We start from the raw sequence: 144,179 nt of genomic DNA, 5'->3' as shown, positions 1-144,179 counted from the left end.
GACTGACGCATCTTTTTCAAGCACTCATCAGCAGCATGTAACCTGTGTCTGCAGAGGAGAATGCCAAATATAAGACATGACTAATGTGCAAAAACATTAGCATGAAAGAGCAGTTAATTTCATTGTGATCCCTGACAACTCTTCTGTGGAAGCCTCGCATTTTACAGAGCACATTACAGTGCATATATAAAAACCTGAAAGAGGTAAAACTGCCCTCCAGAGATAGATGCCCTCCAATGGTTGATGATTCGATCTCTGCATACGGCATTCCTGTTACTGGAGGTGACTCCTGAATGGCAGCTTCTCTTTTTCACAAGAATCTGAAAACTCAGTCTCCCTGTCTGCAAGCACTACAGGCTCTGTCTACCCAGAGTTGCATTAGACCTTCACTGAATTAATAAACTCCCTGGCCAGGTAAATCCATGTCCTATGTGGATGTAGTTTAGTGATAAAACACAGAATCCAAATGATAAAGACACAACAGTATAAACAAAAGATAAAAGCTCAGAAAAAGGAGAAACAAATACATTTGTGCATGTTTGATAAAGTACCAGAGGGGCTTTTTAATAACATCTAAGAACAAACCTAAAGAAGATGCACTACACTATCTATTATCTAATGCTACACTGTGCAGGGAGGTAAAATACAATACAGTGGAATCTGGGTCACACTTGATTTGAATAGTTCAATGCTGATACTCCACTTATTACCAAGTTATATTAAAAGGTTTGAGTTTCCAGTGAGACAGAAGTGTGAAAAGTTAAAGTAGAAGATAATAGGTGGTTAGATCATCTTTAAGTCAGAGTGGGGGTTACATGTGGGAATGAAATAGAACAAAATTTGTGGAAATACGGATATTATTTTCTTTGAGTGAGATGATAAGATCAATACTGCTCTCATATTGGGTCTCATATTGTATCTCGTGTGCTAAGTACAGACTTGAAGTCAGGAGGATTAGCGTAAAGTCTAGAAGCAGATGGAAACAGCCTTGCTCAGTTTCCCTAAGCTAGGCTAACGTTTTCCTGACCCAAAATGTTGAAATGTGCTTTTTAAAGACCAAACTTGTGTTGATTCTACAAACCATGTTGTCTTTAAACCTACAGCAGCTTATTATCTGCCCACCTGAGAGCACTTGGGGTGAACATAATATTGACCTATCATCACCTTTTAAGTTGATGTGACCAAACTGTTAGCAAACAGTTGCCTATATACATACTCAACAGTTACGGAGCAACAGTCATTAATTTGGAGTTGTGTTTGTAGCTACCTGAAAAATCTAAGTCTAATACACACTTTTGTTTTAGCCCGTTTTTTTGTTTTCACCAACTCCCGAGGGAACTATTGTATCTGGCCCTTTAGCTGCTAAATGCTCCATATGTTCAACAACTAGTCTCTAGGTGTGGCTGTCTGCTGTTTGGTGATGTATTGTATAGTGGCTTTTTAGAGCTTTTTCTGTGAAAACCGTTGCCTGCTGTAGCTGAAAATCACACTAATGAGAGCAATGAGACGAACCAGAACAGTGAAGTTGTGGGCCAGACTGCTTAAGAATTCAAGCTTCTCCCCAGGTTCCACTGAACAAGCTGTGATTGGATGGCTGATTGTTTTTTTCATTTTTGCCCTCACACTGCGTCTCCATTTCAAAAAAGAAAAAGCTCCCTTTCCCCTAACATTTGTCTTTTTATTGGCCAAAACCACAATCTTTCGCTAACTTAACCAAGGGCTTCAGTTGCCGAATCCTAACGCTCACCAGATCTTAACCATAGACTTATCCTAAGATTAACCATATTGCAAAAATTGGAAAAACATTGGTATTGGACATTTAAAAAAAAAATTTAAAAAAAACATCATCCGGGCTTTTGTAGAATCCTCCAATATCTATGTTCTTGTCTGGTGATGCAGTGTGCATGCAGGACACTACCCAACCTGATTGGACTGTATATACCTTGGACCTGGACCAACTCTGGTTATCAGTCGTGTCTCAGTTACTAGGATCTGAGCGAAGCAGTGAAGACCGCTGCCCTAAACACTGTTTGTAGAAGTACTAAAAATCTGCAAAGTGACACTATTTTCTGTCCAAAAAGTGCACAGCCTTCAAATAGTTACACAGAATGATGTAAACTGAAGCAGGGATATGCGTAATTAGTCCACTAGACGATTAAACGTTACTGCCCTCACTAGATGGCACCATAAATACTAGTCGGTTAAAGTAATTATTAATATTTTGTTAACATAGGGCGCCAGCTAACTGTGCATCTAAGATGTTCCGCATCTAAGATGTTAAGCAGCCGCCGGCAGCCCCCCTTTTCCCCGAGTTAGTTAATGGGACATCTCATAAAACACCCTCCCCATGAATATTCGAATAGTCTAAATTTAAATTCCCATTTAATCGACAGGGCAATCAGTAGTTACGGAACATCACTAAATTGGAGAAGTTAAGCCTGATAAGGCATCCATGTAAAAGCCAGTGTGGCATTAATGGGGCCGTTGTTGCTGTTATTGAGTCTGATTTAATAAGGGAATACAATGGTAACTGAGGTCATCTTCCTAATCTCCTTCTTTCGAAAATAGTCTAACGCTCATGAGACCGTGTGCACTTCCACTTCCACACACTGCTGCTGTCATCTTAATTTTCTTCTGGTGGGCATTTTTACCCTTCTGCCTTTCAAAGAGGATTATACACCATGCCTATTTTATTCATCTCCAATTTCAATAAAAATATTTTAGCTATTGGCAAAAAAGAGATATCATATTTGATTCAGTTTACCTGCCACATAAGGCTGTGTGCTCATCCAGGAAACTGGAGAACACTCACAGGTGAAACCATCTTGATAATTGCTATTTTTCAACATTCATTTCTTCTTCCGAATTTACACACAGGCCAAAGGAAAGAGAAAAGGCTCCACAACTGGAGTTATTACACAGGGGTCACAGCCACTGATTTCCAACCGTGACAAGAACTGTTTAAAATTTCTTTTTATACAGCTGCATGCCATTCAAAGCCATACATTCATGAGGTGAAGTACCTGGCCTTTCTCCCAGGGCTGGGCCATGATTGAGCTACTTTCCGAGTTCTCCAGAAACAACAGCACTAGGCCACGCGGCGCATGAACAGTCTATGATCAAGCATTCCTGACTCATTATTTTTTCAGCTGGACACAGGTTGTCACTTTGGCTCTGCAGAGTCAAAAATAAAAATAGACTTTTCCCTATAAACTCTTATAGTTTGAGCTCTCAGTAGACATCTTTGTAACCTTGCCAGGAGAGGCTTTGCCACACACAGTGTTCTTGTTTTTGACATTAAAAAGACATCTATGTTCTTTTGTTTTTGGAAAATCAGAAAAAATATCCAACCATAAATCACAGCTTAAACATTTTAGATTTCAAATGACAGATTAGTAAGATTGGTTTCTCGTAGAAAATGTACCTGACTCACAGATGGTTCACTTCTACAACTTGGATCAGCATGAAATTCGCCCAGTTCAATCTGTCAAAATGACACAAATATGTTACAACATATCTGCTTCTTTGATAAAAAGTTGAAGATACAAGCCTCTGAACATTACATTTTTGGGGAAGAAATCAACTATAACTCCAATGTAACATTTTGGCAAGAAACATCCAGTCAACAAGCTTAAAATTCTGTCACATGAGCCACTAAAAAAGGGTTAGGGCTACAGATCACAGTGTTGAGAGAACTGAAAACAAAGGCTCAGGGGTGGTTGTTTTGCGTACAGTGTTTTGTCATGCCTAACAGAGGATAGGAGTTGGAACAGGTTTTGTCCAGCGTGTGAGGGCCCTGCAGTGATTTTCCCTGCCCACTTCCTGACTCTAGAGTTGTACAAGTCCTGGATGGTGGTCAAGTCAGCACCAATTATCTTTTCTGTAGTCCTGACTGTTTGTTGTAGTCTGTACTTGTATTGTTTAGCGGCTGAACCAAACCAGACATTAATGGATGTGCACAGAATGGATTCAATAATTGCAGTGTAGAACTAGATCAGCAGCTCTTGAGGCAGGTTAAACTTCCTGAGCTGGTGCAAAAAGTACATAGTCTGCTGGACCTTTTTGATGACAGAGTTGACATTGAATATCCATTTCAGGTCCTGAGAGATTGAGGAACCCAGAAACCTGAAGGATTCCAAGGCTGTTAAGTATGGTGAGGGGGGGCAGTGGTGGGGGGATTCTTCCTGAAGTCCACTTTCATCCCCACAATTTTGAGCGTGTTCCGCTCAAAGTTGCCACACCAGAGGGCCAGCTGTTCTACTGCCCGTCTGTATGCAAAATTGTCAGTGTCTTGGATGAGGCCAATGACTGTTGTGTCATTTGCAAATTTCAGGAGTTTAACTGATGGGTCTCCTGAGGTGCAGTCTCTTAGTGTAGAGTGAGAAAAGCAGTGGGGACAGCATACATCCTTGGGGAGCGACAGTGCTGACTGTCCAGGTGCTGGATGTGATTTTCCCCAGCCTCACCTCCTGCCTCCTGTCTATCTGGAAGTTGGTGTTACACTGACAGTCATGGTGAGCTGGGTGATTTTGGACTGGAGGACTTCTGAGATGAAGATGTGGAACACCAAGCTAAAGTCCACAAACAGGTTCCTTGCATATGTCCCAGGAGAGTCGAGCCATTGCAGGATGTAGAGCAGTCCCATGTTGACTGCATCATCCACTGACTTGTTTGGCCAGAAAGAAAACTGCAGGGGGTCCAGAAAGAGCATGTCCTTCAGGTGGGTTAGCACCAGTCTCTCAAAGGAATTCATGACTATAGACATCAGGGTGACAGGCTTGTAGTCACTGAGTCCTGTGATAGAGAGTTTCTTAGCCACCAGGATGATTGTGGATTATTTGAAGCAGGAGAGGACTTCACACAGCTCCAGTTATCTATTGAAGATGATGATGGGGCCAGCTGGTCGGTGCAGACTTTCAGACAGGAAGGTGACACACCATCTAGACCTGGTGCTTTCCTGATCTTGTATCTCTGAAAGGGCCGACACACGTCTTTGCAGGTCCTTAGAGCAGGTGGGGAGTCAATGGGAAGGGGTGTGATGACTGCAAGAGGTGCAGTTGGTTGTGTGATGTCTGAGATGGAGCAGGTGAGGGGTGTGATTGTGGCTTTATCAAACACCTGTACACATCCGATCTTCATTCATACATTTCGTCAGCACTAATTCCATCAGCACAGCAACACAGTCATGTCCTTGGTCTGCTGTTCTGAGTTTCTTCTCTAGCCGGAATACTGTCTTCATTTAGTAATTTATTCCTGTAACTTCCTCATTCCAATTTTCACTATTAAGCTATCAATTGAACTGAATTCTTTCTGTAAATGTTTCCCTTTATAAAATTCATCCTTTCCCAATGTGCAGCCAGCTGATATGCAAATTGCTGTCACAAGAAAACTGCCAAAAATATAAATTGATATATTTTAAAGTAAATATTACGTTAAATAAATCAAGATTAATACCTCATTGGCCATTGGGAATTAAAATGAATATCAGTGTCAACTAATTGTGCTTAAAGCATCTGCAACAAATATTTAATAACAATATATCAGATGACAACATGAAAACAAAGTGAAAATGTGAAATGGTAGTTGCTTGTAACAGAGAGTTATCACATTTTATACTTGTTTTCAGCTCATTGTTTTGCTGTCCGGCTGCATATTTAGTGTTTTAGTTCACACACGTTGCTCTAATAGAGATTTCAGTCAAAACAATCAGATAAACCCAGAGCTAAAAGAAAGTTAAAACCGGACATACATTCATCGGGTGAGTTAATCAGAATTTTAGATAATGTTACTTCATAACTGATGGATGTGTAAATTAGCAAATGTTTGCTAAAAAGTTCACCATATTAACATAAAAGTTGATGACATATCAATTTTGTGTCACTCCTGCTAAAGCAGCCAAAATTGAATCAGTTAATGCAGGTTAGAGGTTACTTTGTGGCATAGTGGTGCTTGGAGAGTAAAATGTTGTGTCATTATTCTTTATTAAAATCCTTGTCTGTCATTAAATGACATATGAATAAGTCTAAGATTCTACAGCAACAGTAGCAGCTTTGTGATGTTTTAATATGCCAGAATGCTCACTATGACAATGTTAACACTCTGATGTTTGGCAGCTGTAATGTTTACCATGTTCACCATCTTGGAAAGCACATTAGGATGCTAACATTTGCTAATTAGCAATATACACAAAGTACAGTTGAGGCTATAACAGTAAGTTAAATTCAGCCTCAAAAGCAGAAGTCAGAGATGAGATTTTGAGAGTTTTAAAAGGTAGATTTATTGCAAGCTGGAGTTGATTACTGGATAAGCTTCAGGTGGTCAGGAGGAATCCCAAAAAATTAGGGATCACCAAAGTTATTACAATCATCCTGAGGGCTAGCATGACTAAAAAGTGTCCAGTAGCAAAGAATTGTCTTTACTTTAAATTGCTGGGGCTGGAAAAAACAAAAACAAAATAAAAAAACATTCAGATCTGAAGTTGGAGTCCCAAGCCAAATAAAGTAGGAGGTATTGAGTTTCATAAACAGTAACTTACCAGCAATGGAAAAACAGCAAATGCGTAGAACATTAGAATTAAATAGTGAATGACAACAGTATTTCTGTTTAAAAAAAAAAAAAATACAAAGCAGAAACATGGTGAGGATGACTCTGTTGCACTGGTGGAATTAGTGCTGTAGAAATGTACAATATATTGAATTTAGTACAGCTAATTTAACACCTCTGTTCATTTGAGAATTTACGGAATTTCCCATTCATGTGGAAAAAAAACCCCAATAACCAAGCTCTGTTCTTCTAAAGAGCTTCTAAATGGGACTCTAGATTGTTTATCTGCTGGAATTAATGGTTTTTGCAGGTGAGCAAGCTGAGGGAGGATCTGCAGTAGGTCCCCTGACAGAAGAGAAATTTTAATTAGCATTGCTTGCAGTTTGGGTCACCAACATAGACATCCATCTGAGACTGTTCAATATTTAATTAAATGGCACTTGCTTTACACCTTTGTTCACCTCAGAACACAATTCCTTGCAACACCTTTTATTCAGCATCCCAATTAATCACTGCAAAACACTTCATGAGAAACAGCTGTCAAAGCAAATACTCAATAAATCCCAAAAGTACCAGTCTGCTGGCTTCTTAAGTTACATTAGGTATTTAAAGTGGCAGAGGCTTAAGAGCAACAGATTTTATGTCCTGTTTAATAGAAAGTGCAGCACTGTTGTCAAAAGCTAACACATTTTTTGCAGCATCATCATATATTATATATAATTCCTTCTCTCACAGAATATAAGTTGAATTCTGAGTAATAAAATGCATATTATTCAGTTTAATACAAAATAAGCCTTATTTGGTTTATTATAATCAGTAGCTTATGGGGAGTAATGTTAGCTGATGTTAGCAAAATTATCATTGTTTAACTGACAATACTAAGCCAGTTTGCTGATTTTATTACGATTTCCTATTCGTGCTACCATTACACTTTGCTTTAGCATGACACAGATAAACATTCCAATTGTTTTATCACAAAACTAAAAAAGACTCAACAGAATCTTGGGAAATGAAGGGAAATTCAATGTGCTATTATCCTCTAATTGCCACTTGTGGACACAGTAGGTTCTCTTCAGCAGACATTACATAAACTGTGTCCCAAAAACACAGTAAGTTTTGAGTATATAGTGTGTTGACAAAATAAGTATTGTGAAAACAGCCAGTATGTAGATGAAAAAAACATTTTGCATGTGCTGTCCTGATGGAAGCCAACAGCAGCTGCCCACAGTTGGAAAAAATATAACACATTGCACATAGCTTATGACAGCTCAAGATGGATCTTGGAAAATAAAAGAAAACATTACATTACATTAAAATTGGGAAAAAAAACAATTAGATTTCTCATGGTGTACTCTTTTAAAAAAAAAAAAATCTAGCTCTACCTAGTTAAGGTCCAGTACTACATTCAGCACAGAAAACAAACCGTAGTCATACACAATATTTAGCAGAATCTGAGGTGAGGTTGAGGTTTTTTCTCTGTAAATTTTACTTGGCAGTGGCATAATTTCACTGTATGATTGAGGTTTATTGATGCACGTATTGGATTATCTCCAGTTAGCACAGAAAATTAAAGGACACTGATTCGTTGTATAATACATAAACGGTGTGCTATTATATATGATTACCATATAGTACATACTGTATACAGTCAGTATTTAGTATGGAAGTGGTACTGAGCTAATATCATCTTAAAGTGGTAAGCTATGAAAGGAAGTAACAAATGCAAAGAGTTAGTGAAATGTGAGTTCTGAATTTGGAACACTAATGTTACTTTATTACAGGAAAACATGAAGTGAACACAAAGAGCATATGCAGAATTGGTCAGCATGTGCAGTATGAGCTTCCTTGTAAAAATAAATCGTACATCATACAGTCGTGCAGTGAATGACACACTAGGTAGGGCTTCAGAGTTTTGCTTGGGTGTTTCAACAGCACACATGGCTTTCGCTACATCAAACTGAATCATTTCTGAGAACATTTTTTACTCTCATGGTCAATAACCTCTGAGGACATCTCAAGTCATTTGAATTATTTTTTGTGTGTGCCTTTTTGTTTAGTGTGACTCGAGTGTTTCCTTTCTCATGTTTGATCACAGGGATTATTTTGAGGTTTAGTCTTTTAAATCCTGTTTCATTTTGCCCATTTAGCTTGTTAGCATTTAAATGACTTTTTGTAATTAACTAGGCAAATCTTGAAATAACACGAGGCAAAAAGCTTGTTTTCACTCCTCCTCTGCACTACCTCTTTGTTGTTAACCTCCCCGTTTAGTCTCAATAACAAACAAACATAATCCTCCGGATGGTTCATGTTGGGTCATGTTGCTGTTGTTGGTCTGGCTTTGATGCTTGGCTTTGCAACACAAAAATCTTTGAGTTTTGCTAGTACCCTACATGGTGGAAATATTCACACAAATCACTGGGAATGAGTCATGAGAGACTCTAAAGTGATACCATATCGCTCTTGAGCCCACAGAGCAGTTGCATGAGCTTCTTTGAATGTGTGTGTGTGTGTGTGTGTGTGTGTGTGTGTGTGTGTGTGTGTGTGTGTGTGTGTGTGTGTGTGTGTGTGTGTGTGTGTGTGTGTGTGTGTGTGTTTGTGTGTGTGTGTGTGTGTGTACTTGTATTGTTATCTTTGTGAATTTTAGTTTTATACCTTTGGAATGAGGACATTTTTAAAATCTATATCCCCACAGCTGATGAATAGATAACCATGTAATTTGATTCCTGGTCTCCAGAGAATAATTGCTAACGATTTTGATGACCGCCCCTAACTTTTCATCTAGCACAACATTGAAAAGGGAGGTAACACTTTATGATTAAAACCATATTTTAGTGACATTTCTTAGGAAAACAACTGCCTTATTTAAGAGTCGGTGGTCAAAGCTGATTTTCAGAGTGGTTCATTGGCTTCACACCCTCTCACAAGCAGATCTGCAAATGTTTGATTTGATGCTGTACTTCTTTGTAATAAACCTTTATATGCAATCAAGACGGTGTCAGCAGAGTCTCCTTCATTCTCTTGACATCATCATCACCACCTAATACACTACAAGCTTTAAGTACGTCATTTCACAACTGGCTTTAGAACGTGTCCCCACATGCGTCTCTAGTGACCACTTGTGATCACTTCCCCACTCTATATGCAAATAAACACGTACATCAAATTCAGTTAGCAAAGACCAAATGCGTTGTTGTTTTTAAATGACAAAGCAAAAACATTAGATTTTTTTTTTACAAATTTATTAATAAGGAAAAACTGAAATATCACATTGATATAAGTATTCACACCCTTTGCTATGACACAATTTATCTCAGGTGCCTGCCATTTTTCTGGATCATCTTTGAGATGTATCTACACTTTGATTGGAGTCCACCTGTAGTAAATTCAACTGATTGGACATGATTTTGAAAGGCACACACCTTTCCAAATCATTTATATATAAGGTCTCACAGCTGACAATGCATATCAGAGCATATGGTCTGAATACTTATGTCATTGTGATTCAATTTTTCCTTTCTAATAAATTTGCAAAAATTTCTAAAATTCTGTTTTCGCTTTGTCATTATGGGGTATTGAGTGTAGATTGATGTGGGAAAAAATGAATTTGAATGATTTTAGCGTAAGGCTGCAACATAACACTGTGAAAAAAGTGAAGGGGTTTGAATACTTTCTGAATGCACCGTAAATAACGTTAATATCAACAATAGATCTGCATGTGTAAAATGGGGCTCATCTCTCATCACTACAGCATTTTTGTGTTATTTTGTGTGTTTTGCCTTTAATACGTGAAACTGGAGCAAACATCTCACACGGCAAAGCAAAACTACTTTTCACCTAGGAAAAAAACCTGGAAATAACAATGTTGTATAAACTATTTCACAATTTCTATCTATTTTAGAGTTTTTAATGACTGCTGCATTTTATAGAATTGCCAAAGGACATTTTGTTGTAGCACCTACAGTACAATGGCAATACAAAGATCTTATTATCTTATGTCTTTTGCAGCATCCACCATTGGAAGGAGACAGAGCTTTGTGACAAAAATGATAAACTTAGTAGGGTGAGGAAGTCTGTGAACTAATGCGGCTCAGATTGGCTAAGAGACAATCTATATGTGATGGGATCTGGGACACTACAGTACTAACACTTAGTATAGCTGTTGCAAGTATGATTAATAGAATTATATTACAGGTGAAGGTGGCTACTTGCAGGATTACTTATTGGTGCATACAACATCCTTTGAGGGTATTAAATTGCAGCAGTGAAACAAGAACATAACAACAACAAATGAAATGAATGGAAATAATTAAGAAACCAAGCAGGTGATGGATTGGGAGGAGAGTGACCAAACCTAAATGTTCATTTCACTCAAGCAAAATTGTCAATGCACTCATCTTTCCCTTATTTGTTTAATTATGATTTGTAATTCTGTGTGTGCACATGTAAAAGCAGCAGGCTACATAATGCAGTCTGTCTTACATATGAGAAGTTTGAGTTTAGTAGTGTGCATTAAATTAACACCAGCAGTAGCCAGAATATATTTTAACCCAGTGAATTATTTTACTCATTCAGTGGTTTGGCTTAACTAATCACCGAACTTTGGTTAATGTCAAACAAAGCAACCTGAGCTACAGTATATAATGAATGTCTCTGCATCCACCTGATACCTACTTTGATAATAGGAAGCTTATGAGTCAGTGCTGTCATGGAGATTTTACAAAAATGGCTCCCACTTACCATCAGTACACAACCTCTATTATTACAAAGGAACTGATTTACATCTCTTTATGAAAAGGATAGTTCATTAACTATACAAAAGAAATTCTCATATCTATTTAGCAAGCAAATGATATGTTAAGAGCAAAGAGGAACTGGTAAATATTGTACAACACAGAACAAAGACCTGAGCCTTACGGATTTGCTGCAAGACAATTTACTGTAGACATGGCGCCCTAAAGACCTGACTTGACTCTGATTTGACTTGGTAAAAATAAATAAGACAGCAACAGGCAGGCTTTGTAGAAGCCACACACAATCTGTACATTCAAAGAGATTTAATGCAATATTCAATTGTTACACATGTGCACTGATGGCCGGCCATCCAGAGCCCGGTTCTTCATGAGGTTTCTTTCCATTACAAGGGAGTTTTTACTTGCCGCTGTCGCCAAGCGCTTTCTCATAGGGGAATGTTTGTTCTCTGTATATAATATTGTAAAGAGTACGGTCTACACCTGCTCCATATGAAAAGTGCTCTGAGATAACTTCTGTTATGATTTTGCACTATATAAATAAAAATGACTTGACTTGACGCTTTTCTAGTCTTATCAACCATTCAAAGCACTTTACACCTCATGCCACATTCACCCATTCAGAAAGACTTTCATACGGCACTTTTCTATACATACAGCGCTTTCTGTACACACACACACACACACACACACACTCACACACTAATGATATATCAGGGGCAATTTGGAGTTCAGTAACCTGCCCAAGGACACTTTGACACGCGGACCAAAACCTAGCATTCCGATTAGTGGAGGATGCGCTCTACCTTCTGAGCCACAACCACCCCATGTTTGACATCTTTTCTTCTCTGCTCCTTTAAGGGATAGTTCCTTGCGGAGGTTGTTTGCATAATGAGTGACTGAGAGAGAGACAAAGCCCGTGTGTCAGGCTGATGACTGTAGCAAAGAGTTAGAAGTTAACAGTAGAGCTGAGAACATAGCAGTGCAATTTATTTGCAGTTTAGTCTATTTGTCAGTAAATAAATGCTACAGCTCCAGAAGACCCAGGCCAAGTTCCCACGTCTTGCTTTCTACCTGATTAAAGTGAATAGGGGGTTTGCCTTGAAGGCCAACTTTGGCCCTGGAGCAGAACACAGTCTCCACTATACTTCCCGACTACGGTCTGGATGATGAGCCAGGAAAGGTTAATAATATTGAGGCAGGAAAATATTCTAAATTGTCACTAGAGTGTGACAATGTCAGTTAATGTTAAATATTTCGAAGATTACCATAGAAGTCATTTTTAGATATTTTTCCCCTATATGAACAATGAATATGTCTGCTGTCAGTTCACAGGAAAAATCCTAAAACTTCTCCTGTCTAAAACTCCTGAAACGGTAGAACCCTATTGTTTTTGTGTTGGTTTAGTATTGTTATTATTATTAATATTATTGTTAGGGTTCAAGCCCCAAAGGGACAGCTCCCTATTGTTTTCATGTCAGTTTATCCTATTGTTTTTGTGTTGGTTTATTATTATTATTATTTATTATTATTATTAATATTATTATCATCATTCTGCAGAATCAGCTCAAATTGCCTTGAGCTAGAATAAGCCTAAAACATTAAACTTGGCCCAATAACTGGAAATTATGTGTAAGTGCTTCCCATGAAACATGAGCTCAATCGGCCAGATGGTGGCGCCGTAATTAAGGTCCAAAAATTAAATTTGGAAAGGCCACGCCCCTCACACTGTAAGTCCGATTGAAGTTTGACACACAAGTGCAGCTCAATGTGCTCAACAAAAAAGCCTCTTGGACCATAAATATCTGCCATGATGGATTTTCCACCATTTTGAATTTTTTGAAAAACCAATTTTCCTCCTGGACAGTAGGTTTGATAACTACCAAATTGTCTGTGGATCATTACTGGACCAAGCCTGAAATCAAAATTTAAATAAAGCTTGTTGACATCTTTTTTGGCTTTCAAGATATTGACCAGTGAACGTGGGAGTGGCTCAGCACATAAAGAGACCCAAGTCAGCAACTGTATTATCAGAAAAAAAGGAGAGTCTGGAGTTCTCAGAAGTTCAAACAAAGTGTGATTAAAGTGCTCTTTGGTAGGGTACAGAAAAATTCACAACAGAAGAAAGGTCAAAGGCAATCTCCTGGCAAAAAGTTAAAAACCCTTAATTCAGATGGCTATTTCATAGTGAAATTCTTAAAAACACAGACCATACATGTTAAAAATGAGATGAGTAACAACCCACACGTAGCGCCACAAAAAGGCCTTCAGCACACAATTTCCCTTTTAGTAGATACAAGCTAATTGCAAACACCTGAGCAGAAAGCAAATTACTTTACATGTGAAAAATACATGTATGACCACTAGATGGCTATGCAACATGTATAGAAAGAAGAAAAGAGAAAAATAAATTATATACAAACAATAGAGCGGAAAACAGAAAACAATATGTACCCATCTATAACACCATAGGCACCAGACCACAGGCATCAGAACAATTACAAGAAAGGACTGAAATTAATCTCTTTTTTTCGTCCTGGGTATACTGTGGCCTGCATATGATATATATAAAAAGTTTCTCTCTGTAACAGTAGATTCAGGCAATCACCAAATAGAATGTTCTTTTTGATCATTTCTAGGCCTTCAACCATAAGGCTTTCTGGATTACTCTTATGTACACCATGAAAGTGTTGAGCCATAGTGTAATCCAAATTAGCTTTTCTGATTGCATACTTATGCTCAGAAACTTTCTTTCAGTCATCTCTTAGTCCAGCCTATATAGAGGTAACGACAAGTGCAAGATAAATGGTACACTACAAACGTGGTATTGAAATTAATAAATGTTTTGATGTCATGCACCTTATGGGTCTTAAAGTCACTGAATTGCTTACATTATTTTATGTTGGTAACTTGGTTGTAAAAGCTACATTTGTAAGTACCCTATAATAGTCGAAGGAGCCAAGTCTTTTTATTATTTACAGGAAGATGGTGTAATGTAGAGGCCTTTGTCAAACTGATCTTAGGAGAGTCAGGAAAAACTTTGCTAAGAATAGGGCTACTTTTGATGAGATTCAAGTTTGAGTGTATTACCCTTTTTATAGGATTTGCTAGAGAGCTGAATCCTGTGACAAAGTAAATCTGCTCTTGTCCTGAGGGTTTTCTTTTCTTTTTCTTAAAGAGTTCTGATTTAAAAGTAGACTGGACTTTTTTGTAAGCATCCTGGACAGTTTTTGTTTTATAGCCCCTTGGTACAAATCAGTCTGACGAAATTATATCTTGCTTTTCTTTATCTGTGTCACAAATATGACAAAGACATTGGAACTGACCACAGTACATTATTTTTATCTGTTGCTTTCCTATATACTGTGGTATGAAACTGGTCAACCTCATCCTTAGAAACAATTGAATCGAGGAAGTCAATATTACTTTTAGAGTACTCAATACACAGTTTTATGTTTCTCTTGTTGGTCTTCAAAAAATTCTAAAACGGTTCAGTTCCTCCTCAGAACCAGTCCTATGTACCACCCCTACCATTTTATCTTATCACTATAGTTGTTATAATAAATGAAACAATGTTACCATAAGTCTAAAAAAAAGGTAAGCATAATTAGGAGCAAAACAAGCCCCCCATTGAGGTACCCCAATCCTCAATATAAAGTTGGTCTTGTAACAGAAATACATTGCTATTAGGAGACCATTCTGTGAGCTGAAGAATGACCTCAGAAGGAGTCAAAGAGTCAGCGGGCCTGATCGTTGCAAAGCTTTTAATCCGTTGTCATTTTTGGGATTTAGTTAAATTCTCCCTAACAGTCTTATAAGGTATAGAGAACAAATTCTCAGTGTCAAAGTCCACCTTTTGAGTAAAAGCAGTCAGAGTGGTATTCAATACTAGAGGCATAAAATGAGACTTAGGTCTGAAGAGAGACCTTGAGGCCATGGTGACATTTCTCAGAGTGGTACCACACTTTCAGATGGAGGCTACAGTAGAATCTAAATAGATCCACTTTGGTAATAAACTAATTTGTGTGGTGAGTGGGGGAAAAAGAAATTCCTTTTTGACAACACATTGACCCAATCTTGGGTGAGGATTGTCTTTGATATGTTAATTACTGTATTTTCTTGTTCTGATTCCTGAAGTTCCACCATTGCTGTTGTCCCATTTGGTGTCTTTGTCCTTGTACGTCTCCTGCCCTTCCTTGTTTTGTTCTTTTTATGATGGATCTTGTGGGTTTGGGCCACTTGTCCAAAAAATCAGATGTAGATGAGGCAGCTGGTGAAGATGAATTGAGATTAGAGGTGGAATCATCACTGCTGGTGGAGTTGAAAGACAGATCTCTGCCATTGTGTGTCCCACTTGGTCTGGTCAATCTGTAGACCTTGCCCTCTTTATAGTCATGTTTATCTCGCTTAAACTTTTTTATTTTGTGTTGTGTCACCCAATTTGTAAGTTCCTCAATATCATGTTTAAGTTTGTTTTCAAATGGCAATTTCTTCTGGTCATCATTCATTTCAGAGATCTTGATTTTATCTCATTGAGTTTTGCTTGCACTACTTTTTCTTTCTTGCTGTGCTCAAAAATTAGTATGATCAGATCTAATCAGTATTTATTCAAGAGGGCTTCCAATTTAGATCTAAACTCTTTCTTCCATGCCAAATAAGGAGAATTTATTTACTCTTAGACCCCTTGGAATACATCCCTCAGGTTTACAATGCTCCAATGAAGCTTGATTTCTTTCTCTGCCATCTTTGTAAGTTTAAAATATTTCTTTTTCAAATCTGGTTCAACTCCGTGGGAAAACGTACTGCCATCAAATAAAGACTGAGTTACAATAATATTGTTGCCACAGTACAAGAATGCTGCACTGTGTCTCCCATTCTCCATCTTGAGTTTGTATGCAATGCTCACAAGGTAAGAGCAGCAATTGAATCTGAGTTCACTATGATGTTGGCTGTCTACAGTACTGTAGTGTCTACAGTATCTCCAACATCTTCCCTCTTTGTCCTGGGCAGTTTACTCACTCTCTGTGAATTAAATACTTTCAAATGAAAAGCTGCCAGCAGCTATTCACTGAGTGTCTGCCCCTCCACGCCCCTTTTCAAAACAAAGGTTACCTAAGACACTTGTGTATAGGCCCTCGAATCCAAAAGAGCATAGCTGTAAGAAAAAAACAAACTGTCAAGGACCTCCACAGGTGTTTGAAGTTTCCCATGTTTGAATAAAAAAATAAAAACCAGATTGAAACCCAGGTGTTTATATACTTTTGCTCTCTCGCACCCTATGATTTGGTATTGGTTCAGTTCAGTGTACAGTGCATTAATCAATGGATTGACCCATTTGGGTTTTGGAAGACTGATAATTACAAATACAGATACTGAAGTACTGATTTCTCAACTGAAGTTACTAAATACTTTCTACTGGTTTTCAATTTTTCTGAAACTTCACAATATGAAAATAATTTCATCCCTGTGGTAACCAGGATGGAAAAAGGAGCTTCATATCTAGCATGTCTTTTTAAAGAATTTTATATGATGGGTATGATGGGAAATGGTCCAAAGCTCTTGGATCGTGTTTGGTTTTTTTTTTTCCTTTAGCCTCACAACTGGAAGAGTTTTGATATGACATTATTGACCAATTTCCTGTCTTGGGATTTTTTTACATTTTATGTAATGGGTGAATGACTTTGAGACATCTTTTTTTGCTCATTTGTTTTAAGGCCAGGTCACATTTAAGATGGTGAAATTTCCCATATTGAGTTCAGCTGTGCTGAACTTGACCTGAGAATGTTGACCAATAACAAGCTGTCTTGACACCTTTGATGGGTCTAAAAGCTGGAGAGTCCAAAATGGAGAAAGCTATCATAGCTTATCAGCTGTGTTGCACAATTCAGTTTTGTTTAACCCTCCTCTGTCAGAGTATTAACTGTTCCATAAAAAAGCAATGGTTTGCAGGCATTTATAACATATGAGGAGTTGATGGTACAAATCCGTCTTTTAAATAAACTGTGTGAACCTAGTCACAAATGAACTAAGTTCATGAGTTTGCAAACTAGCTATTGTCAGGTTTGTTGAGCTATATTTTCCCTCTTCAGTAACCTTTTATTGAACAAAATTGTGAACAATAGAGAATAAAATGCCTGGAGGGTTTTAGCAAAACAGTCTATTCAGAAAGTAAACTTTTTTCTGCAAATCTTGTCTCCTGCTCTCCTGTCTGATTTCAGCTTTTAGCAGGTATGCCAGTGTGAAACAGAGGAATGTACAAATAAAAGTGAACATATACTTTCTATTTATTCTGTTGGTTGAAGTTAACTGAACAATTTGTTTATCTTTGAGTTGGACCAGCCACCATTGAGACACGAAAGTAAAAAAGTATATTTGTTTGTCTGAATTTCTCTGTGTTTGTGAGAGTGACACAGAAACTAGTTTAATGTAGTGGACTTGTGGCTGCAAACTGTTCCTCTCATCTTAATGTAAGGTTTAAGTCTGCAATACTGCTGATGTTATTCATACTGTAGTCAAATTTTGATAGTGAGGATGGTATATTTTGCTCCTGGTTTACCTCTTCTTCTGGAGTAAAAGTTTGTTTATTGATAAATTCAGAAGCGTGGGGTGCGCTCTCCCTGAACTGACGTTGCTGTTTTTGCCATTTCACAGTTTACTGTGTGGATTACTGCCTTACATGGCATCTACACTGATAAAAACATCTTGCTTGATATACTTAAAAAAATTAAAGAAACTTTTTGCATCAGCAAGACTAATGTTTGTATAAACTGTGTGTAAAAATTAATTTGCCAGTAAAGTCTACTTAATTATAACTTTTCTCTCATTTTTCGAATGTTCGATCTACAATAAGAGTTTCAAATGTCTATTTTTAATTGAAACCTACATAATTTTTCAAATTTCAATATTACTCAATTGAAGTGGGATCTGCTTTGTTTTTCCGAATGTGCTAGTGTCATTTTAAAGTTACATTTACTCGCATTTTCTAGTCAGCAACTGAGTATTTCTTATATCATATGGAAAATATCAAATGAAATAGTTATTTCCTTTGGTAAAAATTTGTGTGGGTCCTACACTGCTGGTACTTGTCAGGGGAATGCAAGTAGTGGGGGAATGTGGTTTGTACATTTTGGCCTAAGGGGGGGACTGGAGAAAAGGCCATGTGGTCACCAAAGATGACCGAGTTCATCCTCTGGGCAGCAGGAATGTACATTCTGAATTTCATGGCAATATGCCCAATAGATTTTGACGTATATAATATTTGATAGTAGAGGAAAGGTGATGTGAAACCAAACTTAAAAGAGTTAATTCCCTGGGAAGCATGAGCACACTCAGAAAATTTGTGGCAATCTATCAATTACATAGAGATATGATGTGTTTAAGGCAAATGTTTGGCCTGAGGGTGGTTCTAGAGCAGAGGTCATACGGTCCCCACATAAAGAGGAATCTTCCTTTGGGGAACATGAATGCACTCGCCAAATATCACTGCAATCCAGTTATTACGTTTTGTGATTTTTTGTGTATAAAGAAGATATTTTTTTCATGAGATAATGAAAATTGATAAGGTTCAAAGTATAGAAATTATGAATGTGCCCACCAAATTTCATGGTATTTGCCCCACAGATTTTGAGATATTGTTTACAAGACAACATTGTGCTTCATTATAGTGCTAGAGGAATGGACATAAAATCACCAAAATTGATTTAAAGGGTTTATCATCTGGATATCATGAATGTGCTCACAAAATTTCACGACAATCCACTCATTACATGTTTAGATATTCTGCCGTGGAGCTAAGTGTTGGCATACAGGTAGATGAACATGGCCATCTCTAGACCCCACTTGCCAACTGGACAATAATGGTATACACTCTCAACAACACCCACAAGTCAAACAACATCAGTTATAAATGTCTGTGAAGATTCTCAGTCATCCAGGTCATGGTATTCTGTAAGTGCTGTGCAAAGCAAATGGACTTGTTTGAAGTTCTTGAAAACGTTTTGCCTCTCATCCAAAAGGCTTCTTCAGTTCAAGTACTAAAGAAGCACTGCCTGTAAACACATGACAGGGGGCTGTCATCGAGGGGGTGTTTACAGGCAGTGTTGCCAACTTAGCACCTTTGTTGCTAGATTTAGTGATTTTTAACCACCCCTTAAGCGACTTTTTTTCAGAAAAGCACCTAGTGATAAATCTAGCAACTTTTTGGACAAACCTTGGCTACTTTCCATAGAGTCAGCAGAGTTGCCCCCCGGCCTTGAGGTCAGGCTTTCCCTCCACAGGCACACCTCTCTATGCATTTCATTCAGTTGACTGCATGGCAGCTGACATAAAAATTAATGAGCTTCCAACTTTTTCTCTAAATGCTTTCATTTTACAAGCCGCCTTAATGGGCTGTGTTTCAGTCACTACTTCATACTTGTTCCAAAGTCTGACAGCAGAAACAGAAAAAACGTAAATCAGAACAACTTTATTGGGAATTCGGCTGTATTAAAATACTGTATATGTGAGCACACAGAGAGGGAGAGTAGTAAACAGATAAAGGGCTGCAACCTCGCTGACACTAAACAGAATGCAAATTTGATGCAATGACGTCAAGAATATGCTAATTAGCATGTTATGTCATCTAGACATTTAGCAAATTTTCAAGCAGGCTTTCTGTGGTAGCTTTTTACAACAGTTTTCAACTACGTCCTCGATTTCACACATTGACCATATTTGGTCTAGCCACTAGACTTTGACCTAGTCTTTATAAAACTTGGAAGAAAATCCTTTGCAGTCAATAGCTACCTGAAATCTGGAACCCACTGACATCACCAAATGCTTAGTTTTCCCCCCTTGAGATGTTTACTGCTTTACTGCAGCCACCTTCAGTTGCTACTTGTTTGTGAATCTTTCTGCCCTCAGTTTTGTCTTGACTGTAAAGCAAGGTCAATTGGGTTGACGTCAAGACACTGACTTGGCCATTGACGACTATATTACATTTTTTTGCCTTGAGAAGCTCTTGCATTGCTTTCGCAGTACGCTTTGGGTATAATGAGCTGCTTCTTTCCAACTCCATACTCTTGAATCTTGTTTCCGAACTTGGCAGTGATTTTAGATGTTTTCTGGTAAAGTCTAATCTGGCCTTCCTGTTTTTGAGTGTTACCACTGGTTTGCACCTTGTGCTAAACCCCCTGTATTTATGTTCTTGCAGGTAGCTCTCTATTGTAGACTAACAATGATACACCTACCTCCTGGAGCGTGTTCTTGACCTGGCTAGATGTTATAAAAGGGTTTTCTTCACCAAGGAAAGAATCCTGCGATCCCCCACTTTAGTTGTCTTCTGTGGTCTTCCGGGCCTTTTGGTGTTGCTGAGCTCACCCGTGCATTCCTTCTTTTCAAGAATGTATCAAATTGTTGATTTGGCCACTCCTAAAGTTTCTGCCATCTGTCTGATAGGTTTGTTTTGTTTTTCCAGCCAAATGGCCTTGCATCAACACCCTCGATGGATATTCCAGCTTGCTTGTGGAGACCTTGATCCCTATCTTTGCTGACCACAAAGATGTTGAGGACAAATGTAGTAAGGGCCTTTTTGATGGCTACAGCATTGTCATTGTAAAAAAACTTTTAAATTCACCTGAGAGAATAAGACCTACTTCTTGTACACTAATGTGAAAGACGCATATAGCTCTCTTTGCTCTCTTCCTCCACATGAAAGATCAGATTGGTGTTATGTGGTCGCTTTAGCAGTTTTGAGCGGTGATATAGTTTGTAAAGGTGTCGAAAGGTATCACAGAGTTAAATTTGATTCCATTTACGATCATTTTTACGTCAATTTAAGACTATACAATTTAAGTCAATTGAATCATCTTTTTCTCATTCAATTAAGCATTGCAGCTATATATAAAAGTTAAGTATTATATATTTGGTGCAAAGGTAACAATATAGTCTGTTATTAACTACATAATTCTATAAACTGTTTCCAACTATTATTATTATAATAGTTGAGATGAGAAAGAAAGGTGCAACTATGATGGTGCAACTGTATAAAAATCTAACAATGACTTTTTTTTTCCCCTACTTGAAAAAACTTGAAAGAACTTGAAAAAAGTAAAAGACTTTTCTTGGATTTCAGTCTACAGCTTAAAGTATGACAGGTAAGCATAAAGGGAGTTGGGTTAATCTACAATATGTATTTTCCCTACAGGTAAGTGTAGCATGTGAATACAAGCACCTTTCCCATACTATGGATACCAGGGCCTCCTCCAAGAGGGGCCAGGCCTTCAGAGGGGAGCTCGTAGGTGAGCGCCTGTTGGCTGGACCTGTCATGGGGTTCAGTAAGGCTCAGCCTGACATTGCTGACCCTTGGCTGGGTAATATTGTGTAAACACATTTACATTTTGCAAATTTCTTGAGATCTTCCAAATCTAAAAATGTACATATTCAATCCTGTTTTGTAAAGTGAATACAGAAATTTAAAAATAGCACTTACTTTGCTTATCTCCAGCTGTTACATAGTACATTCTACTGCATTTTATATATTAATTTTCCAACAGTTATAATTGCCTATCTGTGGTTTAGAACCTGAAGATTTGAAGTATGCCTTCAAATTAAAGAATACTTGAGTAGAAACATGTATACATGATACCACTAAGTCATCAGCCATCCTAGATTGCAAAACATTGTCTCATATAGGCAGGGCTTTGAATCAGAGCAAAGGCAGAGGTATATTTTCTTTGCCTGGTAGTCCTTGACTAACTCCTCTTTTCAGAGAATGAGGCCTCTGCTCACAGCTTCTCTTCGGAACTCAATGCTGTTGTCCTACAGAAATATGACATGAGATTATGTTAAGTACAAACATCAGAATGCATCAGCTGTTGTAAGTACACCCCTCATTTAACATGTCATTGGTCTCATCAAGTTATTTCCCAAGGGCTTCTCCCTTCCTCCTGTACAGGCTCATCAGCATGGGCATGTATCGGTCCAACTTCCCCAGGAATTTGGACTGCAGTGGCTTCAGTGTGATCTCATGGAATTCTTCCTCAATCTGAGAGAGAGACCAAGAGTGAGTTAGGGAAACATCACGAGATATAGAAAGAAAATAATTACAGAGATGCAGGGGAAGAGAAACAGAACAAGAAGTAGAAAAATTAACCATAAAACTACACTGATAGCTAGATTTAAGTTTTTGCAAGGGATGCTGCACCGGATGTGTCAGTTCAGTCAAGCGCATGGTTTGTGCTTAGTTTAGTTAGGTTCTTAGTTTCAGCCCATGCCATGCTGAATATTCCACAGGTTCAAGGTGAGTTAAAAAACTGACCATCAAAATCTTGGTCCTAAAACTACATAGTCTGAGGTATGTCTGAGGGCAAGGACATGTTGATGATTCTGTATTAAGAAAAAAAAAAGACTGTTATGTCGATGATGTTGAATTTAGGCATGCAAAGAATCAATTTGCATCCTAATACAAATAAATAAGTAAAAAACTTTAATTTTAAAGATTTTAGTGTTAAACATCTCAGTGCAGTGACAAGTATACAAATCAGAAGGCATTCTTAGGTAAGTAAATAATGGATCTTGCAGAGTTTCATATGCAACATAAGTAGTATTTCTGTGTGAATAATGGTAAATAGGGCTAAGTATTCAAAAATATTTTTTTAATGCACAGGGCTCAACCAGTTCAATAACATTACCAGTCTTAATATGACTTTTAGACATTTTTCTGTATTGTCCATCATTAAAATTACCCCAATTGTGGGTAATATATTCTGCATTTGACTACCTAATCTTGACATCAGATACAGGCTGGCTGCGCACAATGAGGATTAGACTTAGTTCTACATTTCTGGATGCCTTCCAGTGGATCCGTAAAGCAAGATTATTCCTACTGAGGAACTGATGCCTTAGGAAGTCACTGTATTGGCCAACTGAATACATGTCTGTCCAGGAAATTTTCTTTGCACTGCTTCCTATATATTGTCCTTTAGGATATCCACAGGCACTGTGGACAGATTTGAGACACTGAAGGCAGAGTAAGTCTCTGCCAAGCAGACGGTAATCCAGAATGAACTGATGCTTAACAGCAACAGAGAGTGAAACAGCTGGTATGTTCAACAAGTTATGCTTTGCTTCAAAGCGCCTTGTCCACATACAGTCATGGTTGAAATTATTAGCACCCCTGAATTTAAAGTGCAAAATTTAGAATATCTTCAGAAATAAATGCACTTTAACCAGTTTTGCATAATCAGAATATTTTACTAAAATGTCCAAGGTTGCTGAGCAAAAGTGAAATAAAAATTACAGACATAATATTTGTGCTTAACACAATTATTTGCGCCCTTTTGATGGATTGAAATTAATTCCTCAAACAAAATAAAAAACAAATAAGACTCACCTTTGCTTAATTTTCAGTGTTCACATAACCTGAATTAACCAATGAATGGTGGTTTTACTGCAAAAAAGGGGCTGATTGTTTCCAGTTTCTTTTTAAGAAATGGCGAAGATAAGAGAGCTGAGAGCATCAGAAATACTATTACCAAAAAACATAACAATTCCAAAGGCTACAAGGCAATTGCCAAAGATCTTGAAATCCCAGTTTCAACAGTTCATAATGTTATCAATAAGTTGTACAGTCATAAAACTGTAAAGACACTTCCAGAACACAGCAATAAGAAGAAACTCAATGAGAGAGGTCTGTGAAGGTTGATGCGGACTGTGGAAAAAAACACCATGCAAGACACCTGAAGAGCTTCAGGCTGACCTGGAGCAATCTGGAGGGTGGTTCCAGCTCGTAACATACACCACATACTAAACCAAGTAGGGCTCCATGGGCAAAGGCCAAGGGGGACACCACCATTGAAAGAAAGGCACAAAAAGGCACATATGTTTGCAAAAACTCTCATAGGTAAGCCACAGTCTTTCTGGGATAATGTTCTATGGACAGATGAAACCAGAGTAGAGCTCTTTAGGAATGCAGTGCTTCAGTTTGTTTATAGGTGATGAAATGAAGCCCATAAGGATTAGAACACTACTTAAATTAAAACATGTTGGAGGATCTATCAAACTGTGGAGCTGCTTTGCCTCCTCTGGTACTGGAGGCAATGAATGTATCAAAGGAATGATGAAATCAGAAGGTTACAAAGGCATTTTAGAACGAATTGTGCTAATTAGTGTCAGAAAACTCAGTTTGAAGCAAATGTCTAGGGTATGTCAACTGGACAAGGATCCCAACCTCACATCCAGCAGCTCAAAAGGTTGGTTGAAAAGGAAAAGATGGACGGTTTAAACTGGCCAGCAGTGAGTCCTGACCTAAATCCCATTGAAAACCTTTGGAAAGGTCTTAAATCTGCCATTGCAAATAGGACTCCTGTAAACTTAAAAGAGCTTGAACGCATAGAAATGGAAGAGTGGCAGAAACTATCAACATACAGGTGCAAGAAGCTCCTAGATGGCTACAGGAAACATTTAGAGGCTACCACTGTTGCCAAATATAGGTGAATAGTGCCAATTATTGTGTCTGGTGTAGATTTTGTGTATGTATTATGTCACTATTATGCAAGTTTTGTGTTTTTATTTTCTTTGTTCAGTTCATGGACATTTTATTAAAATATTTCGATTATACAAAATTGGTTAATTTGCATTTATTTCTGAAGATATTCTAAATTCTGTACTTAAATTCAGGGGTGCCAATTATTTCAACCAGGACTGTAGTTACAAGCAGTCCAAAAGTCTTGATTAGTCGTGGATAATGTTCAAGGAAATGGTGCTCCAACAGAAATGTTGCCTCTGGGAAAAGCTGCAAGTGTCTATGCCTATGTTCCGATATCTTGGTTCCAAGGTATCTAATTGTGTCATATGTGTGAAACTGAGAAACCACTAGTTCGGCAATGTCTTTAAGATCCTTGAGAAGAGGTCATAGTGATTCATTCTTTTGCATCTTGAAACAAATGATAAGAAGGAGCAGACACAATAAACTCAGGGGGATTATAGAGTTGAAATAAATTAAAGTATTTTTTCTTTATTAGAACATTAAGGAAAAAATCTGACTCCAGAGGTACAATTCGCTCATACAGCTCGTAGAGCAAGTCTGGTGGATACCCTGACAAAACATGAAAATATTTTCATTTAATAATTAAGGCACAGCGCCTTTTCACACCGAAGCAGTGAGTGAGAGTGGGACTTTCTACAGCTGCTTGTACATGAAGAGAATGTTTCTGCTTTGTTCTTGAAGGATCCAGTTCTTATTCCTTTTTCCTGAAACTCGGAGAGCTCTGCCAAACAAACGTGCAGACATGAGATCCAGAAAAGTTTTCCAAAAAGTCACCACTTGAATGAGCATCTGAATTATCAACTACACACTAACTATTGTGCATCTGATTTTCTTTCCAAACACAGGAATAAAGACACTTTCCTCTTCAAACTGGACAAAGTCTTTTTACAGTGGCTCAAGCACTGCCTAATAACCATACTTCTTTACATCCACAGCCTTGCGCAGCTAAATGCGTTTATTTCAGTGTATCACAAAGCTATAGTGGAACATTTGCCAATACCAATAACACTGCAGTAATCTTGTGGGGTTTTTTTCAGGATGTTCCCAGAGGATTAAAAACCTCAAAATCATCAATGTAAAGAAGGAGAAAAAGAGTTATTTCTTCAATGAATAAAAGTGAATTTTCTTTAAAATGTTTTCCATCATGAAATGTCTCATACCAACCCTCGTGAGTAGTGTATGAAGAGTTGAAAGCTTTCTCCTGTATGTCTTTCAGGCTTAATATCTGATAATGACTTAAGAATGGGTACATACTATATGGTTTGACCTTCCCTCTTGTCAGGAATGTATTCAACAGGCTCAACCACATGAAATGTCGTCTTAAAAATCTCTTTTCTTTCTTAAGATGTGGCAAGAGGACCATCAGCTCTTAAAGCTGTGCTAATGGCATTTCATCAACTCAGGTGATTAAATCAGAGATGACAAGGTCATCAAGCAAACAGTCATGTTTCCTTAAACATGAGTTTACAGCCTTTCTTATGCCACGACCTGACACTGAAACTACTATAAACTGGAGCTCCACCACTACTTCTGTAATGCACTTGCTTGGTACATTATAAATCCTCTCATTTTAAATGTTCTAAATTTAAAAAAGGTGGCCTAATTTTAGTAATTTTTTTTCCTTTTTCAAGTCTTCAATTTCATACTCTGAACAGTCATATGCTCCTGAACACCCGTATGCCGCAGGACAATGTGCCTCAGCAATATCATCTCTAATATTTGACTGATCTATATACTTATGTACAATTTCTTCCCAGAAGTCGCTTGAAGAATATGCTGTGTGTTGTTGGGATCTGTGTGATGCAAATGTTCCATACACATTTGTGTAAAATTCACACACTCATTCAACTCTAAAAACATAGTGCACAGTTTCATTTTAAGATGAACTCCAAGATGTAGGAAGTAATCTTTCTCAGTGGAGAAACAAGAACTGTACAGTTCACAAAAGAAACAAAAGACTTCTGGTTTTGAATTTTACATATATGCTTATAGATGTAATGTACATATAAGTATAGTAGTATTAGAAGTAGCATATATACTCATAGCCATCCACTAACGTCATCGGACTGAAGACATTGATACTTGTTTTAAAAAAGTCTTAATCAATGACGTTTTTTTTCCAGAGCTGATGATGAAAGTAGCTAACAAATGACCAATCTTGTTTCCTTCTCATCTCTGTTGACAGTTGCACGTCGCAGTACCGATTGGGCAGGTTGTAAGGATCAGGTAGCAAAAGGGGATTTATCATCTCGTCTCATGCCTAACTTTAGTGGATCATAACATATCGGACATTGAATTAATCTGCAGATGCTCCGGTTCAAGATGAGACCAAATGTTTCTATGAATGTCAGTTTTTGAGCCACGACAAAGGCAAAAATGTAGTCTGCAACAAACTACGAAAATGCCTTCACTATATTGTAACGCGTATTTTAAGATGGCGAATACTGCTGAAAAAGAAAAAAACAATAAAATAGGTTTTCCAAAACTTGTGAATCACTGCAACCATGAGAGATCCTTGAGCTTACAGTCATAAATGTGCACAAAAAATATTAGGAAGGAAAGAGAAAAACATGAGTTTACAGCCTTTCTTATGCCACGACCTGACACTGAAACTACTATAAACTGGAGCTCCACCACTACTTCTGTAATGCACTTGCTTGGTACATTATAAATCCTCTCATTGTAAATGTTCTAAATTTAAAAAAGGTGGCCTAATTTTAGTAATTTTTTTTCCTTTTTCAAGTCTTCAATTTCATACTCTGAACAGTCATATGCTCCTGAACACCCGTATGCCGCAGGACAATGTGCCTCAGCAATATCATCTCTAATATTTGACTGATCTATATACTTATGTACAATTTCTTCCCAGAAGTCGCTTGAAGAATATGCTGTGTGTTGTTGGGATCTGTGTGATGCAAATGTTCCATACACATTTGTGTAAAATTCACACACTCATTCAACTCTAAAAACATAGTGCACAGTTTCATTTTAAGATGAACTCCAAGATGTAGGAAGTAATCTTTCTCAGTGGAGAAACAAGAACTGTACAGTTCACAAAAGAAACAAAAGACTTCTGGTTTTGAATTTTACATATATGCTTATAGATGTAATGTACATATAAGTATAGTAGTATTAGAAGTAGCATATATACTCATAGCCATCCACTAACGTCATCGGACTGAAGACATTGATACTTGTTTTAAAAAAGTCTTAATCAATGACGTTTTTTTTCCAGAGCTGATGATGAAAGTAGCTAACAAATGACCAATCTTGTTTCCTTCTCATCTCTGTTGACAGTTGCACGTGCGCAGTACCGATTGGGCAGGTTGTAAGGATCAGGTAGCAAAAGGGGATTTATCATCTCGTCTCATGCCTAACTTTAGTGGATCATAACATATCGGACATTGAATTAATCTGCAGATGCTCCGGTTCAAGATGAGACCAAATGTTTCTATGAATGTCAGTTTTTGAGCCACGACAAAGGCAAAAATGTAGTCTGCAACAAACTACGAAAATGCCTTCACTATATTGTAACGCGTATTTTAAGATGGCGAATACTGCTGAAAAAGAAAAAAACAATAAAATAGGTTTTCCAAAACTTGTGAATCACTGCAACCATGAGAGATCCTTGAGCTTACAGTCATAAATGTGCACAAAAAATATTAGGAAGGAAAGAGAAAAACTGATGGCAGGACATGCTGCACTCATTTCTCAGCATAGCGGTCGGGAGAATACCTAAACTTTTATTGGCATTTCTGTTTTTTAGTATGATAGGGAAAAGTCATGGTTAGATTTAATACAGTTGCACCATTGTAGTTGCACCTTTCTTTCTCCTCTTAACAATTATAATAACAGTTATAAACAGTTTATAGAATTATCTAGTTAATAACAGACCATATTCTTACCTTTGCACTTGACTAAATATATTATACTTAATTTTTATACATAGCTGCAATGCTTACTTGAATGAGAAAAAGATTGCTTCTCCAACAGTACGTCTTAAATTGACTTAAAATTTGTCTTTAGGCAGGTGACTGTTTAGCTGGGCTGTATTGGACTTTCCATCAGGCAATCATTTATTATTTTGCCTTTTTTATTTTTGGGGTAAACCCTGGGCGGGGATAAAGTAGTGAAGTTTGGGTTAGGTGGGATCTGGGGAAGTTTGTTTTTGTGAGGCTTTGTGTTTTGTGTGTGGCGTTCGACATCGATGCCATTGTGTCCGCAGCTGGTAGATGTGAGCGTGGACCGCAGTTATACAGGTGATATTGTGTGAACGGGCTATCGTGTTAGCCTTGCCTAGTGGCGGCACAGGCAGGCTACCGGTGTTGTTCTTTTGTTTGCTTCATGGTTAGTATGGCTGCATTTGTGCTGGCTGAGTTCGTGGCAAATCCCATTGTATATCAGCTTGATAAGTGTAGAAAAGCTGATTTGTGTAAAAATACCCGACATTATGGTGTACCTGTTTACAACATTCTCATAACAAAGGAACTGAAAGCTGTTCTCCCGACGGGCTTAGTTAATGAGGTGATTCTTCCTTTACCGGTGTCTACTAATCCTGCCGGTGTAATGTGGCCGCAGAGAGCCGCTATGTTTTTCTGGTGGAGGAGCCGGCTGAGCAACCGACCGGTAAGCTTCACTCCTGGGTTACATGGTGTGGCGGAGGGAAAACTAATTACGCTGCCACAGTTTAATCCTTTTTCAGTTGAGTCTACTCCTAGTTCTAAGTTGAATGCACGATTGCAAGTGCATATTGCTTGCCTCAAGTGTGAAAAAGAGGAGCGAGAGATGGAATTTCAGCTTCACAGGGAGTTAGAGTTGAAGAAGTTACAGACAGCAATTAAAATGCGACAGTTTGAGCTGCAGTCGGGTTCAGGTTTTACTGGAGCTGTAAGTAGCCTCCATCTGGCTCTGAAGTTGCATTTCCTTTATTCCCTGTGTTTCAGGAGCCTGAGGTTGAGACTTATTTCACTGCATTTGAACACATAACCGCTGCGTTAAGCTGGCCGCTGGATGTGTGGGTCATTTTGCTACAGTGCAAATTAACTGGTAAAGCTAAGGAAGCATGCGCTTCAATTTCTGCCGCAAATAGCCTAGTGTATGGTGACTCAACGGTGCTATTCTGCAAGCATATGAGTTGGTGCCAGAAGCTTATTGACAGCGTTTCAGGGGTCTTAAGAAAACCCCCAGTCAGACATGTACTGATTTTGCAAGGGAGAAAGGGCTTTGGTGTCCGTATGGGAGTTACTGTTGTTGGAGGGATTTAAAATCTGTGTGGCTGAGCATATTGTGACTTATCTAAAGAAAACAGAAACTGTCCATTTTGCAGCAGGCTGCTGTGTTGGCAGATGAGTTTGCCCTTACGCATAAAAACAGCTTTGTGAAGCATGACGTATTTTTTCGCTCCGTGATTCCTCTCCGTAGACTAATAACTGGCATGTTACACAGGCCTCACATGTCTGTACACCTTTGCCAAGCCCTAGGGTGTTTCTTCCATGACAAGCCTGGTAATTTACTAGCTGACTGCAAGACATTAAAACGTAAGCAGCAGGCAGCGGTCTTAAAACAGCCAAATTGGTTAGTATTGTTAAAAACTGTCTCCATCTCCAGTTATCTAGCCTCCAGTTTCAAAAGGGCCAGATGAATGCTTCAAACCATGCATTTCCCAAGGGTTTCTGTAAGTTCTATGCGAAGGCAACTAGACTTGCTTGAAGATCTGGAAGACGTTCCGCCTCTAATCCGAGACGCTTCTTCAGTTCTAACTGACTAGTGGGGAGTTCCCGGTATTTGTGCCTGGGTATTTTGTCCTTTGCCTCTTTTTGTGGTTTCAACGAAGGCCCAGTTGGGATAACCACAAGTTCTAATTGCTTCCTTACTCTGTTTATGTTCCTTTTCTTTCCCCTCTGACCCTGTGGGAACATTCTGTAGGGTTCTGATGACCCTGAGTTTGTGCTCCAGTGGGTGGTGAGAGTCAGACAGTAGGTATTGATCTGTGTGTGTGGGTTTCCGGTGTACTTCCCAAATGTAATCCACATACCTAAAGCAGTGGCTCGGGGAAGCTCCTGGAAAAGAGGTCAGGGCTCTGCTCTCTACTTTTTCCATGTAGAGATTAGCCACTATTGGTGACACCGGGGAGTCCAGGGCACAGCCATGTTTCTGTTTGTAGAAACAGTCACTGAATTGGAAAAAAAGGGAAGTCAGGAAGAGGTCAAGCAAAGCACATATGTGGTCAGGGGTGAGGTTGGTTCTGTTGGGTAAAGTGCTGTCCTGTAGCAGTCGTTTCCTAACTGTTTGAACTGCTTCTGTGGTAGGTATACATGTGAGGAGTGAAGTGACATCATAGGATACCATGGTTTCATCTGAGTCCAATTTTATTTTTCTAAACATGTTGTCAACGTCCTGGGAGTTCTTGATGTGATGTGCAGTGTTTCCGACCAGAGGAACCAGGATGGTAGCCAGATGTTTAGCAATGTTGTAAGTTACTGAGCTAATACTGCTGATGATCGTTCTGAGTGGGATTTCCTTGTGTATCTTTGGGAGTCCGGAAATGCGAGAGGTGGCTTCCCCTGGGTGCAGTCTATAATAAAGAGATCGGTCAATAGCATTGACCTTCTCCAGTTGTTGGAGGCAACTAACTAGTTTCTTTTTGTAGCCGCTGGTAGGGTCTCGTCTTAGTGCTCCATAGGTGGCTGTGTCGTTAAGGAGACTGGTCACCTTGGCGTGATAATCGGCTGTGTTTAGCGCCACTGTGCATATTCCTATGTAGGCTGGAAGGATGGTGATGTTCCGGTCTCTTTGGAGCGATGTCAGTGCCCACCCTTACGACAAAATACCCAGGCATAAGCAGATCAATGTAGTTTAAGGAATGCACAGACCTCTACATTGGGGAAACTAAACAACTGCTACATAAGCGCATGGCACAACACAGGAGAGCCAGTTCCTCAGGTCAGGACTCACTAGTCCACCTGCATCTTAAGGACAAAGGACACTCTTTTCAGGACAGTGATGTATGCATTTTGGCCAGAGAAGACCAATGGTTTGAAAGAAGAATGGAAGAAGCCATTTTTGTCAATCTGGAACAACCGTCACTAAACAGAAACCCATATGATCCTAACGACTCACATGATGACCAGGAGGGTCAACGACTCTTGTGGTCTCAACGACTCACAAGTGTTGCTGATCTCACCAGAGGATAAATACCTGGGACTCTCCGCTAGTCAGTTAGAACTGAAGAAGCCTTTCGGATGAAAGGTGAAACATCTTCAAGAACTTCAAGCAAGTCCAGTTGCATTCGCATAGCACTTACAGAATACCATGACCTGGATGACTGAGATCTACACAGACATCTTCCCAAGGTTTTGTATCCCTTACAGGGAGGGCCAGAGATCAGTGTCCAGTCACCATATTGCGAGATAGTGGTGGTTCCCAGTCATTCATTCTTTCTAGGGCCTTGTCTCTGGGTAGGAGTCTGTCTGTAATTTGAGCACTGTAGTCAAAGGGATTGGATTGAGTTTTGTACCTGCACTTCTTCACCATATCCATGTGCAGTAAAAATTAGTTATGTTTTTTTCTTTTTTTCTTCTTTTCCAGTTGATGGCATTGACTTCAATATGGGTAATGACATAGCCAAAGTCCATCCTGCACCTGAGGTCATGGATGTTCCTTTTTCCGTGCCTGAGCCTGATGGCTTGGCACAGAAGCATCCTAATGTTTTCAGTTTCAGTGTTCTGGTCAGATCTCAAGTTCGTGAACACGGTCAAGAACTTGATTTGTCTGATTCCCTATCTGGTTCAGCGTTGACAGAGGACAAGCTACCCCCTACTGGTGACTCAGAATTGTCCACCCGAAGAGGCTGAGAATATAACAGAGACTGTTGCTGCTCCAGATGTGACATTGCCAATGACTCACGACGCGCTCATTCAGGCTCAAAAAGAATGACCCCTCTCTGGCCAAATGCTTTGCTGCTGTTGTTAATGGAATTGATAAGTTTAGTAAGAAGCAGCCATACTTATTGGATGATGGTTTGTTGGTGCGTAAGTGGGTTCCACAGGTGGGAGCTACAGTCAGTGACATAGATAAGTACTGGAGATTAGTTCACCAAATAGTCATTCCAGCTGGTTGTAGGCAGCATGTGTTAGTGTTGGCACATTAGCATTTATGGTCTTGTCAATTGGTGTAACAAAAACTTATGACCGTATCTTGAAAATATTTCTTTTGGTCAGGAATGAAAGCCAACGTGGCACAATTCTGCAGAACATGTGATACCTGCCAACTTGCAGGTAAGCCAAATCAACAGGTGCCTCCAGCCCCTCTGTATCCCATTTCAGCTGTCGGCGCCCCCTTTGAACATGTTATTGTAGACTGTGTCCATCCCCTGCCCAAAACTAAGTTTGGTAACCAGTTCCTGATGACTGTGATGTATGTTTCAACTCAGTGTCCTGAGGCAATACCGCCAGGGAAAGTTTCTGCATCAGTTGTTAATTGGCTCGTCCAAAAAGCAGTGGTGCGTCAGTTTTACCCCGGTGGTCAAATGCTTGTGTTGTTGCCAGACGGGTCTTCCGTCACAGCTCGATTTCTATGCCCATATGTGGTGGAATAGCAGGTTTCTGATACAGATTATATCATCCTCACGCCTGAGCATAGTAGGAAGACACAGTTATGTCATGTTAATGTGCTTAAGCCTTACTTCCCTAGAAACAAAAGCTTTGAGATGTCTGCTTCCTTAGTGTGTGCAGATAGTGTACCTGATGATGCACTCAATATGCCCTCTGGTGGCCAACAGAGTGGTTGGTTTACCAACACCGAGTTTCTGTCGGATTTTGACTGCCGTCAGTCTTAACTCCCTGATAAACAGCGGAGTGACTCAATCTGCATCACTTGTTTCCCATTTTGTTTAATGATGTGCAGTCTCGTGCTAATGTCTTACAGCACAACATCGATATGGGTTGATCTGCTCCTATGAAACAGCATGCCTACCGCTGCTCTGTTAAGAAACATCCGGTCACTAAAACTGAAGTTGACTTCCTGGTGAAAAACCGGTTAGCTATGCCTAGTCACAGCCCCCGAAGGTCCCCCGTGTCTGTTGGCTCCTAAAGCTGATGGGGCAGCCCATTTTTACACCGACTTCAGGAAAGTTAATACAGTTACAGAGTCCGATTCTTTCCCATTGCCCTGCCAGGAAGATTGTGTGGATAGCATTGTTCCTGCTACCTTCATCACAAAACTAGATCTCCTAAGTGTATTGGCAGGCTCCATTGTCCCACAGAGCATCAGCTTTTGTGACTCCAATCACGTCATGCAATACAGTGATGGCATTTGGCTTGAAAAATGCTCCTGCATATTTCAGCACATGATGCTGAAAATGTTGTTTAACTTTTCCAACTGCAGTGTATATCTTGATGATGTAGTGGTGTACTCAAGTGATTAGTCGGACCATGTTTCTTGTCTGAGGATAGTGTTCCAGTGGCTTGCTGGTGCAAACCTGACTCTTAATCTAGTCAAGTGTGAGTTTGGTAAGGCCACCTTTACTTATTTGGGTAAACAAGTTGGTCATGGGCAAGTCCGTCTGGTGGAGGCCAAAATCACTGCTGTGTTGAACCACCCCGTTCCTGCCACCAGGCATGAACTTTCTGGGAATGACTGATTACTACCTGTTTTATTTCGCACAGACTTCTCAGTGATAGTTGCCCCCCTCACCACTTTGTGTAGCCCTAAGGTTCCTTTTATGTGGACTGCTGAGTGTAAGCACTCTTTTGAAGCTGTCAAGTCTCTCCTTTGTAGTGCCCCTCTCCTAGCTGCCCCTAACTTTCCCCTTCCTTTTAAATTGGAGGTTGACGCTAGTGCCTCTGGAGCCGCTGCTGTGTTACTGCAGGATGATGTGGATGGTGTACCTCACCCTGTATGTTTATTCTCTGCTAAGTTCAGTTGCCATCAGTTGAACTGCTCAACCATCGAGAAAGAAACCCTGGCCATGTTGCTTGCCTAGCAGGATTTCAAGGTGTACATTGGTTCCAGTGCGCTACCGGTCACTATATACACTGCCCATAATCCCCTGGGATTTTGGCTCAAATGTAAACCCACAACCAATGGCTGATGCGTTGGGCTTTGTCGTTACAGGGTTACAATATGGAAATTAAACACAAAAAGGGAGTTGACAATGTGGTGGCTGATGCATTGTCCCATGGGTGAAACACGTGTAACTGTTCATGGTGAATTGAATAGTGAGAATGTAATTTTGATTTTGGTTATGCAAACTCAAAATGTAACATATTATCCTTAATTGTAAATGTTACTGATATTGTATTGTTTGTTTTAAACTATGTAACCCTCGGTATCGTGCTTATTTTCCCATGTTACTCCCTGTATCACCTGGTGATTTTTAGGAGACATAACAACATGTATTAAACCTTTAGCTTAGCTGATGTAGCTAAATTATACATTTCATCCATATGCTTGTTTTATTTGAAATATCTTTTATAATTAAATGTATTACTGTTTGAAACTAAGTTTTTAGTTAGAGTAAAAAGAAAACGTGTGCATTCAAAGACTGGAGGTTGTTATAGCAGCAGATTAATGCCCATGGTTTTAAAACACGTGTTCAAATATCATGAGTGTAATGTCAAGGTGTCCATATAATTTTTGGCCACTTGGCATATATATTTGCAGTATGGATACTTCAGTGTGTGTATTTACCTTTATGTGTGGGTTTGCGCAGGTGAATTGTGTTTTTGTGTTATCTCTGCTTGTCTCTATAGATAAGCCTACTAATGTATGTGCATGTACTGTTTGGGTGCTGGTTTGTGTATGTCTGTGTGTCTATATTCATCTGCACGTGTATTTAATGTATGAATGGGCACTTTCAGGGTTGTATGTGCAGTATATTTATGGTTTTGCACATTTGCAGATATGTGCACTTTTGCATGTTTCACTTTACGTGTGTCTTACATAAGAATGTTCAAACTCTACAACATGTCAACACTAAAGAGCTAAACACACCACCAACTGCATTATTCCAAATGTGTAACACTGCCTTATAGAGGTTAAACTGTCCCCACAGTGCACAGTGCAACCAATCCAACAGCTGAGTGTGTCACATTGAGTTCAGCAGTCAGAATCTCCTAGTTACAATTTTATTCATATATAAACAAAACAAAAAAAAACAAAAAAATCAAGCAATGAAGTATCAAATATCAAATAAATCAAATCAAGTAAATTAAGAACCTTTATTTGTAAATCAGGACCTTCAATATTTGAAGCAAATAGCTATTGTATGTAGTGGACCTATCCTTGAGACAGCTCTCTTGACATCAAATTACCCTACGGATAGTAAACTAGGGCCCACCTAATTTTTGAAGCTGATGCTGATTTTTAGGGAGTAAAAAAATCCGATAGATATATCGGCCGATTATTCTATACACACACACACACACACACACACACACACGCAGTGTATGTTAGAGTTATACTGAGAAGGTAAAATGATGGGGTTGTTATTTAACTTAAATTTCAGCAATGTATTTCATAAACTAGTAAGCAACTTACCATGAAGATACTACATGGCTCTGCACCACCTCTTGCTCAGCTGTGATGCTTACATTACTTCATATGCTGTAAACAGAGCTGAGAGTATTGTAAACAATGGAGTCGGAGCACGCTCTGCTGGACAAACTATGTGACGACACCATTTCTAAATCACCCCAAGCGTCTTTTCTACATTATGTTCCGTTAAAAAAAGGTTTTCATATCAGCCAACACGTACGCTGATACTGATATCTGTGATAGTCAGACTCTACAGGAAACAGAGTAAAAGGTGCCATATCAAAAAAATGGACCACAAAGACTGCAATTGTCACTAAGGTGTGAAACCCCTTTGTTAAGGGCAGCTGAATAGGTGAACATATGCAGACATACACTGGGAGACTGGAATTAAAGATGTTTATTGCAAGTTCATAGACAGTTAGAGCCAGTAACTGGGAGCCTGGGGCTGAAGCAGGGGCTGGAGGTTAGGGGCAAAATGAGCTGATCCAGAGGGATGTCCAGGGAAATGTGAGAGCAGGAGTCCAAAAGGGAACAACTGGGAAGAGGCAGAGCAGCAGACTTCGGCAGGCGAGGTGGGAAGGCTTGGGCAGGAGACAGAGGCGGGCAGAACTACAGGATAAAGGGATAGTAGGACTATTTCGGGGAACAGCAGCAATGACAAAAAATGCTCAATATCAAAAACCATAGTAAAGAGTGGCTGGAAACATAGCTTCACTGAATGTGGCAGAGACTATGATCTGGCAGGGTGGCAGAGCTGAGTATTTGAGGAGGCTTGATTACATAGATGGGATGCAGCTGGTGAAGCGCTGCTCTGACGCTTGCACACCTGCATGCAATCACAACACACAATGACGGGGAAAGGGAGAGACAGCCACTCAGAGAGTGGCAAAGGGTTAGGGAGAGGAAGAGTTGGAGGTTGAGAGTGTGGCAGTGTATGTCCCAGGAGTGAATGTAACAGATACCCCCTCTGCGAGTGCATGTGACCAGTGTTTTTTTTTCTGTGTGCGAGGTGTGAAACTCACATATGTTTAAGGGGTCCAGAATATGGCAGCGGGGTACCCATCAGTGCTCTTCCGGGCCCATACCCTTCCAGGTCTACAAGGCAGTGCAATCTCCAACTCAATGGCAAATGTCTAGAATTCGCTGGATGGTATAGACAGGATGGTCAGCCTTTAACCAAGGGGGTGGAAGGTTTGCAGAGGTCACACAGTGTAGTGCTGTCTCCATCTCCTGGTTAGCACGCTCAGTCAGGCCGTTGGACTGGGGATGATATCAAGAAGAGAGACTGACATTAATACCAAGCACAGAACAAAAAGATTTCCATAAAAGGGAAGTAAACTGGGGTCCTCTATTGGAGACGATGTCCACGGGAATGCCATGCAGTCAGAATACATGGTTAACCAGCAGGTCTGCATTCTCCCTAGAAGAGTGGAGTTTGGGGACTGGAATGAAGTAAGCCGCATTGGTAAACCTATTCTATTATGGTAACGATGGCTGTATTACCATTAGATGGGGAGAGACCGGTGACAAAATCCAGGGCTAAGTGAGACCAAGGATGATTGGGGATGGGTAGAGGGTGAAGCAGAACAGAAGAGGGTTTAATGGTACTATAGTTCCGGGCACAGGCCGAGGTGGTAGAGACAAACTCCCTGGCGTCCTTCTATAGTGGGCCACCAAAAGCGCTGACACAGGAAGGCGAGGGTCTGATTAACATCAGGGTGACAGGTGAGATGAGTAGAATGGGCCCACTGGAGAACATCTGAATAAACAGACTCTGGAACAAACTGAGTTTACTAGACTGTTACCCAGTCAGGCTGGCTCTGCTGGGCCTGGCAGACATGGGACTCAGTTTCCCAGGAGATGGTGGCCATGATGCAGATGGATGGCAAGATACGTTATGGGTCTGAATCGGAGTTGTTGGAGGTGAACTGGCGGGAAAGAGCATCAGTTTTGACATTCCTAGAACCATGACGAGTGAGTGAGTGAAATTGAATCTACCAAAAAACAAGGCCCACCTGGCATGCCAGGAGTTCAGGCTTTTGGATGTAAGAAAGACTTCAGTCCAAACGATGAAAGGGAGTGTAGAGCCTTCCAGCCAGTGCATAGGTTCAAGATCTGAAATAGATTTCGGAGGAGAGGCAGTTGGAGGAGAGAAAAAGGGCCAATAGGGAGATGTGGTGGATATTCTCTTACCTGCCCTCCCCTTCAGACACTCATGCAGTTGGTTGTCGACATGGACAGCAAGAGAGATCAGTTCATCAAGGATACTTGGCCCCACACTTGACACCAACTCATGGTGTCAGACAGGGCATTCCAGAAAGCTCCCTGGAGCACCTCCTCCTTCCAGCCACCTTCAGCTACGAGGGTGTGGAAATCCACTGCCATTTCAGTAACATTGTGGGAGCCTTGTAGAAGTGAAAAGGTCTGTTACCGGCATCAGGATCAGGTAGGAAATCTTGACCTGTTCACTAGCATAGGTCCAGGTTGTTGTTCGAGCACTTGAGAACACTGGACCAAAAAATCTAAGCTCATATGGCTCAGGTATGGTGACAAAGGGCTCATGGGATGGTGGAAAGGACCTGTGGACTGGCCACAGAGGGCTAGTGGCTGGTTGCAGGCTGAGCTGCAAGTTGGCGCGGTATATTTAACAGTATGTGACATTTCAGTTACTTGGGTTAACAGGGACCTGAGAGTCTTATAATGTTGTTCAAATAGGGCACCTTGAAACGTGAGGGCTTGAGGAAGGGAGTCTGCATCTGCTAGGTTCATGCCTTTGCTAGATTGTACTGTTAAGGGCAGCGGAGCAGGTTAACCCAAATACAGACACAGACTGAGAGACTGGGAAGCAGTTCTAGATGCACGATTGCAAGTTCAAATGCAGTTAGAGCTAGTAACTGGGAACCTGGGACTGAGGAGGGGGCTGGACACGGGGCAGAGGAAACTGATCCGGAGCGATGTCCGGGGAAATGTGAGAGCAGGGGGCCAAAGGGCTAATACCTGGAACTGTTCGTGGTGGGTGAATAGTAAGAATGTGATTTTTGTTTTGGTTATGCACACTCAGCATGTAACCCAATTATACTTAATTGAAAATTGGACTGATATTGTATTCTTTGTTTTAAACTATGTAACCCTTGGTATTGAACAAACAGGGGTTTGTTTTTTTACAGGAGGGGATGTTATGGCCCTAGTGCCGCTGATTGTTTGTTTTTGTGTTGCTCTCCACTCTCCTGTGCCTCAGGTACCGCCTCTCCTCCTGTGGAGCAGGTTGATCAAACCATAACTGACTCCACACACTCATCAACAGGTGTACAAAGGGAGAGAGAGGGAGACCAGACGGGGCCAGCGGGCCATTTGGCTTTTCTTTCCGTGAAAACATCGGTTTTCCTTGTTCTTTCTTCCTCCCGGGCTTATTTTCATGTGTTGCTCCCTTTATCCCCTGGACATTTTTAGGGGATGTCACAGAGCTATATGCATCCTCAACATTAGTATACAAGATGTAGGTTTTATTCTCTCTGGTGTAATTCACAGGTTTTTTATGATGACAATGCTGTAGCCATCCAAGAGGCCCTTACTACATTTTTCCTCAACATGTAGTCAGCAAAGCTAGGGATCAAGGTCTCCACAAGCAAGGTAGAATAGCCATCGAGGCTAAGGGTCAGCGAGGGAGCAGAGGTCCTTTTTGGTAATCCTTATGTGGGCCACATGCTTGTACCTACCTGCCCGGCCTTACTGAAATATAACTTTGTGGTTTTTCATAAGATCTTCCTATAGCTTGAGGATGTGAACAAAAACATGTCCTCCAAGGACCATGGTTTCAAAGTCATATTACATGCCTAATACATACATACATACATACATACATACATCGTTGAAGGTAGAGGGTTTGACTGAGCTCCATCTTGTCAAGTTTTACAGTTGTTAGTTTTACACTGCAGTTTCTCAGGCTCTCCCAATGTAATTTCTCAGGTTCTCCCAGTACACTCTCTAAGGTAACACTACTCTATTTTGACTTTTTGATGCTGGTGTATATATGCTTTATTTATGTTATGTAGTACGAATTCTTTCAGTTCTCTGCACTATAAATGGCACATATACAGTTAGGTACATAAGTATTTGGACAGTGACAATCATTGCAATATATTTTTTAAACCCCTTGAATTGACCCTCCTTCACGAACCTACCTCTCAACAGGGTTGAACATGGATCGGATGATGCCCGGCTTTGGTGAACTGGCATTGCTACCAGAAATGGAGATTCATTAAATGATACAGATATTTAATTCGTATTTAAGACGTCTATCAAAAGAGAATAAGAACGAGAGAGAAATAGAAAGCAGACACATGGGTTATCAAGAGAGCGATTATGCCGATGGACAGAGAGATGAAACTGAAACTTAACTTTTATCTGGTAAATCATTCCATGTAATAAAGAGTCATTCTCAGGTTTATCGGTGAAAGCAATGACAGCTGGGTTGAGTTGACTCACGTCATATTCATGTCTGCTGTCTGTATGAGAGTCCTGGGGTCAGATTTTAGCACGTATTTCTGTGAACCATAGTGTCTTTTTTTATACTAACAACAGGGAGCGCAAGTCAGAAATGTTCAAATTCTGCACTGGGGGTTTTAAGAGAAGTATTTAGCTTACAGCAATAATTTTTTTTATCAATGTGTTTTAACCTCATATGACCTTGATTGGATACAGGGTTTATTAAGAAGTAATTGTTTTAAGGTGAGTTCTATTCATTCCTTATTAGGATCGTAATCATTTGAAAAAAAAGAAAATGCAATATTTGGTTATTGTTAAATATGTGTATGTTTTTGTATGGAGAACAACAAGGTGAAATAGTACCTTATCCTTGACTTTAAAACAAAGACAATATCAGCACATTGTAAATACATTTATCAATATTAACTAATATTGAATTAAAAAATTTTTTTAAATCAAAACACTTCCTTACAATAAGCCCATTGCCTAGTTCCATTTTTGAGTGACGCAGCTGCTCATACACAAGGACAAGGCTTTTCACCTCTCACTTCTGCAACAACGTCCTTAAGTATTTGCAGTGGAAACCTCCCAGACTGAGGTTGATTGTGCATGGAAAGGCAATAAGGAGTGACACTGACAGGGAGAGGGAGTACTCTCACCTCGTACTCAACCACTGTGAATTCATTTGGGAGATGGAGGGAGTCTAATCAGTCTTGCATGATCACCCTTGGATCCTGTTTTGTTCTCAACAGTGGCATCTGCTCCAGCTGCATGAAGCATGGCACTCTCCACAGCTTTGCTGCCCGCTCTCAATGCTGAACGACGAGAGCTATTTCTTTTCCTCTCGTTCCTGTCAAAACACTATGTAATTATGTTGAAAGTTCCAATTTCAGAGAAGTGGCCCATGTTTGTTTCTGTCTTTAAGTCCCAGCTTCTCTGCTAATGTCTTGTAAAACTCATGAATTACTGCCGTAAATAATCCTTTAAATGATGTTTAAAGTACACAAGACTTTTTGATCAAAAATGTGAACACACACTTTGCACACTGTCATTTTTGCAGGTAATTTATTTGTCTCCTTTTTATACTTTTTATTTTGCTTTCCTTCTCGTCTCATCTATTACAACAACATTTAAAAAAAAATATGTGTAAATCAAGCATTGTCTCGAGGTTCATCTTTGATAAACCAGTGGTGGTAGAGCTATTTAGACTCTTTACTTACCCTTTAACCTTTACCCTTTACTTTAGTCACAAAATTACTTTTTTGTCTAATTTTCCGCAACTACAGTCATCATATATCTTGAAATTGAAACTTCAAAAAGACCCATCATTACCGTCCAGCTACCCTCATCTTTCTCAGCTACTCTCCTCTCTAACTTATCAACTTGTGACCTTAAAGTCATCACTAAAACTTTATCTTTTGTGAAAGCTTTACCCACCAGATTTGAAACAGTTACTCCTATATTAATTCATCACAATCAAATAATATTAGAACACTTTTCAGCATCATTAACTTTACACAACCGACCCAAATTAGAACCGTTATTACAATACATCACTTGATGCAGAGAAAGCATTCTATAAAGTTAATTGGAACTTCTTATTAACCATGCTACACAAATTTGGTTTTAGAGAGTCGTTCATTCACTGCGTAAGGGTACCGTACACCTCACCAAAAGCCACTGTCACAGAAAATGGTATCAAAGAATCAGAATCTTTATTGATCCCCGCAGGAGAATTGCTTTGTTACGATTGCTCAACACTCAGCAAAGGAAGTAAATGAGTAAAAAGTAAAAACAACTATAAATAGTGATAATAATAAATACACAATAAGTGAATAGAAAATGTGCAAATGTGCAAAAAGTACCGTAATGTGTGAGGTATAATAATTATGGACAAAAGGGGAAAAATAGCAATGTAAATTAACAGTAACTTAAAAGTAAATTATTCATAATATGCAAAAGTAAACTGAATGAAAACTGAAATGTGGTCCAACTGCAAAGTAAAAGTAGTTTAACAGCAGAGCACTGATGTAGGTATGCAGAAAGGGGAGGAATTGTATAATTGGATGGCCACAGGAAGCAAGGACCTCCTGTGGCATTCAGTGGAGCACTTGGTCATTCTGAGTCTCTGGCTGAAAGTGCTCCTCCGGCTAATCTGAGAACTGTGTAGTGAGTGGGAGACTTTGTCCGTGACAGCATTTGACAATATTCTCCCCTCGGCGGCTGCATGCAGAGGGTCCAGATCCATCCCCAGGACTGAACTGGCCTTTTTGAATCAGTTTGTTGAGTCTTTTGGTGTCAGCCACCTTCAGGCTACTGCCCCAGCAGACCACAGCGTAGAAAAGGATACTGGCCACCACAGACAGAGTAAAACATTCGCAGCACGGTGCCACAGACATTGAAGGACCGGAGCCTCCGCATGAAAAAGAGCTGACTCTGGAGTTGCTGGTCCAGTCCAGTTTGCTGTCCATGTGGATACCCAGGTATTTGTATTCCTGTACCATCTCTACAATCTCTCCCCTAATTAAAAGAGGAATGGCGGGAGTCTTGGATCTCCCTAGGTCCACCATCATCTCCTTTGTTTTGCTATTGTTAAGCTACATGTGGTTCAGCTCACGCCAGTCCTGAAAACTGTCCACCACCGTTTGGTACTCCGAAAATTCATCCTCCCTAATGCATGCAAGTGTAAAGTGTAAAGAGAAAAAGGGACTGGATAGTCCCTTGTGTAGCTCCAGAATTGCTCACCACTGTATCACTGGGATCTCATGCCATGTGCTCAGAACAGTAGAAGGCCTACATGAAGCCCAGAGGCCTCACTCAGGGTTTGATGGAATTTTCACTGGACATTAATTGAAACATCGCCAAATCGCCTCTGTGTGAGGTTTGGCCAGAATTCAAACTCTGGCCTCTCACTGGACGAAATTCACCAGAATCCGGGGTTGCCTGTGACACATCTTCGGCATCCCCATGGTAATAACAGCTGACCTGCTCTGCTCGTCCTTGCTTTTTCCTCATACATCATTGTTGCTAAAAGAGCCATTCCAGGCTTTCCCTGTGACTTTGGTTGCTGAAAGGGAGCATCTTTTTTCAAACATTTGAATTTAACTTTAGACCCTAGGCCACAAATCTTGAGGTAACAAGTGCAAAGACTTTTGTATTCACTAAATACATCTCCAGATCTGAAGGAGACAGCTGCGCAGCATCAGCTGATCTCTCAAACTGCCTGCAGAAGGACGAAAAGATTTAGTCGAGGAGATCATGGGTTACGCGTTATCTTTCCCAACCAAGTCGACTAAGCTCGCTGTGAACGCCCGAAGATAGGAAAGGCACCCCGGCCGATGTACACCCACGGACCACGCTGAAGCCACACCGTTTGGACCTACACACACTTCAACTGCTTTCTTAGACAACTAAAAGTGAGAGACTTCTGTCTGGGCCATGACTTTGGTTATTAATGGTGTGTTTTAAGCTTTATTATTTTTAGACTGTATTACTATTGCCGTGAAGAAAAAGACCAGTGCGTTCTTGGATTGCTGTAAATACTGTGGTGTATTTAGTAATGTTTGCTGCTTGTTTTGATTATGTGTAGTGCATAAGAGTTGGTTTGTGTTCTCCCATGTTGTGGGTTGCTTCTGTAAATGTCATCACCGCAAAGCTAATGAGCTCCTATTTTACTGGTTAAAAGACCAGTGCCAGGCCGGACAACTGCTAGTATGTCTGCCGTGCAACTGTTTTGTAAAACAGTTTTATGTGTCTCTCCACAGTTACTAAGATCTTCTTTGCTTTGCTTTAAATGCTTCTCTCTCTCTCTCAATTACTAACCCACACCTACACGCATCTACATGCATTCACGAACACGCTTTGTGCACAGATAGTGTGGTAGCATAACCCAGTTTGTCCCAACACAATCTTCTTGTCAGAGACGCATTTGATCTCATCTCCCCCTTTGTCTTTAACTCTGTTCAAATCTGGCAGTCAAGCCAGATATCTGGGATATCTTACAGGTGAACACCCATTTGAGACTGAATTAACAGTTTGGTTATTGATCCCTGATACCAGGGGGTTGCTAAAAAATTATCAATTCCCATTAATAAGTTCATGAATAATAATAATTATCCTTGATAATTATGAATGCTCTGCTAATAACCAGACCTGCTCCTACTAGTGTACAACAATAATGTCACATAGTTTCACACTACCCTGGGGAATCAGACAAAGATGCCCAGTCTCTCAATCCCTATTTGCTATTTTCATTGCAACTGCAGCAAATACACAAAACAGTAGAATTAAATTAAATGGTACCACAAACTCCCAACATAAAACTAACATTCTACTGTACCTAAAGGATCACCTCATCTCACTCCAAGAAACTTTTAATCAATAAATTTATTGTCCTTCCACTCTCTAGTGATGCATGGGGTTCTGCAGAACAAGATTCCCAGTCTGCACTAGCAACTGCAGATGTTTGGGTACTGATATTTATTCCAGGCAGTCAGACTTATTCCACCTCAATTACACTCCATTTCTTAGAATAGATGAAGATGATCTCAAACGTTGGCTGAATCTCTCTTTTTCATTAAAAGAATGAATGTCAGCCATTGAAATGAAAACAAAAATCACATTTTTTTTCAATGCTTTTCCATACTACGGACTTGAAGCACCAAACCTTCTCCCGTATTACCTTGTAAACAAATTACAATACCTAATGAAATGGATTCACCTGACAGGCCATGATATACCCTGGACTGAAGTGGAACAAATATCTTGTAACAAAATTTCATTTACAGGTTTAACATTTTTCCATACAACCATTAAAAAACATTAATGTTTGAAAAACCCAGTAATTTCCACAACTGTGAGTCAGCCCTAACACCTCAACACTAACACCTTGTAAATTCACCCTTAGTTAGCACAACCCAAGTTCCATTTAAGAAACACAACCCTTTACTGCCACACATGGAAAAGAAGAAGAAAAAGAGATAACACATCTCCATTGCCTCTTTCATAGCAATCAATTCAAATCCTTCGAAGACATAATCCAGCAGTACGGAGTTGGGAAACACCAATTTTTCAAATAACTACATCTTAAATCCATAAATAAATCCAAAATTAACATAAGCCACAATATACGAGAGCCTTCCAAATCAGATTTTTAACCCTTGTGTGGTGATGATGTTGAGTTTATGTCAGTTACAAGCATTATAAACAGCATTTATGATTAATATTTTCCATTTACTTCCACTAGATTACATTTATCAAAAAAAGCACTATTTGTTTTTTGTGAGAAAATGCAGTATTTTTAAGGAAAATCCTCTTTTTGCCACTGTCTGCAACCTACAATGATGGAAACAGTACAGGAATTTTAATAACTCACTCACACACATACAGTATAGTTAGGGAAGGCAAAAGTAGGAAGGAAACACACACACACACACATGAAAGAACATCACACGTGTGTGTGTGTGTGTGTGTGTGTGTGTGTGTGTGTGTGTGTGTGTGTGTGTGTGTGTGTGTGTGTGTGTGTGTGTGTGCAGGGATGGGGTTGTTTTGGTGGAGGTGGTATTATCTTAACATATTATTCAAGGTCAATGGTCTCCGGTTGAAAAGAATTCATTCACCATTTTTTCTCTCACGAAACACTGAAACTACAGAACAGAACACCACACAAGGGTTCAATTTACAGAATTTAAAAACCACCTTCTAAACTCTACAAAGTGATTTCCACCATAGACAACACTTTAACACTTCTAAACACAAAATGGAGCTTAGATTTATCCGTTGCTCCCAAATCTGACTTCTGGATACAATCCTGTAAAAACACCTTTGTATTGACTAGAAATACAAACCGTCACCTAATTCAATATAAAACCATCCACATACAATGTAAGATGTGTAGAATAGGACTATCCAAGACAGACAGTTGTTCAAAATGCATCCTCAACACAACAGATAATTACTTTAACGTCATTTGGGCCTGCCCACCAGTTCTTCTGTTTTGGATAGTATGCACAGAAAATCTCTCTTCCATATTTGGCTGCAAAATCCCACCATTCACTTCTTTTTATTTGGTGACATCACACAAATCAATATTCCAACCAGATACAGGAAAGGTTTACTCATTTCTCTAGGTATAGCCCAGACAACAATTCTTCTGAACTGGAAAACAAAAAAATTTACTACACATCAATCACTGGATCAACCTTCTCATAGACTATATAACCATGGAAGAAGACACTGTTCAAAACAAAAATACTATGCCACTCTTTCAAGAAAGCTGGAACTTATTCGTGACATTTTTCAATCTGACTACAGGTACTGGCTAATGCTATGTACATTTACATCTCCAAACAAACATAAATACAAACATAGTAAACATAGCCCATCCATTCATAAATTATAACACATACAGATATTTATGACCACACAATCTGTTAACTTATAACCTATAATTTGAAGGGAGAGAAAGAAGTAAGGGGAAAAGGAGAACAGAGTGTATAATGACGGAAATAGAAAAATCAGGATAAAATAAAATGAAATGTTTAACCTTTTCAGAATGTCCCTTTCCTCGCGTTCATCTTTTTTCATCCCCCTTTTTCCTTCTTCTTTGCCTTCTTCAACCTGTTATTGTATATATTCTTTTTTAGATTCCAATATTAACTTGTATTCTATTTAAATATCTACTACTATTATTATTATTATTATTGATTCTATTTCTATTGTATTGTTTTTGTTAGGCACTATTGCTGTTGATGTTCCTCCTTGTGGTTCCATTAAAAAGAGATTTTTCTTGCCTAAATTCAACTTAGTCTGACCTTGCTCACTCATAAATCCATACACAGATCAAATCTACACACATTAATTACTGATTTACCCAATTCTTATTATTCAGCTTCAATATACTGTATATTACTGAACTGCCATTTTATTTTTCATTCTACATACAAAAATACACATACATTAGCAACTCACACAGACATTCAAACACACGGCATAATTTTCAGAGTCGCCATTAGCATAATTAATATTATTGTTATTAGTAGTAGTAGTAATAGTGGTATTAGCAGTAGTGGTGATGATGATAACAACGGTAATCATTTCTCTCTCCACTTTATGGCTGGCCACTGGTGCCCTGGGCCTCTACCTGGCGTCTGGCATCACTTACATCCTCTGCTGCTCTGGAAATCAGGTGAGGGAACCCATAGCCCATCACAAAAAACAAAACAAAACAAAACAAAGAACTACATTTGCCACCCCTTAGCAGACAGACTCCCTCTGAAAGGGTTTGAGAGTGGCCCAGGATAGGAAGAGGCACAAGATCAGCTCAAAGCAATTGTGCCCCCAAAAATGAGATGGACTACATCCAAAATGAAAGTGAAATGGTCTTCACCGACCCACCTGTTTCCCACTGTAGTTTTCTGTGCTGCTGACGCCTGGCTGGGAAACCTGCTGCCCACTGCTCCAGGGCCCCGGCTATATCTCCTTATTGATCACCGCTGACGGTGATAAAAATAACTATACTATCGCAGTGGCTGCTGTTGCAGGATACTATATATTATGCTAAGACTACTGTTATTTCCCCTTCCCTCTCTCCGACACATCCCATATTTTTTACACCAAACACTGACCCGTCCAGTCTCACACATAATAACACCATCACATACCACTGTCTCTCATAATTATAATTATTTGGTCAGTGACACATTTTTCTTAATTATGCCTCTATACACCACCATGATGAATTTGAAGCAAAACCATCAGGATGTGATTGAAGTGTAGACTTCCAGCTTTAATTCAAGGGGTTTATTAAAGATATATCATCAACCGTTTAGGAATTACAGCCATTTTCATACATAGTCCCTCATTTTAAGAGGCTCAAAAGTAATTGGACAAACCAACATAACTATAAATACAACGATTATTTTTAATACTTGGATGAAAATCATTTGCAATCAATGACTGCCTGAAGTGTGGAACCCATGGACATCATCAAATGCTGAGTTTCTCCCTTGAGTTGCTTCACCAGGCCTTTACTGCAGCTGCCTTCAGTTGCTGCTTGTTTGTGGGTCTTTCTGCCCTCAGTTTTGTCATCAGTAAGTGAAAAGCATTCTCAATTGGGCTGTAGTCAGGTGATTAACTTGGCCATTAAAGAATATTCAATTTCTTTGCCATGGGTTGCTTTTGCAGTATGTTTTAGCTCATTATCCATCTGTACTGTGAAGCACTGTAGTATCAGTTTTGCAGCATTTGGCTGAATCTGAGCAGATAATGTAACCCTATACACTTCAGAATTCATCCTGCCACTTCTAACAGCAGTCACTTCCTCAATAAACACCAGTGGCAGCAGTAAATGCCCTAACCATACGATTATACTGCCTCCACTATGTTTGACAGATGATGTGGTATGCTTTGGATCATGAGCCATTCTTTGAAAATGAAGGACTATGTGTGAAAATTGCTGTAATTTCTAAACAATTAATGCAATATTTTTGTTAAACCCCTTGAATTAAAGCTGAAAGTCTGTTGTAATTGTCATTGTAATTGTTTTATTTTACCATCTGTATGTTTCAATTACCTCCTATGTATGTCACTCTTTGTTTTGTCACATTATTTCACTAATAAGATACATTTTTAAATCAGTATTTTGATATTAACAATGGGTCAGATGTGTAATGTGAAAGATGTCGTTCAATGTGACAAGCCTACAGAAACTTATCAGCTGACTGCAGTTCCTCTTAGCCTCTTTTAGCTTATCGTTATGGTGGTACACCCCACAAGTTTCAAGCAACCCCTTTTACAGCAGGCAGCTATTTTCAGCCAAAAAGCTCTGATAACCCCACTGTACACTACCTGCCCATCATTAAACAGCAGACAGACAAAGTTAGCAATTAAATCAGAGCAAAAAGGACAGTTAATATTAGACTTACATTCATCAGGTGGCAGAGACTTGACTCAAAATGAATGCTGATGTTGGTCTGTGTCTGCTGGATGTGTACATGTGTAAATTGCTACAACATAAACCACTACATGTTTATAGGGTGATAAAATGTCAGTTTTGCATTTTCAGCTTTTTCTGCTGCCCCCAAGTGGCCAAAAATTTTTGATTCATGTACTTTTACATTATAGTATCTGAACATCATTAGCAAAATCTACTTAATGTATCAAAAATAAAAGTAGGAATTTTGCAGGAAAACTCAGGCAGATTATTATTTCTGGTATATTCATGTGTTTTTCAGTAACTATGTAATCCCTTTCACACAATTACACAAATTCACTCCTGGAAGCTGCCCAGTACAACCACAGTTTGACCTACTGGCCACTGAGTAGCTCCATAGGAGCAGTTAGGCAGGACCTTGTTCAGTGGTACCACAGTGGTGTTTATGAGACAGGGTGGTGTTGATGAGGGAGGGGCAAGTGCTGCTTTTTTACTTTTACCCCCCAGATATAATCCTGCGAATCCGGGGATTGAACCCTCCGGTCAGAAGTTCACTTCTATAACCTTTAGGCCACCATTGCCCCTTTATTGTATGTTGTCAAGGTAGAGCTCAATATTTTTTACATTGATGGACAATATAATTTACTATATAACATTGCATCATATATGTTCATTGTATGTTTTTAAATCTATCTGCAAAGTAACTAGAAGTAATAATTGTCTAACATAGCTCAAAATTGTACTCGAAGTTGCTTTTTTAACTTATTGCTGAGCAACATTAGCATTTTTTTGTCACGTTACTGTCCTCCTGATGAATGTAAGTCCAATACACACTCTCTCACTCTCTCTCAGATCCGTACGCAGCACTGAAGTGTTCCATTTCAGCATTCCATCTGAAAACAAGTTCTCTCTTGTTTTCTCTCTGCAAGAAAATGGACAGAGGGAGAAACCTTGTCAGGCTGCCACTACCATCCAAGTTTCCACAAGAAGAAAGTGGGCAATCATCTGGTGTGTGCCCGTGTTATTTTTCACAGAGATAGTGTTTTGATTGCCTGGAGGGAGGAAATGGTATTATTTACTCCAAAATTGCTTTGCTTGATCCCCATTGAATGAACTAGCAAGCTGAGACTAAATATTTCTTCTCTCCTCTGCGCCTCACATACTCAACACTAGCTCTCTTTTCTGCAGTGCTGTGGAGTGAGAAAGCTTTGGAAGCGGAAGTCTACAAGCTCTCAGGTAGATGAGAGCTGGGAATACTTAAACACAACAGGGCCTGAACAACATGTCTCCTCAAATGAGTTCTTCATATCAGGATGAGCGGGATTTCAGAGGTTCAAGGCCTCTCATGACTGACCACCAATGAGGAAAAGCACAAATCTGTCTACTCAGACTCTACCTTTTGAAACTACTTTTGTTATCTTCCACCGAAAAAACGAAGGAAGTTTCTGTTCTGATTGCTGTTTTTCTCAAACTTTGGTGGTCATCTTTGGCAACGAAGAGCAGTGGTGTGTGTGCACCACAGCTCACGATGTCAGCAACCATAACAAATACATGCCTAAGAATAGATTTGACAGTCTGATTATATTTGGATTTCAACATTAAAGTTCACTTGAAATATCATCCACATTGAGCTTTTCAGAGCTTGGAAACCAAATAGAAAAACATGCTCTAAAAAAGCCATGGAGACAGAGGTTGAGCCATCTCCATCAGCTAAATCACTGTGTTAATCAGTGCCAATAAGCTGGAGGCATCATAGGAACATCCCTCCTCCTTAACTGTATACCCTTACAAATCAAATGGCAATTAATTCCTAATATGTATTAGAAATTGCCTAATTACCACATATGCCTGCTACTCTTCATCACCATCTGGTTTAAACAGGGAACGAGTGGGTTGTTAATGATGATCAGTTCAGTGCAGCGCACTGCCACAGTTTGGCATGACCCAGACACTGTTCCTTCATTACAAGCCTGCATAGTGTATACACCATCATCATTACTGCTGGGAGAGTGAAAACTCATCTGCTCCAACTGTAGCCTTCGCCATTACCAGCACTGTTTTGTCCTTCTGGTTATTTCAAGAAACTTAAAAAAAAACATAAGTATTGCTCCCTGTTTTTGTATTTTCACTTTTTAAAATTTGTTCCAATATTGCATATGATATGTTAATACTGTGTACACATTATGTGTCATTTTGACATATAGCACGTACAGGGCTGGATTAAACTGCTGTGGAGCCCTGGGGCAAAAATGAGCTGTGGGCCCCCACTGACCTCCCTGTTTCTTTCATTTGGGTACAACTTTCTAATAAGTCACCTTTTATAAAACTTCTTCATCATCATAAAACATCATCCAGCTTTAAAACTCAACATCACTGACAACAGGAAATGAAAAGGACTAAATATGACATTATTCATGAGGATTTGCTTCCCTTTGGTATAAATTTTCACTCATCATTTATGAGTAAAAAGATATCCTAATTTTTGATGGAATTCTACAGTACAACCAAAAGATTAAAGTAAAATGTGACGGTTTCCTCTGAGCTGACACACTCATGGATATTGTCATAAAAATGAAAATGGATTTGGAGCACGACATTGTATGCAGGGTCACAGCATAGGCCTGTTCCAAGCAAATCTGAGGTCATGTCCTGGTACCATAGCAGTGGACAGGACACTCCTCTCTCCATCTAAGCTGCTGCCATTTCAGCTGCCTTATAGATGCATAATGAAGAATCGCTTGACACTGTGAAATTTGAAACATTTAATCAAAATTGCTCTATCTCCTTTCTTGGTCCTGTTTCAGCTGAAAGGCAAAACAAAGGATACATTAAGTTTTTTTTTTACAACAATTTCAACAGTGGAACTCTTGGTTATTTTATCTAATCCTGCATTTGAGTTTCAGTCTTGGCCACATGAAAGCTGTTCTTGCTTTGATGCTTTGATTTTGTCTCGCCTCCACGCTCTTCTCATCTCCCACTAATGCATCCTTTCCTCATCAAAAGCTGGTCAGGGGTGTTCAGGGGTGTCAGAAGTGGTTAAAATCCCAACAGCATATGTCATTTTGTGGGCACACCTAATCATTACCTAAACATTACATATACATGCATATTTAGCATAAGTGTCCTCAATGACAGTGGCTATGACAATCAGTTCCCTGTGAATCAGTGGGTGTTTGTTACACACTATGTGCATTTATCCACATGGGACCACATAGTTAAACACAGTCTGATGACATGGGAAATCACAAGAGGAGCCTGATTTAATTTAACCTGCAAGTAATACATTCATAGTGTGAAGTGGTGAGAAAAAATGAAGTGAATCTGAGGTTCATAGTCTTCGCTCAGGTTTGCAGCATGCAAAAGCACCAGTGGGAGATCTCTGCTATTGTCTATCGGTGAAGGAATCACGATTCTTTTCCAGGGATACGGTATTTATTGTAGTCATACACAGTACAGATACACACGGAGACTGTGTCATTTTAAAAGACAAATGAACGGCTCCATGTACAGAGAAAACACATGCAGCGAGGCAACTGCATGTCAGTTAACATATATGTGGCATTCAGGAAATTGCCAAACACTGATTTATATGCTCTCTGTTCCTTGACACAAGCCCAGGAATAATTAGAGGAAATATTTCCTGTACATGCCCACACACTCAGCTCTGTTGTGTTTCTCCGGCTGAGTGACGGCAAAGGAGTCTATAAAAACGCATACAGCCTGAGAGGGTGCTGACCACCTGCTGCACCCTGCAAACACACACACAGGAGAGAATCATTTTAATAAATTTTGAACCAACTAGCAGTTTCGGTTCACAACAATATATTGAGATGCCACAGTGGAGTCGGTCGTTGCTAATATGCTGGTCCAGTCTCTGTCATCTGCCAGATAAGGGTGAATTATATAGTGTCAGCAGGAAATCACCAAATTCTGGTGGTTCCATTGATCTTTCTTTTGTTGAAAACTCCGTTTTTACATATATATTAAATCAATAGTTAAACATTTTGGGCGATAATTTTATTTAGTTTCCAAGAGCAATATCAATCTCTGTCTGTGGAGGTGGAGCTGAGAAGTGGTTAGTCTAGTTTATCATAAAAACTGGAAGCAAGAGAAAATAGTAAAACAGACATGTAAAATAGGCATGTTATGGTTGTAGAGAGTTACATACTGAAACAGTTTCTTCTAGTGTCTACGGCTATAGCACAGATTGCCAGATATAGTTGGTAGTCAATTTTCCAAGATATTGCCACTTCTACTGTCACTTTAACTAGTGATTCTTAGACGTTTTGTATTTTTGAACTGAGAGAGCCAGGGTACCCGCTTTCTCAACTAACCATAGTATTAATCATATTTCTGGTATTATGTATGAAAACTCCATACTTAATATCAGACATGAGATAAATATCAATGTTTGCATCTTGCTCTTGGAAAGAAAGCAAATAAGCATAATGTAACACAGTCCAGCTGAATTTTCCTTTAAGGAAAGCTGAAATGGCTGACTAATTTTCCTTTTCAGTGTTAGTTTTGATTTAGTTTTTGTCTCAGTCTTTTGATGAAAATATAACTGTGTTGTCACATTTTTGCTCATTTTATAATTTTTAGTTTGAGTGAAAACTAAAGACATTTTAGTGTAGTTTAGTCTCCTTAGCATTGTGCATTTTAAAATTTCTTGTTTTCTAAGCCTTCATTCATTGATGTAGCCAGTTTTGCTCTTGACTACAATGTGACCATTTATAAGCCATATTCACTCACTTGTTCACAAAAATACAAATCACTGAAACATTGGATAACATCGAAGCAAAATTATTCCTACAGCACATTCATTTTTCATTGTTGTTTTATTGCAATGGCTTGTCTAATTTTTTTTTTTTTTTTTTTGTAGATAAAATTAGTCCATAGATCATTTAGTTTTTTTTCCTACCAAGAATAACTAATGTTAGCTGATGTTGCAGGCAGAGAGCTGTTTATTATTAAAGCAAGATAGGTAGTGTAAGTAGCTAACTAAATCAATTTGGCAAATGGGGAATTTTTTTACTGACCTTGCATTGAAAAAGTAAGCAAGTAAGTTTCATTTGTCCCTCTTTCACATTATTGTTTAGTTTTCATTAACCCACTTTTCATCTTGTGTTCATCATAGAAAGAAGTTAATCAACACATACAACATAGTTTTCATTGACAAAAGTAACACTCTGCTTTCCAGTTTCAAAAGAGGCATTTATGTCTTAACGCCACACCCCAGAAGTCAGGTGATGCTGGCCCCTCAGGAACTGCGTGGAACATCACCTCAACAAAGACTTTACTGTCGTTTAAGTTGTGATAACATCAGCTCAGATGACGTTCAGTTTTTTCGATGTGCAGACAAATTGAGTGAAATACAAGTAGTGAAAGCCAGCTAATAATCTCTGTAAGCCATATTGCTCCACTTCACATACTTACAATTCAGTCTCAGTTGTCAAATAAATATGATTTTGACAAATGTTTTGACAGAAAGGTTGAAGTCAGACCGAGATGAGAAAGAGGTTAGTACTATAATGTTCACAGTACAAGCCAAGCTGTTTTTTGTAAGGTGCTCTGTAACTCCTGTTGTTGCAGAGTAGGGTAATTGCTTTAATGATACTTTTTTGTTTGTTTGTTTGTTTTGTTAGTTTTTTTTAATTGTTTTTCCTATGTTTGTTTTTTTGAGCAATGTATTCAGCTTATGAAAAAAAGTAATAGCTTTGATATATGCAGTGAGCCATGTCTTCCAGATCAATTGAAAGTTGCCCACCAGTTATGTGACTGAATCTGATAAAATGAAAAATTCAATTAAGGCTGTGCTGAATTCGGGAAAAGTAAAGCACAAGTTTTCATTTCATTTTTCATACAACACGAGACATGCAGGAAATGAAAAAGGAGAATGAAAACATTGACTCCAATATTGGAGGGAAAATACAAAGGAAAACTATGTTCCTTTGATATTCCTGTGTTCTTGTGGTGTATAAAATATATATTGACTTGGGATAGAAGAATTCTGTGTTTAATCCGTGTAAAGAAACAATGATAATTATCTCCAATGTCACAAAAGGGAGCCACTCTGAAGAGGAAATGAAGGCTCCGTCAGTTCATCAGGAAAAAGACAGAGGAAAGGAAAGGAGGAAAGGATGGATTGTTGGTGTTGGGAAACTGACTTCAAAGTCTGTAATTTACCAAATATTCAACAACTTTACAGAGGAAAACAAATTAAATTAAACTGTTGGAAGTCTCAGCGCAGCATAGTTTCTCAAGGTAATACTGCTTTGAAAAGTTAATTCAGCTACATCCTAAAGTTGTGTTATATGGTCCTATATGGTACTATAGCTTTAGCTTTAATTTAGTACAGTGAAAAGTAAGGTCCTGGACACTTGATTGGAGGAGTGCTGCAGTGTACTAAACACAATGACTATGATTATATAGGGTGTATTTATGCTGTATTTGATAGGGAGGTTATGTTTGGTATAGATGTGGCCTTGGGAAAAAAAGCAGATTGGTTAAATGATTTGAGTAACCAAAGAGAAAATGAAACTGTACTGAGTAGATATAAGGATGAAAGTGGCCACAGCAAGAAAATAATTTTCTAATTTAAGTATGAGCCAAATTTTCCCTAACCACAAGTTGTTTTAGTTGCCATGACATAACTAGACCTAAACCACAGTTTAGTTGCTACACACAAATGTTGTTGGAAAAGGTAAACTGAAAAACATCTTTGGGTATATACATACAGTATGAATGTTCTGCCAAGTACCTATTTGAAATAAATTTCCCCCAAAACATATTCTGCTTATGTTAAATATCGGTTTCATCATAATTTGTAGATAATTTGGGTTAGGACAAATAAATAAAGGAATAATTCCATTTTTGGGAAATGTGCTTCATTTGCTTTCTTTGTGAGAGTTACAAAAATAAATGAATATGTCAGAAAGGAACATATTAGATCTGATGAATCATATATTGATGTGGTAATGCTCATGTGGTATATATTACCCATTGGAAATACCCCGAGTGTTTTCCTGTACATAGGAAGCCACATGATAGCACAAGACAGTTACAAAATATTCATAGGGCAAGAAGATGGCAGATAAAGAAAAACTACATAACATCCAGAGTATATACAGTAGTGGATGTGTTAATGTAGCAACCAGTTTTCTCTATTGTTAAACTGTAGATAATTCAGCAGGATGTGTTTTTCCCCCATCCTATTTACATGACAGTATAAATAGCCGGCATTCTGACGATCCTAACCAGAGAACAACCTTAATTTCTATTGCTTCTCTCCATGCTGCATGAATTAGAATGAATTTGATTCATCACACCAATTCTTTAATTCCTCAGTAAATTAGCGACTCCCAAATATGCAAGAAGAATTTCCTCTACATTTTTAGTGACACCAAGTTGTTAATTCTTCAGACAACTAGCAACTCTCAAATACATAAAGAATATCCACTACAGATACCACTGTCATGTCTACATTAAAGGGGTATTCTAGCAATTTAGTGTAACACTTTCACAATGCAGGGATTGAGAGAAGAGATTTAAAAGATAATGGTCAAAATTGAAGCAGCATAGTATGAGATATCCTAACTTCAACCACTAGTATGACTCACCCCCCAAAGAGCCTGGATCCCACAGTTCCCATGATACAACCTGATAACGTCATGGTTATGTCATCAGGATTATTTTTCAAAGTTTCATTGAGATCCCAGAGAACATAGTAGCATACTACTCCCTCTAATGATTAAACTGAACTTTGTGAGTAGAACAGAGTGCCCATTTAATCACGATGTAAGACCCAGGAGGCAATCAGCCTACTTTAGCATAAAGACTGGTGGCAGGGGCCACAGCTATATCTGTCCAATGTTATTGTATGTGCAAAACTATTTCTTGATGAACAACTGTTGATCCATTGTAGTTTATTTGATGGTGTTGATGATGTGAAGAGGATGAAGGAGACTCCGCTGGCACCGTCTTGATTGCATATTAAGGTTTATTACAAAGAAGAACAGCGTCAAGTCAAGCATCTGCAGATCTGCTTGTGAGAGGGTGTGAAGCCAATGAACCACTCTGAAAATCAGTCTTGACTGCCGACTCTTAAATAAGGCAGTTGTTTTCCTAAAAACTGTCAATAACGTATGGTTTCTATCACAAAGCATAAACTTCCTTTCCCAAACTGTGAGGCACCCTCTGAGGACCTTTGACCTAGGGCCTCTATAAACACAGCTCTACATATATAAACATACACCTCACCATCCACCCAGTACATCTCCAGTGGTTACATGTTAATTAGTGAACTTCACACATAAATGAGATTGATATCAGTCTTCTTATGTCATTCTCAGAAAGAAAGTGAATATTAATAATAACAATATTAATAATAATAATTGATGTCCCAAAATTTGAAATTATTGTTATAATGACACTTTGTTAATGAAATATGTTTTGGACCAGATAGGAATGAGCTAATCCCAATTAAAAAGTGAAAACAAACAACAAGCAGTGAATGAAAAGTAAAAGCTACTGTATACAATATAGTATATAAATGTAAAAATTACACATAGCGGTACTTAAACAGTAACAGTGTTGGTAAAAATAGTAAAATAGTAATATCAGTAAAAAACACAATTGATACATTTATGAATGCTTTTCTATAATATAGGATATAAGAGGACACAATATCCTGTGTATCAAATTTTAATGGGAAAATTTAGTTGTTAAACACACTATTGCTTTTAAGTAGGAATAGATGTCTGCTGCTGGACATAGAAAAGACAACATCCTGTTGGAACTGGAAAATAAGCAATTTTCTACTTGGCATAGGGCCTCCTCCATAGGAAGCATGGACATATGTGACCTCTGCTTGACAGTTTCGCTGATGTTCCTGCTGAGGCCAGCATGTATAAATGAATCTCAGTTTCCTTTATTAATTTCAAACGTCACTATAACTTTGCCTCTAAGTGGACCTGACTTAATATTTGAGCTCACTACCACACAGAAAGAAGTGACTTCTGTCACATGCACATACACACAACATTTTAGACATGATATTGAAAGTATGGTCATTACCTTTGACTCCTTACAGTGGAAGAAAAAAATGTTTAAAACATGCACTTGAACTGTACTGAATAGACTGCTCTGATTGTCAGAAAGAGCAGTAGTGGAGTAAATGTTAAACAAGTTTTTGGCTTGGAGATACAATATTTCATTCTATATACCTTATTTATAAAGTGCATTTCATATACTGGGAAAATATAATGTGATTTATGTGAAAATTAAAAAGGAAAGAAAGAGATAGGGGAAATAGAGCCATTAACAACAAGCACACAGAAACACACACACCAGCCCGTTTTGAATGAATGAAATGCTACATTCATTAATGGCAACAGAGCGGCCAAGAGGTGGTTGGGGTGGATAGCAGGCATATAAAGCGCACACCAGAGACTGGGCTCGCATTTAGAGCCTCAAATGTTGTGAACCTTTTCTGTATTAAACCAGACAACCATCTTTGTCTAACCTAACTAAGTTCTTTGAGAGCCAAACATACCCATAAACAAGACTAGGTCAAAAGCTAGTATATGGCTAGTCTGCCCTTTATCTGTTTGCTTCTCTCCTACTCTATGCTCACATATACAGTGTTTTAATACAGCCAGAATCCCAGTAAAGCTGTTCTCATTTACATGTTTTTCTGTTTCTTTTGTCAGACAAGGGAATAAGTATAAAATAGTAACTGAAACATGACTCATTGAGACTACATGTTAAGCAGCAGTACCTTCCAAGCCATTTCCAAGCTGCCACTCTGCACTGCTAAGATCCTGATTTTTATAAGAGCGACGTTGTCTGACAAAATCACAAATAAGTTAAAGACAACAGCTGTGCTGTGATTTCAGCTATATTTACTATGTAAAATGATCACTTAGACAGAAAGTTAGAAGTTGAGTCATGTATGTGTCAGCAGGCGTGTGGTCAATTGAATGAGACGCAAAGACAGGTGTGACTGCGGAGGGACAGTCCGACCGTGTGCTTGTGGGTTAATACTGGCAACTATCTTCTCCGGAAGGTAGCTAAGGTTTGTCAAAAAACTTGCCAGATTTGTGGCTTGGTGATTTTGTGAAGAAAAGTTACTAAAGGGCTGTGAAAAGTCGGTTAATCTAGTGACAAAAGTGCTAAATTGGCAACACTGCCTGTAAACACCCCCTTGATGATGTCATAGAAACTGCACCAATTCATTTTGAAAGATCAACGGCCAATGGAGATAGTCCAACACTCTGCCAGCTGACCAGTGGTGTAACCTCAGCACCCAGTCACACAGCATTCGGCTGACCAGTGGTGTAATTTTATTGTGAATTCAGTCAGTCAGTCAGTCAGTCAGTCACGGACATTTGGGTTTATAGGGCATGCCATGTCCAGCCAAAAAGTCTAATAAAGCTGTAGTCACTACAAATTAATATTGTAGTTCAAGATCAGACATTTTGCCAAAAAACAATATTGTTAGTAAACATTTTACTTACAACATATTTGCGACTTGCCAGATATGTAAATTAACAACATATCTTCATTATGTTGGAAGAGAATATACTTTTTTTTTTTTAAAGAATATAAAAAATAATCCAGTTGCAATTAAGTCTCCTACAAAATGAATTTGGTGTTGCAGCTTACTTGTAAAGTAACATCATTTTTTCAGAGATAGGGTTATTTACAATACAAGCAAGAGAGCCTGGGAGTGTGGTTTATTGTTTGATGTACTTTCTTTTCTAAGGAAGGGTTTTAGGGCCACTGATAGGCAGTGGTGGAAGAAGAGCTCACATCCTTTATTTAAGTAAAAGTACCAATACAACGATGTAAAAAATACTCCATTACAAGTTTACGTTTATGTACTTAAGTATTATGTACTTAAATTAAAAGTTGTTGACTGAATAATTATTGAATAAGACATTATTAGACTGTTAATATTAATGCATAAGTAGCAGCTGCTATACTGGTAGGTAGTTTAGCCCAGTGGTTCCCTGCTACAGAAACTAAGACTAAATTTATGAAAAAAAGGATGCAAAAAGTCATCTTAACAAGTTTTAAGCCACAGTATTATGAGAAAAGGATGGTATATTTATAGAACAATATGTTGTATGTACTATATGTCCTTTGATTCAATTGGGTAGATTCAATTACAGTTGCATATTACAGCATTTCCTAATTGTTAATATATATTGTAGTTAGTAGTCGTCTTGGTAAAAGATCTGTTTGAATTGCTATGTTGCTGCCTAGCTGGTGTGTCTTGAAGCTGTGCAACACCTGTGTCCCCCCTTAGCTGGCTATGTAGCACTACAGAATGTCCATTAGACTGAGCTTAGTTAACAAGATACCATCAGAGCATTAACATTCAGTCATGCACAACATACTACAACAACAGCTGATTCTGGTCGCCTTTGACATCATATCCAGAATGTAAGCAATCAACAGGATGTATGCACTCTTTGGCTTACCTCTGGAGTCCTTTCTGTGCTACAGCCACTGTTTCAAAACACATCCGGTATGTGATTTATACATTACATCATGGGTATCATTTCAATATTATAAAAAAATCTACTTTGCTAGTTGGAGAAACATAACTTGAGGTTATCCAAATCTCTTGTTTGACATGTAAGTGACAGATGGCTCTGCTGTCACAATGTTTCACCATGTTTCCCTCAAAGGAGTATCAAAATAAACATCTCATAAAGTTACCACTTAATTCTTGAAATATTACAAATTCACTTGAATAATCTTGGCTTGATTACTACAAAAAGCCTGGGTTACTAACTGGGGGCACAAAATGTTACAGACAATTCTGAATTGCAATTTTGACCATTGGTTTGTTTTTATGTTTATTTAATCTGTCTCTAATGAGTTCCGCAACTTTACTGAAGTGCAGTACTAAACCTTTGAGTGCCCCTTTAAGAAGCTAAAGCACAGTCCGTTGAATTGTAACTTTCTGCATGTCCTGCCATCTGCACCAATGACTGGTCTGACAGTGCTGTACAGAAGCCTCCCGTTTCTTTGAATCAGTCAGTGAAAACTTGGAACACATTTAGCTAACTGATACTGCTTGGTTATATACTTACATTTCGATGCATGAAAATATAAACCTGGCATGAGAATAGAGAAAGTCTCCAACCACAGCAAAGTTGCTTTAACATAGCTTAATCATCTTTAAATCACTGGGAAATGTAGCTTTTCAGGTAGGACTCCAAGTACAATTCCAGCCAAGAAATATTCCTATTGTTGTCTAAAACAGCACAGTCTGGCTTTGAATCTCTCTTTGGCCTTTTTCATCCATAGGCACTTGGCAAGCAAAGTGAGAATGGAGGCCAGATTTTGCATTTTCAATAAAACTATATATGTAGAGCCATATTTTCACACATCCCCTCTCCCACCAAAAAAAACCTCACACAGACACACACACGCACACACACACACACACACACACACACACACACACACACACACACACACACACACACACACACACACACCCACACACACATACACACACACACACACACAAACACACACACAGAAAACAAACAGAAAGTGATCTCAGAATAACTCACCACGTGACAGCCACTGGCCCATTGAGCCTGCCAGAACCGGTATGGCCTAGGCAGAGCCGGTGGATAAAGTAATCTGAAATATGATGGCATGTGTCTCTCAAGCAACAGACTTTTCATTACAGGCAGTTTCTTTGACTGGTTGTTCAGACATCAGCTGTCGCAGTTCATCAGCCATGCCAAGGTAGGGGCAAAATAAGCAGCTGCCACAAGTCTCCTCAGCTGAAAAGGAGTCATGTGGAGATAAAGGCTAGGCCACAGAGCTCTGGAAACACTCCAAACTGTCACTCACTCTCACAGCTATGCTTTTTATCTCCACATTTCTTTTGGACTCACATCAGCAAATTAGATTGTAATTTTTATTTTGGAAGTTGAGAGAAATGATGCACATAAAGTGATTAGTGTTAATATATAAATGGACCGTTCTTACAGTATATAGCCAATCATTGTGAAAAAAAACCCCAGCCTTGATTAAAAGCTCAGAGTTTTGTTTTGTTTTTAAATTATGCTCAGAGTAAGAGCAAGCAATTGCAGTTGAAACGGGGGTGTTATTCAAAATATATATTGATCATGAGACTGATTCTGTTTAGGTGGTTAAATTTAATCCAACTACATTTTCAAATACTGTTTTATAGGTACTTTCAGACAAATTACTGCATCAAAGTTGGACTTGGACATCAACTACCATAGTGTGCACAATCTGGCTGAATTAACTTTACTAGACTAAATTGTTTCGCATTCTTTCTGTAGCTGTTGAGATTGACAGATTCAGAATGTACTCCGGGAGGTAAATTAACTGTGTGATTTGGGTGAGGTGGTACCATTTTCTTCTGTATGTACATGACTTAGAGTAAGCAATTCTGGAAAGAGACTTTTGGTATTTGAACTCAACAGCAAAACAAATACAACCCCTCCCTTCAGTGTTCCTTCAGAAGCCCCCCCCCCCCCCATTAATGTCCGCATGCTGTATTGCCAAGGCAATGACACAATGGTGGAAATTACAGCTTCCTATACAGCATGGAAGTGGATACTCTTTCACATAGCTGAAGCAAAACAAACTGATAATATAAAATGTCGTCAAACAAACGATATGCACACAAATACGGCATCCAAAACACAACGGAGTAAAAAGGAGCTATTTGAGAATTATTTGTTTAGATTGTTTTTACAAAACTACACTGACAGAAGAGAGGACTGTAGGTTTGTAGCTAAGCTAACAAAGAAGGTAACATTACCTAGCATAGCATTTTGAATTATAGATCAATCCAAATAACCCCACTATGCTGGCAAACTTCTTTTTATGTCTTTGTGGCTATAAAACTCTTATTAAAGTGGCTGCTGTGAAGCTAACACAAGGACTAAACAGTTTCCCTGAGCCAGCACACCAGCTCAAGACAGTGATACTCACAACTCTCCTGCTACTACAGCTAACATCACACCAACACCATATCTTGGCAGACTAGAGAGTAAGCTGAATGTCCGTGGGTAAGTCATTTAAGGTTACCAGATACAAAAATGTGACACCTGCTTGCTAACTAACCAGTTGGAATTAGTTATCATAAACATTAGCAAACAGGATAAGACAATACAGACCTCAAGCACTTCTTTTTAATTTTTTTTTCTTCTGACACCCTCCTCTTTTGCTGTTCCTCGGCCATCTCTCCTTCTTGTCAAAGCAATTCTGTTGTGGAGTATTAGCACGATCACACTAGACTAGACACACTAGACTTTTTTTTCATGTACTCACCTTCACGTCGCTGCCATTCTCTCGTCTGAAGTCCCAATCAATCCCATTCAAGACCCCACACCATCTAGCAGCAACAAAAGGGTAGACTGCTCCTTCTCCTTTCCTGGCAATCCTTATAGTAGCACGATCCATTAGCATGTGCCAGATTTACCATCTCTGGCTCCAACTGCCCCCTTTACCCCATCTCCCCCCTTCTTATTTCCCTTGTCCTGTGCATTAGCGCAAACGCCCCCTGTTGCTTATTGGCTGGAATATTGTTGTGTGCCTCGGACCGAGCCATTTTGTTTCTTTCCCATTTACAGAGCCAGGGCTGTGTACAGACACAGGATTTTTCTCAGCACACACACAGAACTGACAGCTAGCAGACCGTGAAGAGATATTCACTGAATTTGACAAAAAACTGTACTGGACTAGAATCGCTTACTATACCTTTAAGAGTGTCAGTAGTTCATGGAATGGTTCAACGAGGCCTTGAAATAATTCACCTCCATTACATTGGGCTAGCAGCAGAAACCTCTTAGATTGACATCTAAAAACCTCAAAAAGCATATAAAACTGTAAGTATCTGCATGGCTAGGTACAAATAGAATAGGGTAAAGTGAATAACTGTTAGCCACTGGTTGCCAAAATTCCCTTTTTCTGAGTTGTTTTATATGATATTGTCAAAGGCTCAGTTTATTTGTTTACTTCTATTACTTTGTTTTTAAAAATCATGTTTTTTTTCCTCAGTTTGATATGGTGGGTGGATCTAAATATCTAAATCTAAAAAATGTGAGTTTTTATTGAAGTAAGTTACCTAATACTGTCTATGCATAAAATCAACAGAACTTTTACTTACTGAGCCCTGGATGCCAGAAATAAGTAAGGCATCAGTGTCATGTCTGAATGGTGAACTTCGTATACTTTTGACATGAATGTTCCCTGGTGCCCCATTCTGCTGTGTGGAACACTTTAGAAGTCAGTGATCAGGCAGAGAGATGGTGCTAAAGGGTGGCCATAACCCACCTAACTCCCTAAGAAGTTGTACATCTGACTGAATGGCACTAAAAAGAAATTAGTTCCTTGCACTTTTTCTTATGGGGCTTCTGAGTTGACAGGGAGTGCCTCTAAAATTCTGTCTACTTGTTCTTGCTGTTTCTTATCACCCCTGAAAGCAATCCTGCAGGTACTAGGAGGAAAACACACAAATAATAACAACGCCCTTGATCCCTGTCTGACCCCCTTCTGGAGACTGCCACACACTGTTCTCACCTTGATACTGTCTGCCTGCTCAAGGGTACAGACATTACCTTATCCCACTCCTCTAGGCATTTTGATGCACAACACTGATGTGCTGCTGCACTGGCCACTTCCTTGGCAAGAGGCTTTGCGTTTATCACAGACACGGACTCTTGACTGGGTGAGTGGTCAGAGTACCAAAGACAAGATGCCAGGGATAACTGATTGTATTAACTTGTCTCTGATATGGAAAACAGTTCTATGTGAAAAGCCTGGGGGAAAAAACACAGCCTTTTTAGGTGCACTGTTGAGGACACAGCCAGGTAAAATAGGTTTGGTAAAGGATTCTTTATCGGGAACTCTGTGGGAGCAGTCATAATTGCCATGACCCACTACATCAGCCCCTGTCTCCAGCTCCTTGTCATTCCTCTCTAACCTTGTTTCTTCCTTCATCTCCCATACACCTGTCTGCCCCACCCTTCCTCACACGTATCCACTGATCATCACCACTGCAGTCCCTTGAGCTCTCCCCACCTGCACCACATTCAGTAATCAGTTTTGGATTATATACACCCATCCTTTGTTCTAAGTTTGTTTGCTTTAATTCTTGTTTCTCTTCAAGTGCGTCTGCTACCAGTATATATTCTTACTGTTTCCTAGTGTACCAGCTTCCTACTTGTTCCTGCCAGCTCCCTTGCCATCTCACCTGCCTGTTTATCCTCCCATCTGCCTGTAAGCTAGTTTTTCTGCTATTAACACACTTCACTGCAACAGCCTGTCTTGGTGTCTGCATTTGGTCCAGAACAAACCTAAGTTTGACGATAATATAATTTCAGGACTTCTTATGTTTTCAATAAAAACAACAAGGTTTTAAATGTGTGTAAAAGCACTTCAACTTTGAACCACTGTGCACCGGTGATGTGTTTCCATAATCATATACTCCAAAACTAAAACAAATCTGCAGACAGGTCTGCCAAACTGGTGGCTCTGGATGAAATGTAGTGTTAATGATATGGATCCCATGGGAGCTCTTTGGGAGAACTAATCTACGACTCTTGACCTTGCAAGCTCCCTAGAACACATCCATTTAATGTTGATTGAGCCCATGTGTGAATAGAGCAAGTCATTGTCCGAAGAGTTCACAGCAAGCGACTGTGCATGTGGATGACATTTCTATCATGTTACTGGCAGGAAACCGGAAGATTACAGACATCCAAGGGTGAAGAAGGGCCATTTACACAAAGACAAACTGGATTGGATTGTTCAAATACATGTAGTAGTCAACGCAAAAACACTTATCATTACGGATGAGTAATTTTTTGGGTTTTTTTTTTAATTTTCTTGTTAATATAAAAATATTGATTGTTGCAGCTTCAAGATTTCTTACTAATTCTGTTTTTTTGAGTTGTCTTGACTACTTATGGTCTGAAGGTCTGGGGAAAAAACATTTGATAAATTACAGATTTTCCAAAATAATATAAATAAATAAATAAATAATTTGTCATTCCTGTGCTGGGTTTAAATCCAAGTGTCTGTCATTTTTTATGTGAAATTTGAAAGAAAATTGGAAAAAGTTAAATATTCAATGTGCTCTTACCTACCAACATTTTCTTAAACTGCACTTAGTTACTGCATACCGTGTTGTCCCGTCAGTAAACTAGACTGTTTTTTTCCATATAATTAAAGCAAGGTTGAGACAGCTAGCAGGCCATGCTGAACAGATAATCATGACACTATACAATCTGATAAGTAATATGTCAGAGAATTTTACATTGACACAATCAGAAACATTATTGAAGAAGGTAAGGCTGTTCGCTGCCTTTCAAAAATGGAAGTACCTTACAGTAATGTTACTACAACAAAAATCTCAAGTAACTTGATAGCTTGTCACTCAGCTGAAACAGTGAGGGTAGCATGATTGAGAAGAACCATGTCAATTCGGCAATATAGATTGGGATTACGTCATTTAATTTGTGTTGAATTTATTTTAAAACAAATCAAGTCAGTTTTCATTTGTTGAAACTTGATTTTTTGAACAAATGGCAGCGCTACTGGGGGGTTACTTCTGGAGGCTCAAGTTGTACAGCTACAACTCATTGCAGTACCTACTATGTATAACAACAGAGTCCCAGAGTATCTCAAAGGCCACTTTTGTAGGGTTAGGGGTCTTGTACCAAATGTGTTTCCCTATTGAACAATGTTCCCCGCCATTTTAATAGTGTTTCCAGTACTTTTCTGAAATTATCCTCTGGATTGGGGTTAGGTTTTAGGTTAAGATATGGTTAGGTGCCTGAGAGATAACTGAAAGGGATTTGGATAAAGTTGGGTTCAGTCTACAGTACAGAGCAAAATAATTTGATGGGGAAACTTTAACACAACAGGGGTACTTAATAATAATAATAATAATAATAATAATGACTTTATTTATATAGCACCTTTATAAAAACAAAGTTACAAAGTGCTTTACCATAAAACAGATAATGCAAGTAAATAAGATCCAAAACATGAAATATAACAAAATGAGATCATTGAAATAGTTACAACAAATACCAACAGATAGGAATAGGCCATACAATAAAAAGGAGTCTTAAGTAGATATTTAATCAGGACACTGAGTATACCTGCCTGAGATCTCCAGGCAGGGAGTTCCACAGCTGATAGGCCCAAACAGCAAAGGCCCAAGTCACCTTACTTAGGTCCACTGGACTGGAGTGAGTGTTGCTAACTCATCCTGACCTCAGTTTATCACTTACCTGGATAAAATTTTCTACAATCACAATTTTAAAAAGAATATCAAAGTGTAAACTTACTATTTCCTCATAAAACTTGTATAATTTGAAAATATATACTGTATAATGCATGTTTGCTATTTGTGATTTTATCGATGATAAAATTTAATTAGATCATTAATAATAATTATATAATAATTTCTGAAGTCATACATCTTTATTCTCTGAAAGGTATATATTCAGCAAATCTAGTCCATGTTACCTTCCTCATTAGTTTAGCTACAAACCTGCATTCCTCTCTTCAGTCACTGTGGTTTTGTAAAAATAATATAAACAACTAACTCTTGGTAGTTTTTACTCCATTGTGTTTTTTATGCATTGTTTGTGTGCATTTTGGTTGTTTGATGGCGTTATATATTATAATGTTTGTTTTGAATCAGCAATGAGAAAGAGTATCCACTTCCACATCATATAAGACGCGCTGGATTCTGCCATATATCTGGTTTGGTCAGCTAGTCCGGTTGATAGAGTGTTAGTGTGTTAGCCTTGGCAATGCGGGTCCATGAATTTGGTGGGTGGAGCTTCTTAAGAAGCACTGAAGAGTTTGTTTTGCTGTTGAGTTCAACAGTCTTTCTCCAGAATCACTTACTCCTCCTCTAAATGGAAATCTGTCTTGGTCATTATTTAGTGCATTGACATGTACACTTATATTTCCCTTTTATATTTCCCTTTTATTCCGAATATTCCGAATATTCTTTAATCTTTAGACTTGTTTAAAGCAAATTCGGAATATGTGTCTCAATTGGGGTTTTTACAGCAGCTTGCAACGCACGACCTCTTGTCCAATTACGGTCAGATCTGTGCATTGTACACACACCAACTAGACAGTTGGTCTTTTTGCGAGCCTGGGGTAGAGATGCATGCCCTAAAGAAATGCCCACATTTCTGGACGGAAAGAGAAACACACCTAATTTTAAACATATGAAAGACTTGGATATCAACAGGTATGCACAAATATCGCAATGCCGTCATGGGGGCGTTTCAATTGGAGTATGCACGGCTGAATGTAAATGTGAGTATTAGTGGAATATTCATTTTCATTAGCAATGTAAACAGCTTAGTAGTAATATTGTCTTTTTCAGAATAAGGGCAAAAACTGGAATAGTTTGTGCATGTAGACATAGTGATTGTGTCATCCTTGACATTCATAGGTGTGCAATATATTTCCTATCTTACAGTGTCAACTAAACTCAACTAAACTACGCCTCAAACAGCCGGATGAAGGTGTGTCAGAAAGTAAGGGCCGGCCAAATGTCATCACTTTCCCAAAATGTCCTTATTCCGTAAAGTCTATAACTCAAACTGGTTTTCACAAAGACATTAGTACAAGTACACACATTGTGTGTGTGTGTGTCTGTGTACACACACGTCCCCATAATCTCTGGGGGGATAAACCTGTCAAAGTGCTTTAGTGCAGTGTAGATTTCTGGGGAAAAAAAGGAAATATTACTCCACCACCAGTGACATCAATAAATGAACGTAATTTGCCTCAAGATATTTAGGTTTTTTTTAATAAAAGTAAATTTCATAGTAGAAAATAATGAAAGTGGAGGGCAGGTGAGAGCAATATTTTTACCTAAATATGATGAAAAGACACCCAACCTGTCAGAGGCTAATCCACCAGGCAGGTGTCTTGTTCCCAATACCAATTTATGCTCTAAATAATCAGATTTAAATCAGCTTTTCAAGTGAGAAGAGAGAGAAGGCAAATAATACATTCAGCTCTACCTGGGCTATGAACATGCCTTGGCTGTAATAGTCCCATTGCTGCAGTCTTTACAGAGCCTTCTATTGGATTTAAGCCATTCTTTCAGGTGTAGCTCTTTGATTTACACTGTGACTCTTCAACAGAAACAGTTAGTCAGACTAATACTAATTAGCTTATTGGATTTTTCAGGTGATGTATTTCATCTGTCAAAGAAATTCAACATAAGTAAATACAGCATTTAGATAAAGTTTAAATAAAATTGGAAAATGGCTTTGCGGTGGCCCCTAGTGTCCACAGTGCTTACTTATTGGGGGGCGCAGAAGTGGGAGTTGCTCCACTTACAGAAAAGGATTCGGGTGAATATTTGCAAACGGTGGTCTTTTTTCCCTCCACTCTATATCCATAACACCAGCCTGGAGAGCTTGTGGTACTTAAAAGCCATAAAAACAAGACAAATGTTCATCAGCTGCACAAGTGAATGTTAATCAATCATACAACTTAGCGGAGGAAATGTATTATTTCCTGTGTAGGAGAGTGCTGATGCCGACATAGGAATATAAATGAATGCATTCTAATAGTGAGAAATTTTTGTGTATAGTAGCACACAAATGAAATACAGTATACTGGCTTTATATAAGCGGAGACAAAGAGGGAACTGTGACTGATCACTATCAGGCTCATCTGAAGGTGAGGCCAGCTGTTGGAAGTACAACAGCAACACCCTGTGGTAATGAGAACACATAACAGACTGTTTCGTACTGTGCATGAGACATCAAAGTACAAGGATTTATAGTCTAAAGCAGACACTACAAAGGGCTTCACAACAAAACAAAAAACCAAAGTAACAGAATCAAATACAGATATGCGAACAGTGAAAAATAGTAATATAAAATAAATAAATAAAAACAAAACAATGGCAAGTGTATACAGGTAGGTGTCCACAGTGACCACAAATCTGAGGTCCAAAACCCATAACTTTAGATACACAGTCTCTTTTAGTTTTAATTTTGCACCAAGGAACAACAAACAAATCATCAGAAGACCTTAGAGAGCCACTGGTGATTTAGGGCTGCAGTAGTTCTCTAATGATGGCAGGTACCTGACCATGAAGAGTGATCACAAAAATATTAAACTGTACTCTGAATTCAATGTAAAGCCAGTGAAAAAAAAAAAACAATCAGGGTTGTGTCATGTGAGACACAAAGTTTTGCATCAGCATTCTGGACCACATGTAAGCAATCCAGTGATGTCTTGCAGGTGAAAAGGGAGTTACAAGAGTAGAAAGGATGATATAAACGTGTGAATAATTATCTTCATTTTAAGATTAAACACAGTGGGCCTCAAATTAACAATGTTCCTCAAAAATAGAAAAAAGAAGATTGAAACAAACACTTCACATGCTGGTCAAGCATCAAGTCCTCATCAACACTGACACCTAGATTTTGTAGGGTATATTTCACTAAAGAGGAAAGTGAACCAGGATTTTTCATCACCTTGGGGATGATGTCAGGTGGGGCAGAAATATGAAATTCCGTATTTATTAGCATTAAGCTTTCGGACATTATCTGCCATTCAATTTTCAATAGCTGGGTAAGTATAATCAACATATTTTCTGAGATTGACATTTAAATGACATGGATAATTGAATTGAACTGAATTTCATTTTATTTTATTTATATAGCTCCAAATCATACGTACATTATCTCCAGAGTAAGGTCAAGACCTTACAATATCATAGAGAGAGACCCAGAAGTTCCCACCATGAGCAAAAAGGCGACATTGGAGTGGAAAAACTCCCTTTCAACATGAAGAAACCTCCAACAGAACTGGACTCAGCATGGGCGGCTGTCCGCCTCGAATGGTTGGGTTGAGAGGAGAGAAATGGGGGAGAAAGGAGACAGAGGAGGGAGAGGGGGAGAGAGAAGAGAGACCGGAACAGCTGTTGTATTCAAGCGCTATCAGACTGGTTGTTACCATGGTAGTAATTATATTGACACTTATAGGGGTAAAATTTATAATGATGATGATGATTGTTGAGAAGTAGAAGAGCCGGATCCTGCAGCTCCGGAGTCAGAGATACCTACAGAGTGAGTACAGGGAGAGAGATGACAGAGAAAAAGCACAAACTAGAGGAGAGAGAAGACACAAAATTAATGATATGCAGTAGTGTGATATATGTGAAGAGAAGTGTTCTATTGGGACAATAGGTTAATATGAGGTCCTTAAGATATGATGGAGCCTGGTCATTAAGGGCTTTGTATGTAAGGAGAAGGATTTTGAATTCTATTCTGGATTTTACAGAGAGCAAATGCAGAGAAGCTAAAACTGGAGAAATATGATATTTTTCTAGTTCCTGCCAATACTCGCGCTGCAGCATTTTGGATCACTTGGAGGCTTTTCACAAAGTTATTGGGACATCCTGATAATAAGGAATTACAGTTGTCCAGTCTAGAGGTAACACATGCATAGATACATTTTTCAGCATCCTTTTGAGACAGGATGTTTCTAGTTTTCACAAACTTGCACAGGCAGAAGAAGGCTGTCGTACAGACTTGTTATATGTGTGACGCATAGGACATGTCGTGGTCAAAAATGACCCCAAGGTTCCTTACAGTATGACTGAAGGCCAAGGTAATGCCATCCAAAGTAACTTCTGTGTATGATTAGAATATGTTTGTCTGAGATGTTTAGGGCCATGTATAATTACTTCTGTTTTGTTTTCTTTAGAAGTCAAAAATTACAGGTTATCCAGGCCTTCATGTCTTTATGACATTCCCTAAATTTGACTACCTGATTAGTTTCATCTGGTTTAATAGATAAATACAGCTGGTTGTCATCTGTGTACCAATGGAAATTTATGTGCTGCTTCCTGATAATATTGCCTAAAAAAGCATATATAGGGTGAAAAGTATCGGTCCTAGCACAGAACCCCGTGGAACTCCATGACTAACTTTTGTGTGCATGGAAGAGTCATCGTTAACATTAACAAACTGGAACCTAACTTATAAATATGACTTAAGATAGCCTAGTGTGCTACCTTTAATCCCAATGACATGTTCCAGTCTCTAATACAATTTTGGGATTGATGGTTTAGCAGGACAAGTATAGAGACAAGTCCATTGTCTGAGGCCATGAGAAGATCTTTGGTAACCTTCACCAGTGCAGTTTCTGTGGTACGATGTACTCTAAATCCTGATTGAAAATCTTCAAACATACCCTGTGAGAATATCTGCTGCATAGCACCGGCACGACATACTGTACCTTACAGTATGACACAAGTACTTACCATGTGTCCATGGGCAAGCATACAAAGTCAACCAAATTATGACCCAGGACAGAACCTTGGGGCTCACCACAAGACAGAGTTTCTGTAACTTTCTATGACTATTCCTTTAACTTCCAAAAACTGACAATTTGACATTCAAACCCACTTCACGCAGCTGACATTAATGCAAACTATATGCAGCGACTGGCCAGGTATGTGGAGGTGAGAAAATAAGCAGGGTGTGAATTTCTTTACGCAACTTTTTCTGTCATTTTTCATGTGTAAAACCGAGTGCAAAACTATGAATGCCTTTCAGAATAGAGTGAAAGTGTGCGTTGTTATCCCCGTTTTCCATGGCAGCAGGATTTCCTACATGCAACTTACAACCCAGATGAAAGCTCTATTTTGTCCTCTCAAAGATCACATTAAATTCCATTCCCAGCTGGTAAATGTCACTTTGTTATTGTAGGATATTGCTCAGCTTCATCAATCTCACCATTTTGCTGCATTTTGATGCAACATGCTGGAAGGACGCCTCCTTTGCAAGCAGACCCAACCCATTCTCACTCCCAAGTCGTCACATATGGATACTTGGTCAGGGGCCGTTTTGACGCACTGGGTACCCCCTTTCGTGTCATTTTTCAACTTGCATGGTACACTATGCAAAGAAGTGCAACATTTATTAATGAAAGCAGAGATGCCTGGAAGTGGTTCGGGTAGATGGCAGGCATACAAAGTGCACAACTGTCACACCAGAAACCGGGGTTTGCATGAACATTTTACTGATATGTTTAGTATGTAGATTAACAATATATCATCATTATGTTAATAAGACTGTATTCCGATTGCAGTTATGTTTTGTACAAAACATATTTGCTGTTGCAGTTAACTTGTGTAGAGACATCATTTTTAAGTAGACAGCTCACCTGTCACACTACCCTGCATGTTTAAAAATAACGCTAAAGGGGTACCCAGTGTGTTAAAAAGTTACATCAAACATCAAGCATCCTTATGTGACGAGTTGGGGGTGAGAATCCATGTCACTCTTCCAGAAGGACAGTGGTTTATCAGGTCTGACTCACCAAAGATTTTAGGCAGCTGAAATAGTAAATAAACATGCAACTTCCTGTTGACCACGGGTCTCAAACCACATCAGTGTGCTGGTTGTCCCAGAAAAACTACAAGGTGAGAACATTTTAATCACCTTTGAAATGAGCAATTAAAATAATTATTTCAGGGGAGAGAGATGGCCCTGCCATTAACAACCCTTTGTTCAATATCACACCAAATTAGTTCATGATCATTAGTATGAGTTGTGCTTGCCTAGTGATTTGGAAAGCCTCCGTTGAGAACTTGCTTATTACTCCCTGTGAGTGGAGCTTGTGATTAGCATTCATGAAGTGCAGTGTTTATATAGCATCCCTCCTCACAAATGTAATTTTGACATTACATAAGTGTTTCTTGCCTGGTCAAGGAGGGTCTTGCTTGCGAGGCTAAATTGCTATATCAAAGTACAGCAGAACTTCCTCTGAACTTAGAAGTCCATAAAGAAAGACTTTAAAGTGCTCTGAACCAACAAGTTGTATTTATCCCAAAGTCAAATGTCATGTCAAAATTCAAGTTTAGTATCCCATCCAATGTTCCTAGGCCCACTGTGACTTGCAGCAATCCTTGATGAGCCGGCCTAAGCTCTCTAGGAAAATCTACGGAAAAAAAACGTACTTTGAAATTACCAAAAATGAACACAACGTTTCAGCAATTAGTACAAACACAAAATATAACAAAGGGATTATAATACAACAGTACAGAGGAGGTATGTAGATTGTTATGGAAAGTCCTGCATTCAAAATTCTACTTAAATAAAAGTACAGAATTCCCAGCAAAACATACTCAAGGTATCAAAAGTAAAACTACTAATTAGGAAGCAACCCTATCAGTGTTGCAGTCAAGACCAGAAGTATTTGGACAGTTACACATGTTTTTTTTTCCTTCAGGCTCTGTGCTTCAGCACATTCAATCTGAATTAAATAATGGATTCTACATTAAAGTGCCAAGTCTCAGCTGTAATTTGAGTAGGTTTAAATCAATATAGAAAGAACTGTGTTCGAAATATAGACCTTTAAACAAACAGTGCCCAATCCTGGGGGTTCAAAAGTAATCGGCCACCTGGCCACTAAATGTTTCTTGGGCAGCTGTGTGTTGTTTCAATGTTAGTTCATGCACAAAAATCTCACACATGGCTCAGAGTTGACTGAGAGTTGAGAGTAGCCATTTAGATTGAGGTGCAGTTGTCTGTCAATTTGAGGAGTGAAGAGGTGACCATGCAATTGAAGAAGATAAAAACGACTTAAAAAAAAGAAAAAATCTATCAGGAATATAAAAAGAAGTTGGTTTGCTAAAATCAGCAGTTGGGTACACTCTAAAAAAGCAGGTGTGTACAGGAAAACTAGAAAATGGCAAACAACCTAGTAGACTGAGGAGCACAGGTCTTGTGGATATGAAGAAACTAACTTGCATGGCAAAGAAAAACCCTTTTATGACTGCACAACAACCTAAAAACAGAGCTGCAGCCAGGCTGCAGTTCACAAAAACACACAAAAAGAAACTGGTAAAGTTTGGAACAAAGTTCTATGGACTGATTGAAAAAAAAATCAATCTCTATCAAAATTATGAAAAAAGGAAATTATGGGGAAAAAAAAGGAACAGCTCGTTAGGCAAAGCCAGCACCTCATCTGTCAAAAATGGCGGTGGTTGGTTCTGTTATGGCTTGAGCATATATGGCTGCTGATGGATCTGACACTGGCATTTGATTTCAGTGCTGACAAAAGCGACAGGATTAATGCAGAGGTATACAGGAGCATTCTGTGTCATCAAATTCAGCCAAATGCATCAAAAGTCATTGGACAACATTTCATCATTCAGCAGGACAACATACAAAGATAGCCTACACAGAGCTTTTGACGGTGAGGAGGTGGAATATTCCTCGACTGACTGAGTCAGTCACCTGATCTCAGTCCAACTGAGCAGCTTTCCACTTGGTGAAGACCAGACTAAAGGCAGAGAGACCCCACAACAAAAAAGAGCTGAAGGTGGCTGCAGTGAAGGCCTGGGAAAGCATCACCAGGGAAGATAAAAAAGTGTCAGCTGATGTCTGTGGGTCAAAGACCTCAGGTGGTCATTGACTGCAAAGGATTTTCCACAAAATACTAAATATGATGATTTTGTTTGACTTCATCAGTATCTGTCCAATTACTTTCGTACCCCTAAAATTTGGGCACTGTGTTTAAAGGGCTGTATCTCCCACGCAGTAGTTCTGATATTAATGTGTACCTACTCAAATTAAAGGCAAGACTTGGCACTTTAATGCAGTATCCATTATTTTATTTCAAATTGAATGTGCTGAAGCTCAGAGCCTGAAGAACAGATCATCAATAACTGTCCAAATACTTCCAGTCTTGACTGTATATCATTATGTATTATAATATTGGATTTGAATGGATTACCATGCATGCATCATTTATTGTTTTAACCTTTTGAGGTGGAACTATTTTGAACTACCCCATATAGTGCTGGATAGTTTACTCTGTAACATAATATCATATTTGATAAGATGATCATTTGTTTTGTATTAAAAACTTAATTGGAAATGTATGACTCAAACTAGTAATTATAGCTGTGAACTGTAGTGGAGTTGAAATGTAAAGTAACATAATATGGAAATACTCAAATAAAAGAAAAAAACTCAAAAGTTGTATTTAAGAACAGTAGTTGGGCAAATTATTGACAAAATATTCTTAACGTTCACTCACTAGCTTGTTTTGCATATTTCAACTGCATCTCACAGGTCTCCTCGGTGGATGGAGTTTGCTCAGACGAGAGGTTGGTCAGCCTCAGCCTCTCTATGCAAACTCCATCCACTCTTCACCCACAAGTCCAATGTTACAGTGAGTGTGTGAGGGAGCTTATCCTTTAGAATTAAAAGTACTTACAGAAAGTTCATCCAAATTCAAATTGTTGAAAGTAAAGAAAAGAAAAGAAAAGAAAAGAGTTGCATGCCAAATGATTAATTCATAATTTATTCAAAAATATTATTAGAAAAACGGTTGATTGGATGGTTGGTTGGTTCTGCTCCCAAAGTTGTGTCCCCGCATATGAGAATGGAGCCCGTGTAAAACTGACTGCTAGAATTAAAGTACTTTAATTCGTTGACTTATCAACGATGCAAAGAAAGAAAAAAATCCTAGTCTTTCGTTTTTTAAAAGGTTGGAATGAGAACTCCTGTTTAGTGTGCAGGGGACACAATTGCAGTGGGCACACACTTCCTGATGGAGCTGCTCCTGCGAAGAATAAAAATACACTCCTAGCAAGCCAGCTAGACGAGTTATGAAAAAGTTATGTTTTGGCTATCAAGTGGATAGAAAAAGAATATTTTTAGAAATGGACGATATTCGTCGGTTTTCGGTACATGAATAATAGAAAATATCTCCATGTCAACAAAGCCGGCAGCGGTGACAAGTCAACTGCGAAGCGTTGGATTGCTGGAGCTAGTAAATCCCAGTAGCTAGAGTTAGCAACCAGGCCAGCCAGCTAACGCAACCTGGCAAGCTAATGCAGCCTAGGCCTTAGGTATCTTCTTTATACTTGCGTCTGTGGTATGATTAAACTGTGATCAACGCCGTTTGCATCGATGCTATAGGATTGAAGCTTAGCTTTATGTATGCCAAAAGCTAAATTTGATCTTTCTTGACTTTAAGTGAGTTTGTCTAGGGCAGCTACAGTTAGCTCTGCTAGTTAAGCTAAGTGGTTAGCATAACGCTAACGTTATGCGGTTCTACTTCGTTTGACAGCTCGGGACAGAATGTCTAACTAACCGTGCTTCTATATTTGAAGCAGCTAATATAAGTCTATGTATATATATATATATATATATACATATACATATACATATATATATATATATATATATATATATATATATATATATATATATATATACATATATATGTTATGTTATTAAGCCATGTTACTATGTAACGACACATTTGTCATGCAGCTCTGCCATTACGATAAATGTCTTGAAGCAAGTCTGCGCATCCATGAACTGAATTAAACTGTGACTAGACGTTAACATAAAACCTACGTTTTTTGTATACAATTTGCTTTCTTTTCAGTGAGTTACTAGCTGACTTTAGCTAGTAATGTCTCTAACGCTACCATCCGCCGATATGCTTGAAACACCTCCTGGATACCCATTTGAAGAAATCAACTATGAGGACATTGAAGTTGAGGAGGTAGGTTTTGTTTATTTTTGTGGTGTGTCCATGCGCCTGGAACTGTGAAGGTTAATACTCTACATGAACTTAAGCAGATAAGGTGCAGAAGCTTATACCTAGAAGTAACTGTCTTTTTAACTGTCGATTTTCAGGTGGTGGGGAGAGGAGCTTTTGGGGTTGTTTGCAAAGCCAAATGGAAAGGCAAAGACGTTGCAATCAAGACCATTGAAAGTGAATCAGAGAGGAAAGCCTTTATTGTTGAGGTATTGTTGTTATTAACCTTGATAGAGTTTTTTCACTGCTACAACAGGTTTAGTTGACTTACACATTCAAGATCCGATCTCACAATTTAATTTGTTTCACTTCATATCAACGCCATCAGTAGTAGCAGAGCAGAGAAAGCGTGATTCTAGGTTCATTGGAGATCTGGGGCCTAGCCCTGAAAATTTTGAATGAGTGAGTTCACGTCTTGATCAATAAATATGACAGTGCAAAGTGCTATATTAATAATGTTATTATCATTATTGTTATTATTATTACTGTTATTATTATTATTGTCATTATTCAAACACACTGTTTACTGTCAAAAAACATTTTTTGCCTTCTTTAATATAAACTCTCTTGCCACTTTTTTGGTATACCTGTACAATTTAATGCAGTCCAATACAACAGATCGGCCACAAATTCTACATTTTTGTTGACACCATCAGATTGGTCAATTCAATTATATGTGTATTATTGAGGTTGTACTTGATACTGGTGTTGTACTGGACTACATTATGTTTAAAGGTGTTACTAATATTCTCATGTTTGTAAATGAGGGGGAAAAAACATTAGAAAACACTTCAGTATAATGCAATCCAGTACAACATCACTGCAAACTACAACCTTAATAATAAACATATAGTTAAATTAATATCTCTCTGACAGTGTCAGTCAAAACTGAATATTATTGTCTTTGTAAAGGTAGAATTTATGGCTGAGCTGTAGTATTGGAATGCATTAGATTTTACATGTGTACCTCGTAAAGGGGCCACTGAGTGTATATGAAACTAACTAAAACAAAGCTATTTTTTAAACAATGTATGAAAAAGTCATCCTAGTCTGTAATCTGGTTGAACTGTCATTTTATTTCGTTTCAGTGAACCGTAAAGTTGAGACGCCTTATGAAACAATACATTTTATTAGAAAAATCAGCACGTTTAACCCTCTTTTTGTGTTCGAAAACAGTTTACACCCTTAGTGTTCGCTGGTCAAATTTAACTCATTGTTTGACTTCAGTAACAAGCACTGTAAAAAACACTAATGATCATCCGGTAAAATGTTTTATCTGCTAAGTAACTTGTTATTTATCCATAACCATAACTAATATACTGACTTTTATATTTTATGTACAATAGTGTTCAAACCCCGAGGGGCAGAACACTATTGTGTTTGTGCCAGTTTTTATTATTATTATTATTATTGTTTTTAATTTAATTATTTATTATTATTTTTATTTTTATTTTCTCATGAATCGGCTCAAATTGCCGTGAGCTGGAATGAGCTACAAACATGAAACTTGGCCCGATAAATGGAAATGATGTGCAAGTGCTTTCTAAGAAAAATAAGCCCAATCGGACAGATACTGGCGCTGTAATGGCCCAAAAAACGTAATTTTGGATAGGCCACGCACTTCACACTGCAAGTCTGATTGACTTGAATTTTGGCAAACCGGTCCAGCTCAATGTGCTCTAGAAAACAGCCTCTTGGACCATAAAAGTCAGCCATGATAGATTTTCCATCATTTTTAATTTCCATATCTTATGGTCCAATCATCATAAATCTGCGTACATATCTTCAAGCCGTGTTTGGGAATAGGTCTACCAAAGCATTTTGGGCCCGACCAACAGAGGGCTCCACAGATACCCAAAACATGTACCTCAAAACCCAGTGGACAGAATATCACGACTATAGGTGTGCATGCTCTGAGGGCAAGTATTAACCAAAATCTGAAGTGCCATATTAATTGGTGCAAGTGGGCGTGGCCTATCACATATTTGCTCATAACTTGAGATGCCTTTGAGCAATCCCCATTAAACTCACTGGCGGCATCTCCTGAACATACACACTAAGTTTAGTTCAAATCCGATGAAGGGGGGACAAATGGCAGAACTTGGTGAAACAAGTTTGTGATTGGTCACACGCCTTCTTTAAAAAGAATTAAACTAGCTGATGTGTGTTTGCTTGGCATGGTGAAACCTGAAACCCGCTCGTTACTGTTTGCGGCTTTAATTTTGGGCAATTGCACTGCTTCTTTCTGTTGAGTACAAATGGGTGACAACCCGCATATTGCTGCTTGTGGCTATGTTTACTATTATTTTTGTTTTGTTGGCAACATTTACTAGGTATTTCTCTGCATAAACAACCCATAGTTATAGCCTGGTCAAATTTGACTCATAACAACAAAGATGTAGTTTTTTATAGGCATTTAAAAAAAAAAAAGAAAAATGATCAAAATGTGTTCTATTGTGTTCAGTAGGTCATTGTTGAAGAGGTAATGAACAAATGTTTTGATCAGAAAAAATGAAAGATATCTTTCACACATCTAAGTTGAAAATAGGTCATATATGCCCTGAAAACAATAGGAGGGTTAAAGAAGCAACCAAGGCGTATATTTTAGAATGAGAAAGCTTAACATTGAATTTTATGGCAATCATAACAAAATGTTACATCCAGTTTTTTTGTCCAGCCACTCGGAGCTAATAAATGAATGTTTATTATCAGCTGCCACTGAATGACCAAACTTAGTAATGTTATGTGTTCATGCACACCTTTGGGGATCTGTCATCCGGCAGCCATGTTTTTATTTGGGATCCGGATGAGGGGGCAAGTCAAGCGGTCTGCAGGTTGGACTTGGGACGCCAGATACAAAATGTGTCTGAGCAAAATATGCAACACCAACTGAAAGTGTCAGGACATAAAAGCTGCCCACTGGGAAATCTCCCGGCTGTTGTTGAAGTGGAAATGGCTAAGCAAAAAATAATACAGGAGGGGAGGGACTCTGTTTTCCATTCCATCAGCACGTCGGTCTGACCTTTCCGTTTAAAACACATTGGTTCTTACACAGCTATGATCTGGGTTTGGTAGAAAAAAGGCCATGCCTGATGAACAACTTTGCAACTTCGTTGAACAGCATGCATTCAAATGGACTTTGCATAACGTTTTTCCCCTTTGTCTCCAGCTCCGACAGCTTTCACGTGTGAATCACCCCAACATTGTGAAGTTGTATGGTTCTTGCAATAGTCCAGTAAGTTAACTAGAACGCTATTATATGTTATGCTCTCTTAACTGCGCAGCCACACTGATGCTCCAACTCATCAGTGATTGTGTGTCTCAATATAGTTTTGTATGATTGTTTAGTCTATGTAGTTGATTCTGGTTGTCTGGTTGATGATTTTCTTTCCCACTCAGGTCTGCCTTGTGATGGAATATGCTGAAGGCGGGTCATTGTATAATGGTGAGTTATCTTATGCTAGAGAAGAATACTGTTATATTATCAATGATGGCATTTATTCTACCTTGCTAGTTGTGAAATGAACACAGCCTTGCACAGACATGAGAAGCAGCCCTGTTCAGTTGACCCTCCCACCGTTTGCATGTTCAGTCACCTGTCCAATTCCTTTTTCAAGTGGCCTTGCAAAGTGACATGCTGTATAGCTTTGTTTGTTCCTGCATTAAACATCCAAACAGACCTGGAAAATTCTGAGCTGTGGCAAACAACACTAATTAGTAATACTATAAGGTCTAGGTCTCTCCCCAAGCTGGCACTTCTGTTTATATTAATGGGTGAGGTGTTTGTTGTTGGTTGGTTCATGCGTTTTCATATTTATATTTTTAATTTTATAAATATTTAACATTATTACTGATGTCTTTTCTTCATTACACCTTATCTACAGATAGAAGAAACATTAACTCACATTTTAATATTTTTGTTCATCATATAGGATGTGAAAACATCAGATTTCCACACAGTCAGAGAGTGTAAAAGTTCGCATCTTGCTGATAATTCAGTTATGAAATCCTATTGCACCACGGAGTGTTTCTCCTGCCAGTCTGCTGCCAGCGCTGTCAGAAAGACACTGGAACTGAGAGTATCGGAGCACCCAGCAGAAATGAGTTGCCCTGCGTTGTGCTGTCCGGCGTTGTGCTCCCCTCCATTTCCATCATCCATCTCCTACTTCCATCACAGTTAGTTTTGTAGTTAGTTCATTTTAAGACAAAACTTGGTTTGTAAAGTTTACAGCTTGCCACACTGTTCCTTTTGCATTGATCTGTGTACTGTAAGGCAGCTAAAAAACAAGAGTACAGTGAGTCGACTCACAGAATGCAAGTCAACTTTGGGTCTTCTCAACTTACATATTGACTCATCGACTTTAAATGGACAGCCCCAATAACGTCATATTAAAGACAAATATGTGCCAGTGTTTCAGCCAAAATCAGCATCATAGGACCTCTGAAAATATGTTTGCAAGATTGTCTTTTATTGCAATCAGGTCTTGTTTTTGTAGTTCTGACTATCATTATTGTCTGTAAAAATAAGACTGCATTTCCAAAGTTAATTGCTGAGATCTGAGAATGTGGCAAAGTCTCTAAAAAGAAGTCCAACTGGGTCAAGAAACACGAGCATTCAGACAATCGGCAGGTTTTAAACAACTCCTGGGTAAGCCAAACCCTTTTTTTTAACAGAAGACCGATGCGAACCGTCAAATTATCACTCAGCCTGTTTGTCATTACAACTTAAAAGACAGACTTCCTGCTTCATTTCTGACCTAACTTACTACATACTGCAGTTCCATGCAAAAAGTTTTCTTGTACAGTTGGAAATATTTTTGACATTTTCGGTTGTTTACCTCCAATAAAGTGGTTTCAGATAATCTGGCTAACCTGGTGGCTTGTTTACAAACTGTCTGATTGTCTGAATGCTGGTGTTTCCTGCCAGTTTGGGCTTTGATGTAGCAATGCCGCTGTCCTTCCATACCTTAACAATTATTTTGGTGAGGACAATGTTATCATAATTGATTGAAATAATGTCCAAACCTCAAAAATAAAAATCAAAGTTGTAATAAACTGGGAATATACATTTAAATGTTATTGTTTATACATACAGTTAGATGCTTCTCAACTCTCATGAGTGTTTCATACTTTGAATTGGTCTTATATCAGTTTTCCCAATACATTAGTGTTTATAACAACTATCATTCCCAACAGACTCGGATTGGCATGTGTTAGTTTTTGAATACTGTTTTTGAAAAGTATATTCTCAGTTTTGGAATAAAATTGTTAAGGAAGCTACACCAATAAGGTAATCGACCCTCTGTTGTATGTCTTTGTATGAGGTTGTTTCTGTGTGAATGACATTGTCATTAATCCCTACAAGGGCTTGCTTTCTGCCTGGTTCGTCTGGACATTTATTATCTTTAGCGGTGGTTGTGACTGTATTCTCTTGTCCACAGTGCTGCATGGTGCTGAACCCCTCCCCTATTACACTGCTTCCCATGCCATGAGCTGGTGTTTACAGTGTTCTCAAGGCGTGGCCTATCTCCATGGCATGAAACCAAAGGCTCTCATTCACAGGGACCTCAAGCCACCCAAGTATGCCCCTCCTCACCTTACACTCTCTAATTTCCGGGTTCACTGTGCCAACAAAGTGCCTTATTCCTTTACTGGTGTGATTTAGTTCATGTTGTTGATCAGGCTGTCTGATGTTATTAGCCAGGTTCTTAACAATGTATCGCAAGTCAGTTGATCAATATACATTTTTATAATTCAAAATACTATGACTACTACAACTACTATATTATTAACAAGTTTGATAAGAGAATGTTAAAGAACATGGAAAACAATGAAAGACAGGGACTGGGAAAAAATAGATTATATGTAGGGGTCTAGTAGAGCATTGACCTTGAGATGCCAGATGTTATCCTGTTTTAGATGCAAAAGATACAGTATACAACAATATGAGTACACCCAGTGTCATCTTACAATTATTGTGTTATTTTTAACTTATAGTATAGGGTATTTGATCTTATGTATAACTACAAAATTTCTGGAGAAATTTTGAGTGTTCCTGCTGCTTGGTGTGTATCCAGGATAGCTGGCAGCTACTGCAGCTGTCTTGAAACATCTGCAACTTCTTTGCAGCTACACTATCAATGGCTTTCCACATGGTGGTGCTATCACAACAATTTTTGACTATGTGAAACATTTCACAGTGGGCCTGCAGTCTGCCAAGTTTCAATTCTGTAGCCTTTACAGTTTTCAAGATAAAAGTGATTTTATGTACTCCTCATTAATAATTGAATAACTCATTATTATGAGAGATAGCAACAATCTGTTTACAAAATAATATGGCCTTGTCATGCTTGACATTTTAAATTGGAACTATGTTTCTAGCCATTACTATGTGGGAGTTGTCGTTTTTCCACTACAGCACCCCTAGTGGCAACCAGCATGAAACTGCAGTTTTTTTCATTGTTGCAGTCTGTACATTGCAATAAATTTGGCTGCAATTAGATGAAGCGAAGAAGAGTTATAGCAGATTGAATTGATTTGACCATACCCACAAGTTTGTTATCCAATCATGGAAAATCACTATATGATATCAAACATCAAACATATGGGCAGTGTTCGGGGTCATCCAAACAGGGTATGTATCATGTTTGGTGATGCTTGGATGAAGGACGTAGGATGGGGAGTCAAAAGTATGTCTCGCAAAAAATTCAAAGTGGCGGAAAAAATTTGTGGTGTGTGGTTTATATTAATCTCTTCAGCTTAATCAACTGAATCAATAGACACCAGAATTTTTGTTCTTCACCTCATGGTTGCAGAGATATTAGTCAAAGTATTTTGCACTATTTGTTAGTTCATTTCTCACCACATGATGGCACTATCACTGCGATTTTAGAGTATGTGAGGCATTGTTGTATGGGGAAGCTGTTCACCAAGTTTCAGTGCTAGTGCATTCCTTATTTTTAAGACAGTACCAATTTGTTGATTTGGCCAACCCAAAGTTTCTGCTCTCTGTCTAATAGGTTTGTTTTGTTTTAGTCAGCCTAATGATGGCCTCCTTCATTTGCATTGACACCTCTTTGGACCGCATATTGAGTGTTTCCATTAACAGCTACCAAATAAAAATTCAACACTTGGGCTCAACTTCAGACCTTTTATCTGCTTAATTTGTGATGAAATAACAAGGGAGCAGGCCACACCTGTCCATGAAACTGATTGTCAGTCAATTGTCCAATTACTTTTGAGCCTCTGAAAATATAGGGATGCTGTGTAAAACCTTTACATTTACTCATTTGGCACATGCTTTTATCCAAAGTGAGGCAATTTAGGGTTCAGTGTCTTGCCCAAGGACACATTCTGCAGACAGGAGGAGCCGGGGATCAAACCGCCAACCCAGCGATCAGCGGCTCTAACATCTGAACCATAGCCACGTAAAAAAATATCAGTGAGTCAACAGAGTGGTTTTGCGCAATTCTAATCTGTAATTCTAAACTTCCAGGGTATTTGACTCACTTTCTTTGGCCCACTGAGAATGTAAAATTAGAATCTATATGTTTCTGTCAATGCTGGGTTTTCCACAAGGCTCGAGAAGGGTGCACCATTCTCAACAGAACTGAAATGCCAGTTTGATGTGTGAAGTGAATGGAGCAAGTCCCTTTTTCAAGTCCTGAAGCTAAAAATCTCTTTAATATGTTATTCTCTTATAGAGGACATATCAGATATTAAACTGTTTAGAAAAGATACTAGACTTGATCTTAGCCAAAAGGCTAAGAAGCGATGTATAAAAATGGCTGAACACCATAGCTTTCTCAATATTACCCTGGGCTGTGTCTAATGTAGTGTGGCTTCACATGCTAAGGAACTGCTTGAACAAGTAAAAAACCGTATTGTAAGACTTAATAAAGATGGGAGAGGGTATAAGAACTACTGTTGGCTACTGAATATAAGCCAAAGCACAGTTCCAGTAGTGGTGATGTATAGGAAGAGCCATACTACCAATTACAGAAGGCGCAGTGGCCGTCATCAAAAACGACACCACGCACAATTTACTATTTATGCAACCTTGCATTGAAAACCAGGCGAGTAAGTGCCTCTAACTTGGCACAAGGATTATCTGTGGAAATTGGTGTTTCAGTAACTACTCAGACCATTGTATGAAGTCAACCTCTACGGTCCAAGAAAAAAACATTGCTTATTAAACAGAACACCCTTAGAGTATTAGAAAGCGGAGGGTAGAGAAAGAAAACCGCTACCGCAAAGAGCAGCTGAAAAGAATCATCTGTGAAGAATGGCAGGACATTTCTCATAGATCACAGATTTCTGCATGACTGGTATTATCCATGCCCAGGAAGATTAATTTAGTCATCAAAAGTAAAGGCAGACATACAAAATATTGAAAAAATAAAATAATGGATTTTCACTAATGAAGAGTGAACTGACTTTTGTTGACATTGGGTCTTAAATATGGACCATTCCTCATTCAAACATCTCTGTTTTTCAGAATAATTGGGTACATCCTTTGGCTTTGGCTGAAATCAAATGACACTGCATTAAAGGGACAGGATTTGTAATTTCTTAACATTTAAAAGATATTGACCAGGGGTGTGCTCAGTTTTGTTGTATGCTATACAGGTGTAAAGATTTAAAATCTGAAATGAAAACATGCATGCGAAACCACACATTTTTGGCTAACTGGCTTTCGATAACAAAGCAGAACATTGGAGGGAGTCTACTCTGACTCCTTTTTCATTTCTTTATATTTCATGTTGACAAATAAGGTAGGAGATGTTCAGACCATCATTAACAGTGTATGAATAAACTTTCAGTCATTTCAATGAGACCACTGCATTGGCAAAGCAGGTGTCATGACACAGAGGGCTCCAGCATTAAAACAATGCACGGTTTTTGTCCTTTTTTAATCCGACCCATTTTATGTCACAATGCAGTTCACAGTTTCCTAGCAGATATCTTTGTACATTCTTTGATTATATGATTCTTTGTGCCTTGCCCCTCTTTATGACAGCAGGCTTTTTGCCACAACTGTGGTGTTTGGGTGGCCATTCGGAATAGGTATAAACACTATACAACACCTTTAAATGTCGGTAAACGACACATCGCACAAATTAACACAGTGCCGTTTTATCAGTCCTAACAACCAGTTAAGTACAGTCCTGGTTGAAATTATTGGCAACCCTTATTTTTAACTACAGAATTTGGAATATCTTCAGAAATAAATGCAAATGACCCAATTCTGTATAAAAAATGAAATGAAAAATACAGACATAAAATGTACACTCAATACTATTACTGGCACCCTTCTGATGGGTTTAAATTAGTTCCTCAAACAAACAAAAATGAAAAAACAAACAAGACCCACTTGTGCTTAATTTTCAGTGTTTACATAACCTAAATTACTCAATGAATTATGGTTTTATGACATAAAAAGGCAAAGACAAGCTCTTTCTGAAAGCACCAGAAATGCTATTATTAAAAAAACAACAATTCCAAAGGCAGCAGGGCAGTCGCCAAAGATCTTGAAATCCCTGTTTCAACAGTTTGTAATGTTGTCAAGAAGTTTCGCTGCCATAAAACTCTTAAGACTTATCCAGGACACGGTTCCAGACAAGACATCTAAAGAGCTTCAGTCTGACCTGGAGCATCTGGAATGGTGGTTTGAGCACAAAAGAACTGTTGAAAAGGAAAATATGGACTGTTTTTTAACTGGCCAGCAATGAGTCCTGACCTAGATCCCATTGAAAACCTTCGGAGAGAGCTTAAATCTGCCATTGGAAAAGTGGCAGAAACTACCAGCTGCCAGGTGCAAGAAGCTTCTAGATGGTTATATGAAACATTTAGAGGCTGTCAATGTTGCCAAAGGGTCTGCAACCAAATGTTGATGGGTGCCAATAATTCTGTCTGGGGTATATTTTGGGTTTGTATTATTTCACTACTATGCAATATTTGTTTTTTATTTTCTTTTGTTCAGTAACCATGGACATTTTATTAAAATATTTCTTATTATACATAATTGGTTAATTTTCATTTATTTCTGAAGATATTCTAAATTCTGTACTTAAAATTCAGGGGTGCCAATAATTTCAGCCAGGACTGTAGCATTACTGAAGGATATCTAGATCCCAGAGGTTGTTTACTCTGCTCTGATGGGGGAAAAAAGCTCCTGGCAGGACTCTGTGGGAATGACCAGCTGGTGTGTTTTCTAGAGAACTGTTTCCAGGAATAACAAGGTCAAGCATTGTGACAAATTGTCAACTCTGGGTTATTGTACATGAATTTATTTAGGGATATACTCTATTTAATGATACTTTTTAGAGTTACTACTAAGTCTGTACTTGCACTTCCTTTTCCTGTGATGAGATTTTGTTAATACACTGATATTATGCAAGTTAAAGTACATCATTCAATGTGTAATTGTGTTCAAATATGTATATTGTGTTGTATTGGTAGTTGTTAACAGTAGTTAACAGTTCAAAGGTTCTTATGGGGTTTATTTCTGGTCTTCTTTGTTTTAGTCTGCTTCTAGTGGCAGGCGGCACCGTGCTGAAGATATGTGACTTTGGAACAGCTTGTGACATTCAGACCCACATGACCAACAACAAAGGAAGTGCAGCATGGATGGCCCCAGAGGTTTTTGAAGGTAAGTATGAATGGCATTCCAAGTATTTATTTTGATAAGTTCCCTGTTCCCTGTTTTTTTTAACTAAAATGTATTCCTATGTATCCACGGTTACTTTTCTATAAATTCTCAGAATCACCGCAAACCAGTAAACCTACTCACCAATTTGTATGTCCTCTTTTTTGCACCCAACTTTGCTTCATCACCTTTCACCTTAATTGCAGCTTAGTGCTCCCAGCATGGAAGCATTAATTCTTGATTCATCATCAACTGCCTTACTCTCCTGCCCTTTTGATAGTAGTCTCCCAAGCGTAGTGAGAAGATTAATGGAGCTAGTTCCTTTATGTGCCCCTGTGCCCCTACACAGCGGTGTAGAAGTTTTGTTCTCATTCAGCCAGAAGCCCAATGTATTTCTAAATGATAAGGCATGTTGTTGGCGAGGTGGTCAGGAGGAAAGACGAATTAAATCCTTGTCATTATCTTGTTTTCATAGACAAATTAAAAGGATCCCTCAAAACTAAACAGCTCACTTTTGCCCTCTCTGAACTTGTTACAAATAATTTTAATCAGTGTGAAATGTTATCAGAACGCCTCAACACAGCAAGTTAAAATAGGTGTATGATGTGCACTTAAATGCTGCAGTCTTAGGCCCAGTAATTAAGCAACACAGGAGCTATTCCTTGGTAAAAATTGCTCCCTTATTGCCTCCTCCTCCCCTCTGAAAGCAGATATGAGAGAAAAGCTACTGTACTTTCCCTCATTCTCATCTCTAATGTGCCACAGAGAATTACCTCAAATGGAGCCTTTTTTACCTGTTTGCAAAGGGCCTAAGTGTTTCTGTGGGTTCCTCTCTACTTGCAGGCAGCAATTACAGCGAGAAGTGTGATGTGTTCAGCTGGGGAATCATTCTCTGGGAGGTGATCACTCGCAGGAAGCCCTTTGATGAAATTGGAGGACCAGCTTTTCGCATTATGTGGGCTGTGCACAACGGTGAGTCACTGACTGTTCTGGGGGATAGGGAACATAGGCCATGTCCAGCTGTCAGCCACTGTGAGTCCTCAGACGTGCCTGCCCAGCTGGGCCTGATGGGAGACTGTGAAAGTAAAGAGCCTGGTAGAAAAGAGCGGCTGAAAGACTGCGGCACTCCCTGCATTTTTTCTTATACAGAAATGGATGGAGAATACTAATGGGACATTAATAATACCTGGGGACAAATTTGATATTTTTCACACCTGAATCCGCCTGCCTGAGTCATTACTGGCTCAAGCAGTAGGAGACAGCATAAATTTGCATAAATTTGAAATATTTCTTTGCTTGTCTTGTGTGATGTCAAAAGTTATTTGTTTCTTTGACTGTGTGTGAGCAAATACTTTATTTTTTTTACATTCAGGAACAAGACCTCCTTTAATCAAAAATTTGCCTAAGCCCATTGAGAGTCTGATGACTCGCTGTTGGTCTAAAGACCCTTCTCAGCGGCCTTCCATGGAGGAGATAGTGAAGATCATGACTCATCTAATGAGGGTAATCTGTCCCCAAATGCTACTTACAATCTTTATAAGGCTTCCATGAAACCGGGGTGAATTAATCAATAAGCCTAAATAGTTAAATCACAGAGAGTGGAATCAGAATCAGAGTTAAGGAATGAATGGGAAAAACTTAAAATTTTAATGCTACATGCAGTATTCAATAACGTATATTTATATATATATATATATATATAGAGAGAGAGAGAATATATATATATATATATATATATATATATATATATATAAACCAATTTTAAGGTATGGACTTCAACGGATTCAGCACAGCATTTCTAACTCAGTATACAGTCACTTGAGCAGCATGGCAGGAATGTTGAACATGAGTTACATCACCATGTAAATATAACCTGGCTTCATGTAGCTTTTTGTTATTCGATTGAGGAGAGCTGTGGTTACAGAAAATTTGTTGACTGAATATGAGTATTATTTGCATTATTTTGACCTACATTATATTGTAGCACTGTGAATAAAGTTAAATCCTATTAGCGGCACAGACCGCCATTTATTTCTACCTCCAAATAACTCTTCTGTTGGCAAGGTTACCTTGTAATAAATGTATATTATTTTCAGTTTTTCTTTTCCATCAGTAAAGGAATAATTGAAATTTATTTATTTTACATAATGTTGTTGCAGAATGTCATGTTCAATGTGGAATGCATTAAATAAAAATACTGTATCAAATAAAAATAAGCCAATGCAATAGACACACTCAAAGACAAGAATATATCATGTTAAGTTAAAGGTAGTGTTGTGGAAGTTTTGTTAGTTGTTTGAGAGTTTAGCGAACAACTATAAACCAGCTAATAGGTAATGGATAGAACATTGGTTTAGCACATATAGGTGTAGTGGACCTAATCTAATCATTTTGCCAAGAGGACAGGCATATTTACTGAGTCCGGATTTAGCAGGGAGCTCTGAATGAATACTCTGCTGAGTATTTGAGACACAGAAGTAGGCGTATTTGCTACCCAGCCTGGGCAATAACAGTTTTGATGTTTTACCTGTTATCACAAGTTTCTTTTAGTAAATGGCGCCCACAGATTCAATGGTGTTGGTTGGCTCACCTATACCATCAGATTTCAACCGTGTGGTTGGTCTGCTTTGCTTTCACAGCGCAAACAAACTGCAGACAGCAAGAGAAGCAGAGTCTGATTGACACCTTTTAGATCAGCCTAAACTAGTTAAACCAAAAAGGGTGTGCAAAGTGTGCGTAGTTTATTTGCAGTCTGTCGCACCACAACACCTAACTGTGCGATATGCTTATCCCATGCATGCACTGCTTGTTTGGTATATGCTTATTGAAGCTGTGTTTTTTTAAATCCAGCCTTAGTTATTCTTCCCTCTGATTTCTTTTTGCAGTACTTCCCAGGATCTGATGAACCCCTGCAGTATCCATACCATTATTCAGATGAGGGACAGAGCAACTCCGCAACTAGTACAGGTACAAGAGGCATCTTCAAACTCATGGGATGCGCCAGTACAGTACAGGTATCCGGTGATGAACACAGAATGATGAAGGAGTTCTTGAACGGAACAAAATGCATTATGTTTCAATAACGTATAGTATGTTTATTTGACCTTATCGGGCCTAACTCTCTTTCTGGACAGCATAAGTATTGCTTTGGAAAATCTTTTGATTGGTATTTATTAGGGCTGTCGCTTAGAAGAGTTGATGCATCAGTTGAGAGTTGACTCGCATTTTGTGAGTTGATTCACTGCACTTTTTTTTTAATAAGCTGCCTCACAGTACACAGAACAATGCTTTGTGTACTGTGAGGCACATAATAACTATTTTCAAAAAATACTGTATAAACAAGTATTTTTTGAAAATCGGTAAACCACAAAACTAACTTTGATGGAAGTAGAGATAGATGATGGACAAAAAAGGGCAGCCGACCGATAGCGCAAAGCCACTCGGATACTCTCGATTCTGGTGTTTGGCTGACAGCACTGTCAGCAGCCCGGCAGGAGAGACACTATGCGGCAAAGTAAGATTTCAGCAGAGCTATGACCAAGCCAACTTTTACTTTCACATTAAAAAACATTAAAATGTGAGTTTTTAGGTAAAGCATGAGGGTCTTGCAGGAGTATGGTGCGGGGGCGGCTGTACTGCAGCTGAGCTGAACTGATACTACATGTGTATACAGTCACCGAGCACTTTATTAGGAACACCTGTACACCTGCTTATTCATGTAATTATCCAATCAGTCAAGTATGTGGCAGCAGTGCAATGCATAAAATAACGCAAATACAGGTCATGAGCTTCAGTTAATGGTCACATCAAACATCAGAATGGGGAAAAAATGGGATCTTCGTGACTTTGACGGTGGCATGATTGTTGGTGCCAGAGCATTTCTGAAACTAATGATCTCCTGGGATTTTCAGACTCAACAGTCTCTAGAGTTTACTCATAATGGTGCAAAAAACCTCCAGTGAGCAGCAGTTTTGCAGACAGAAATGCCTTGTTGATGAGAGAGTACAGAGGAGAATGGCCAGACTGGTTCCAGTTGACAGAAGGTCTCAGAGCATCTCAGAATGCCCAACATATCGAAACTTGAATGTGGATGTATGACAAATCTGACAAATCTGCAGAAATTATGTGATGTCATGTCATGTCAACATGGACCAGAATCTCAAAGCCACAAAGACTTGAGGCAATTTTGAGTGCATATTATTATTATGGTGTCAATAAAGTGCTAATAAAGTGCTTGCTGAGTGTTTCTCCTATTTGTAGATAAGGTGTAATCAAGAAAAGACATTAGTAATATTGATGAGTGTATTTAAACTGAAAAATATAAATACAAAAAAGCATGAACCAACAGTAACAAGAACCTGACCCATAAATACAAAGACGATGATACCACAACCACCACCACCACACACACACACACACACACACACACACCTTGTAACAGTAATGCCAGGGTGGAATAAAGTCCATTATTCAGTGAAGGTACAGGACTGGCACTGTATCAGTGTTTCAGTCTGAACCTATACAGCTCTGGGAACTTATCAATCCATTACAAAATTTCTACATTTCTCTCAAAAAGTTTGAATTTTCTTTTCAACCATGAGTTTTTTCAGATGTTTTCGGTGTTATGAAACACCAAACAGAATTAGAAAATGGCACAAAAGTAATGTAAAATCTTAGAAGAAAGGCATCAGCTTTGAGAAAGTATGAAATCTATAAAACTTGTCTCCTGTCCTGTGTCTCGGGGAATAACAGGTTCATATTTGGACTACACTGCTACCAGCACAAGCAACAAAAGTGATGCAAACATGGAGCACAGTGATTCTCAAGGGAGCAACGACACTATCAAGATTACCCCTCAGTTTGCTCCTCATTTCAAGCCAAAGGTATGGCCATCTATCATATTTCTGCCAAACCCATTGAAACTTTGTCTGTAACAACAAATACAAATGAAGTCATAGGAATAAAAAATACTATCAAAACACAACCTCCTGTAGTGAATGTTTTCTTCTGTTCTGTCAGGGAGATCCATTGAGGAGTCTACCTCTGTCCAGAGGAGGCAGCGTTGAGAGTCTGCCTACACGGACACAATGCCTGGCATCATCTGACAGCAAAAGAATGAGTGCTGACCTATCAGAGCTGGAGCCCAAGATGCCATTTGCACCTGCAGGTAATGGGACACAGTACATTACACAAAGCAAAACATGAAAAGCAGAAAGGGGAGCTTAAACAAGACACATTAGCATGATGTTATTTTTTAATTTTATAGTTAATAAGCAAAGTTGTACAGGAAAGACGTAGTGTTATTGTCGAGGCAAATCTTGCTGGTATGAGGGCGTTCTGAGTCCACAAGAAGCCGCTGTCCCAACACCTGAGTCAGATTCTTTGTCATGTGCTTTCATCACTTTGAGGTAAAGATTGATTTCTCATATAAACACATCCAGGCCGTCAGACCCACCCAGCTGTCAACCATCTTCCCTCCTTCAAAGGCTCTGACAGAAAGCAGCAGATTCACTAGAGCTGTCATGGTGAAATTACACCTCAGGAGTTCTCTCGTGGTTTTGATTTGAATTTGATTTAAGCTCAGAGTTTATTTAAGGATTGTTTTTGTTTGTTTTTTTTTGTTTCTGTAATTCATGCATGTTCTTGTTTCGGCTGAGAAATGTAGTGCAGTGGCTGCCTGCAGTCTACGCAGTACTGCTCCGCAGGGTCTGGAATGGACGGGGTGCATGCTGCCCTTGCACATACACTGTATGCTCTGCATGTGTGTGGCCTACATTTCCAGTACAGCTGTGGGTCCCCAGTCTGTCTTAGTCTGCATGCTTGTTGTGTACGCAGCTGTATGTGTGTGTGTATGTGTTTTTTCACAGCACGCCCACAGTATAAACGAGGCCATCGTAAAACTGCATCATTCGGCACCATTCTGGATGTCCCCAAGATCGTCGTCACAGGTATCACTGGACAACTGGGCTTCCTGGTGACTGGGTGGAACTGGCTTGACTGAGCCTGTGTGTTGCTGTGCTCCTGTGTGTCACTCCATATTATACCTCTCACAGAATTGTCATTCCTATTAAATTTGTTGTATTTCACTAAGTCACTTTAATAAGAAATTTAGGATGGAATTGAGCAGGTCCTGGAGTAACACACATCAGAGTTGCTGTATGTCACTCTGTCTTTTGTGATTTTTATTTGGCAGGAACAGAACATGAGTTAAAATTGGAGCTTTCTCATCTGTTATCACCTTTTATACCAAAAATCTAGTTTCAATGATCTAATCTTCCTCTGATGTTGACACACTTTCTATCTAGCATTTCAATAAAAGCAAAAAGGCAAATTCAGGAAATCCAGTCAGTATATTGCATCACATCAGGTGTCACAAATGAGATAAGCTTTCTAACTCATGGCCCTGTCATCTTTATGGCTTGGCTGCAGCAGGTCATGGGTAGCTGGAGTAAATCAGCGCACCAGTTCTCTGTATTTGAACTTGTCCTCGCCTTTCATGGACAGCAAAAAAGCATGATTTTTTTTTTCCTCCCTCCTGCTCTCTTTACATCCATTAACTTTGAAAAAGTCACTTTGATTAATCTCTCTCAGATTGAAGGTCAGAGCTATTATTACAAGCAGAGGTACGGACGAAAGGACTGGGGACAGCTCTGGATGACAGAAAACGCTTCTATTTTGGAGCTGTGTGAGACATGTTGAATGAGAGGCTAATTTAATCCAGTGACTAAAGGAGTTAGCTGGTGCATTATATTAAAGGTAGGGCAGTTAGGTTTGCATATGCATACCTTAACATCAGGTCTTTTCCCCAGCATATAAATCCCTGTTGGGCATCGAATAGGGGTTTAATGGTATACAAAGACCACAGTTTGGTACCGTACCTCAGGTATGGCGTCATGGTACAGTGCGTTTTCAGTACAACAGGGAAATCAAAAGAAACTCAGAAAATAAAGTTATCTCTATTTTGTTTTGAAATATATAAGCATTAATCGGTAGCTTTTTGGCTGTAATTCTTACTGCAATAAATTAAAGCACTCAAACATTGACATATGTAACGTAAGTAAAGGCTCAAATATATGTTGTTTTCTTTGGATTAGTTGTTTTTATATTTTTATTTCTTCAAATATAAAATAAAATAAAAATTGTCCATTCAAATAAGTGCAACATGTTAATAATTTGGTGGAGGTGAGCAGAGTAGTTACAATATTGATTTAAATTTACTAACTAACTGTTCACCTCCACTCCTCCATCACCTCTGTTGTACGATAGGGAGGAGGAAGATAAGGGATAAATGAATAGATTAGATCACAACCACATTCTTTTTGAATGTAAACGAAGTTTTGCAAACTGAAATCCAAATGTCCCACTAAGATATTGCTATGCTAGCTACCCATGTACGGTCAACTGTGGTTATATATGATTGCTGGGTTTAGCTAGTCACCCCAAACCACATTTGATTGGTTAAAATAATGTAAATGCCCAGTTTCCTGAGTTCAAGATGAGTCAACAAAAATCATTTGAGTTTTACGTGAAAAGACAAAAAAGGATTTTGTTAGCAAAAGTTTTTGCTTTTTTTTTTTTTTTTAAAAAGTTTGATATATATTTAGCATATAATTTAATTTTTTTTTGACATTTCAAATATTTAAGTAAAATGACGTAGCAATTCAGTGTCATTATCAGTCTATATCCGTCCCTAGGTGGTGAGAACAGTTGCCGAGGCAGTGGTTGATTCCTGGACAACTGCAGATTGTGCATAACGAACCAGAGACATATCCAAAAAATTTTTAACAGTTTTAGTCCATTGTACCATTCTTTGTCCAATATACCTGTGACTTCCTTGTTTTTCATCTTCATTTGTCACACTGACAACAATCACTGTATAATTTTTACATTGATGGGCTAGTCAGACTAGGATGGTTTAACAAACAGGCAAATACTAAAATTCAATTCAAAATACGTTATTCATCCTTTTGCAATTTAAGGCAATTGGTTTTGCAAACACAAAGATACATAAACAGTTCATTTACTCTCCTAAAAAAACATTTTAAAAATACAAATATGACAATGTTACAACAGGTTGAAATACACAGGGATTAATGGCAATGGCCAGTCCTTAGCTGTCCACCAATATTGAACACCACAAAGGCACTTTCTATCAAGAAGTGTCAAAGTGCATATATCAATCTTTACACAGTACATCTATCCTGTCCCTCTGCCAAAGCATGCCAGGTAGGTTTTGCGCTTAGAATTTTATGTTCCTCACATTCTAGACATAAACTAAAGTAGAGCGCATTAGGGTAACTCCATGGGCTAATTTGGTGCAAGCTGCCCCATGCTGTACAAAACATCCTATACTGAATGGTAATGGAAAACATACATCTATCGTTACACCCCTGCTGAGTAACAATTAAAAAATATTGGCTGCTAGTCCAGAATTGGCATACAAATTCGTTAATAATTAGTACAGCAGCCTAAGTTTATAAAAACTGCATGCATGCAAGTGTAAATGTATAATTTCAGAAAACATTAAAATTCAGTTCAGTTTAATGACAAACAATGGTTGCAGATTGAGTATGCCATTCTATATATTGCAACAGATACAGACAGTCAAGATCCAAGAAGTGCTTTGTGTTCTTTTCTTTTGTTTATGTGCATGTTTGTGTTTTGTGTCTTCATTGTGCCATAGACAGAACTAGTCAGCCTAGACTAGATAAGCCCAGGCATCTCTTTCAGTTGTTTTAGTAAGTGTGAAATGACCAGTTACAGGCCATGCAAAGTTTGGGAAATGCGCACATCATTGCCCTCCTGCAATCCCAGAACACATGACTTACAGTGGGGTCCAAAAGTCAGAGACCACTTTCCCATTCAGTGGTCTCAGAACTTTGGATGCAACTTTATATATGTTGCATATTTCTGCAATGCAAAACCTGGAGATGGGCATTTTTGTGATTTTTGTGTTTGGTTTTCAGTTGAACAATTATATACCACCAAATATAAATATATCACTAAATTCAAAAGTGCATTTTCATTAACTTGAAAAAAAGGCCTCATTAACTCCTGAAAAGCTGACATTTTGTACATAGTAGGGTTTCTCTCAACAACAGTGATATGCTGTATGATTTAGTGTGTAGTCAAAAGTATTACTAATGAGTCGCGATCAGTGTGCTTCATTTAGAACACAAATCTAAATCTTCAGATCCTTTGATGACATTTGGTTCTAGAAAATACACAGAAATTAGAAATGCTATGGAACACAGTGATCAAAATCATTACTATGAGCATGCTTGGAAAAAGTTTGAAAAACTATTATTTACCACATGTATATAGCTGGCATCAATCCCTTTAGTTACATTGACTCATATGTTGGTGTGTGAGAAAGATAATAAAAACTGTGGAGGAAGGTAAGGGCTACAGGGCTGAAAAAGCCCTATAATTCAGGTTTAACTTCTTTTACTGCCTATAGAGCAGGTTATATCTTTTGACTGCAGTTACTCTACAGGTGAGACCAAAGGAATGTTAGTTTCACCCTGGTGTTAACGTGGGCAGCAGACAAATAAGTGATAATTAGGGAGTGCAGTACCTGCCAGGTCCCAAGGGCCTTGTCTTAGATGTCACCTCAGCACTTGCCCATAACCAAACCAGCCAGTCAGTGAAAACTCGTCACGTAAGCAGGCTCAGCTGTTTTCGTGGATAGATATGGTCTGCAGTGATTGGTGTGTATGTTTGTTGTGCACTGTCAGAGTGGCTGGGTGCTTTGAGCACTGTGGTCACGTTCCAGCCTTGCCAAAGTACATGTTGACAAGCCAGGATGTAAATGGTTAAATCAGTACAGCTGTCCCTGTGTGGCTCTGTGGGTCTGGATCCCCCTCTACCCACAAGCAAACACCAGAATCAGTCCCCCACCATTACTACCCGCAAACTGTTCTCTATCTAAGTCTCTCTCCTGTCTATCCATCCTGTCTACAGCCACATGCGAGCCTCAGAGACGTCGCTCCGTGCAGGATCTGCCAGGCATCAGCTCAGAGTCCAGCCAGGTAAGACACAGTCAGATACTGGAAATGAATGGCAGAGGTTCTGCGCAGTACTATTTTTTGATGATTACAGTTACTTCTGAGACAAGGAATTTAAATTTGTCTAACTTGAATTAAATTGCATGTTTTGTAGTTTGTTTGTTTTTTAGGTACAGCATACAGTATTGCTTTATAAGTTAGGAAAAAAATCAGTACCCAAAAGAGAGAAATGTGTTGTTTATATGTGTTATGGCATCCCTTGTCTGTGAATACAGTTGTTTCTTTATCTTTTTCTCTTGATCGTTTTAAACGCCTGTGCATAAAGCAATTACCATTACTGCTCTATCATTGACTGAGAGTAACGCTGACTAAAGGAAGATTTATAGGTGTTATAAGGTGTTACAGGATAGCTACATACAGAGGCACAGTAGCTACGGTGTATTTGACATTTGCCTCTGCTACAGTGGATACGTTTGGGCTGCTTCTGTTGTTTCCATTGCTGATAGAGATTGTTAATAATGAGGACAAGATTTAACAGGTTGAAGAAAGGCTCATCTTAAAAAAAAAAAAAAAAAAAAAAAAACCTGCAAACTTTGTGCTCCCCACAAGCACACTCTCTACTACACTGCAATTTGAATGAAAGAATATATACACAATTACTGTGGGGTATTTAGTTAAAGCACAATATGGCCTGGTCAATTATGATACATCCGTCTAGTGTTGCAGTAGTTATATCAGTGTGTAAATCTGAACTTTATACCAGAACCTATTCTATTTCTATAGCAAGCCTGCCATTAACATCTTGCATCAAATATAAACCCAACTTAACAGGGAGACAAAAGCTGGGACAAAATACAAAAAGAGTCTTACATTTTAATTTGTGACTCACATTTACTCCCTAGCTAAAGTCTCCTTATCTACAAGCCTGGACATGTCCTGTGTTGCACCTTGGCTTGCTACCAAAGCAGCTACTAAACAAACATCCACTGAGAAAAGAACACTACTAACATAATTTTGAAGGCCATATGGTCAACTAGCTAGTCAGGTGCAGCGCATTTAACAACCTCTGGTGCAGAGAAGTTTCCACCTGTGAGCGTGTGTGCGTCTTGAACAACAATTCAGTTCATTTCAATTTTTATTTATATAAAGCCACATCATAACGAGTTATCTCAGGGCCCTTTTCATATAGAGCAGGTCTTTACCGTACACTTTCAAGTTATGTTTACAGAAACCCAACATTCCACAATGAGCAAGCACTTGGCAACAGCAGCAAGGAAAAACTCAACAACACAATGATAACGGTCAGTTCATAGTGACACAGTTTAAATCAAATACAGACCCAGCTTTAAAAAGACAAGTGACACAGTGAGACTCAGATCATCCTTCAGTCTGTTAAACTGACAAACACCTGTCAAGATGTGTTCATTAACAACACCAGCAACTCACTGGTTTATATTTAATATGTCTGTCAGTGATATTGCAATTTAAACATACTGTGTTTTACCTCTATAGTAGACCTGTGAGTCATCAACTTGTGTATCAGAGATCTATGCATGGTGTATGGAGGATACAGAATGACCAAAAACCTACATTCGCAAGTCGTGTGCTCAGCTGTCTTGTTCACTGTTGCTAGTTGACGTGTATACCAACATGAATCAGTAGGAGTTCAGGGAGCATTCAGTGTAGTTGGTGTAGTATGGTGGTGAGTTGGTGAATATTGAGGGGGGAATATTAGCTTTCTTTTAGCTTTTGGAGGCGTTTCTTCACTAATGTAGTCGGGGGACGTGAGCCCTCGTCCCCAGTGGCAATTACATGCTTGATTCAAAGCGGGCAACCCTTTATCTTTAAGTAGTTCCAAAGAAAAGTTGAATTCCACTAGAACACTACCATAGGGGTTTACCTCTGCTCTCCTAATGGACTGTATGTTTTTATTTGCCACTCACATCATTCCTTTCCTCCTGTGAGGCCTTGTTGAATATGCTATCTTTTAAAAGCTTTAGAGGCATTCTTTGTCAAGAGAGAAATCCTTGGGGAGAAAATGTAATAGAATTTGACATATGTTTGATATGTCCTCTCCAAGAAAATTAAGACATTAGTGAAGGAACAGTCCGGTGCTCCCTCTGTATACACACACAGCTTCAAATAAGCTCCTTGGCTTGGAGAATTTCTCCTACTTTTCAAAACATTTGTCTCCATTTGTTTAGTAGAAAACCCACAGCACTGTAGAATCAAAAGTTCATTTATAGTTCACCATAAGGACTTTGTACAAAAAAACTGTTGCGAGAGTAGATATATTGTGCTGTGTTGTCTGTGGGATCAACCTGCCCTCCAGGTTCCGAGTGGTGTGACAATTCATGGATTTTTCTTTTCCGTAAATTTGCTTTGTTACCATTTTGATTCCAATAATGGAATCTAGAGAGAGACACTCTGACCAAGACTTAAGTTAAAACCTAGTATATGGCTGGATCACCCTTTATCTCTTTGATTATATATTGCTTATATTCACAGTATTTTAATACAGGATGAATTCCAAATAAAGCTGTTCTCATTTACATGTTTTTCTGTGTCTGTTGTCAGACAACAGAACATGTATGAAATAGAGACTGAAACACAGCCCATTAAGATTAAATGTTAAGCAGCAGTCACTTCCAAGCCATTTCCAAGCTGCTAATTCACATCTATGCAGCTGCCGTGCGGTCAGTTGAATGAGATGCATAGAGAGTACATCGCGCTCGCGGGGCAGTATTGGCGACTCTTCTACAGAAAGTACCTAAGGTTTGTCCAAAAAGTCGCTAGATTTGTTTGCTAGGTGCTTTTGTAAAGAAATGTTGCTAATGGGGTGTGAAAAGACGTTAAGGCAACAAAAGCACTAAATTGGCAACACTGCCTGTAAACGCCCCCTGATGATGTAATAGGAACCGTTTACCCCAAATAGTTTTGAAAGAGCAATTGCCAATGGGGAAACTCAAACATTTGGCCAGCTGACCATGGTGTAACGTCAGCATTCAGTATTCGGTCACTCACTCAGTCATGAGCATTCGCATTCATAGGGCTGGCCCTGCTGTTGCGGCTCAGCCAAAAATTGTATGTTTGATCACTGGATTAACCTTAAATTTGATGGTATCTTTTGTTATTCCATTGTATACAATATGAGCCTCTTGCATTTGTTAAGGGATGTAACTAACAATTATTTTGACTACCGATAATCCGTTATTTTCTCAGTCAATTGAGTAATCATCTGGTCTATAAAATATCAGAAGATAGTGAAAAATATTCATGCTTTCCCAGAGCCAAAGGTGATGTGTTTTGTCCAACTAACCAACAGTTCAAAAACCCAAAAAACCAAGAGGGCTTAGAAAACTAAACTTGTGTGGGACCTACGTAGCAGCTGTTACTGTACTTTTTCTTTTTTATTGGTCTCACAAATATTGACATTAGAGAGGCTGGAAGCAAAAACTTTTAGTTAAGCAATTAATTGATTATCAGAATAGTTGTCAATGAATTTTCTGTTGCTCAACCGATTGATTAAACAACAAACCTCTTCATCTCTACTATTGTTCATAGTTTGGACTCTCCCTAGATAAACTGGATATTTTAATAATATAATAATATTTTATTTGAAAATTTGTGCGTTCCATGATTGAAAAGGATGATGATGAGGTGGTTTGCCAAATTTTGGCCTTTAATGTTCATCACTTTAATGTTCTGTTCCCTTCTCCTACTGATTTGGACCTTTGGATTCACCCCAAATATCAAACACATCTGAAACTTGTGTGGGTCTTACATAGCAGCTGCTACTCCAGAGGTGGTCAGTTACACTGTCCAGTTAATAGAAATTAATCCACACCTACCAGCCAATCAGAATCAGGAATTTTGAGTGGCTATAGTACAAATTATCCAGTAAAGGGCATTTTGAAGGCAGTAACTGATGAAATAAAAGTTAAAGAAACAAAAGTGCAATTATTTGCAGTGCACAGCAGTGGAATCTAACAGACAGCTATATAGTGAAAGTTCATGATAAATTTCCAAATTCAAGTGGTACAAGGCTATAAAAAATGAGATGTTGTATATATTGGTAAAATCTCTCAGAAACAGGTTGGCAGTTTTAAAACCAAATTTGACATCAGTCATACCATTTATTTTTTAGTACAGTCACTGATGTGACTGTGAGATGTCACTGTCCAGCAACATCACTTAGATGAATGGAATTATGTAATGTAGGCATTTTGCACCAACTCTTTAGTGACAATTTCGAACTGACAAAATCAAAAATCACCCCAGTAAAAATAGAATTGTCTTGTACAAGCTTCATTTGGCATATGACTCCAAATGTTCATGATAAGCTGATTGCTTTACTACTTTACTTTTTTTCATGCTCCAGATCACATTTTGCCACTCCAACAGTAAGAAGCTGTGATTGGTCTCCCAGAACTCTGACAGTGTTTGTGTCCTCTTGCAGGGGAGCAGGAATAGCAGTCGGTCCTCCAGCCCTAGTGTGAGGATGATGCCACCTGATAAGACGGGCAGCAGAGGTTACTTCTCCCCTGAAGACCCTACAGGTGCTTATAACTGCATTTCCATTAAAGCCAACTACCACAACAAAATCACACTGGAGTGAATGAAGAAATATCATAATTGCAACTACAAAAGAAAACTATTATCAAAAGATTGAATATTTCTACAGTTTTCCCCCTTTCTTTCATAAGGTCTTTAAATATGAGTAACCAGACAAAATGTTTTCAAAACCTTGAGAGAAACAGTCCATTTGGATGTAAAAGCCTGTTGCTCCAAAATGCAGATGACCTACAACTCAATTCTGTTCCTGAATGCATCCTGTGTAGACACACAAGGGGCACTGGAGGTGCTGCTGCTGCTCTGCTAATGTGCGGCTCACGCTACACCTTCTGTGTAGACATGGTGTAAGGTATAACACCTTGTTTACACTCAAATAAGCAGCGGTAGGAGCAGAAGTCTTCTATCAGTCTTCACAATTAATGCATACATCCATAGTACTGCATTTAACCGTTTTTCGACTCTATGTACACAATTAGTGTAACTACGCATGGAAGTCAGAAGAAAACTCGGTGCTTAAAAAGATACTAAGAATATTAATGCATGAGACATGAGATAGACAACTAAAAAACATGGCTGAAACATATCCGATATAGACAAGGTGTAAACGAAATCTGTAGAGGGCAGTATTGAAGGACTTTAAAATTAGTTCAATTTTAGCATAACCAATAAATTCTTAAAAGTATTTGAAGACAGCATTTTGCTGTGCCTTATTTCTCTTCTCTAGTGTCAAATCCAACATCACACTGTCCATCACTTGAGCTCACTTTATCAACACAATGTTTTGCTCCTCAGGCCTTCATTAGGCAGAGTTCATATAGACAAACCTATTCAAAACATATATATATATATATATATATATAGACACACACACACACACACACACACACACACACACACACACACACACACACACACACACACACACACATACACACACACACACAAAATTTTAAGTATTAATTACTGGAGACTTAAGCTGCACCTCATATGTCATGAATAATGATGGAGAGACAGGGGAGATAAAACCTTATATGGCAGCTACTGTACATTTCACTCACTTTCTAATGTGCAACAGCTGAAACAGTATACATGTAGTAGGAAACAAGATCTCTGACCAACTTTCTCTCTTGGGCCTGTTATTTGGTCCACACCATATTTCCATTGACAACTTTCACACCAGCCTAAATTAACTGAACAAAAATGGCAAACACACCAGAGTTCTTTTAAAGCACACTAAACAGATTTGGTATGAAAGCACCCTCACTAGCATGCATTTTGTTGAATGTTACCACTCAAGTCCATGTCTTAGATGTCATTGTAAGAAGAAATAAGTGAAAAAATTTTTTTACAACTTTGATTCCAGTAGATTGAAATGGAACATTCCTGTTAGTCGTCCTTTAAACACGGTGGCTGGAACAGGATCACTGTCATTGTAGCCAGATTATAAATCTGTAAGGCTGCATTATAGATGTCATATATAGTGTTGATTAGTAATTTACAGTGCTGAGGAGAGTGTCAGGGTCTTTACTCAAGAAAGACCTGTGGTGTACAACCAACACTGTTCCTGTGCAGTATACAAAAAACAGCCCTTGCTCTCTCTCCTCTTTTCTCAGACACCAACGGCTCAGACAATTCCATTCCCATGGCTTATCTCACCCTGGATCACCAATTACAGGTACACCATCCAATCAGCCTCCAGCAAACAAAGCAGTATATACAAGTCGTTTGTGTTTAAATTGAAATGTTGTGGTTTTTAATTATGTTGTGATGTTGCAGCTGACCTCTTTCCTCTCAAAGACGAATTGAAGGACATTGAAAATTGATAGTACCAGGTCAATTATGAAGGGACTATCCCTGAAAATGTGGTGCAATCTAAAAAGTGGAATGTGAATATAAATACACGCTGGCAGTCATCAGATAGGTATTTGGTGTATTATCCCCTCAGATTATACTTATGGCTGATAACAATACATTCTGCAGTGATGTACAGTATGAGCAGACCCTTTTTAAGTCATTTAACAAACAATGCGCATTTATTTTCAGCCTCTCGCCCCCTGTCCCAACTCCAAAGAGTCCATGGCAGTGTTTGAGCAGCATTGCAAGATGGCTCAAGAATATCTGAAAGTGCAAACAGAGATTGCCCTGCTGATCCAGAGAAAGTAAGACTAGCTTCACAAACCTGCCAATTTTCATATGCTGAGGTCATTTGTTTGTCTAGAAAGAGTTTATTTTGAGTGCGGATGTGTTTCAACTCATTTATAGGTGCATTGCCACTGAAGGGAAATTTTTCTCATTATGCCTGTGTTGTCACAAGCTCAGAAGAATAAACATTGCTATATCAAGGCAACATAACATGCATATAATGTGGAGCTGTGAATGTAAAAGTCACCCAAAGGCAAGTGCCAAATTTAGCAGACAAATCCAAGGCAACAGTCATCCTAAATTGAAAATGCCTTTATTCTGAATCTGCATACAGTAGTATGCAGCATAATATCCATCTAAAGACTGACATGAAAGTGGAACAAAACAAAATGTAAAGTTGAACCCTTTGTTATTTAGGGAGAAGTTGTTAATTACAAAGTTTTTGCATTGGATGGATTTGAAGATAAACATCCAAAATCCACATAGAAATCCTAAAAAAAGAAAAACAATGCATCTTACAGGTCTTGTCTGATAATGTCATGTTTAGATGTTTTCTTTAACATCAGAAGTAATCCAGCTAATTGTTGTTTGTGTTGTGTGTAACATTTCACTCTGGACCAAAGATCTGCAGATGCCATCCCTAGAGCCATGCCATTAGCATCATAGGTGCTGAATTTATTTTTTTTCCCCAGGGGCGGCCCAAAACACGAATCTATATTTAAAATCTACAAAATGCACAAAGATATCAAGTCACCATTTCATATTAAGCCAATCACCTTATCAGTCAAAGAACAAACTCATCAGAAAATAAGAAACCAAATAACCAAACTGCCAACAATTACGAAAAACCACAGGATTCCCACGTGCCCTGGAAATCCTGAAAACACATGGAAAATGGTGACATAGCACAGTGTCTTGAAAAATTTGGGTCATCCTGAAAAGTAATTTTGACAATCTTGTCTTTTCCTTTTGCTGAGAGGAAACTGACAGATTTCTCCAACAGCTGGCAGCTGAAATCAGGGCTATGTTCAGGGACTTATTTTGAGGTAAAGTTAGAATGGCAAGAGTGATAGTATATTTGATGCTCCTGGTCGTGTTTTGAAATGCTCTGAAAGCCCCTCAAATTTGTGGACATTAAATACACCCCTAATCCCATCAGGCTGGTGAAGTCAATGTGAACTTCCTAATTTAAAAAAAAAAAAAATGATCTGATGAAATCCCTATTGAAATGTAGCCAGACAATGTAAATTGAGTAAATTGATTAAGTAAATTAAGTAAATTGATCCTTCAAATGCAAACATTGGTAACTGTTGGCTTGTAATGAGCTTTACTTTACACGTATATAATTTAATGCTCTGCCACTTGCAGGATTATCATTATAGCAACTAACATTAGTCCTCTAAATAAAAATATATCCATATTGTTAAGTTGGCTAGCTAGCTAAAGTTTAGGATGATATTCTTGCTAGCTTGTTTTGACTGCAAATATATCAGGTTTGTGATTGAACAGTGTGTTTGCTGTACATTGTTATTGAGAGTTGGATCTTAATTTGGACATGTCTGTTTGCAGGTGTGAGTATGAACATCGTTTCCTAATTTTATGTAAGGTGTAGTCTTCCTAATATTTATTGTGCCTTAACCTCTGAATACATAATGCTTTAAAGCAAACAATATTCGAAATGTACCATATGTATTATTAGTCTGCTGTTGTAGGGTGTCTGCATCTCACTACTGAATATTAGTGATTAACTTAATCTAGGCTTTTCAGACAACACTGAAGTTGGCTTCTGTTTAATCAGCTAAGGGGAAAGTTAAGGGAAACTAAAATTAGAATCCTGAGCGATTAAAATCTCTGTTTTTGATCCACATTTTGTTGTAAAAGGGTGTTAAACATCATAGTTAAAGCCTTGACACTGTTTAAAACCCACTTACATATTTGTCAAACCTTTATTTGAAAATTGGAAGCAGCTGAAAATTGGTCACTATATTATATTGTTGTTAATGTTGTCATTTAAGTTTTCCTTTCATTTTTCTCTCAACTGCCAAAGCTAACTGTATTTTTAGAGATTAGGCTACTATAGTTGTTTCATTGATAGAATGGTCAATGAATTCAAAAGAAAAAGAGATTCAGGTTAGTCCTGTAGTCAATAGTTGTTCTTGTCCTCTAATTACAAACCCATAGATCAACACATACAATCATTTTTACTACTGTGGTGAGGAGAGAAGCATCTCAGAATGTACAATACGCAGAATCTTGCAGCAGATGGGTACAGCAGCAGAAGACTACGTCTGGTTCCACTCCTGTCAGCCAAGAACAGAAATCTTAGGCTCACCAAAACCCGGACAGTCAAAGACTGAAAAAACACCATCAACAGCATGAATCCAAGGACCAAGCCTGCCTTGTGTCGAAACAACACCAATCCAGGCTTGTGATGGTGGTGTAATTTGTGTGGGGAATGTTTGTCTTGGCACACTTTAGGCCCATTAATACCAATTATTGTTTGAATGCCCCAGCCTATCTGAATATTGTTATTAAGCACATGCATCCCTTTATGGCCACAATTTACCATCTTCTAATGGCTACTTTCAGCAGGATACAACCAGCTCACAAAGCAAAAGTAGTCTCAAAGTGGTTTCATGAGCATGACAGTGAGTTCAGTGTACCTCTGTGCCTCTGTGGCCTCCCCAGTCACCAGATCTGAATCCGGTAGAACACCTTTGGATGTGGTAGAACGGGAGATTCGCAGCATGAATGTAGAGTTGACAAATCTGCAGAAATGATGTGATGCCAATATGGCAACATGCACCAGAATCTAAAAGGAATGTTTCCAGCATCTTGTGGAATCCAGGCCATGAAGAATTGAGGCTGTTCTGAGAGCAAAGGGACGGCCTACCCAGCTTCAGTAAGGTGTTCCTAATAAAGTTCTCTGTGAGTGTGTGTTCTAAAGGAGACTTACACAGAGGAACTTGTTAGTCTACGGCATGTTCCCCATCCATATGCCAGCCTTTTGCGATTGAAAAAGTCCTGGAAATGTCCAGGAAAATATTTCTTGAAAAGAAGCAGACTCCTAAAATCAGTACCAAAGCAAAAAAAAAAAAAAATCGGCCCAAACAGTTAAGAATGCAAGAGGCCTACACTCACATGGTTTTTGGGCCTCTATGTGTTTAGTCAGTCTTAATTGTTTGGGCCACACCACATACACACATCCTCCCTCACTAGATTTGAAGCTATAAGCACAAAACGATGTCTGTGATCATGAAGCAAATGTGATCCAAACACTTATAGAGCTACCATTATGGCCAACTACCACAGGTGTAGACTGACTGGAGTTGTTGACTGGAAACTAAAAGTCTCAGCTTTCTCCTGAATCTCTTTTCTGTTATATTAAAAAAAAATCATCCTTATTTCAAAATTTCTGGTAATGAATTTGTTACTACCAGGTCAACTCACTTCACACTGGACTCAATGTGAAAATGATTGCATTCTTAGTTAACTTCCCCTAGAGCCAATTCTGTCAGATAGCAGGTTCACAATTATGCAGAATTATACAGTTTGTATCACTGTATGAAACCACAGAGTGGTTTAATCCACAGAGGACTGCTGGATGATTGAATGGAAGGAATGAAGGAATCATCATAATTTTAGCTCACAGTTACAATTCTGCTTTGACGGTGTCTTAATTTAACCTCATTGGACGACTCACAATATGGTAATGGCTGGTAAATATATATGGGTGGTTATGGCTAGTTTCTGTACATATAATATATACATATATATAGATATATATATATATATATATATATATATATATATATATATATATATATATATATATATATATATATATATATATAATATAAAGTGACTGAAAACTGAATAAGTAGCCTACTCTTCAAAAGGTTAATATTGCTTCATTTCCTGTCTCTGCAGGAAGGAGCTCATTGCTGAACTGGACCAAGATGAGAAGGACCAGCAGAATACATCCCGTCTGGTGCAGGAGCATAAAAAGCTGCTGGAGGAGAACAAGAGTCTGTCCACATACTACCAGAAGTGCAAAAAACAGCTGGAGCTGATACGGGTCCAGCAACAGAAGAGACAGGGCACGTCATGATGAGACACAGACATAAGAGCCACTACCATCCCTTCCCTGACCGCCCTCCTCCCTACCCCTGCACTATAACACTACCCACTCTCATGCTCTGCACACACACACTATTCCCAGTCCAGCTTTGTACAGAGACCTGCATTCTACTGTGTCCTGCATGTTGCGTTTAGACCTGTTCTTCTGTCCACCAGGAAGACGTCCTCTGTACATACATTTGCACATCCTCACAGTGTATTCTGTGACCGCAGACCAAACAATCACTGCACCCCATCCTGATCAGCTCAGACCCTGCTTCTGTGCTTCAGGACAGATCTTTTCTTCAGCATCAGTGCTTCCATTGAGTGTGATGGCAGGCCGATGAGCATGGGTTGGGTGTTTCTACATGTTTGCTCTCACTCAGGGCATCTGGGCTGCCTTCTCAGTGTTTGTCCACTCCTCAGCGGCTGACAGCCACACCGTCCTCCAGAATGTGAAAACCAAGACAAAGGCTTTTCAGCAAAAAGTGTGAATCATATGCATAATTTTTAGAGAAATGAGGATGTTTGAAACCCGTTCCACAGTGCGTGCGTGGCATCCCTGTCATGCTAAAGACACACACACACTGACCCCTCTTAAATCAACATATTTATCTCTAACCTCTCCCTTTTCTCATCATGAGCATGAGCCCCTCCACAGACCACCATACCCATTTACGTCCTCAAGGTGATGTAATCAGTTCAGAGAGGGATGCACTTCATGTCAGACATTACAGTAAAAGGAATTGCTCGGGGTTCGTGTAAACCTGGATGCAGCGTAAATGATATGCTCATGCTCTTAAAAAACACAACTAGTTTCCAGAGCAAATACAGAAAGCTGTGGATTCCCTTATTTTGACTTCAGTATTGTTTTTGTGTGTAGATGTTTTTGTCTTTTCTATTCAGTAGTTCACTTTGTATGATAGCTCTTGTGTCATTTTTGCATTAGGACATCTGGTATGGGAATGCCCTCTCAGACATAATAGAGGGGTCTTTACTTCCCTACAGTATCTAGTTTGTTTTTATTTCACATGTTGCCTTAGAAGTTGCCTGCATTTTAAGCGCTTGTTTTATGTAACATTTAGTGGGGATAAAAGCTGAAAAAAGATATTTTTAATGTAATGGACATTGGATGAACTTATTTTCAGAGGGGACTGAGACGAATGTATGTCTGTAAGCTTATAATGTAAATGTTTCCCACCAGCTTCACATCCAGAACAATGACATGTACTCAAAAAGAAGGATTCAATGTCAGATGTTTTTTCATGGTCTCTTATCCCTCAAGTACTTTTGCACAATCACTTTTTTTTCTGGTCAAGTACAAATTTTATTTCTCATTTAGAAAATTCTGTTTTTAAAAGTTCAAGACTTTAAAAGTCTTACTCTTAAAACTGTTACTGTACTGGAGGGAATTCTCAGTTTCCACTCATGAGTTTTCTGTTTGCTAAGAATTAATTTACCACACAGACTCAAAACACTGTTTCTAAGTGTTTCCTAAATTATTGGGAAATGAGGTATAGTATATAGTGTTGAGCAAGGCATTATGAAATAAACTGAATGGTTAAAAGATGCAGGTTTTCATGCGTGAATATGTGTCTCTGATGCATGTGCAGTATACTACTGTATTATACTTTTGATTTAATTAAGATTATCAGTTTTTTCTATAGCCATGTGATTTAATGATGTTCCAAGTATAAGAGCTGCATGTGATGATCAGACAAATGTTTTCAACTGCTAAAGTTTTTCTAACTAGGATGAAATGCTGATGGTCATCCTCTATAGAAATTACAGAATTAATTATTTAATATTTATTAAGGACCAGAGTATACAGTGGCTTCAGGAAGTATACAGACCCCTTCACTTTTTGCACATTTTATTGTGTAAGGGTAAAATTGACATTTTTGCCCATCGGTCTACACTCTGTAATCCATGGCAACAACGTCAAGTATTCACACCCCTAATTCAGTACTTTGCAGAAGCCCCTTTGGCAGCAATTACAGCTTTGAGTTTTCTTGGGTTTTTCTGTGCTATGATGCACTCTAAATCCTGACTGAAAATCCTCAAATAAACTCTGATGTGTAGAAAGTTTCACAACTGATTGGAGACTGCTTTCTCAAGGTTCTTCGAAAAGGAAGGTTAGATACACATCTATAGTTGGCTAAAACATCTAGATCAAAAGTAAGCTTTTTAAGAAGATGTTTAATTACAGCTACTTTAAAGGACTTTGGTATATAGCCTGTTAATAAAGACAGAAAGAGGTGCTAACTAAGGGCAGAACTTCCTTAAGCAGCCTACATTAGTTGGGATGGGGTCTAAGAGACAGGTTGATGTTTTAGGTGAAGAAATCATTGAAGCATGAATGTCTCAACCAAATGTCACAACAACCCATCCTTAATTGTCGAGACATTTCACTCATTCCAGAAAAGACAATGTTAGGATGGTGCTAGATGAAAAGTCATTTCTGTGTGGTATGAAAAAGACATTTGCAACTTTTTTTTTAAGCTTATTCAATTTATGTTCACACTAGGTTGCAATGGTATGTATTATGACAGCAGCATAACATATTAATCAGATATGGAATATGTGTCTTATTTGCTGTGTACAGTTTGGGCTGGGCTTGTTATTAATTTTCATCGTCCATCTTAATGCTTAGTGGAAACATGATAACTGCCAAATTCATTTTCAAATGGGCTTTGCCCGCTTAGTATAGGACTCTCAGAAAGTATTCAGACCCTGTCTTTCCTCCAGACATGACACTTAGAATCCAGGCCAAACAGTTAAATCTTGGTTTCATCAGACCAGAGAATCTTCTTTCTCGCAGTCTGAGAGTCCTTTAGGTGCTTTTTTGCAAAATCCAAGCGGGATTTCATGTGTCTTTTACTGAAGAGAGGCTTCCGTCTGGCCACTCTGCCATAAAGCCCGGATCAGTGGAGTGCTGCAGTGATGGCTGTCCTCATGGAAGTTTCTGCCATCTCCACACAGGATCTCTGGAGCTCAGCCAGAGCGACCATCAGGTTGTTGGTCACCTCTCTTACCAAAGCCCTTCTCCCCTGATTGCTCATTTTTGCATGGCAGCCAGCACCAGGAAGAGTCTTGTCATTCCAAATTTCTTCCATTTAAGAATTATGGAGGCCACTGTGCTCTTGGGAACCTTCAATGCAGCAGAAATTTTCTGTATCCTTCCCCAGATGTTTGCCTCAATACAATCCTGTCTCTGAGCTTTGAAGGCAGTTCCTCTTACCTCATGGCTTGGTTTTTTGCTCTGATTTGCATTGTCAGCTGTGAGACCTACGGACAGGTATCTGCCTTGCCAAACCAAGTCCAATCATGGAATGTACCACAGGTGGATACCAATCAAGGGGTAGAAACATCTCAAAGATGATCAAGAGAAATGGGAGCGACCTGAACTAAATTTCAGGTGTCATAGCAAAGGGTATGAATGCTTATGTCAATGTGATATTTCAATTTTTCTTTTTTAATACATTTTCAAAAGTTTCTAAAATCCAGTTTTCACGTTGTCCTTCTGGGGTATTGAGTGCAGAGTGATGAGGGAAAAAATGAATTCAAACGATTTTAGCGTGAGGCTGCAACCTAACATAATGAAAGTAATGGGGTCTGAATACTTTTTCTGAATGTTACATAAAGTGTTATGTGTCTCAAAACATTCTGGAAATATATTCCAGATACTACCATGAATTTGTCATATTTATTTACAAGTTTTGGGGTCATGGGTCATAGTCTGGAGGTTTCCACATAGTCCCAATAAAGGGACATTTTAATGTTAAAGCATACAGTGATATTTTAGAATCATAGATAGTGTGCTTCCAACTACAACTGTAGGACCAGTTTGGGGAAGGTCAGTTTGTCATGTTGAAACATGACAATGCCACAATGGCAGCCCCATAAAGATATGGTTTTCCCAGTTTGGTGTGATAATAGTGCTGAAACAATTGGTAAATTAATCAATTAGTCAATCAAAAGAAAATGTATTAACAATTTGTATAATCAGTTATATTAGGTAGAGGGGAAACTATTTTTGTCATCCAAGCACAGTGAACAGATGAGGTGGAAGCACACTGATTTCAGTTGGGAGGATATGATTTTATACTCATAGTTGCATATTTTTTCTTTTTTTTCTCTATTGCTTTTTTATTTTGGATTAATTCTCTTGTTTCTGTGCTTCTATGATGAGAAATTGGGAAAGGTGTTTTTGGAAAATTTGGCTGTATTTTTTATGGATCTACAATTCTCATATTATGTTACAAAATGAAAACTGCAAGTCATAAAAAACTTAAATACATACTTATATACAAGTGATTAGTTAATAAAAGGCAAATCATAAGTGATGCACCGAAAAGAAAGACTAATAAAAAAAGCAGTACATATAACTATCTAAATCCCTGGAGCAGCTTGAGAATCCATAAAAAAAAGTCACTTATCCATAAAAGGTCACTCAGCCAGTATTTGGACTACTAAAAATACCAAACTGGGTGACCTTCAGATTGAACAGTCAAGCATTTAGAAATGTACCAAGCAAAACTACTAAACAGTCAAACAGGATTTGCTGGTTGCATCTTTTAAAAATTAATGTATTTGAGGTTTGGAGTGTTGGTCAGGCAAAACAAGACATTTGAAGATGTCGCCATGGGCTCTTGGAAATATTTTTGGACATTTTATACACGAAATGTTGAGTGTGTCCACATACTTTTGGGCATATGGCATATTCTCCTTGATTACTTATTTTATTAAATTGGTCATGTTTGCTGTTGCACATGTTTTTAAAAAACAAAACAGTATGTAACCAATTACTTACAGTATGTGTCCATAGCTTTTGAAAAAGTGTCTCAAACACCAAGGAGGTTAAGGATGGAGGTTTTTTCAGTCCTTATAGGATTATGTAATCATTATGACATACTGTCTGGGCTTTGCCTCTCAGAAAACACTGGGCTTTACTCAGTAGACCTGCAACTGGAGGACAGTACACTGCAAACATTACAGTGTCTGCGTCCCTTCAGCCAGCAGGTGGGGCTAAACATATAGTGTTTGTCAATGACACAGAGCTTTGAGGTTGTTTTTCACAAAGAACCATACATATCCTCACTGTATCAGTGGCCAGTACCAAAGTGAATATTGTCATGCTACAAGGCTCAGCCCAACCTACTTTACTGATTGTGTGAACAGCCGCTCTTTTGAACTAAAATTATTTATCTAATATAGAAATAGATTCAGTTAAATAAGCTGTGTCTGGCCTTTAATAGTGAGGACCCTGGATCTGATTTGCCGTTTGTCTGTTCACAGTAAAAGAGGTTAGAAAGGTTAAAAGGTTTTACATTTCAGGTTGAAATTTTCTTAGCGTTCTGCTGACAAAGGCTTCTGTGTATTGTTTTTTTTTTTTACTGTCTGTATTTGAAGTTGCAGCTAAATGGGGAACAATGAGTCATTTCATTGTGGAGAAATGATGTAATCTTCCTTCTCCAGCCAGGTATTGTGTGTGTGCTCCTGCTTGCCCTCACTGAACTGGTGGAAATAAGGAAGACAAGTATTGTTGCCACCTTTGTCCTGGGCCCTTTTGTTTTCAGAAGGGCATGTAGTATTTGGTCCACTGACGGTTGGTGGGATGCTAGGGCGATCATCTGTTTGTCTGTGTGACCAAGGAAGGAAGACTACCATGTGGCTTGTGTGTGGTGGTTTGATTGTGTATTTAAGCTTTTGTTTTCACAAAGATAGTCACACTTGTGTGCTTAGGACTTGTTTCTTAAAATGCCTGTGTGTAGAGTAGGGCTGGGTATTATTTTAAATTTTCAATACTACTTCCAATACAATACCTGAGTCAGAAGTCAGTTTCAGAAGCAAAAGTTCACATGTTAAATGTTAAGAAAACACTGACAACATGAAGCTGTTGTCTAAATTAAAAAAAGTCTCAAATAAATTTTAAATTATATCTGGAATCGATGAAGAATGAAGTAAACAAAAGACTACACATTGTAGGTTATTTTTCAATACAACAGTTTTTGATTCGAAGTTCTATGGAGACATATTTTACCAAAAGTTTAGGTTTAATACCCAGACTTAGTACAGCAGTACCAAAAGCTTATTTTAAAGTGTTCCCTAAGACATCATATGACTTGTTTCTTTAAATGCCTGTGTCTAGATCGGGGCTGATTAATACTTCAAATTTTTCAACAGTTTTGCCGATACAACTCCAGAGTTTCATTACATAAGCCAAAGTTCTCAAATGTTAAACGCTGTCTAAACACAATACAAAAACTTATATAAAGTACGGGCAAAATATTGGCAAAATTTTGATTCCAACCAGAAACTGTCAGATCAAAGAATAAATTAACAAGATTATGAATCTGACAAAGCATTCTAGGTGAGTTTTTGACACTTTACACAATCGAGTCAGCTTCAATTCCCAGACTTAGAGCAGCAGTACCAAAACCTTGTTGAGTGTGTTTTCTAGGACCGCTTAGAACTTGCTTCTGTCTGTATGTTGAATAGGGCTGGGTAATCCTTTGAATTCTTCAATACTAGTGCAAGAACAGTATTTGAGTTTTAATACAGAGGCCAGTTCTGTACGACAAATTTCTCAAATATTAAATGTGTTTAACAATCTGAAATTAAATTTGGAACTATCTGATCAAAAAATAAGTCAGGTTGATTACAAATCAGGCAAAACATTCAGGATTTGAAGGATTTTTTGTTGTCACTGAAAAAGTATTGAAGCTCGATACCCAGCCTTAATGCAGCAGTATACCTAGTTTAGTGTGTTTACTTAGAGGCATGTCAGCATTGCTGGAGCCTTGACAACCTTAACCTTAGCAATAACTGTTACCATGATAGGGTATTTATGCTTTACTCCCTTTCAGATCTTTAGAAAAAACATGAACATAATTTTTTTTTTTCCTGTTTTAATCTTTATGCAGATGATGAGATAATGGAAAATAATATCCTCATCTGCCTTTGTTCAAGTGTATTAATGAATGTAAAGCACTGGTGTCATCCCTCTTTCCTTTTTGCAGTACAAAGTTGATGTTGCACTTGAAAACCTGTGTGTGATTTAGATTTTATCTATGGCATGGTAGCCATGGAAACTGGGTGACATAAATAGGCTAGCAGTGGCAGAGAGAGATGTTGCCATTTTCAATAATGGACAGAATTTGGGTCATAATATCTTGAATGTTGGTCTATAAATTGCACTCTGTGCCAGTTAGGATTCCATTAATCTGCATGAATCCCTGGTTGGTCTTCAAAGTGGCTGCAGGCGATTATTTATAAACTCAGATTTTTTTGTATACTCCACTTTATGCATTATGTAATCACACACTACATTTTAGCTACAGCAACAGTGTATGCTAATTATTATGCTAATTATGCTAATTGGGATCATGAATTAATTTGCTCTTTGGAACAGAACTCAACTTCGTCATTCCCCCTTCATAATTTCACCATGGGTCTATTCATAGGGGCACTAATGAGGGTAAGGGGAGGGAGAGTGTGAGCAGCTGCTCCTTTTCTGATGAAAAATTGGGAGCAAATGTTTTGGCAAATTTATTTTTTGATGATTTTATTTATTTGGATTATTTTTTTTAGCAGTCTGCTTATGTTTGGTTGATTCTATGAGTCATATAAGAGAGGCTGAGTTAACGCTCTTGTGATTTGATAATGGCAGATGATGAGAAAGGTCAAAGCTCTCTGTGCAGCCTGCTGGAGGGTGGAGGGTGACAAGAAGCCACCACCCACCCAGCTCACAAGTCACAGACTCAAAACCAGCTCTCCCTCTGTAAAAGTATGTCAGAACTAGAAATGGCTGGGGAAGAATTAGCTTCCACTTAAAACCTGCAGTGGAAACATTTGAAGCTGCTTAAATGTCTTAAAGTGTTGATACTATGAATGTATTTATATGGGAGATAAACCTGAAGATGAAGCACTGAAAGAAACTTGAGTGATAGATAAAAATGAAAGAGTAACCAGGCTGAACACTAGGCCGAAAAGCAATGCTTTTCTCCCCTCTCTTACTGAAAGTTTCAAGCCTGTTGCACCTGTAACCACACCCAGCAGTGATACTTCTTGTTGTTGGATGTGGTCAAACGAACCAACACTGATGTCATGGTGTACTGACACACCCTGTAGTACACTACATCACTGCAGCAACGTGGGTGAGAAGTTAAACAAGTGGGGGTCAACAAAAACATGATTCTTAGCTTGTTGACACATGAAGCAACAGTGCTGAAAGGGGTTGAAGCGCCAGTTGAAATACAAGAACTGAGAGGTTTGAGGTGAAAGTGCTGAAAGGAGATGAAGTGTCTACTGAAGCAAATCTGCTTAGAGTGCATGGAGAGTCAGTAGAAGCACAAGCACTGAAATGAGTTTAAGTGAAAGTGCTGAAGGAAGTTGAAGTGTCTATTTATTCTTTATTATTTGAACCTCCATTACCTTTAACCAACAAAACAGCTACTCTCCATGTTGTCCACAGGAAAAAGAAACTGCTATACAAACTTACGTATGCACATACATACATAAATGCACACATATACATTAAACAGGTGATTAAATAAAATAAAACAAGATACAGTAATAGTTTACAATATAATCAGCAGTACTTCAGCATATATGATGCAGTCAAAAGGTTGAACACTGACCAATGCGTTACACACCCATTATAAACTCAAAAATTTTCGAAAACATCAAACTGAAGACACGATTTTTAAAGAGATGTAAGATATTAAAAATCTCGCTGGAAATGTATATCTTCCCACTGTGTTGCCTCATGTAAAGTTTGAATGAAGTTTGTGGCTTAAGTTATGCTGAATTAAATGAAAGAAGTGCAAAGATGAGTAGGTTTGAACATTCTGCTCATACACTTCCATGATACAAGCATTAGAGGAAGCAAAAACCTATCCAGAATAATGATAAAAATAAAGAAGTAAAGTAGACTTAAATTATCTCGCTAATTGTGGGATAATATCATGAGGTGAGTTATATTTTGTATTTATTACAGCTAGTCAATGTTATACCTGCCTGTGATCTGTTGAACGCTGAACATCTAACCACGAAACAAAACATTTCTGCTGCTGCTTCATGCTAGAAAGCACTGCATGACTAAGATGTGAGGCATCTTTAAGTTACGGTAAGATTTACTCCTTCCCAGATGCCCACAGGTGCAGGATTGAATGAGTAGGAAGTGCTATAAAAGAAAATAAAATGCCTATTGTACAGCATTAGCACTTCCCTTGCAGCTCCTGGAGCCACCCATTGTCTGTTAAGACACAAAATTAGACCTTTTATAAGCAATATATAGTCTGTTTGTCAAATACATTTTTATACAGAGTTTAAAAGCCTCTAAAACAATATTGATGCTAAAATATTCTTAATTTTCTCTCAACTAATGACATTACTGTAGGGTTTAAAGCTCTTTACACCACAGGATCTTTTCAGCAGTAGGTCAAACTGACTTAGGTAGGCACTCTATGGATTTCAAAGTGACAACAAGCCAGTTTCTTGCCATGTAAACACAAAGCCTGCATCAACCTGCAGAGTTTTCCCACAAGCCAAGGTCTAGGAAAAGCACAAACAACCGTTCAGATGTCAGGAGGATTTTTTATTTACTGGCTGGTATCGGCCTGAGGTTTACGGGTCTGGAGTACATTTGTGCATTAAATTTTTCAGCTTTGAATCAGTTCTGATTTAATGCGCTGATCAGTTATTGTTTTTGTCTTTTGTGTGTGTGGGCTTGTTTTACTGTATTCATGGGGTCTGAAAACCCATGGGAGCCCACTATACTTGTGGGGTCCGACAGCTTGGTGGGGACCAAAATGTTGGACCCCATTAGTTTAAATGGCTGTTTGAGAGTTAAGACTTGGTTTTTGGGTTCAGGTTAGTATTAGTTTTAGGATAGAGTTAGGGTAAGGGTTGGGGTTAGGCATTCAGTTGTGATGGTTAAGGTAAGGGTTAGGAGCTGAGGAATGCATTATGTGAATGACAGGTCCCCACGAATGTAATACAACAAGGATGTGTGTGTTTGTGTGCTGTAAGGGAAGTTGTGACAGAGAGAGACAGAGAGACACTGAGCTAGAGAGTGCTGGTGGGTGAATTTGGACTGGGACAGTGCGAGAGCCTGTTATTACAGCCCATGTGACTGGCAGCCTGTGGGCGAGAAGGTAATTTCTGAAGTATGCCTGTGGTGATGAGGGCCTTCAGGGGAACGGATGTTCAGCAGACTGAGAGAGGCACACAGAGAGAGGCAAGCCCAGAACTGATGACTCATCTCCCACACCACATTCACTCCTGTTTGTTTACTCCTCTTATCTATAGCCTGATCCAGACCGGTGACACACAGAGAACTGTCACCCAATGATTGGGCTGTCTTAAAGGGTTTCAGCTGTTTAGAATTCAGAACAAGCAGCTTAGTTAGATCGAGGTCCACTTGCCATGTAAACTGCGTCCAGAGTCAGCATTATGTAGGTATACACTCACTGAGCACTTTATTAGGAACACCAAACTAATACTTGGTAGGGCTTCCCTTTGCTCTCAAAACAGCCTCAGTTCTTTGTGGCATGGATTCCACATGATGTTGGAAACATTCCTTTGAGATTCTTGTCCATGTTGATGTGATTGTATCCCAAAGGTGTTCTACCGGATTCATATCTGGTGCTTGGTGAGGTCACTGAAGCACAGTGAACTCATTGTCATGTTCATGAAACCAGTTTGAGACAACTTTTGCTTTGTGACCTGGTTGTATCCTGCTGGAAGCAGCCATTAGAAGATGGTAAATTGTGGCCATAAAGGGATGCAGATGGTCAGCAGCAATACTCAGACAGGCTGTGGCATTAAAACAATGTCTTATTGGTATTAAGGGGCCCAAGCTGAAGTGTGCCAAGAAAACCTTCCCAACACCATTACACCACCACCACCAGCCTGGACCGTTGACACAAGGCGGGTTGGGTCAATGGATTCATGCTGTTAATGCCAAATTCTGACCAGCGGAAATCGAGATTCATCAGACCAGGGTACGTTTTTTCCAGTGTTCAATTGTCCGGGTTTGGTGAGTCTGTGCCCACTGCAGCCTCACATTTCTGTTCTTGGCTGACAGGCGTGGAACCCAACATGGCCTTCTGTTGTAGCCCATCCACCTCAAGATTGGCGATAATTCAGATAACCACTCTTGTTGTGCGTTCTGAGATTTCTGCGAACCACAGTTGTAAAGAGTGGTTATCTGAATGATCTTATTCTTTCCTTCAGCTTGAACCAGTCTAACCACTCTCCTCTGGCCTCTCCCATCAACAAGGCGTTTCTGTCTGCAGAACTGCTGCTCACTGGATGCCTTTTGTTTTCACACCATTCTGAGTAAACTTTAAAGACTGTTGTGTGTGACAATCCGAGGAGATACGAAGTTTCAGAAACACTAAATCTAGCCTATCTGGCACAAATAATCTTGCCACAGTCAAAGTCTCATTTTTCCCCATGCTGATGTTTGATGATATCATTAACTGAAGCTCCTGACCTGTATCTGAACAATTTTATGCATTGCACTGCTGCCACATAGTCATCTGAATAAGCAGGTGTACAGGTGTTCCTAATTAAGTTCTCAGTGAGTGTATGCTGAGTGGACTGAGGAGGAGAGTCAGACACAGATCTAAAATTACTAATTGCAATTCCAATGATGGAGGTCCTGCAGTGACTGGGATTAGACTGCCAGTATGCCTTTATTTGCATGTATTTGACAGTATTTCTTTATGTATTGCATTTATTCATTTCACTGTGTATTTTTATAGATACATTTTGGGAGAAATGTGTATAAAATGATGCAAAAGTCATCCAGAATATTGCCTTTCGATGGAATGGTGCAGCTATAAAAAAAAAAGATTAATATTTCTCTCAGTTTAAAGATCATATAGATTCAGTGAAGAGCTGGAACAAAGTGATAATTTGATACTGTGTTTAACATTGTGGAAAAAATAGTTGTCTAATTTTAAAGAAACATGAAAAAGAAAATTTGATGGCAGAATCAAAAGTTTAAAGGCTTAACAGGTCAGTTCATCCAAGTAAAAAAACAAACAAACAATATTTTCTCATTTACCATTAGTGGTATCTAGCCATACAGTTATTTTTGGTTTTATTTGTCCATGTCTTGAGATATCTATCGCTGAGATTGCTGTCTCCACCCCAGTACAATGGAGGTTAATGGAATTTTGTTTGTGGTGCTCAAAGCATTGAAAAAGACATGTAAAAATATCAACAGCAACATGTCCATCCAGAAACAGTGTCCCTGTTTGTCGGGATAAACTACACACATCACTGTAGAGTTTAGTTCCAAAAATTTTAAATAAGGAAAGAAATTCAGTCTATTTAATGGAGGGACAAATCTAAGACAAAGAAACTATATTTCAAAACATGAAACTGAAACCTGAAACCTATTTTTTTTTTTTTTTTTTTTTTTTTTTTTTTGGTTTGGTTGAATCCACCTTTTAATGGGTTAATGTTTAATTTTCGTCTTGTTGGTTTCCATGGCAAGATTTAGTCTCTTATTATAATGTTCTTGCTTAAATCTTACTACACAGGTTTTTCCACAATGAAATCTATAAAATTCTGGGAAGGACTAACTTTTACTAACAGCACATTCATCAGTTTTTTTAAATGAAATTAAATGCCATTTTTGGTTTATACTGTACTGTATATGTGCAGTATATGTGTACTCAACCAGGACAATACCCTAGTCAGTAACTAAAGCATTAACCTATATTTAACTAAAGTCATTTGTCACGAGATAATTTAATTAATTTTAATTTTAAGCCAAAACAGTCTGAACCAAAACATAAAGCTGCATTTATGGATTTTATATATAGTTTGGTGCTTAGCAGGTAGAGTATAATGGGTTTATCAGAGCTTTTTCACTGAAAACAGCTGCCTGCTGCTGCTGGAAATGAGGTTGATGAGAGGGAAGTTTCGAGCCATAAACCCAAAGCAATGAGCTTAAAGATGCAATAATGCTCTGTAGAGCTGAGGGGAACTGCCGGGTTGGGTGATAATTCTCTGTGGGTTTGTCACTTTAAGTGATACGCTTCACTTCACACAGTCAATTAATCCACTGTTTATGTAAAAACATATTAATAAATAAATATAAAAATATAGTGCAATTTTAAAAAGTAAGATTCCCAGTATGATATTGAAAAACTGGGCTGTCACTTTTGGTTATGATACAAAACTTTATGATTTTTGCAAGATATGTACGAGCAGGGTTCAGCAGGCAACAGAAACACAGGCACTGGCTGCCAACAATCTTGAGACTGAAAAAAACATCAGATCTGCACTCAACACAGTTGTAGATTGAATTTCATGACATGATCTCCACCTTAACTATTATTTTTGCTCAGATTCCCTCCCTATATTCAAATTACAAGCTCAGATTTACAGAACATTTTCCCAACCTCCAGAACAGTAGCCAGTAAAAAAAAAACGGCCTCCTTTCTGAACAATTCTACTTCTGGTTTGTAAATTCTATTTGTTTGTGGAAAACTGATGATTCATCCAGAGACATGTCAAGGATGGGACTATTTATAGCAAATGGTCATAAAGTAAGATTTGGTGGAATAGGCTCTGCCTTTTGAGGGACCTCTCAATGAATCCAAGCAGTGACATGGAACATGGGACAGAAAATGGCGTGAGTAGGGTTTAAACATAACCTGTTGCAGGTTGCATGGCTTGCAGACTAACAACAGCATTCAACAAAGTTGTAAATTAAATAGTGTTTTATCAAACATTTCACTGCCATCAACCTATGTCACTATCCTTACACTCACTGCAACCAGGCAGCATCTCTCCTTCTCTGCTGCGTATAGTCTTTTGGCCTTGCAGTTTTAAAATGATAATATAAACTAACAATATTTCCTGAATGAGAGTTGACTCCCGGAAGTGAACGTGTCTTGCCCGTTCCAAAGACACATGAATGGGAAGCAAATTTTGAAGGGACTGCACCATAGCAATGGGGAAGTGTCAGGTCATAATGTTCGTGATGTTTGGATATTACCAGCTACACAGCTGTGAATGTGCCAATCATTGTAAAGGACTGTAAACTGCTGGAGCTAATCAGCAAATACAAGCACAACTTCAGTGTTCTGCCTGACTCACGTTATGTTTATTTGTGTTTATATTGTACACTGAAAAGTTATGTTTGATGTCCTGATTGCAACACTCAAAACAAAACAAAAACTTAAACTGGTTAAACCTCTTCAACCTCACTGACCGACCATAGGTCAGTCATTACAAACTCCTTTGCAGCCAAACTTTGTTCACATCTACAGAAGTTGATTTTAAATTCTCAAGGAGATCCCAAAGTTTCTCATAAGATGTCAGGCTAAATTTTGGGGAAATGTCCATTTGATGTAATGATGCAGCCATAAAAAGAGTTTGAGTTTGATTGTACAGTATGTACAAAAACAAGAGTATGGACAACTTAAAATGTCAAATTAAAAACACACATAAAAAAAAAAATACAATACACATTATTTTATATCATTCCTTTTTATCTATGCGTTTACTGTGTCTCAATAAAATTTGTTAAATTGTCAATTACTGAGCTGTTTTGTCTTTAATTACCAAATTGTGTGGTGTTTTTTTTAACAGGTATACAAATGACTTGACTGGACACCAGACAACAGCGTTTGCTTTCCCAGTCCCATCTGTGGTGAGGTTTAGGGAGCAAAAGCACTTTGGTTAAACTTGGGGACAGATTGTGGTTTTGGTTTTATGTAAATAAACATGTTATGTCTGACATTACTGTACTCTGTTTTAAGCCAGACCACAATCTTTCCTAAATCTGTGTACTGCAAGGGCCTAAACATAACAATGTTATGTTAACAGGAAACATAGTTTGGTCCCAATTACATTTTCTATAAGATGCATTTGCTGTTGCAAATAAGTTGCATATAAATGCAATTTCTAGGAGACAGGGCTGCTCTGTGGCCAGTGGCTTTATTATGTGAACCTGTACAGTCTAAAGCAATCCAGTGCAACTGTTCTATCATAAAGTCTACTTTTCTCATATCTGTAATGTTATTCAATTATATGTTTTAGCATTGAAGTCATAGTTAGAGATGGTGTTTCACTGAACTGCATTATATTCAGAGGTATTAAGAATAATTTATGATAAAAGTATCATTCAATTTACATATTTAAAAAATGTCAATAACACCTGAACATTATAAACTTTGTAAAGATAGAATTTACAACAAAGCTGTTGTATTCAATGCATCAGATTTTACTGGTGTACCTAATAAATAAACTGAGTACAGTAGCATAAAGCATAAAAATAAAAATAAAAACACTTTTTAAATAATCAATAGGTAAAAAAATTACAAAACTTTACAAAATTTGAAAACATACAGTAAACGCATCATATAATTTTACTGATATGTTGGAATAAGCAGATACGAAAATGTGTTACACAATATAGAATACTATTGTTCGAACTTAAAGGTCCCATATTTTACACTTCTCTTTTTTTTTTATTTGAGGTTTTGAGGTCTTATCCAGAAGAAGATATATTTGTGGTTTTAAGTACCAAAAACCGTCTCAGTGTAGTTTTACATCTCCACTCTCATGCTTCTCTATGGAGCTCTAGCAAGAACAGTAGCCTACTACTGTAGCTTGGTAGTACTCACTGGTAATTGCAAATGGTGATGTTCAGTCAGCAATGAAATAAGTCGAACAGATGGTGAAATTCAGACTACAATGCTCCAGCTAGTTTAGGTGTGGAGCTATACACCAGAGCCTTTGGCCTGGCTTTGGTGTAAACCCCAGGATCATCTGGCAGCGTTGGGGTGACCACCCACAGTGTTGCAGGTACTATGCGGGGGTGGTGGAGCCCGCTGCCCCTGCCTCCACCTCACTCAAGGTGTGGGTTAATGGCCGAAGAATCGGAGACCATAGGGGACATGAGGTGGATGGGTGATCGGGTAGCTGGGAAACCAAAAGTGAAAGACTGTCTTTACAAAATATGCTTTGCCTGGGAAGCATCTAAACAGACAGAGCTGTCAAGCAGCTTATCCTTTTTTCAGAGCTCTTAGTCCAGGAAGTGGATAACATCCCTTAACTGTGAGTAAGCAAGTTTGCAGTCCACTCATACAGCCATAATAATAGCTCAATAATAACTCAGTCCATTTGTAACTCATAAAACAACACGACTGATAAAATGGGAAACTTAAAACAGCAAGATAAAAGTAATACAACAATTGGTAGAAGAATAGCGGTAAAAGGTTTAAAAGCTGACAAGATTGCTGGAAAGGCCAAACAAAACACTAATAGTCTATAATAGATATCGATCAAAAAGCAAAATAACAAAGAAAAATATAGCAGATTTTAGGTAAACACTCAGAGAAGTCACATGCTGCAAGGTTGGATGGTGGGTCCATGTGTGCCGTATGTGGGGCTTGACTGATGGTGGTGATTTTTGTTGTTAATGGTGACATCACAAAGTCATGGAAGTTCTGATGGCTTGTTAAAAGGCACAGTTTCTGAACACGGACTGTGTGCATTTCTCCGTGAATTGAGCATTTTGATACTTTCACAGCATTTATATAGCACCTAGACGTGCTTTTTGATTAAAAAAGACATGGAAATCTCACTTTTCCACAATATGGGACCTTTAACAGCTCCTTAAATAAAATGTTGGAACAGGAGAAGACAAGCAAATTGTCACATCTGCCTCAGCAACCTTTCCTGACACCCCTTCTACTTCTCATTCTGTGGCTCTTTTTCAAACCACCCCCTGCAACCTCTCCCTAACCACTTCCACTCCATTTGCACACTTATGTGGAGGGTCAGCCACATTAAGTGCCATCCCAAACCAATTAGCAGGGAGTGGATGTGGGTTATAAAACCCTCCAACAGCAAGTCTACATGCTGACTTACTGACCACACATGCATTGCCTGTATTGTTTTTTGTCATGGAAAACACTCCCTACAAATGTAAGTATATTGTATATTTAAAGGGACTGTTGCAAAAACCAAGCAACTTATAAACATTAGAGTTAAAAACCACCAAAGAAGCTTGGGTGTAGGTTTTATGTTTTTTCCATAGCATTAGGCTTACTGTGGAGTGAGCGACACCTCACTTCCCACACTGTTACTTACGTAGCCTATTATTAGTGCTGTGTTTAATATCCTGATACGAAACCATGGTTACGAAAAGTTACAACAGTTCTGGTTTCTGCTGGATTGAGGGAACTTCATTCTGAGGCTTGTCACTGTATTTATACCCTACACCTCAACGAAGGGTACTTCATTCAGCTTTGAGTGTGAACACAAACAGAGTTACACTCCATGACGGAGTGGAATTGGGGTGGGTCTGGTTTGACAAAGGCCGTGGCTGCTGTTGAAGAGTCCTTTTTGATAGGAAGGTTCCTAACTGAGTGAAATGACGCATAAATATCTAAGTGGCAGCCATTATAAGAGCTGCTCGAATTTTCTAAATACTAAGGAAAGGAGCTTCAGTGCTTCCTATCTTATCCCCTTTAGCATAGGATAAACTGGACTTTACTTTATGAAAAGAAAGGGGATAATGCCATCCCACAATTCCTTGAGGCAGCAGCATTTATAGTGGTGTGACATTCAGCAGTTAACAAAAACAAACGATCATGACCGACCAGGGACGCAGATCATCATGTAGGTTACCGTTAATTATTAACTTTAGAGAATGTTATGCCCACAGGGGAACTATGAACATAACGCTGCTGTTGTAACAGTATCAAAGCGAACCTAATGTTGTCGCATAACCTATGCTCAGTTTGCATTAGTTATATATCTTCATTTTGAGCATTGTTGTATTGCCAGCCTTTAGGAATATCATTAATTAACTGTACTTCAGTAACAGATGCTCAGGATCATCTCTTCAGCTATATATATATATATATAAAAATAAAAAAAATAAAAATATTTGTGAGACGTTTTTAGCCAGATGATGTTTTTAATTCAATATGTATTAAACTTAAGAATGGTGATAGGTACAGTAGTAGATTTGTAGGCCTAATATGTTATGCTTATCTTGCATGAATTTAACAAATATTTTCATACAGTCATACTAACTGGGATTCATGTCGATAAATATGAGTAGACAGGAAGGTGAGCGTAAGCAACCATTCTCAATGTGACAACCATTTCATTTCACTTTTGTGAGTAGTAGTCTATATTCCTTTTTTATTTCAATTCCAACCTTGGTTATGAAGTAATATTTTTCATATTTGTCCATCTTCATTAAGCCTCCATTAAACAACATGGGAAGAACACACAGGACGAACTATCTAAGATGTGCTTTTTGTAGTCCATCTAACAACATTGTAGTTTCTCCATGGCACACCGACTTCAATAACATCCATTGTCGCATAATTGCGTAGAATAGTGTAAGTGCAGTTGCATTCTCTTTGCACCGCAGTTATCTTTTCCTAAGTCCTTATGAATTCTCCTTCACATCTTTCCTTGGCCTCGTGAATTTTCCATTGGGGTCAAGGAAAAGTGTTTAAGAAGGGAGATTTTTGACTTTTCAACCGTAGCCCCTGTCTCTCCCAAGTCTGTGGTCACTTCCCCGGTGGCTCTCCACCTCTCTCTCCCGGTGTCTGTGTTTGTCTGAGTGGAAACAGGTGTGCTGGAGTCAGAGCAGAGCCACACCCGCTGCACCTCATCACCAAAATCCAGCCGTCTACAAATACCCAGCACTGCCACTACCACCCTGTGAGTTTGCTTCAGTAGGTCTAAGCGTCAAGCTTTTTTTCCAAGTTACTATTGTTGTAATGTTGTAATGTTTTAGCACATTACCTGTATCCTGACCCTTGCCTCCTCTCCCCTGCACGTCCGTCTGCTTCGTCTCCAGTCCCCAGCTCTTCGTCTTGTCTCCCTGGCTTCCCTCATCATCCTTGTGTTTCCTTCTCCCTGGTCATCTCCCAAGGCTGCTGGTCTCCACCCTCGTCCACAGTAGCATCTTGATCATCCCCATCTTCAAAAAATTATTTTCTAATCCACTACTTTCCTACCCCTTGTGGTTGTCTTTACCTAGTTCACTAGTTCAGAAGCCCCACTCAACACAAATGACAGAAGTAAATTAAATGTGAACTGTAAAAAAGAAAAAGTATTATAAAAATGACAAAAAAAAACCTGTACTGCATGCATTTTAGTTTTCATCTTGCATTTGCAGTTGCATCATGCATTTTAATCTTTTACCATATACAGCATAAACATTATACTGTAGTTCCATTGACAAATACGGAAATGCATTAAATACCATAGAAAACTATATTTTTACTAAAATTTAAGCTACTTAAGAGACAATGTACATGTAAAGGTTAACCATGGTTCAAGAGGTTAAATGTAAACCTGTAGTGTGGGTGTTTGTATATGCGTTTGTTGACTCAGTATTAACACGTGGGTTTGAAATGTGCATTACTTGTGTTTCTTTCATGTCTGACAATGTCTGTGTTTGTGTGTTTTCTTCGCAGAATGAGGAGCTGTCCTGAAGGTAACCTGAGCCTGATAGGTCGGTATTTGGCATCCTCTGTTATGAATGGCGGTTAGATCAGCCCCTGAGGCACTGTCAGACTTGCAGTAATTGATGTAATCAAAGGCATTTGGCTTTGTGTCACATGCCTGCTCTCTGGCTGACAAGAGTGCTGCATTTACGTCTGTGTGCCTCTGCCTGGACTTGCCTCTCTCCTAAGCCAGCAAATTCGTAGAAGTTCTTTTTGGCTGGCGGTCTTCTCTGGACCGCGAACCCAGATGAATCAGTTGGAAATGAGTCATCGTAGCTCTTGAAATGATGACTCTTTGACCGACATGTCTCTCATTCTAAGCAGGGCTTTTTTCATGATTTTGGATTTGCTTTAAACACTTTTCCTATGAGTCATTGCTTTGAGCAGATGCAGGATTAAATGTGCTTGTTTTGCTCACAGTACAAATTTACTGTACTACTCTAGATATACACTGTGAACTGTGTTGCTTTTATTGGTTGATAAGCCTCATGAAATTCATTTAAAGTTCTCATTCATTTATGTTACACAATATATTGCAAACACTGTCATGGGCGTTTAATAATGAGATTTTTTGTGCAGACAGGCTCCTGAAGAAACTAGATATGTGTGTATGTTTGTTTTCAAATAAATTGTTCAATGACGTGTTAAATTGCCTCATTGTCTCTTCATTCATGACACTGACACAAATTTCTGAAAGAAATCTCAAAAAAGAAATAAGGAAATTTGTTGAAGTTTGTTGAAAATTCTTTCTTGTTTTAAGAAGACAAGACTGGGGCTACATATAGACCAGAATTACTTAGTAAATACTGAATTACTTGATTTTATAAATTCCCCACAGGTTTGAGAAAGCAGAAAAATGGCTTACTTGGCAGCAAAACATACAGTTAGGTATGTAAGCGACACACAAATACACAATGTATTCGGAAACAGAGCCATCAAGATGTAATTGAAAGTTAGACTTTCAGCTTTAATTCAAGGGGTTCATCAAAAATATTGCATTTTGAAATTATAGCCATTTTTATACATAGTCCCTCATTTTCAGATGCTCAAAAGTAATTGGACAAATCAACATAATTAAAAATATAAGTGACAATGATTTTTTTTGATACTTGGATGGTGCAGTCGGTCAGCCGCCTTCAGTTGCTGCTTGTTAGTGGGTCTGTCTGCTTTCAGTTTTGTCTTCAGCAAATGAAAAGCATGCTCAATTGGGTTGAGGTCAGGTGACTGACTTGGCAATTGAAAAATTTTCCATTTCTTTGCTTTGAGCAGCTCTTGGGTTGCTTTTGCAGTATACTTTGGGTCATTATCCATCTGTACTGTGTTACCGTCCTATCAGTTTGGCAGCACTTGGCTGAATCTGAGCAGATAGTACAACCCTATACACTTCAGAACTCATCCTGCTCCTTCTATCAGCAGTCACATCATCAATAAACACCAGTGAACCAGTTCCATTGGCAGCCATACATGCCCATGATGTGTCAAGTAAATGTCATTTATTTAGCTCAAAGTCGGATTACAAATGTACGTTGGCTTAACAGTCTATGCAACATATGACACCCTTTTTATTGGGATTTTTAAAAAAACCTCAATGGAAAAAAGGGAAAAGGAAGAAACTTCGAAAGGAGTAACAGAGGAGGGACCCCTCTTCCAGGATGGACAGACATGCAATAGATGTCAAATTGGCCTATACAGAATAGACAATAGAAAAATTACAATATGCAGAAAAAGACTGACAATATTAGGTACATAATATAGATTGCAAATATACCGTATATGAAGAATATGGATCCAGGAAGATGAGGAGCAACATCTAGGTGTTGCCAAAACAGGTAGGACTTGAACCCAACGACAGACTGTACATTCACATAAGAAGCAGAACTAAATCATCCAAAACTGAAGTTCTTGTCTGTCGATATGGTTGATATATAGCAAAATTAATTGTACCTGTAGCTGCAAGATTCGCATGGTATTGTACCTGCACTGTTGGTTAAAATGTAACATACAGTGTATGCATTGAATGGTCATACTATATGTATTGGTTGCTTCTCAGTTATGCATGAATGACATGTCACATTGTTCTCTGACAGCTATCAACCATATGTGTTGCACAAACATTGGCATTTGCCACTGAGGGTTTCAGAGTTTCCATAGACTGGGCCTGCCTCTGCATGGAGCTTCCTCTTTCTGTCATGGAGGAATGGCAGACATTTCACATGCTGCTTTTATTAAGTCTAATTAGTCTTCCTGACATAAGAACACAGTGTTTGTCAAAAGTGCGGGTGCTGGGCAGGAACACTAGGCTATGCCATTTCTCTGTAGACTCTTTCAGCACCACATCACCACACCACCACTCCATTCATCCCCCACACCTTCCCCCTTTTCCACCACCCAACTTCAGTCAGCCACCTTTATTGAAAAGGGCTCGAGGAGAGGTCATTGAGTGCAGGAATGCCTTTGCTCACTATGCATGTGTGTGTGTGGGGAGTCTATACTCTGTAATTAAATTCTCCTCATGCAGTTAGTGCAATGGGAGCATGGGCAAGAGGTTGACTGTGAAAGTGCCGCACTGTGACAAAGAGGTCAAAGCTCGTCTCCCAGCCCCTTTTGACACTGTGCTGGCCCTGCCTGCAGAAGGCCCCAAGCCCGGCTTTGGAGCTCCACCACTTTAGGTTTTAGAATCAAAAATCCTCTCATGTCCCGAAGGTTTCTGCGTGGATGCATATGAATATGAATACCTTCCCTAATTTGAGGGATTAGCTGCATTGTCACATTGTGTCTCTGGCCCCTAAAAAACACCCCTTGACAGACCACAGTTCTCCTTTAGTGCTGAATTTTTTATTTAGCATTTAGCTCCTTATTTCAGGGCGCCTCTGATTTTCCTCTTTCACATTTGACTTTTAAATTGTGAGTATACTCATAGAATGCATTACAATGTCCACCTGAAATGTGATTTGTCTTCACTTTTTAAGTAAGGATGTATATAGTATTGTGACAGTAGAGCTAACAAGCATGGAACTGTTTGTGGACATGTAGAGTTTGTGGATTCCAGTCAGCTGAGAGTGACGATTTGTGTTGCGCCATGTTATCTTCCATGGTGCGATACTGACTGAAAAATATCATACTGTATGGACTATGAACTTTGTCGTTTGAAAAGCTTTTTTTTTTTCCATTACTCAACAAGTTCTCAGGCAGTTAGCTATCAGCAGTCAGTAATTAAAGCTGTGGGTGTCTTTACATCAGTAATTTGGTGACTACGGGATAGGCATTGCGCAGATGTATTGCTATTGCCAGTTAGACACTAGAGGGCAAGAACAGTCAATGTTCAGTGTTGTACATAAGACAGGAACGTGAGACTGAAAGGGACCAACAGCCATGTTAGGGCTAAAAAGCTACTGAAGAAATGTCTACAATATTGCCCTGTTAATACGACTTAAATGCCAGTAAAGTGGGAGGACCCACGTGTGCTGTTAAATTTGTATTCCAAGTGCAAGTGGAAGCTAGTTAGCCTAGTTTCCTAACATTAGCAGGGATTCCCACTAGATGGAACTTTTCATTCATGTTGTTTAACACCTACTACATAGAAAGACGTACTATGCAGGGTTAGGGCTGATGGACTGTCGTTAATGCCCACCCACAAGGATATTGCACCAATTAGGTAATAATGTCTGTACTGTAATCCACTGGAAAACCCAAATTTGGGGGGCTGTATTAGAGCTGAAAACTTAATATAATTTCGTTCAGCTTCTTATTTGGGGTTAATGCAATTTTGACCAAATACAGTAAGTCCATCATCAAAACAAAGACCAAGGAAATATACACTGATCAGCCACAACATTAAAACAAGTAACTGGGTTGAATGTTTGTGGCTGAATGGTGTATGTTTTAAATGATGATATGATTTCTTAGCAAAAATTAAATGAAGTCATAACTTTTTAATGAGGCCGCTGTGTCTCCCCTCCCTGCTGTATTTCTTCATTCTAGTCAGGTTAATTGTATATTTTAACGTTTATAGAGGATTTTTATTGATTTTTTCACCCTTCAAAATTTGCCCTATACATCATCATAATATGTCATACATCATCCACTCCCCTTGCATACAGAAAGCAGAACTCTGTCTTTTTTTGAATCTCACTCACTTTGATGTTCTCTCCATGCATATAACAAATGCCTGATGGTAGTGCTGTTTTGATGTCAGCAGCCGCACCATCTCAAATCATCAGTTTAATGTGTGTAGCAGCTCAGGGAGCTGCTTTTGAATGCTACTCAAGGAATATCCAGTGGGGAGTGAATGCCGCAAAGAAGAAGGGGCTCTCTGTTGTTCTATGATAATTCATAATTACATGCGAACTCCCTGGGGGTAGCTTTTACATTAGAAATTAAAACATCTTCAGTAAGTGTTCGCTTGTCCAAACAGGATGTGAGCTCCTTCCAGAACAAAACTCAGCTTCGCTCACTTGGCTTGTGTTTAAGCCAAACAGCATTCTCCAGCTTACGTCCTTCCCACTGCCTCGCTCCACTTATCTAACATCATGCATTTGCATTTCTGTTTGTTTGCTTTGGTCAGGTTTCACCTCTGAAAACTTTTGATTGTATGTGGGTTGGGTTTGGTAATTTAAATAATTGCGAATGTGGTAGGGAATTTTTACCACTAAAGTATAACGTCAACTTGGGAAGTCTTGCATTATTAGCTAATTTTATCGCCCTGTTTTGTATAAGATCCCTGTGTCAAAAAATAGTTCTAAGACTTTACTATTAATGTATATTGAACTCACATGATGCATATTTCTAAACAAAGTTTATTTTAATCAAACACTTTCGGTTGGTCTCAGGGTAAATAACAACCTCCCATGTATAGTCTGCTGTGTTCACTGTACTTTATAGGAAACTTGGAGGTGACAAGGCACATACATATTGCAGAGAGGATGTGAGGTGGGGGGTTAATAGTAAGTACACAACAAAACACCCCTGTACAATATCACTACAATGATATATAATCAAAATTGTATCATCAAAATTACAATAACTGTATTATTTTTTAGGTTGAAGTGTAGAATATCTGATCTTATGTATGATCAAAAAAACAGGTTAGATAGACTGGACTGAAAATACAGGGCCCAAAGTAAGACCTCAGTGAAACAAAGGTAAGTACACCTGTGACCACTGCAACAAAATTCAGTTTAACTGTGATCATTGCAACAAAAGTGATTAATGCTGATTTCAAGTTAAGCTTGATTGCAAGAAAAATGTTATAAAATCACCTGTGAACACCACAGCTTTCTCAAATTTGGCCTGGGTTATGTCTAATGCAGAATGGCTCCACATGTAAGGAATGCCTGAACAGGTAAGAAACCAGATTGTGAGACTTCATAAAGATGGGAGAGGGTACGAGAGCATCAGTAGGCTGCTAAACATAAGCTGAAACACAGTTGCAGCAGTGTGCATAGGAGGTATAGGAAGAGCTATCCTGCTAATAAACAAAGGAATCTGTCTGTCTATCGTTCCGTCTATCTCTCTGTCTGTCCTTCGATTTTCTCGTCAACAGCTCATCTGATCAACTCCGGAGTTCACGTATGTATTATGGAGAGACTAAGGAAGTGCAGCGTCAACTGTGAAGGTTTTTGGACAAGTGGTTCCCGAGAATATTAAATGACAGTTGGTTAGGGCTGGGTGACTCATCCACGCAGCCAACATCATCAATTAGACAACAGCACTTCGCACACATAGCTGCGCCCGGTCAAAGCAGTTCTCGGAAAACAAGCTGCAGCTACAAAACCTTGCAGAGGATCATCTGAAGTGTGGGAGTGTTTTAGACAGAGACCCAAATGTAAATGGCTTATCACAGCAGTACAACTGATATGCATGGTCATTTAAGCAAAGGCATCCTGGAGCCCTATGTTTAAGACGCAGCGACAGCGAGACAGCACTGTTTTGTTTAATTTTTATCCCGATTCAAGCATGATATATTAAGATTATTAGGAGGTGGAACAACCAACTTATGCACCACTGCTGTTACGGTAACGTAACGTTACACCATGTGTCATCTAACATTGTTATTCATCCGTTGTATATTTTCTGTTTCCTTTAAAGGCCATGTATGAGTGAGAAATTGCTTAAACTGCTTAAACCACAAATTACAGGCTCCAAAATGATCATTAAAATAAATCAGCATCCTCTTAAACAGATTCAATAAAAACAACCCATCATAATCCTCATTAAGAGAGAATTTATACTGCATTAGTTTTATATAGGTGTACTTAATAAATTGCTTCTGACTTGCCATAAGGATTATCTGTGGAAATTGGTGGTTAAGTGAGAAAATGAAAAGGACATTGCATGAAGTCAACCTTTAAGGAATTAACCCAATATTAAAATCATTGTTCAAAAACTTTGGCAAAGAACATGAAAATAAGCCTGTTTGCCACACATTCTTTGGTCAAATGAAACCAAAATAAATTAGTTTGGATCAGATGGGGTCCAGCATGTTTTGCAGGAACCTAGCCAGGAATACCACAATGACTGCATAGTACTGACTGTGAAAACATGGAAGTGGGAGTGTGCTGATATGGGGACACATGAGTGCGAAAGGTGTAGGGGAGATGACATTTATAGATGGCATTATGAATACAAGTTTGTATACCCAAATACGGAATGAAAAGATGATTCCTAGTCTCAAGAAGCTTGGCAGGAGGGGAATTTTTCAAGAGTTTTTAAAACAAGTCAAAACTATGACCGGGCCCGTGTATGTCCCCTGACTTAAATCCAATAGAACCTTTGGAGTATTTTAAAGTGAAAGGTAGAGCAACAAATCCCCTCCAGCAAAGAGCAGCTGAAAATAATCATATATGAAGGGTGGCAGAACATCTCCCCACAGATTTGTGCACCAGTATCATCCATGCCCAGGAGGATTGAATCTGTCATCAAAAATAAAGGTGGATTGCAAAATAAATTAAAAAAATAAAAGAACTTCATGTTGCTAATGCAGAATGAACTGACTTTTGTTGCAGTTGGCTCTTTAACATGGACCATTGTTATAGTTTAATTAATCGGACATTTCTCTTTTTCAAATTAACTGGTTTTATTTATCTTGGGCTTGGGCGAAAAACAAATAAATTTGTATTAAATGTTCAGGATTTTTAATTTGTGATATTGACCAGGGGAGTGCTAAGTTTTGTTGTATACCATGCATTTTGGCCCTGGAATCCCGTAAAAAGTCAATCTGGCTTGGCTCATCACAAGTTGCATATACAGTACGAGCTGTCTGCAGTTGAACCAAAAAGTGATGTACATTTCTCAGATTGTTACAATGTAGTAGTTTTTAGAGGTCTGATGAAGTACTGTTTTTCAAAAAGCAAATATTTGCAACTGCAACCCAAAATATTCAATAGAACACAAGTCACAAATTACCAAAGAGGGAAACAACTGTCATAGGAATTGCTACATGGAAAAGACAATAATTAGACTGAGGACAAAATAGATACACAAGATAATTATAATGGGCTTACTATGAAATTTACTGTAATTAACTGGTAGCAATTGATAAATAACTTACTGTAGAAGAAATAACAGTATTTTCTATGTTTTTATTTACAGTAACAATCAGGTAACTGGAAAATAAAACACAGTAATTACCAAGTACAGTATTTTTGGTTAAAGTAGTACTAGCCAGTTCCTATAATTATTACAGTGGCCTTACTGCAATTCAATTAGTTATTTACTGTGATTAAAGAATACAGGAATTTTTTTTTAATAATTCGGTAATTTACCAGATCCATTTTGCCAGTATGATGCTGTAATTTCTACGGTAAATTTCTCAATTTGCTGTATTTGGATGAAAAATATAAAATACTAAATATCTAGTATATTTAGCTGATTTACCAGTTAACAGTTAATTACAAGCAGTTTAAAGACAGAATGAGTAGGATTTGTCAGTTGCTGTTTATAAAATCTTGGATGCCTGCTTACGATCTGGCACCTGTCGCTACGTTTTTATAGAGTCCTGTCCTCACAAAATGAACGCTGTGGGCTACACAGTCACTGCGTGAGGGTAGACACCAAAAAACATCACAAACACAGCAAAACAAGAAAATACAGGCAGAGGGCATTGTCTCTGCAGATACATACACTGCCACACACTTCTAGTGGGTCATAAATGATGATTGAGAGAGGGATTATTTTTGTTTGGGTCTATAGATTGTTTCTTAGGAACATCCTACTCATTCTGCGTTTAAATAAACTACTTTAACTGTGTAAGGTTAGCCATCTATTTTGTATATCATAAGTAAATTTAGCTATTATTTCACTTAAAATATATTAACGAATCATTTGCAATATCTGGATATCTTGAAAAAAATGGTCAAAGTATATTTAAAATATGACGTACAATCACCACACAAAAAAGTCCTTCAAGTGCATAAAGGATCTATTTAGAATGTACATACTGTATATTCCCATATAATAGTCAATATTCAAATAATGTTATCAAAAATGTCAAGTTTAAAAGAGGGTTGGAATTACTTGACAGCTCATATGATACATTTAAAAATAAGCCCACTGAGGTAAAGAAAGGTCATTGACACCATTTGAAAACATGGTCCTAAAAACAATACAAAGATCATTTTGCGTTTTTTTCATCCTCTTCTTTCATCCTCAAAACAGTTCAAAAAGATACAAGTGCATATGCTTTTTTAACTACATTAGTTAGACCAACATGATCTTGAAAAAAAAGCCTATATAAAGCCACAGAGGCATTGAAGATATTTCAACACTTCATGAACTGGGCAACATGGCCAAATGCCAACAACAAGGCCCCAAGTGAGTCTCTGTTAAGCTTCTGAACAAGAAAAGGATAAACTGGAGAATACTTTAGGTCCAGATCCTGATCCATCAGAGGGTCCAAGGAGTGTCTAAACATATTGAAAAAAACAAAGATGACAATATATTAAATAAGCCTTGGAAACATAGACTGTATAGAAGAAGTGGACGTAGCCACCTTGATGTCACAAAATGCAAAAATAAACATATTGTGATTATTTTGACAATGCAATTGTGATATGAGTCACAATTTTAGTGGGAATGGTAATTTTTGCATTTTCAATGAAAAAATAAATAAAATTGATGATTTTTGCTAGGGTATGAACCCAACAAGCATGTTCCCTTACATCTGAAGAATATGCTTCATTCTTAATGATATGTTGTGATACATTTTACCTCTATCAAAAAATTGCAGCTCCTGAAATTTTGATATTGCATTTGGCCATAATGCAATTTCGATAACATTTTGATTAATTGTTCAGCCCATTTGCGGACTACCATTTTCAAGGCCTCGAGTTATGCATTTTAGGCCTGTCCTTGGCCATCTTTTTTTGGGAGCCAGAAGTGAACATATTTGGATCAGAGGGTGGGGCTAGGGAGGAGTGAGGGGTGGATCTTACTGAGAACCCAAGGACATTTGCCGTGGTAGCAACTTGTCAACCACAATGTAGTCACACCCTCAAGCATACCCTGCTTTATCGTGTATTTTACTCTAAATGGGAGTATAAGTTACAAAATGAACATCATGGTGTATTAAAGAGGACTTGAAACTACAGATCCTTTTTGTTTGTCTTTTCAATAATTCTTGAGTAATGATACAAGGAGTTTGTGTATGTGTGCACTGTATGCGTGGCACGGTTGGTAGATTGCGGCCGGATGTGTTGGATTTTTCATTTTCTTTTTTTTATAGTAGTGTGTTTTACAAGAGTTGTAGCTGGTGGTTGATGAATATGTTTTAATAAATGAGAGAGAGAGAGAGGCAGACATCTTGGTAGGTGAGTGTGTGTGTGTGTATGCTTCTTCTTACCATTTTAGAAATTCTACTGGTAGTTCATAAGTTTGCAGAGCAGAGTGGAGACATGCAAGTTCAGTGCAACCTGTTCCCCTGCACAAGTAGCCCTGTGGTTTTAGATGTAACTTTTCCTTTTGATCTTTGAGACTCTCTCTCAGGGCTCATGTCTATGAAGCACCTGAAAAGTGTCAGGAAACACACACATTTAATGCAGGTTTTTTTCAGGTTTATGATGCATATAATTGTGTGTATGCATTGGAAGTATTCCTGCCAACATACAGTGCATCCTTAATGGTGTCAACTTCTACATATGTAAAAGGCAGGCCCTGATGTTGTGAGAGTTCAACGCTTACCTATAAGTAGACCTTTTACTATTTAGGAGTGAGTGAATTAAATTTTGAACTGGGGTTAACAAGAGGCATTGGTAACAAACAAGGAGCAATGTACACCCTGTTTACATCCGTTGTATACCAGAAAAACAGAAACATCTGTAGCCTCAAATGTAATCTTATACAAGACCCTTACAAAAATACTTTGTTCATGAAACTTATACGGAGGAAGACAATAATAGAAACACCCTTAATACAAATCCATGGTTTTCCCTAGGTTTCTAGAGGGCTTAGGAACTGTGATTGCGGTTGGTTAATTTGGCCCGGGGGTGTTCTGATGGTCCTCTTCCAAGAAAATTTGATGTTATTTGACTAAAAACTATGAATCATTTTGCACTATTGTCATTACAATATTTATTAAGAAAACAATACAGGTTGTACTTTTTCAACATGCACTCAGACATTAACAAAAGAGAAAAGTGAAACATATGCTCACTAATGAAGTAAGCACTGTGCGCCTTAAAAAATAACATTGGTAAAACAAGGCTTACATCGAAGGGATTTGAACTGTGATTTTCTCATCTTGCCAAAGTCAGTGTGAAGCCAATAGCCAGCTATGTATGGTTAGGATTTTATCTTTATCTTGATGATATTCTTTTCAATACAATTTTTTATCAATGCTTTTACCAGTTCTTTTTCATTACTTAAGAATTCTTTTTTTTTTTTTTTAATTATTAAAAAAAAAAGAATGACTTCAGAGCAGGATTAGAATAGACTTATATTTTAAATATGACAAAATATTATACTTAGAGTAGCAACAGTAATGTTTTCAACAACAAAGTACCTTTATAAATTCAGTAATAGCTCCCTGGAAAGAAATCTAAGATGTCAGTACTTTCAACATACATCCTCTTGTGATGCACCTGGACACATCATCAGTGATGTTGCCTGGGGTCATTGGGTGTTTCCTGGCACAATCAAACCAAGGCAACCCAGCCGGGATTAATCAAGCCTTAGCTTGTGTCCCGGTAGTTTTACCCCACCAATGGCTCTCCTCTCCTGATACACAGCCACCTTGAAGCAACTTCTGCTGCTTCAGTGGCCATCTTGACGGCCCTTCGCCTACTGTCCCCTGTGATGCCTAGCATGTTGTAGGCCCTGCAAAGGGACTGGCCTGCAAACCCTCTGGATTGCAATTCAATGGGCTCACACTTCACTCTCCACTCTTTGCTTCGGCATTCTTCCACCAGCACAGCATACTTTTCTCTCCTATCCTCGTTGGCCTTCCCAATGCAGTCTTTTAAGGGAACAGTGAGTTCTAAGAGAATGATCTGCTTGGAGACTTCAAAGATCAGCACCATGTCTGGCCCTTAGCATTGTTGTGGCAGCAGTTTCTGGGAACTTCAGTTGCTTCCCCAGGTCCACTTTCAACTCCCAGTGTTGTTACATTGCTAGCAGGCCAGAGGAGGTAGTCCCAGCAGCTGATGTTGGCTTCTCCCAAGCCCTGATGAAAGCAATGGTCTTCTTCACTGGGCGGAGGCGCTTGCAGTGGCTAATCCCACTACAGATGGTGTCCGCTACGGCTTTCAGGACTTGGTCATGATTCCAGCGGTAGCACCCATCGCCCAGGGCTTTCGAACAGCCGCTAAGGATGTGCTTCAGGGTCTCTCTCTACAGGCACAGAGGGCAAGCTGCCGACTCTGCCTTCCCCTATCAGAACTAGTTGGATGCTGGATTAAGAATTTATTTAATTTAGCCTGGATTGAGAATTTTATTCCATGGGGGTCAACTTTCCAAAGCTCGGTCCATGAGACGCTCTATCGCTTGCTCCCCTGTTGTTCAGGCTCCCTGCTGCCAAATTCCAATCATCCTGCTGGCTCACTCTTTCTCAATTGATATTCGGACCTCATACTGGATCAGCGACCTCCTGTCCTTCCCCTGCATTGTGTTGTAGCTTGGTGTATTGCTGCTGCCCAGGCCAGCCCTTCCATGAGACACTGTGCCCACCAGCATCCTGTGCCTTAGCCGCGTCTCAGGGACATCACGGCTCTGCTGCCCTCCACTTCCGCTCTGTTCTTACCTTGATACCCGCCTAAGAGATTTTTGGGTCTCAGTAGTGCAGTACCTCCCTGGTACGGTTCACCGTGAATTCTTCATCATTAAAATAAATTATATTTCTGACATCAAAACACTGTAAGAGGTTTAGAATGAATGAGGAACAAAATTAGAAACTAAGATAAATAGTTAGGCTTCATACAGACAGTTTTGGTTTTAGCATGTTCAATTCAATTCACTATTAGCCTAGATAGCGCGCAGTGGTTGTGTAAAATATTCTGGTGGTGGATGAGAGACTGCAGCCACAGCAGATGAGTTTATCACTTGTCTTCATGTTTATGCTTGTTGAACAGGTGGTTTGACAAATTACTCTTACTGACTTTTTACTCGCAACACTTTTATTGAACTTACGGTAACGAATGTAGTTGTTGTCAGCTCAAGTAAAACTTTATCTTTCACTTCACCTGGTTCACTGTCTCCACTTCTGTATGTGTATGTGTAAATGTCTGTCATAGGTTACATTTGGGGAAAAATTTCAGACTAATGACCAGTTAATTGAGGACGGCTTGTCCAACTGGGGGCAAAAGCCATGTCTCCAATTAGGAAAAAGCTAATTTTTGAGTCAGTGGTCAAGGTTTGGGTTAGGTTAGTTTAGGGTAAGGGTTAAGCAAGTAGTGGTTATGGCAAGGGTTTGGGTAAATCTCCAGGAAATGAATGCAAGTCTATGTGATGTCCCCAAAAGTGACCAAGGTCACGGGGTGTCTGTGTGAGTGTTTGTGTGTGTGTGTGTGTGTGTGTGTGTGTGTGTGTGTGTGTGTGTGTGTCCACTTGCGCGCGCGCATGCGTGCGTGTGTAGAAACTGAGCCCCGTCCTCGGCTTAACTCAGACACAGAGACAGAGAAACTTGCGTGACCATAAATGAGAGTGAAACGCGGTAGAGAACTCTAAGTATAGTTTTTTTTCTGTTCATTTGGCTAAGTCACAGTGAAAACATGATGAGGCTCTCTTATAATGGTAGGGAAAAAACCTTGTAATCCTTCCAACAAGATCAGGAATCAGTCTGAAAAATAGGTTATATCAACTCTCTTGCAAAATGGAACATTTGTATCATTTTAATACTGGGATTCACTGTGCACTGTTAAAGTAGCATTAAGAGGCATTACGTTGTACTAGGGTTTCTTATGTTCTTGTCACACTAGTGTGCGTACACGATCTCAGTGTATACTTACTTACCTAGTACAATGAGCCATGGACTCCCAGGTATGTATGTATGGATGGATGGATGGATGGATGGATGGATGGAATAGATGGATAGATGGATAGACATTGATTTTTGATTTGATTTGATTTTTAAAAAACATTTATTAAACCCACATCATCACCCAATGACCAGAAAGAAAAATATCAAAACAAAGAGAAGCAAAAAACAAACTGTCGCCAAAAAAACATTTTCTCTCAGAAATTAACAATCAGCTCTCCCTCCCCCCCAACAGAACATAAGACCCCTCCCACAGCCCAAATGTGCCTGAAGTCCTGCACGTTATCCATCATTATATAATAAGCGTGTTCCACTCTCAGGCGGGCCTTCAACAGTCCCTGCAGAACCGGCACAGGTTCTACATTGCCAGTGTTCTGGACCTCCCACTGCAATTTCAGTGAACTGAAGTCAGTTTTTTTAATTTTCCACTGCTGCCAAAATTGCTCAAAGCAGTGACAGAAAGTCCTGTCTAGAAGGAGTTTGTTGTTAAAACTCCAGTAAGATTTAACCCTTTCACCCGGTGAAATATACAGATCTATGCTGAGTGATGCTGAGTGATGGTCAGTGAACCCAACTGGACTAATTGTGCTCTCAACCAGTCTGGAGCTGAGACTTTGGGAGATATAGATTCTGTCCAGTCGGGCTGCACTGACCGTGCCGTCTCTGACCCTCACCCATGTGTACTGTCTGGACTGTGGATGTTTGACCCTCCACGCGTCCAGCAGATCTATTTGTGTTATAATGCTGTTTAGGTTCTGGGATGACTGGGGGTGGGGTTCCTCGCTTGCCCTGTCCACAGTAAAGTCGACAGTACAGTTGAAGTCCCCACCAATGATGAGTTGGTCGTGATGGTGTTTCGTTAGCTCGTTTTGTAGCTTGTTGAACAAGACTACTCTTTCAGCCCCCTGGTTCGGGGCATATATGTTGACAAAGCAGAACACAGATTTCTCAATTTCTGCTTTGACCATCAGCAGTCGTCCCTTCACTACTTCAGTAGTAGACAGGACCGTTGTATTTGTGGTTGGTTTTAACAAAACGGCTACTCCTGCACTGGAGTTGGTGCCATGGCTAAGGGCATATGTACCCTCCCACCATAAACCCCAATCTACTTCGTCTGTCTGAGTTGTGTGTGTCTCTTGTAAAAACAGCACATCAATCTTTTTTTGAGCAGAGACCTCAGATATTAGAGCTCTTTTGTGCTTGTCTCTCCCACCATTGATGCTTAGCGACCCTACTCTGAGGCTCCGCATTGAGGGGACAGAGAAAAATATCAGACGTAAGACAAGCAGGGAACAGT

The 144,179-nt window shown here is 38.7% G+C and overlaps 1 protein-coding gene, 1 long non-coding RNA gene and 1 other non-coding gene across 8 annotated transcripts; 2 read left to right on the top strand and 1 right to left on the bottom strand.

Annotated features, from left to right (window-relative positions):
- The first annotated feature begins 77,379 nt into the window (after nt 1-77,379).
- On the top strand, nt 77,380-110,753 carry map3k7 (mitogen-activated protein kinase kinase kinase 7). Of its 5 annotated transcripts, none has more exons than XM_040124805.1 (18): nt 77,380-77,476; nt 78,257-78,376; nt 78,511-78,621; nt 81,582-81,647; nt 81,812-81,857; nt 83,854-83,992; nt 88,939-89,063; nt 89,904-90,032; nt 90,433-90,563; nt 91,946-92,027; nt 93,813-93,943; nt 94,080-94,227; nt 94,928-95,008; nt 99,024-99,091; nt 103,527-103,626; nt 105,256-105,317; nt 105,686-105,801; nt 109,715-110,753. In XM_040124805.1, the coding sequence occupies exons 2-18, from the start codon at nt 78,284-78,286 to the stop codon at nt 109,893-109,895; spliced, it is 1,809 nt and encodes a 602-aa protein (XP_039980739.1). In that variant the 5' UTR covers nt 77,380-77,476; nt 78,257-78,283; the 3' UTR covers nt 109,896-110,753. The 5 variants fall into 5 exon arrangements, with proteins under 5 accessions (XP_039980739.1, XP_039980737.1, XP_039980740.1 ...); XM_040124803.1 differs by having other exon boundaries at nt 77,385-77,546; XM_040124804.1 differs by lacking the exon at nt 77,380-77,476 and adding an exon at nt 77,553-77,711.
- Nucleotides 85,997-86,187, bottom strand: LOC120789501. Its single transcript, XR_005707404.1, has one exon. It is a non-coding gene; the product is annotated as a U2 spliceosomal RNA (small nuclear RNA).
- Nucleotides 110,754-128,573: 17,820 nt separating the features above from the next.
- On the top strand, nt 128,574-129,500 carry LOC120788751. Of its 2 annotated transcripts, none has more exons than XR_005707293.1 (3): nt 128,574-128,626; nt 128,766-128,988; nt 129,388-129,500. It is a non-coding gene; the product is annotated as an uncharacterized LOC120788751 (long non-coding RNA). The 2 variants fall into 2 exon arrangements; XR_005707294.1 differs by having other exon boundaries at nt 128,598-128,640.
- Nucleotides 129,501-144,179: the final 14,679 nt, after the last annotated feature.

Source organism: Xiphias gladius, chromosome 4 (assembly GCF_016859285.1).
Source record: "Xiphias gladius isolate SHS-SW01 ecotype Sanya breed wild chromosome 4, ASM1685928v1, whole genome shotgun sequence".
NCBI lineage: Eukaryota > Metazoa > Chordata > Actinopteri > Istiophoriformes > Xiphiidae > Xiphias > Xiphias gladius.
This window is presented reverse-complemented; position numbering and strand designations above follow the sequence as displayed.

Bases quoted from the DNA above. Each gene is read 5' to 3' on its own strand.
- map3k7 (XM_040124805.1), top strand. From the start codon at position 78,284: ATGTCTCTAACGCTACCATCCGCCGATATGCTTGAAACACCTCCTGGA. The intron at 78,622-81,581 runs GTATTGTTGTTA...CTTTGTCTCCAG, and splicing joins GGAAAGCCTTTATTGTTGAG to CTCCGACAGCTTTCACGTGT. The intron at 105,802-109,714 runs GTAAGACTAGCT...CTGTCTCTGCAG, and splicing joins GCCCTGCTGATCCAGAGAAA to GAAGGAGCTCATTGCTGAAC.